The sequence below is a fragment of the Aythya fuligula genome, chromosome 15 (genome assembly GCF_009819795.1).
Source record: "Aythya fuligula isolate bAytFul2 chromosome 15, bAytFul2.pri, whole genome shotgun sequence".
Classification (NCBI taxonomy): domain Eukaryota; kingdom Metazoa; phylum Chordata; class Aves; order Anseriformes; family Anatidae; genus Aythya; species Aythya fuligula.
Window position 1 is genome coordinate 7765808 of NC_045573.1, and position 138407 is coordinate 7904214.

Here is a 138407-nt window from a genome sequence, read left to right on the forward strand (position 1 = left end):
TTTGTTTCCAAGATTCCTATCACGATAAATGAGCTGATTTAACACCTTAAAATCTTGATACATGCAATTCATCTTCTTGTACTCTCAAGTCACTGGCGCTCTGTAAGAAAGGTGATTCTAAAATTATGTTTGACCAAGGAAAACAGAATGAAAATGAGGCGGGATTAGATTATACTTAAACTATCTATCCTTATACAATTTGAAAAACATTGTTGCCCACACAGATTTTCTAATGCTAGATATATTGGAGGAAAAAAGAGTATCTATTAAACAGGAGTACTAAAAACATGCTAATGTATCTTATCATTACAACATGTGTGAAATAAAGAGAGGATTCAATCTTTCTGAAATTGTATCAAAAACTTTATTTTATAAAAATCACAGGATCCATTTAAAAGCTGAAAAGATTTTTGTAAGGATTAATCAGAAATTAATTTCAACTGTGAGCACAGCGAATTAATTTGCCAATCTAAAATTACCAAGCAGTTTGATTTAATACGTGTGTTTATATTTGTCCAACTAGTTCAACCCTACTACAACCATATGCTGATGTCTTTCGTAGGAGAATGAAGTGACATTTTGTATCAACTACTAACAATACAGTACCTCAAAACAATTTTCCCATTCAAAAAGCCAGAAAGCAGCATCTACCTACCACCAACTAGAGATACTTGGAAAGCCAATGAGGAAGTATGGAGCTTTTCCCATAACCTGAAACACTTCATTGAACACCATTTTAATCTTCTTATTTAGTCCTGCATAGACTTTTACAGGGTAGTTAATTATTCTTGGTGCTTCCTGTAGCAGCTGGCAGATTTGTCTTGTTAATGGTCTGGTAGATACCATCTATGTTTTTCTCATCATCTCCCTGCCATCCCTGAGGGATGTCTATCTGGGCTTTTCTGGACTATCCCCAGAGATCTCGTATTTTATCAGATATGGCAGAATTAATCCACCATCTTTCAGTAAGCTTAAGACCATACACTATCGTTGAATTCCAGGGATTCCTTTACCTGATCTGCCATATCCAGTCTTCAAAGGAGATAAACAGTGACCAGTATATACCAGAAATTACTTTAATAAGTAATTACGGATAAAACACATCACATTCAAATAGCTGAACTCAAAAAATCCTCTGTACAGGGAATCAGCATTAAGGCTGAATGTGATCTGCGTTATGTTCTACTATACTGAAGAACACAATGTATTGAAATGGCTCAAACATTATTTGGTCTAACAGTCTACTTAAAGCAATTTTGCTTTTTCACATTTAAAACATACCAAGTCCAGTTCAGCAGAAGTTTTAATGACCACCTGTTACATATTTAACGTACAGCAGTTAAATGACTATTCTGGATTGAAAAGCGAGTCCACGTCAGGATCTGCACGACTGCAATGCAAAGCGGAACCAGACAGATCAAATAGAACATGGCATCGTGAAGACCTAAAAACAAACTGGTGAAAAAGATGAAAACACAGATTTCAAGATGAATAAGATAATTTCATGGTCATTTCATAGCAAATTACTTTTAAGCATTCACTTTACATACACATACAAATTACTGGGTACAATAAATTCTAAATAAGGGAATTATTATCTTAGGTATCACTGAGATGTATTCAGTTATATTTTCTGATTTTACATTCAGATTTTACGTTGTTTACTCCTCTCATAATAGCCAGGAGGAAATGAGATAACTACTTTACTACATATCTGTATTATTTAATATAGAAATGAATTTAAAGCAATATAATTCAATTATAAAACAGAGCATCTGAAAAGGTTTAGTGAGACTGAAAGATCTGGAAGATAAAGAAAAGCAGTACTGGAAGCAAACATTTTAACATGAAACTATTTTATTTACGTTAAAATCTGAACTACTAGCTATCCACATAATATACCACTATAGTTGCTGAGGGCTAGGTGGGAGTCATGATTAAGGCACAAAACTCACTATACTGTGTAATAAATAGGCTGCTTCATATACAAAGATTAATTTAATCTTATTGTTTTAAAAGAAGGGATTAAAAGATTATATAAACTACTAAAATAATACTTGTGAAATTAACACTCAGATGCTTATTTATTCTTGTGGATGAATAGTATTTCCTGATCTAAATCTTCTTAAGGAATAAAAGCATCAACAACTACGAATCAGAAAGGAGAACATGAGAGTTAAAAGCCTCCTTCTTTGAACAGCATGGTTTCTGACATCTCAAATTATACATTTTGGTATTCGTCTAGTAGCTAGAATCATTATCTACTGGCATTCTGTTAATTATTGGATTCTAATTACTTAAATATCAGGGAAGTCAACTGAAGCTAAGAAACAGTCCCTAAATTAATTTTCTCTCCAAGAGACAATTTATTATCTATTTTTAATTAGCATTCGGGGTGAGATGGGAGACTCACAGAACAGCTACAAACATGATCCAAAAAACCCCTGAAATCTGTGAAAAAACTCTCATAAACTTGAGTAAGCTTTTGAATGGAATCTAAGAGTTTCTTTATATCACAAAAGAATCAATTCATGTTTCACTGTATTTAACAGAAAAATGCTCACAATCTCGAATATAACTGAGCGCATGCATGTACACGCCCCCATCCCAATCCCAATTTATCTCAAATCCCGTATAAGTTAATGCTACATAAGAAAACAAAAAACCACAGGCTTTCAAGTGAGTTAATCACTCAGGCAATTGCATTTAATAAATGGAAGCTGTTCACTAGCAAGTCACTGGTCCATAGCCAGTGTTTATTGGTAGCAACAATAAACTATTTACATGTTATTTACTGGCCTGTATTCACTTGCATTTTCAGTCCACCTAAAGCAAACAAGGGCCCACATCATGCACACCACCATCACAACCGCCAATAGTTAACTGTAGGAGTAGTGTCAGCAGAGAGGCCACAGACAAACTACTTACCTATCTCACCTATCTGCAGTTGCAGACAGGACTAAGATGCAATTAACAGCACATTGGGGTTTGTACTTTGGCTGTTCTGCACACTGAAGAGGATTGCAGTTCTCAGTACTAAAATCCTTCCACATTTATATAAAAAGGACAAACGTGAAAGAACATCTGTCAAATTACTGACTTTCACTGATGCAATCCTGATTTGGTTTGAGTGAAGCAATGTTGGTTTAAGAAAATAATAATGCCTATTGTTGTGTTGTAAAAGCTCAACTTACGAAAAGTATCTATGGTATGGAGAACAATGAATGGGAAAATATTTCATTAAGGGACCAGAATAAATCAAGAGCAGTGCTCAGATTTCATCATAATCATTAGCTGAACCGGTTATCAAAAACTTCCAAGTCTATAGTCATTTCTTGCACATGAAGGAATAAATCATAGCATCTTCCCCTAGACCTCCCTAATATCTGTCTGAATAGAACGTGATGTAGTCCAGCAATTCAGTACAAATGCATCAACAGATCACAGTGCCTCCATTACATAATGAAGAGTTACTGTCAAGTAACTTACTTCTGAAGAATGAATTTGAAAAGCACACGTTTAAGAAAAGCTAACTGCAGTTGCAGCAAGTCTCCAGAAGAGGGAGTTTTTAAACTAGGTATCTTTTCCAGAGCGAAATATAAAATAAACGATAGTATTTCAAAATATCAAGCCATATGAGACAGGTAACATTTTACTATCATGATGGATCAAAAGAGAAAACAAAACAAAACAAAACAGGACCACTCTATTCTGAAAACTATTGCTCAAATCTTAAGCTATCACATTAAAAATACTTCCTAAGGTATCTTCCACTACAAAAAACTTATGTGTAGCTACCCCATTCCCTAAAAATGCAGTATAATAAGTATATTAATGTATAGTGTATATGGAATCATGTGTAACACACAGAGAATTGTGTATCATATATCAGCCAACTACATGTGTGATATATTGAATGGCAAGAACGCTTCTGGAAGAGAAATACACAGTTCATAGCAGAAAGGTCACACTTCAGAGTTACAAAACCAGAGGGAAAAATGAGATAGAAGTGGATTTCTCCTAAGGAAGAAGACATACTGATGGCTAAGAAGATAATACCATTGGGGCAGAAGTAAATACAGGTAGTGGTAAGTAAGAATTTGGTGATGCTAAAGGTCAGTTCAAGGGTTTAATTACAGAAGAAGAATAGAACAATCTTCCGTATGCCTCGTTTATGACAGTACAGGGATCGCTATCCAGTGATAAGCATTTTATCATTTTTGATTAATCTCAACCATCAGCCTGGAGGTGCTCCAGATGAAACGAGAAGGGAGACTAAAACTTCTTTTCTTCTAGGCCTTCACTCTCCATATAAAACTGTTTCACTGTCTTACCATCTTGGGTGCCCTGCAGAATACAACTGTAACTGAAGCCACCAAGATGATGACAAACTATTGTCTCAAAAGATCTCCAGGGATAAGAATTTGACTCAGAGCATGCCAGAAGCCCTAATAAGCTGGTCAGGAATGTTATTCTTATGCAGACAGAGAATATGTGTGTGCAGACTGTTCAATATCACAATGGCAACAAAAAACAGACAAGCTTAAAAATTGCCAATTTACAGTTGGCTGGTATTCTAATAGAGTTTTATTAACTCTACTGAAACAATAATGAAATACCCTGATCATGAAGAATGTCAAAGAGCCATAGATAGTATCACATAGCTGAAAAATCAAAATGTCACTACTGGAATGCTGATGAGGTATAGGTGAGGTAGTGCCATCTTACAGACTTTTTCCAGAGACATAGAGTCAGAAGACATGATTTGCTCAGCAGATAGCTTTTGATTGACATCTTCCTTCTGATACAGTGCAAGATGAGCACCAAAGACAGAATATTTGTGAAGGACACTTCTGAAGGGAGTATGCTAACAAAATGATTTCAAAATATATAAAACAAATGAAGCGTGGGAGAAAAAGACACACCCTTCTGCCATAAGGTAAGAACCTTTTTTTAGTTGAAGTCATCCAGAAAGTTTGAGCTCCAGCATTCCACGTGGTCTTGCATAAGCAATGTATCAATAAATGAGAAAATGAAATGACATTATTAAACAAAAATAAGAGTGAAGAAACAGAAAAAGGTTATTCCCATAATTTGTCAAGTGTACACTCATTGCTGGAAAAAGCTTTATAGAACAGAATAGAATAGTTCAGTTGGAAGGGACGTACATAGGTCATCAAGTCCAACTGCCTGACCACTTCAGGACTAACCAGAAGTTGAAGCATATAATTAGGGGCATTATCCAAATGCCTCTTGAACAGTAACAGGCATGGGGCATCCACCACCTCGCTAGGCTGCCTACTCCAGCAAAAGCTTGGAAATTTGCTGAGAATACAAAAGCCAATGTTCAAACTTTAGAGCCCAAAAGAGAAGAAAAGTAAGGCGCCTGGAAATTACTTTTCTATGTTCATTCCATAGAACTTTAGCATTCAAAACATGCAAAAGACAAAAACAAACAAAAAACAACAAACACAAATCAAACTAACCAAACAAAACCCACAGTGAATCACATACATCTTACTGAGATTCTTCCACTTTGTGAGAGAATATGTGGAACAAAACTAATGCAACAGACAGTATCTGTACATAAGAAGGAACTGCCCACCTGTAACAGTAACACGCTAACATTTTCACTATAACTAAGTACTGGTACTTTTTTTGTTAGGCTTTAATTTTCAGTTAAAAAAAAAAAAAAGAATAATTTAAAATTCAGCAAATTTTGCTGACTAGTTTATGGTTTTTGCATCTTTTTTCTTTTCTTAGTGAATAACGTTGCTGGAAACTCTTAAGACACATTTATTCAGGGCCCAAACATTTTAGTAATGCAAAATACGGATTCTCTGTGTTATCTTCACAATTCACTACCACTAATATCTAATAAAGTTAAGGCTTTTTAGAGCACCTACTAGATATTGCCAGCATTGGAGAAGGAAGGACATAGCTGAGACTGTATTGGCATGGGTCATAACATTTTGTTACATGTAATTCACATGTTATTTATTTATTATAATATTGTTAACAATTTGAGCATGTTTGAAGTGATCTCCTGTATTCAGTTTCTGTTTGTCCCCAAAAAACAACTCTGTCCTGAGACAATTGTGTATTAGCTGCCTGCCTATGTATGGCTGAAATCACAGATCAGCTGACAGAGTTTGAATATATATAGGTGATTTAGCTCAGTCAATGGTCAGAGTACATCGCCATGGGCAAAGTGACTCCCGAGAAACAATCTTCAGTAGTCTGGTCTTTGTGGACGTGCACACTGTACTCCGCTCACAAAGAAAGCACTTACTGACCAATCCAGAAATTATTTTTTTTTAATATCAGATTTTTATTAATTCTTCTCCAGAGAGGCTGCAGGATTTGTCAGCTAGCTGGAAGAAATGTCAAATGACTAAGATCAGACTCAGATGGTCAATTTTGGAGTTCAAGTCTAATGTGCACATGAACACAGATATATACAGAATGTGTGCAGACTCTTTTATATTTAAGACATTCTTTTTGAGGGGGTGGGCAAGGTATATATGCAGAATATTTTGGGTGCATTTTTGATTAACTGATCTCAACTTTGTACCTTTAAGCTGTTCCTTGCACTAGTAAAATAAATCAACATAAATCAGTTTCAACATGACTCACTTCCAAATACAGGTTTTAGAGATTGAGTAATCAAAGTATTTCAACTCTATATTCAATAAATTTATTGTTGCTATAGTCCAGAGTCTATTTATTGGGAAAAAAAAAATAGAACTACTGTGATTTAAAATCCATTCACAAAGGGATCGTTTCTCTGGTTAGAAGGGAACAGATCTGAACTTTTCTTGCTTGAAATCTGAATTTCTCTGAATCATCAAGATGAATATATTCAAGCTTTCTCATAATTCAACATCCAGTTCAACCTACCACTCTTCTGCAAAAATCACTCATCTTATTTGACATTATAATGAGGTTCACGTCCTTATCACATCATCTCACTGGCTGACTATCCACAGAATGCATTAAAATCAAATCAACTGTTCTCAAGCATAGCCTCAGACATAAGCCTTCTTTGCTTATGTCAAGATACTTTTCTGAAGACTACCTGTTGCACTTTTATGTTGTGCTTTTCCTCATATATATTTTTTTAGAAATTTCCTCATATATAAAATACTCTCTTAGCCTTAGGTAACACGTAACCAGTCTTTTCTCCTTCAAGAGCTATCTCCACAAAAGTTGGTATAGAATAATTATCTTCTATGCATTTTTTAAGCTTTCTAATCAGAATTGAGTAGAGGAGCTATGTAGTATTTAGGATATCCATGTTGTTCTTTCAAACAAATCCTAATCAGACTAATTTTTGCTTTTTAGAGCTGACTTCAATAATTCCATATGTTGTTATTTCCTTTTGTTGGACATAAATAAACAGTTTGACCTTTTCAGTGTACTGAGTCCCTGTTAATTTACTTATTTACTTTTAAAGTCCATGCATTTCCAACATGCTAACTAGCAACCACAGCTTTATGCTGCATATTAAGGTCTCTAGGGAATGCAATGAAATCATTAGCGTTAGAATGGTAAGTAGTGTAGAAGCCAAAATGATACTCCTATTTGAGGTAAATTCCCCTCCCTCCAGTGATTATACTGCTTTCTCTCAAATAAAAAATATATCCTAAAAGCAAACCTATTATGATTATATATTCAAGGAAATAGGCTTGTGAGATAAACAAAACACGGAAGCCAGGACTACATCTATCTTAATAAGAAGTAGTAGGTGACCTCAAACTGTTTTTCTTATTTTTCCACAAAGAAAAGGGAGATGGTCAAATACTGAAATGTATCCTTTTTCCCCAAAAAATTAGGTAGGTGTGCTTAAATGTATTGTTTAATAAAGGATTTATTCCTTTAAAAAAAATCTAGAAAACATTTTACTTCTATACATAAAAAGAAAGCAAATGAAAAATATGTTTAAAGTGCTCATATTTTTGAAGAACAGTTGATGCAAACTGATGGTAGATTAGTTTTCCATTTACTGTCTGAATGACAGGATTATTTCACTCTAAATTCTGTGATTTAAAGCATCCTTTCTGAACTCACCTTGGATCAGGCTGAGCAACTTTATTATTCAAATTCTCATATCCAAATTGATTTAGTATGGTAACCACAAGCATTGGAGCCAAAGATTGGGCAGGCTTGGTAAATAAAGCATTGGTACCAAAAACCATAGAGGAAAGTGGTGATCTAAAATATTTCAGAAAATAAAAACAAACATACAACACCACGTTATTAGTATGTAGAATCAATTACAATAATGATTCTCTAAATCCCGTTAATATGCAAATGTTAACTCACAATAGCTAGCTTTATATTTTATACATATTGATTGCAAACAGATCAGCTATCATAATGAAATCTCATTTTATTTGGAAATTAAAGACAAAAAAAAACCACCTCTGGGCTATATACAGCTTGGCCCCAGTTCTCAAATGACTTGCACACAATTCAACTTTTGCACACTGAGTAATTATTGGAGCTAAGCTAGACTGAACAATGCATGGAAAATTAATTACAATGTAAGGTTACACACATGAAGCCATAAAAGGATTCTTTTTTTTATCCGTGAAAGCAACAGTTCTCACCTTTGAGGGTGAAGTCCTGTAATACCCTTTGACCAAGATTGAATCTGTACTAATACAAACATTGATGTAACCAACAGGAAGTTGCTTGGATTTTTATCAAAGTGCAAAAGACCCATGAGTTGTCATATGCTAGCTCACAGCTGGTTTTATCAATTTTTATTTCAGAGAGATAACAGCAACCACTCAGACTTTGAAGTTTGCACTTTAAGTGCTATAGGTAAAACTTTCTAAACTCCTTTTCCATGTTAGGAAGGTGACAATAGATGTATAGGGTTACAAAATAATTCAATTTAAGCTGACATTAACAAACACTAAAAAAAAAAAAAAAAAAGCCACCTGGAGAACTTGGCTTATACGATGGTGCAATTAAAACTAGAAATTACCCAATAAGCTGTTCAAAGTGCTCTACTGAAGTAATGGCAGGAAACTTCATTAAAGTTCTTATCTTTACTTGTGCTACGTTGTTCTTACAAAAAGTACTTCTGTGTCGAGCACCCATGATCACTCACTGCCTTCCATTGATATAATCTAACTTACTAAATAGTAACATGAGAAATTAGAGCGTATTTCAAGAAAAACAGTTAGGAATGACATACCTCCGCTTGTGCTTTATTAAATCTGCATCAACAATATCTGCCAAGGGCAAATTGAACAAACTAAATGAAGCTTGTACAACTACCCTAAAGAAAGACAAAATAATTAAGATTCTTTTTAAACACACATTTTCAAAATAAAAATGGTTACTGATGCCTAATTCTAGCACATGAACCCAACTACACTGACATTTCTGCAAACACACAAAACTGAGATGTTCATTAAAACATGGTGATGTATGTTTAAAAAGAAGTTCTGAAAGCATTGGTAGGTCTGTTCTTAATTGAGAATTAGAAATTGATATGCAGACCTAACTTTTTTTTACCCTTTTTTTCCTGGACACTGGAGGAAAGAGTCACAAATACTTGCTTGATATTATCAGTAAATGTCATTTAAAGTGACATGAAGAAAAAGAACACACCTTATAGGAACAAAAAAATCAAAATGTCCTCTTGAAATCTGAGATAGACATGGAAAGGACTGGAAAGACCACATGCATGACGAATTTCAAAGTGGAAGAATTAGAAAAGTAAAAAGATTTTATCTGCACTCCTATGTACGTATTCACATTTTGCATGCATATATGCATTTAAATACGTACACGCACAAATCTGACTCTTAAACTGCTAACTGAAACCATAAATTCAAGTATCAGGACTTCAACATTTTGTTAAATTTTAGCTGTGGTTATCTTTTACTTATGAGAGGCTTTGAACAATTACCACTTTAAAGTGTTTAGGTACCTTTTAAGATTTTCCTGTGGAAATCCAAATATATCTTCGTCATTTAAAGTGTGCAGGTAATGAAATGCAATTTATTAGTCACACAATTCATTGTTACTGTAGCCCATGACTGAAATACTGAAAATGAAAATGAAAATAGGGGGAAAAAAAAAAAAAAGAAAGAAAGAAAGAAAGAAAGAAAATAAAGGTAGAAAAGGAAGGTAGGAACATGTAGAAATAAAGCAATGAAATAAAAAATGAAGAGAGAAAAATGAACTGCTGCAACAATGTTCTGATACAAACAGGTCTTTATTTCTAAATAAGTTTTTGCGAACATTCTAATGTGCTTCCTCAATTAAAGAATTACTTCCTGGCATCATACTTCCCCATTGCTATTGAAAATGCAACTTAGTATTGGTTACCTAATAGATACCTGACTTACTGGTACTTATTTTGCAGTGCAGTACACAAGTGTTCATGCAGTACATAATGTGGTCTGAGGCTTCCCTAGCAAACACTCACTGAAGAGTTCGTCTACTGAAATCTTTGTAGTCAGCAAGAGGTTCTGCTCACCTTGAATCTGAATTTGTCTCGTTAAAATAGACATATGGAAGGAAGCTTTTGACTGCAAACCATAGTCACTGATCAACCTTTTTTTTTTTTTTCTTTTAAAGCAGAAATTGAAAGCTGAAGCATACTAAAATGAAAGCTGAAAGAAGTTGTTAGCAGAGTTTTGAGTTTTCTGATGATTGAAATAGAACAGAAAGAAAGCAGTGGCAAAATCTTCAGGCTATTAGAAACAACTGTCCACTCTGTTAGAATTATTTAAGTTGTGTCTATGAAAAAGGAAACATACTTGCTTACATGTTTGTTGTGAGATAAAATGCCAAAAGATAATAATGTTCTGGTCCTAGAAAAAACATGACAGCAGCAGCTACTCCTTCAAAGTAAAAGGAAAACAAGATGATTCTGTAATAACCAAACTTCTTCAATGAAGCGTGACTGAGAAGAACAAGGCACTGAAAAGACAACATATACACATATATGAGGAAAAGACATAGTATAGTATTTCAGCAGTAGGAGAGCTATAAATAACAGAACAGACACAAACAAATCATTACTACCCATTAAAGAAGAAAAAGCCTTTATAAAATGTACAAACCAAATTAAAATATAAGAATTCAACAAAGAAAATATTTACTGGATCATTCTATGCTACCTCTACTGGGTAAGAATGGTTTCCTTTCCCTCAAAACTAGCCAGATAAGAACTGTTACATTCTGAGGAAAATACTTTTCCTCACGTTGCCTCACTATTAATGGTCATGATCTTTGTCTGATACTTCTTAAACAATTAACTTTGCAGCATGTTAACTGTAAACCAAGCATCTTGCCTCTTGAATTTTAATTGCTGATCAGTTCTCTTTCCTGGACAGTGTAATATTCAGATGAAGAACAAGAAGGAAATCTCCTTATACATTTGTTCTCACATTTGGATTCTTTAACACAACGAATAAGACCAGGATGCTACAACGAGACAAAAATTACTATGGCAAATACAATTTCCAAGCTCGTCTTCTACTTAGAACAATGACCAAAGAGGTAAAATAAATCTAGAAAGTTGGTATAGCAACAAAATCTGATTGTAAGAAACTAAACATACTCCTTGTTCCAGGCTATTTTCATTTTTTTCATAAATGGGCTTATACTAGAAATTGTAAGATGTTATTTAATGGATGCTATTGTAAAGAACATGACCTTGTCTCCCTATAATTTAGAAATAACCCTCTCTCAGGAAGCACTTATGATTTAGAAAATTCCTTATTATCTGCATATTTTAAGACAGCATATTTTAAGAAAAAATGCTAACATAATGATGCTTTACATTTAAATTTGCCTTTGTTTCAGCAACAAGTTTTCCCTTGTAGGCAGATTTTATTCTTTGCAGCCACTACTAAAAGGAACCTGAGACTGAAGCTGCAGTCTGTTTGAGCACAGGCTGTCAAAGCACGGTTCATAAGAAGGGGCTTTATTTTACAAGGGCTGGGTGCTTTTCCAGTAAGTGAAGTTCAGGCCATTGCCACCAGAGAATTCTTTTATTATATCTTGAGCTGAAAGGGACAAAACCTGAGAAAAATAAGGTCACAGAAAACTCTCTATGGTTCAGTGACCTCCTAGACAAAGAGTCTCTGGGGACCAGAGAGAAATGCATTTTCTGAAAGATTGTTCGTTTCACACTGTCATGCTGATTGTATCACCAGTGGTGACTGCTATATATTGAGTGTAAGCGTATTTAAGCTTTCCTAACTTCTGTAGTTTCTGATTTATTTCTGAAGTTCATAGCCTATCTGAGTTACAGAAGAAGAAACTATAAAACTTGTGGTAAGGATAAAAGTTGAAATGATTTATATTTAAGTGTTATGGAATAGAAAAGGTATGTTTAGGATCTGGGGGAGAAAAAAAAAGTCACTTCCATGTTATATATGCAAAAGCCAAAAAATCTAACTGACTTTGAACTGTGAATTCCAGGTGCACTTCCATGTTATCCTCTTTTAGATTCTACCTACTGAAAAACGAGTATGTTTACATCCAGTGGGACATAGTTTTGCTGGCTTTCTTGCTCTCACACATTACTGGTTTGGGTTCTCATTTCTTTTACAGTCTGCTGCTCCTCCCACCATCTCTGTCTGGGGTCTTGAAATCTTTCTCCATACCAAGTAAATGTAGCTGACCAAGACAGTAAACAATAAAATAGATGGGAACGAATTATTCTCCAAAACAAGCCATTTAGAGTTTTGTTTGCTTTCATATATTTCAACAATGCTTTTAATACCTAATTAATTTTTCCAGTGTTTTGTGCAGTTTATCTCAGAAACTTCCTGAAGAAGAGATTACTCTTTCATCATATATTACAAATCAAAAACAAAGACAAAATAATTAAGAATTATATAGATTTTGCTTTTAGCAACTTTTTATCTTGAGCGTGCTTTTCATTCCTTTATACTTGGGCATTACAAATCATGTAGGCCACAAAACATTAATTCCTTGCATATTCATATTTCACATACTTGTAAAGTGGTTTTCTACCAGTCTGCCTGCTTGTCCTTTCTCTGGTAAACCTTCCATACCTACTGGTACTTTCTTCTTTCAGGGCATTGTTGAGCTAGATTTGTTTCTTGGTATGTCCAGTCATTTAAGCTGGAGACACCATTTTTTCAACAAACACTGTAAATAGATACCTTAATCTAATAAGAACTACTAAAACACCATATTTTCATATTTTGAAATATGAAAGTGATACTGCCTACCTGAGGACAAATAAAGCCAGCTCCATACATGATACTTCTTATTGAGGAAGAAAGAACATCCTTAGGAATGAGATTATCCGCAAAGATCATCATAAAATTGTTGCAGAATGCTAGGTGAAAGACTTGGAAGAAGTTCATAGTTACAAAAAATAAAAAGTTTTTCTCTGTCATAATCTGTTTGGTCAACGAAATTACAGAGGACCAGGAGAGAACTCTATCACCATTTTCTAGATTAGCAGTCTCTGTAAGCACTTCTCGCTGTTCATACTGACTAGTACTATACTTGCCTGTGTAACACATACAAGCTGTTGCTAATGCTGCAACCAAAACAGCAAAAGCCTGAAAATTGGCAAAATTTTCCATATTATCTGATATTAGACCACAAAAGAGAATGCTTGTAGATCCGATTAACGTTGCTACTTGGTTGTATTTAATAAGCTGAAGCCTACTTTCATGTCTTGTTGAAATTTCTGCAAAGAGCGCGCACTGCGCAAGAAGCACAAAAGTAAGCAAACCATCAAAAGCACATAATGCAACAATAAGGTGAAGACCACTTAGCCAGTCACCTTCTTCATAACGTTTCCAAGGAAACCAAGGAAGCAAAAAGGCTAACGCGTATAAAGGAGCTCCATATAAAATTGAGAACTGGCGTCTTGAGCAGCATGCGAGATTGGAGTTATCTTGGATATATCCGAAAAGAGGATCATTAATGGCATTCCATATCATGAATACAACCTGGGGCAAACAAGCAAGAAACACAACAGAATTTATCATTGGTGTGATTTTCCTGCAGAGGTTATACAAACCCTGAAGTAATACACACAGTATTTATTTAACATTAATTTCTATTAAAGGAATAAAAAAAGATGAAAGGTCAAAACCAAACTTGGGACCAAATTCTTAAAGGTATTTAGAGATTTACATTAATTTTTGAAAGAAACCAAAATGAGTAAGTAGGCAGGTATAAACAACAAGTGAACCTGCACCTCTTAGACTTCACTCCTTCAAACACTTTTATACCCGGGACGTATCTTGCAACCTCTCACAGCAAATAATTCACTGCATGAGCTGGCCTATTACATTCAGGAGTCTATTGACAACAAGAGTTGGACACCTGGATAATGACTTGCAGAATAAGGGCAGTATTTAAGTACCTGAATACCTCAATGGAAAGCACTAAAGTTAAGGATATCTATGGAGCTAAGGTGCAAGATTAGTTTAAAACATTAAGTGAAACTATCAAAGGTAAAAATCTTTCCAGCAATTGAAGTTTGGAGTCTTTTAGTCTAAAGACTGTAACTAATGGGTTTTATGTGTATTTTCACTTGTATATAAATTAACTAAATTTAAAGTTAATGTACCTTATAACGATCTGCAATGCATTCAAAAGAAATTCATTAAAAAAAACAACAACAACAACAACAACAACACTTTGTTATAACACAGACACATAATACACAATGGTAATCAAAATATTCCATTGTACAATACCTGTGCTTGATGAAACGCTACTTCTGAAATTTTGTATCGGTTTAGGAAAAGCTTAACGTAGTAGAAATTAAAGATACTGTTCATCATTCCTGCACCTAATGTAGTCATGGAGTATGCCAGTGCGTTAGGTTGAATTCCCAAAACAAACTTCATCTTCCAAATTGTACGAATCTCTTCTTCCTCAAGTTACAAAAAAAAATTACAAAAGTTGGTAAAATAATTTTCTAAATAAAATGCTATGGGAGATTGGTTTGTTTCAGAGGTGTAGGGATGGACTCTTATAGGAAAACTTCCCCATCCTCACTTTTTCTTCTAAAATTAGCAACACATTTTATTGAGTTATAAGACACTGAGCACAAAACTGAATAGGTACAAAATATTAAGAAGTCAGTGACATTTCTAAATCTAATCAATGCTTACAAATCAATAGAACAAGTAGACAGAAATTGAAAAGAATCCTTTCCAAACTGGTGCATGAAAATCTGCTATTGCGAACACTAATGCTTGTGTAGAGGTTCAAGTAATTGCATAAATTTTAGATCTTTCTTGCTAGCTACGTAGTTTTAGAATTATGAAGCTGTGTAGGAATGAAGTGACTCAATTCATAACCCTACGTATTCCATAGCTATGAATGTCAAATGCAGCATACACTTAGATGAGTATTTCTTTCAAAACAAGTATAGTTTTGTTTTTGCATCTTTAAATGTCAATAGCTAACAAGCATGGAAGCAGTGCTTTTAACTAATAAACAAATGAGATATGAACAGAAGCCATAAAACCATTAAAACACTTTTTAACAGTTTAAACATTTTCCTACTAGAAGAGACCACATGTAAACAAAATCCTGAAAGTAACTGGTATAGGGCAATACAGCACTTAAAGTATTTCCTAGTAACAGAGATACTTTAATATAGTTCTGTAATATATCAAACAGATCTTCAGCCAACATTTTTAAGATGCTGACTTTTTCCACGTATCTAGCAATTAACTGAAGTATGTTTGGTGTAATCTATCCCATGAAAAATAGCTATCTTCAGGAAACCTCAGCCTTCTAAAGTAATGATTACATTTATGGTTCTTGACCAGATTCAGTTCTATGATCCCAATACAAAAATACTTCTACCAGTTACCTCTTTTTAACTGAGTCTTTAGTATTCTTTACATCTATTTGAAAGATACTGTCTGCCAGTAATTTGGAGATACTTCAGGTTCACATTTCAGCCTTATGCACACTAACTCCAGAGCTTCACAACCTGCTGTCAATAGCCCACATTTTGCTCCTCTGCATTATATTTACAATTTTAACCTAAATGCAATTTTCAAATATCCATCAAAATACACAGTTTGAGTATCTGCTTGGTTTGAAAATATGCTTGATAAGCACATCTACAAGCAACTCCCTGAACTCATCATATCAATGATCACAACCATGAAAGACACAGGAAATTTAAAGCAAGGTGGTTTCCAACCTTCTTGCTTCCTGTGGTTCACAAAGTGGCAGAGGACAGGCTGCTGTGAGGGCAGATGGTAACCTCCTGATCACCAGGTGAGGCCAGACAAAAGCTGCAAATCAAGTAGAGGCTGGAGAAGCATCTATTCTGGCTCAGAGGGTGGAAAAGCAGTTTTTCCATCCCCTCCCAAACACAGAAAGTGAACTACTTACAGAGCACATAAAAGGTGGTTGGTTACATTTTTGTGCATATCTTTAAGGTGCTCACACATGAATCTATATGCAAAGAGAAGATAACTTCTCTTGACAGGTAAGAAAAAAAATCAAGCTGACAAACAACTTGAACTAAGTTTTTTCTTTATAAAGACAATTTATTTATGAGAATATGACTGAATTTTTAGATATTTGAGCATGAGTATTTTCAAATTTATTTTTCAGAGAGCTATGGCTGCAAAGGCTCTTTCATTTCCACGTGATGAAATTTTTCATCTTTGTAACACATTTGGTTTCATAAACTGAGAAATCTTAAATGGAATAAGGTTATTGAAAAAATGGAATCTGGAATGTTTGTTTTTAAAAAGATAGGTATTAAAATTGTGAAAGACATTATAGTAAGTGTGTTATTGATAAGCATCACATTTATTTTTTTTTTTAAGAAGAAATGTGTGTTCAAGCCTTCACAAATGTACTTAACAAAGTGATTTATGTAGAAGGTATCATTGGAAAGGTAGATATTTCACCTGCAACCCCGTCTGGGTTTTCAAATGGAAAACCAGAGGCCTCTTCTCTCCCTCAAATTCCACAGGCACCAGGAATAAGCATGCTTGACATTAACATTCATTTCTCAAATCATACTTGACTCAGTTCCTTCCTACACATAAATAGAAAAATGGTTCCCTTAGCTTCAGAAAAATTGAAAGCATTTCTTCTACAAAAACCTTCTAACAATGTGCAACCAGGCCTTCGATGTCATGACTAATTATAATACACAGGATCTGACACAACTCTTTACACTAATTGGTACATCTGCTCCTGTACCTTGTTTATGAAATAGGTTCAATTAGAAGTTGAGGTACCACACTTCCTTTCCCAAAAGATGTGCTCTTTAATTGTACAACAATGAAATCATGCGTGAGTACCCCCCCCTTCCTAAGAGTCAGCCTTTACACTGAGCACATTAAAGCACAGGTGTTGACATTTTGTGACTCACAGAAGGCAATCAGCTGCAGAAATGCCTCGTGGTTGCAACCACGTTAATACAGACGAGCCAAGAGAAGAGGCTGTTTAAAGCAGCGAGACGCAGCATGGTGTTACTCGCAGCTCTCCCAGGGCTGGGTGATGACCTCTAGAAGCAGCTAGAGCACAAACTTGGAGAAGAAAAGTGAATTCCCCAGTGGTAACGAGCTTTGGCTGGACCACACGGGGTGGCAGCAGGCCCCGCTGGGTCCCGCACTGCCGTGTGGTGCTCGTAGCCCTGATAGTCACAAACACCTTCCTCGTCCTCAGCCCCATGAGGGCAGGGCTCAGATTAAACCCTTCCTAGTCCTGAGGGGTACCGCCGAGGGGACAGGCTGCTGAGGGCGGATGAGAGCAGAAAGCACCCGGCGCAGGAGGCACCGGCAGCGCCTTCGAGCCCGCGCAGCTCCTGACGGACTGAGGGGGCGCTGCCCGGGGGCGCCGGCCTGCGAGAAGCGGGCACGCGGAGCTTCCTCCTCAGCAGCCCCAGCCCCGGCTCCCGTCCCTCACAGGGCAGGAGGCCGCCGGAGCCGCCGCCGGAGCCACCCCCGGGCCCGCCCCGTGCCCACCGCCGCTGAGGGGAGCCGGGGGTCCGCGCCCCGCCCCACCTCACGAGCTGCTCCCTCAGCGCCCCGCGGGGGCTGCCGAGCCGGTGGGCGCTCCCCAGGAGCCGCGGCTTCCCCCCGCGCTCAGCCCCGCCTCAGCCGCGGGGAGCCCCCACAGGGCCCGGCCCCCGCCGCGCTCCCCTCAGCCCCCCGCCCTGCCCTGCCCGACCCACCTCCTCCCCCTGCGCCGCCACCGCCTGCCGGGGCGGGGCCGCATTAAGCCGGGCCAACCTTTCCTTCTCTGCCATTGGCTCTCCGCCGCGGATCGGCGCGGTGATTGGTTGGAGCTCCTTTCCATCGGCCGGGCGGGCGGCTCCCCATTGGCTCCCCGCCGCGGAGCTGAGGGTGCCGCGTTTGAATCGCGGGGCGACGGGGGGCGGGCGGCCGGCGCCTGCCACGTTGCTGCCGGCGGCGGCGGCGGCTCCGCGCGGCCCGGCCGGAAGGGGGAGAGGATCGGCGAGGGATCGGCGGCGCCCGGCCATGGCCGGAGGCGGCCGCTGAGGGGAGAGGGGGCGGCTGGCCCGGGCCCCGCCGGGGGAAGGGAGAAGGGAGAAGGGGGCACGATGCTGGCCGGCAGCCTGGTGGAGGAGTTCGAGATCCGCGAGGATGAGCCCTGGTACGACCAGCAGGACCTGCAGCAAGGTGGGGCGGCACGGCGCGGGGCGGCGGGGAGCGGGCAGCCGGGGGGGTGACCCCGGTGCTGTGACCCCCGGCGGGGCGAGCCCCGGAGGGGACAGGGTGGGCTCGGGCTGAAGCCGCCGGTGAGGGGCTGGGGGCGGTGGCAGCCCCGGCTCGCCTCGCCTCGCCCCGCCGCTGCAGCCCGCGGCTGCCTTTGTTCGCTGGGGCGAGGCGGGGAGGCGGCTGCCGGCGGCGGCACCTGAGCTGCGAGCGGCACCGGGAGCGGGGGGAGCTGAGGGCAGCCCGCCCTGCCGAGCCCACCCGAGGCGGTGGCACAGCCGAAAGGCTCCTGCGGACGCGATATGGGAGGAATGCGCGGCTTCCCTGAGAGCCGGCCGGCGTTTACTTCTCGGTACCGGCCCCGTGTGCGTGTTAAAGGGCCGGCTGGGAGCGGTGAGGTGCTGTCCTGCCACCCTGCCTCAGCCCCGCGCGGGTTTTAGGGTTTCACGCCGCCACACGCTGCTCTGCTGTAAGGAAAGGTGCGTGTGGAAGCCGTCCCTGGTTAAGCAGATTTTGTGCTGAGATCAGGCACCTGCCAGCAGGAACTTCTGAGACAGGAATAGGTCCCTAATTGTATGCTTTGGGTTTTAAATAGCTCGCTTCTCAACTATGTTTAGGGATTCTGAGCTCAAAAGAGATGTCTTCGTGGCTGTAGGTTATAAACCAATTAATTTAAGTAAGATCCTGAAACCATCCATGGTTTGCTGTCAAAAGGAAGAGGAGTTGGAAACGAGAAGACATGATTTAACTGTTTTTACAACATCAGCATTTAGGGGAGTAGAAGACTTATAAGGCGAGTTCCTGATGCAGAGTGGCTGACTTCTTGCCTTACTGATGTTTAACTTCAAATTTTTTCATAGTTTAAATGACCATAAAATCACCACTTCGCTCCCTCCTGCGAGCCAGAAGACAGCAGTCCCTTCTAGAGGTCAGTGCGTTTTGAGGGCTGGCTCATGCTCTCCCAGCAGTTGAACAGTCTTTTTCTGAGGATTATCTCTTACAAGCCCGAACGGAAGTCTCTGCTAGCCTTGCCAAAAGGGAAAGGAGGAAAATAATCTGATGGGCAAGTTGAAACGCAAAGTAGTTGCTCCTTCAGGGAGTGTTTGTAAAATGTTCCATTATACTCTATTCCTGCAGTCTGCAAGACACTTTTTATCCCTCTAAAACTAAGCGATACCAGAGTATGTAAACAGAGGAGCAAGATTGCTTATCGAGGTCTCTTTGTACTTTTCACAACCCAAACAATCCGTGCATGTCTAAGAACTGAGGAGCGTGTCTGTGAGAAAACACAGGTTTTTAAGCATTTAAGAAGCATCCTAAAACAAGCCTGTACTTCTTCTCAGGCTGTCTTTGAAACTGAAAATCAGGGTAAGGTTTCAGGCGAACTTCAACAGTCTTTGTATGCATCAAAAGCTTTTGCCTTGACAATGGAGGTGGGCTTCTCTGGCATGCTGCTGCTGAAAACAGAACGTTCGTGGAATTCTTCTAAGGATGGGAACAGCCATTCCTCCTCCTGCAAGATCCGTGTCTTCCTGCAGTGTGCTGACCTTTGGAAAAGAGCTCTTTTATGAGTGTTCTTCTTGCTTCTTGCTGTTACTTGCTTTAATAACACAGAGTAATCTGATCATGGAGGAGAGAATATACATCTCAGTAAGAAAAAGGTTTAATTTTACAGTTAAATAAACTTCAACCAGGCTTACATATACATCTTGCACTACTAATGCCTTCTGCTATTCAAAAGTACAGACTTATTTTTAGATGGAAAATTACCTGAATCATTTTGTTACGTGGGTTATGAAATGTAGAAGATAAGGGTTTTGGTACTGTCTTCGTCTTTTTCTCAATTACTGTAACACTGTCAAAGGAATTTGTGGGGAAGTGCTTGCAAATGAGGGCTTTGTAACACCACTGAAGACCTATCACTGAAATCCTGTTCAGCTTCGAGATTCCTGATGCAGCTGTTAAATGGCATGAGTAAGACTGATCAGGTTTATGAAAATCAGGTTCTTAAGATTTGTGCTTATGCAGTTTGCATTATTTAAAAACCTCTCTGCTTACATCTTCATGTTGAAAAAGGAAAAATGTGTAATTGCCTGTTGCAGGTTTTAACTATTAGTTTACATAAATTTTCCACAGAAAATGTAGTGTGCTTCTAGTATTATACAGTGACTAAGACAAATGTAAACTAACTTCTGTATCAGGAGAACATGTTCTACATCTGACTTAAAATTCCCTCTTAGGGAATATAGGGAGAAAAGGCATTTAATGTGGAAAAACAGATGCAAAGTAAACTCTTAATTTTAGGAGAGGCCAGATTGTTGCTGCCTTTTCTAGGGTAGCAGTTAGTTTCATTGCATGTTACTGAGCTCTTCCACTTGTCTTCTCCCCCTCAAAAACAAATTACCTTAATTACAAAATAGCATGCTTCTCCCCTAGTAACTCATTTGTGCTTCTGCCATGCTAATGAACAGATTGGGTGTATAAGTACAGTGACATGAATTCTATTATTCGCATTGTGTTCAAAGTGCTGTGTGGTATGCACTCCTTGATTTTGTAGATGTGGGGGCATTTAAGAATGAAACTATCTACTCCTAAATGTATTTAAACATCAAAACAAACTTTCACTTTGGGAAGGGAAATGGCAGCAAAATTCCATTATGTATTAAGTCTTTAACATAATCCTAAAATCCTCTCTAAAGCTCTTATTCTACTCTGTTAAAATAAAAGAATGGACTATTTAGTCTTTGCCTTGAACGATGCCAATATTGTTGACGGGCTTTAAAGATTGTGGGTGTTAGTAAAGATTTGTGTAGTATGAGAACTTGTGAATCAGGACTCTGTTTTATATAGGATGAAAGATGACTGGATTTGAAGACTCCAGTATTCTATAGAGTGATAGAACAAACAGCTTGGTGTTTGCTTTAGAAGTTGCTCTGTCCATGGATAAACAATATATGAGCTTTGTTTTAAAATGGGAAAATCTTAAGCAGGATGCCTTAAGGTCTTCTTATCCCAAATACTTTAAACCCTGGGAAAAAGCTCTAAAATCGGCTGTTTCTTAACAAGTGCTGTAACAATGAAAGAGCTACGTGAGGATAAACTGCTCAGTATAAACCAGCATGCAGTGGGGCTCCTAGTTCTATCAGGAACTTGGATGCAATGTGACTTGTTTGAAATAATTTTTGTGGAATTTAAGAATGTGACTTTAAGGTGGGAAACAATGCACTGGAGCTGTAAAGAATGTGTAAAGAATACCACAGCTGCTGTTTGTCCAAACTTGGACATCTACAGCTTACAGAGACAAGTGAACAGGAACATTTGGCTGTTAGGTCTGAATTCAGTCCTTGGTTTATGCATCTAGATCAAGTAATCATTTTGGACAGGCTGCCAAACTGAAGGTTAGCACAAAACAATCTTGGAGCAGCATTCTGTCTACTCCAGTGACTAGCTGATAAGGTAACTGGGAAAGGGCAGGAAAGAGGTAAGATAACATGTTAAAACAAGGCCATCTTAATCAAATGAAAATGGGATGCATTTTCTTGTCTTGCTGCAACTGCTGCTGATGCAGTACATGCTTTTTGTACCTTAATTTAAGACTTCTTGAATAGAATTTTTTTCTTGAATTTCCTTCTGTTTCCTTTCCTTCCCATTGGTGATGCCAGTCCCATCTATGAGCAAACTAACAAGACTGTCATGCGTGCAGGAGACAACATGGTCATGGTCCAGGTGATGGGAAGGAGGTGAAAAATAAGAGACTTTCAAAATCTGTTGGATTTTAAACATGTAATACCCTGCACAGAGTAATTACTATGGTAACCATAACACTAGATTGATTTCATCACATAATGTTGGATTTTAAATTGTGTGTGTCTGTAAAGACAATATTATAGAATATCTAGCAATACATAAGCTGTGGAACAAATATCAAGCCTCCCTTGAGAAAGGAACTGGGCGTTCAGATGATTTATTTCTTAATTCGAAACAACACTAGTCACCGCACCCTGGAGGTGATTGAAGATGACTGAAGTGAAATAGAGATTAAGTGCCTGGGAATAAATGACACTTAAAATGATGTTTTGGAGCACATAAAGCAATTGCTGTCTCCTAGGTTTATGAGCTTGAAAAGCAGAATAGCTACATTTCTTTATTAGTTTTATGTCTTTACATATTCTTGTTTCACCATAAAGTGTCTGCAATTTTAATTCACCGCTTTGATCCTGTGTGACCTGAGCTCCTTGCTGAAGGGGTAATGGGGAAGAACAGCAAAGCAAATGAGAGTGCAGGCAGCTTTGGCCCAGGTCTAGCCTGATAAGTTTGCTTTTACCTTTACTTTTCTAAAACACGACTGTTGTAAACATCGTGAAATGTAGTTAACAGACACCTCAAATAGAGATGCTGGTGCTGTACTGGGCAGGTGGAAGGAAGTGAAGAGAAGATGGCTGGCTGTGTCTGTAACATGTGTACACATGACTTCTTTTGTAGATCTTCACCTTGCTGCTGAGCTTGGGAAGACACTACTGGATCGAAATACCGAATTAGAGGAATCTTTACAGCAAATGTATGCAACAAACCAAGAGCAACTGCAGGAGATAGAGGTAAATATTTAAGGAACCCAAGTGTTAAAGCATGTAACCATGCAACAAAATAGCACATAAGTTAGAAGATCTGAGTTTCTTGACATCTGATTGACACTTTCAAGACAATCACTGAGCAACTTTTAAGTACTTCTGCTACCTCAATAACATAGATAGGCTTTGATCATTGTTAGACCTGTTTGTCTCAGCAATGGAGTCTTTGTGCCACTAAACTTGTTGGATTTGTTTTATATAATGACAAAGGACTTGAGTTTTATACAGGAAAAGTTATTTCAGGTGTCTTATTGCTAAACTTTGCTCGTCTTAATTTCGTATCATTTGACCTCTTATGATAAATTACTGCACTGAAATTTGACTAAAGCATGAAAAGATTTGAGTAAAATTGGAGGATATGTACTTCTGTTAAACTGAGCTGTGGTAAAGGGAACTAAAGTAAAGTTCAATTAAAAATCAGCAAGAACAAACATTTAACTAGTACCTAAATACAGGATGTAATGGGTATGTTTCTGTAGTTACGGGGTAACGGATCAGAACCACCCTCTGGAAACGCTCAGCTTTGTTACTTGATGGAAAAACCTAACCATTTTTGGCAACGTCTTTTTTTAACAGTGCTTATGTTCTTGCAGACATAGCATTTGTCAATGTAACGATTTTCATCTATTAAGAGGGCAATGCATGGTCTCTAATAATTAAATTTATTAAATATTCAGTACTTCTCTAACTGACAATATAATGGAAACGTAGTCCAGCATTTTAGTTTCATTCTAGTGTGAATCACAGGGACCAGCCTGTGACTGGTGTATGCTAAATTCTTACAAAATATGAATTAATCTGTGTAAGTAGAACTTGCGCAGTTACAGAGTGTTTTTGTACAGCTGCAACTTAAGACTTAAACATTTATCGTTGTTATGAAGGTGCTATACAAATACTGCTCTACTTAAGGTATTCAGAAGATGTGCAGATGGGATGCTTAGAGACATGGTGTAGTGGCAGACTTGGCAGTGCTAGGTTAACGGTGGGACTTGGTGATCTTAGAGGTCTTTTCCAACCTGAATGATTCTATAATCAGACATATTGTTGGAAGTGTTTAATACAGTTGCAACATGTTTTGAAATAACGTAACTTTGCAGTCTCTAAGTGCTATATCTGTGCCTCTGTGCTTGATGTTTCCTTATCTTCCTAATTCTTAACTTGCTCGTCTCTGCAAGCAGAAGGTGGTCTTTCAGCTGTTCTTGGAGCTACTTTGATCAGGTTTTGACTAGCTTTTTTTAGTGCAAATAAAGTAATGAAATTCTTTCTAACCCCTGCCTCTATCCTCCCCAATAAATCCACTTCTTACAGGTAGCGAACTCCAGAACTACTTCTTACAATGATTAAAGTCATTCTCAAATATGGCACTACCTTTTCTGAACTGAAAAGGAAGGGTCAAAGGCTTTTGGGATGCTTAAGATTATAGCTGGTATATTATATACTAACATATTAAGTGCTTTACAGCCTTGGATCATTATATCTGACCTCTGTGCTGACATGTATGCCACTAATGAATCACTGTAGATGTAATAAATGCTGGAGTGAAAGGGCAACTTTATTGCTGTCTGAATATTAGTTCTCGGCACTCAGACTTCAGGAATACTGACTCTCCTTTATCATGCAGTGGAACAGAAGTCTCAGCTGCTGCTTCATGTTAGGTGCTCAGTTGCTGGGGAGGTGGAACAAATGCAAACTTCTAAGGTGTTACCACAGCTGTGCTTTGTTTTCATGGCCTGGTTACAGCAGGCCAAATTAATACCAACACTAAAGATATTGGAGGGACAAGGTGGATTAAACTGGTGCTTTACATCTTCCATTCAGCTAAACCTTCTGCAAAACCCCACTGTGAGAAGTGGGAACATCTAATTCTGGTACCAAAACCTTGTTTCTGTGCTTAGTCTTGTATTGCTGAACAAAATATGAAGATCTCTAGCTCCTTCTGAGAGTGACCAATAGGGAAAGTTAATCTGAAGTGGGTCACATTGAGATTCTGCTGCTAATCCATAAACTATTTTTGTGTAAATCCTCTGTCACGTGCGTACAGGCTACAGAAGGATCTAGCCAACTGCTATCGTGTTGATCTTCTAGAAGTCTGTATGTAGCAGTTGCTAGTCCTAGATTAATTTATAATCTGTTCTTAAATTGCCTAAAATGTAAACCCATCAATCTCTCTTAAGGAGGTAAAAGGTTAAGTAGAACATTAGAAGTTTTCAGTATGTGCCTATGTAAAGAGAGGTAGATCTGCCTCAAAGTCCAATGGGTGTTCATACTTACCAGTGAGTAGCATGTAGTAAGAATGTATTGTAAGAAGGAAATTCTATATAACAAAGTATTTCAGAACTAAAGGATTTTTGTTGTTGTTGTTCTCAAGCCTGTTTAAAACAAACTTGTTTCTTTTTTGAACTGTATCAGTCCTACCATATGTGGGACCATATAAGGCACTTGAATTAAGAGTCTTAAGTTATTGTTAACTTCTTATGCTGAGAATTCCAGGCTTTCTGAAAGTATTCTAGACACTTAACAGGCTATTTTGGTAACTGTAAGACTAAAGAGGATTTAAATGAGACCACTTTGTGTGTTTTATTAAAAAACAAAACAAACAAAAAAACACAACCTCTTGGTATTACAGTAACTGGAGTTCCCTATGAGAAATTAAAGAGTGAATCCAAAAGTTTGGTTGTACTTCCTGACACACAGTAGTCCACAAACTCTCTTAAGTGTGACCACAATCTAAATTGTGTTTTGCTGAACAATGCTGCTTCAAAATGGAAAAATATAGGCCAGTTGAAAAAAGATATAGATAGTGCCACCCAATATTTCAGTTTTAATGCTAAGAAAACTGTTGGGTCAACGTCATTACAAAACTTCTGATGGAGCCCACTGCAGCTTTTAGAAAGACTCAATGGATAGTTAAGGGCTGTGTTGAAATTGGGATTTGTGGCTGTATTAGCGATGACTGCACTACAGACAAACCCAGTCAAGAAGGCATGGGTACTGGCTAACAGCTTAGCTGCAGCAAGGATAGATAAAGGAAAAAAAAAACAAAAAACAGCACAAACAAACCAAACTCATCTGGGTGAAAGGCTGACTGATCAGTCTGTGTTGACCTCAGTGACAAAGCAAGCTACCTAGCTGAGCTCTGATGGTACCTTTACAAGTGTATGTTTTCCAAAGGACCCACTGGAATCTCTATATTTCTGAAACGTAGTAGTTCTTTTTATGTGTGAATAGAAGTGTAGAACAGTAGCTCTATCTGTGATTCAAGTGCAGACTAGTAACAGCAGTATTGTCTTGCAGTATCTCACAAAGCAAGTGGAGCTCTTGCGTCAAATGAATGATCAACATGCAAAAGTCTATGAGCAGCTGGATGTGACAGCAAGAGAACTAGAAGACACTAATCAAAAACTAGTTGCGGAGAGCAGAGCTTCACAACAAAAGATACTAAGGTAACAAACTTAGGCTAGATCCTCTTTTCTCCCCTCTGCTCCCAACTGTTAATATGAAAAAGAGTAGACCAAGCATGTTTGTACAGTTACTGAATGGCTGTTTCTGTCTAGTGTTGTTCTACAACACTCTTAAATTGGTAACTTTAAAAGTGTTTTGTGGCCAAAGAGCAGTCTTCAGAGGAGAAATTGCAATATGAGGTAATGAGAACTTTTATCTTGTGTCCTTGACTGAACAGTCAGATGTTTTAACAGCAGTCCTTCACTTTTAGCTTGACAGAGACTATTGAAAATCTGCAAACACACATAGATGACCTTCAAAGACAAGTAGAAGAACTGAAGAAGTCTGGACGAGGCCGGATGAGCCATGAGAGATCTGACCAGCCAAGATCAATGCACAGCTTCTCGTGTTTGAAGGAGCTGTATGACCTTCGCCAGTAAGACTCTTGTCTTGCATACCAAATAAAATACTGAAATTATTTTAAGCAAAGTTTGAAAAACTAGAAACAAGCACAGATGTCAAGGAAGCTAGCAGAAAAGCATCTTATGTTCACAGCTAGCAAAATATCTCTGCAGTCCTGCATTGTGTGGTGTTGCCACTGCAGTGGCATGCTTCTGGTTGAAGACTGTAATAGCCTTTGTGGAAGATGAACTGTACATTCCACTCTCTTATCTTGAAAGGTTCTGCTCCAAAGTTTCTAAGCATATAAAATCATAGCCCAGGAAGTCTACAAGGATTTGAACCTCCTTCTTTTCAGTCAGATAAAGTGCAAACAGATAATTACTAAATAAACATCCTAAACAATCTTTTCTGTAACTTACTCTTTTCTTGGATGTCTGTGGGCATCTTGTCTTCAAGATGGAATAAATGCAGTAGATTTGCTGAATTTAAACTGGTTAAAATGGTGCCTGGAGCTCTGGGCTGCTTCTTAGTTTTGAGCAGTTCTACCCAGCTGAACTGCTTTTGTATGCCGATCAAAAGTCACCTGGGGTAAAAACTCAGTCTAGCTTCAGTCCTAGAAGGTAATGTCAGAAATGAAGCACCTTTACAGACAAGGAAAACAGGCTCTTTTGTCTGCTCTTCCAGTACTACGTGGAAGTAAGACTGCAAAATAAGCAATCTCTGTATCCAAGTGTTATTTCTTGACATTTTGAAAGATAGGCATGTGGCTTCTTTCAAACTGCCAAAGGCTTGTGGCTACAGAATTGCCTTATCTTTTTTTGAAGCTTGTTTCCACACTCAATAGTGACACAAGTTGTAAGAGTGGAAAGCTGTGGGAAAAAGATCTGAAGGGTCAGAAAATATTACATGATACATGAATTTTTTTAAAAACTTAAATTCTAGACCTAGTTATTCAGTAAGCTGATCTGTAACTTGAAACTGTTAAAAAGCTGCCATTCTGCTAGAGGGGGAAGGCTTGATGGCACATGAAGTATTTACAAACTCCCTTTGTGATTATTAAGTGGACTGATAGGTTAGCAAAATGACTGCTATGTATATTCTGAGATATGTTAGCATTCAGTTTAAGTCTGTCATGAGTTACCTAGGACAGGAAAACTTTAGGTGTGGTCAGCTGTATTTCCTAGATTTCATAATACTTTTGTGTTTGTTTCTGCAGGTATTTTGTTTACGATCATGTGTTTGCAGAAAAGATAACTTCAATGGATAGTCAGCTAAGTCCTCTAGAAGAAGAAAATGAGAACTTAAAAAAGGCAGTTACAGTTCTGCAAGCCCAACTTAACCTAGAAAAAGAGAAGAGGATAACCATGGAAGAGGAATATAGTCTTGTGGTAAAAGAAAACTGTGACCTTGAACAGAGGCTTGCTGATATAGACTTGTATCGGGCTCGTGCAGAGGAGTTGGAAGTGGAAGTAGCTGAAATGCGCCAAATACTTCAGTCTGAAAACACATTCCATAATGCAGAGAAATTGGTGCCAGAATCATTTTTCATTTCATTCAAGGAATCCTTAGAAAGGGAGCTTGGTCAGAGCCCAGCAGATGATGGACTTCTGAACGTATGTGAGCTTGACAAGAAGGCACTGAAGCGGAGCAGTAGTGAAACTTTCCTAAGTAGCGCTGCAGGAGGAGACATTCTAAGGGGCCACGAAGAAACGTGTATTAGGAGAGCTGAAGCTGTGAAGCAGCGAGGAATCTCTGTGCTTAATGAAGTTGATGCTCAGTATAATGCTCTGAAAGTGAAGTATGAGGAACTTTTAAAGAAGTGTCAAATCGATGAAGATTCTTTGAAACACAAGGCTGTACAAACACTGAAGCAGTATTCCAAAGACCTTAACGTGGGAAATACCCAGTATGATCTTTCAGCTAGCAATCAAGAATCCACAAATGTGGAGCTAAGTGACTCTCCTGCAAATGCTCCTCCTGAATATAAAGCACTCTTCAAGGAGATCTTTAGCTGTATCAAAAAAACGAAGGAAGAAATAGATGAACACAGATCTAAGTACAAGTCCCTCTCTTCTCAACCCTAACACTGGACTTTCTGATGACCCATTTTCTGTTGATGACTAATCTCTTATTCAAAGAGGGGAAAACCTTTACACAAATGTCAAAAGACCCCTTACACTGTTTCTTTTAGCACTCAAAATGAATGTTTTCAATTGGTTTGTAGACATGTAGTTAACAAGCTGGCTAGACTAGCAGTCTCCTTGTACCTATGTAGCAATAGATTTGATGTTGTTTAGCACTGTCACACAAACCAGTGGTTGGAAAGCAAACATCATAGCTTAATACTACACTACTTCATACTACACGATGTCTGTCCAGAGTAGTAATTGCCACTAGTTTCCCTAGTCCACTTCATATTAACAGAGCTAAGAAACCTGTTCAGTACTTCTCACAAGGAACCAGGCTATAAGCTTTTATTTGCTTGCAGGTGATGATCTAGCCCTGTAACTATGTAAAATGATGTAGAAAATGAACAAAAACAGAGCCCCTGACCAGTATCATGGGCAGCCTCTCCTTGAGTCTTGAGAACGAAGTGAACAGTCTAGCTGAACTTGCTTTGACAGGGAGGTGGAGAGCACGCACAGCAGCTTGCGCTGTGCTTGGTTTAAGTGAATACCACCTTCTCATGTGCACTAAGCTCTCCCACAGGTTGGTATAAATGTCTTACTGAGAAAGGATTTGACAAAGTTTGTGTGGCTTTTAGGTATGGTTTCTTATATAGGGAACTTTGTCTTAAGGCAAGATACTGTGAATTGATTACGTATGTTATTTGGGACCTACTGTTCTTTTTTTGGTGGAATGCCTGCAAAGTGCATACATGTGTGTATTTGGTAAGATAGAAAGTTGCAATTTAGCTGTTTAACTTTAGCAGTAGCATTGACATAGTGGAATAGCTTTTAAGCCTACCTACCACAAGCTCCCAGTGCTTGAAGGAGACAGGTCAGGTAAAACCTTATATGGGTGTGTCTGTTGCTTCCAGTGGACCTATTCCATGCTGCCTGCGGGGTGGATGTAACACTGCCAGAACATATCCTTCTGAAAACAGGGGCCCATGTTCTTGTTCTTCCTCTCCTTCTCCACTCCCTAATAATAAGTTCATAGGTTTTCAAATTCTGGAAAACAAAACATGAAGATGTTCTTTAAAACTGCTTTGAAGTGTCAAGAATGGAAAGCAAAAGCTAAGCAATCAAGGAGAAAGAGGGCACCAGGAGAGGCGACATCCTTCTTATAAAGTGTCTCATAACTTAATTTGTTCAACTGTTCTTGGGAACCACCTACTTATTGCCTTGTCTGAGTTGCTGCAATACACCAAACAGTTGAAAGTGTGTTGACAATTTCTCAGCTCTAGTTCAGCTGCTATTACGGTTCTGTCTGCCTTATGTACCCTGTTAAGCTTGTGTATAGTTGTCCTTCAGTTGCAGTATTAAGACTTCATTCATATTGTGGGAATTTCTCAAAAACATGTTGCATTCTTTAAAATTATTTAAAAATGGGAATCTGAATGTTGTGAATATTTTTCTAAGCAAATAAATAAGCCAGTCAAGCTACGTGTGTAACTAGTAATTCTACTTATCTGTGCCAATCAGGAAACTGCAGATGGCACCTGCACTATCTAGTCTTGCAATCTTTCCATGATAGCTCAGACAGAGTTCCCATTACATTTGCACTAAAAAAAAATAATAATAAATTGCACTTAAAGGAAAAGGATAGGTGTGTCTGGGATAGAAAACCAGAGGCAACTACATGGTTTCTATTTCTTTCCTTGGGGTGATTTGTCAGGGTTCAAAAAAAGGTGTTTGAAGGGTGAAAGACAGGAAAGCTTTTCTTCTGCCATTAGGTTAACTATATTGTTACTGTTTCCCTAATAGTTAGGTCCTCATCTAGAGACCTGCTGCTGGAAAGGAGTACCCTTAAAAGAGAAAGCTGTAATGCTGTTAGTCACAAGCCCTTTCCTGCTGACACTGCTCGCCACTTCAGGGGAAGGGGATCCACACCTGTGAGACCAGCAGTTATATAACAGCAACTTAGAATTTCTGGTTAAATAGATGACCCTTAGTAGTTTAATGGTGTTTTCTAACAGAACACATTCTATATACTTTTGCAGCCTTTAAAAATATTCAAAATGTTCTTAAATTTCCAGGTAACTATTTGATTCTTCTGTAGTATAACTTGCCCTTGCTCACCTGTGCCACTGCTAAAGTGTATCACAGTACAGCCAGTGTTTAACACATTTATTCTGTAATAAACTCCAAGGTTGTCTTCTTTTGTAACTTCACTCATACTAGGGCTTCCCCAGGGAGAGGCTTTATATACACAACTGTAGGTTACTGCTACAGCAACAAGGTCATACTATAGGTAAGTGTCAAGATGTGGATGCACACGGGCAAAGGCTGCAAAAGCTGGCTGAACTTAAGTGCTGCCAAGTTGTATTTAAGTAGCTAATAAACTATGCTAGCATATGAACTCAGGTAGTTTTAGCAGTTTAAAAGTGTTTTCCACAGAAGTGTGAAATGCTGTAACTATGCCAAATGTTAAGCTTGGGCCAATCTTCTTTGGCTTAACTACCTTAATCTGTTTATTTTTGTCAACAACTGAGTCTTTTCTGAGCATAAGTAGATGAAGCTAATAGAATCTACCTGAACTTCTCATGTGATAGAAATTATAGTGAACAAAAATCAGTAAAAAGTAACACTGCTCTAAAACTCTTTCAGTAGGGTACTTTTTTTCATACTGCAGTTAGGCTTAAATGATAAACCTAGAACAGAAAAAAAACTCAGTTACTGTACCTTGTGCACCTGTGTACCTTGTGCAACAGGCTTTCATCTTGACAGCCACCTCTAAGTACCCCTTAAAGAACATGATGCAAGCAGAATAATGTAAAGCAAGTTAAGACATAGTTTACTATCTACCTGTAAGGTTTATTAAAACCATTCCTGACCTTTCTTTCCACTGTAAGCCTTTGGTCTCTAAAAGGAGCAGGGATAGTTTCCATTTCTTCCTGGACAAACAAGGCAGGGTACAGCAATATGCCACAGCTGACCTTCAAGATAAAATTTTATTTTTTAAAAAATTACACAAAATAGAGGTTTTACATTGTTGCCAAGTGTGATAACTACAGCTGGATGCCTTCTATGTGGTGCACTTACCTTGCTGTATTTGCACATAATGCAAAAAATCCCTCCAACAAAACCCCCATCAATACACAAAATCCAGTAGTTGTTCCACATCTGTTTCAAGTGTAAATTCTTTTGCCAGTTCATTTCACAGACAACAGGTGACAACAATTGCTATGTAGTACAGAGTTTAGAGACAGTGATTTTGTCACCCACCCCCCGGCCCTGACCTTTCCATGAACATCACTATCTCCTCTTCACAAAGAGAGCTGCAAGGGCTATGATAATGCTCAGACTAATGTCTGAGCATCTAGATATTTAACAAAAAATGGGATGTTTGTAAACAATTTTATTGGCATTACTTACAAAATAAAATATTAGACCATGATTTTTCCATCATGTCTGTGTCAGTATATGGTTTTATTTTATTATAATGAAAGAGAAGGAGAAGCAAAATACATTAGAAATTCCAGATTAATCAAACTGCAGACAGGGTCCCATGTTGTCTTTCTAGTTGCTCTCTGCGCCTAGGTGGCCATGCAAACATATGTGTGAGTATGTTGTGATGTCAGTGACTGTCTTTCTGCAATGCCCACGTGCCCCAAAGTAGGTCAGATCCTGCCCCACACTCCCAAGGCCATGGCATTACTGTCTGTGCCGCCCACCGCAGGTTTCCTCTTTCATCCTGGAGAACATCTGAAGTAACAGAACTGCTGACACCGCTGTCAAGACTGCACAGTCCCTTTAAGATACCACATTCCGCCGTAGCTCACACAGCAGTCCTGGGGAGGAAAGGGAAAGTCCATCAGCACCCACAGCACTAAGCTATGCTGCTCAGGGACTACCACAGTTAAGTTGTACCCTGCCTGTTTTGGGAACCATTACTGGCTTTGTGATGGTAAATGTGATCAGTAAGTCCTTTCAGAGCACAAATGAGACCATGAATGCAGAGCTGCAGGTTATCTCTGCCCTGAGGATCATATAACTTAAATTAAGATGACAGACACAGAGGGGGGAAGGCTGAAAGGGCACAGGCAGGATAAACAACGTGATGGCAGCAAGAAGCCATGCTTTTTGGGGGGAGGAAATGGAGGGAATCATGCAGAAGCCAGCTTAAGAAAGGCTGAGGAGAGAGGAACCGAGGGGTTGGCACAGACTGAAGCTCAGGTGAAGACACAGAAGCAGAGGGAAGGGCTGGAGTGCACAGGGAGCACCAAAGCTGGAGCCTTACAAGAAGCAATGTTCTATGATAATGAAGTGTCAAACCTCAGAACCGTACTTTGGTATTCTGACCACGTCTGCTATGCTTACAGCTGGTAAGCACCACAGCAAAGGAGCTCAGTAAGTGGGTTTTCTTGTGGTTCATTTTCTTATTTCTATTAAATGAACACCAAGTCTCTTGAGTTCTAAGCTAATAGCTTCTCTTTCTTCTGCTCCTGCCCTCCCATTTAGGTAATTCAACACAACTTAAGAACTGCTACAGAATGGATATTGTGGAACTTAAATGGAAAAAAAAAGTTCTTAATTCTTGGGATTTAAAGCCAAACACTCTACAAATAAGAAATTAAGTGCAGAGGCTAGAAAGAGTGTTTGCAGTCTTGATCTGCAGATGCAAAAATACAAACCCTGTCTGTCGCTTCTGCTGGGTATTAGAAAAAAAAAAAGGAGCACATGCAGCTAGGGAAATAGGAGTCAATGAAACCAATTTCATTCAAAGTGGAATCCAGTCTCTCATGGTTTAAAGAAGTCAAAAAAGTTTCCTGTTTCATTAAATCATACTTTCAACATTTATTTCAGAAACAAAGAAATTCAAATGCTTCTGTAACAAATGTACTGAAAACAAAGAAGTCTGACACAGCACAAGGCTGGTTGCATGACAACTTACGTTTATATAAATAGTACCCAGTTTGTTGAGGGAAAACATTTTTTTCCCCAAAATAGATTATTTGTTAAATAGCAACATCATTGTGAAAACTAATGCCAGTACATTGTCTAGATGTTTTGGGAGAGCTGATAGTAGAGCTCATCTAGTTGCTTGACAAACCTTCCAGGAGAGGCAAGCCACACAAAATACTGTCTTGATTAGCAGGCAGAAATGTCTGAGCTTATTTTAATACTAAGACCAGGTTCTTTCAAGCAAGACCAGTTTGCTTACTATCACAGCAACAGATGTGTAATTTTTCATACATGCTATTATTCTGCTTACAGATCCCAACGTAATGAAGTACTTCAGCACTTGACTTATTGAAGTGGGTGATGGTGAGGAAGGGCCCAGCAACAGTGATTAAAGCGTTACACTAGTTGGCAGCCTTCTGCTTAGCCACCCTGCATCACTTTTAAGGTTTGTCAATGGCCTGTGCGGTCTGTATACCTTAAGCTTCTTTAGAAAGTAAATAGCTCATCTTCAAAGACAGAGGTGAAAGGTTTCAAATAAACATTCTCTATGAAATGTGTTACCTAGTACTCTGTATGCTTATTTTGGCTATGGTTTTGTTCTCTACACTACTGTAAGTCCTACTATAGAATGAAATGCATTTCCTTCTGAATAGATGGCACTTGTGTTCTTCAGCATTAACCAACAGCAGGCAGCTGGTATGCTTAGAACACTACACTGAACACTCCCACCACCTTAATGTTTAACTCCACATTATTTAACATTCCAGTGCATTTTTTAAAAAAATAACTCTGATGTTAAAAATAACTCTGATGTTTCTTAAAAAATAACTCAGAAATAAGGATTTGCTGCAATAATGCCAAACAACATGGAAGTCACAATCACTACTCTTCAAAGGGAAAGAAGGTAGAATGAGACAAGTGTTAGTTTTAAGAAAACAGGCCGAAAAACAGGCTCTGTCCACATTCCAACAGCAATTGTTATAGCATCACATTCACTTGTCAGCTCAAGGTAAAATATCCCTTGGTCAAACCAAAGCATTAAAAATTCATGCATTAATTGGATCAAAACCACAGGTGAATAGAAACTTACCTTTAACACTCTATCCACCTCCTGCTTGTTTACGTCTTCTCCACATTCTTGACTCAACTGATTCTGAATGACATTTCTGCGCACTCGATAATTTTTCGAAAAGATTTCAAGCAAAACTTGGCGATGCTTCAGAAGAAAAAATATAATTAATATAAAGGGAACAAACATTTTTAGCTTTCTCTACAACAAAACTGCACGTGCATTAGTCTGTACAAAGCATTCACTGAACTGCATTAGAGGATTCTTGCTTCATAATCTTGAAACTTTATTCCGTCCCATTTATATCTGCTGTCTATTAGGTCTGCTCCTATTTTCTTAGGGCACTACAGTGATCTCTCCAGACCCCATCTCTGCCCTGTCTGTCACAGGATCTGCACCTATCCTGTGACCTGTGGCACCTCCAAAGGCACAAAGCATGTTGAAGAAGGAGCTTTGACTTACTCCTCCCAAATGCTTCTCATGTAACTCGTAGTCAACTCCAGCCAGAAGGCTGGATACTGCTTTTTCTCTAGAACAATGCATAAGATTTCCCTATAAACACTTACTTAGGTCACGGACACAGCAATTATATTATCCATCTATACTTTGTTAGGCTGCCTTTCCTTCCACTTCATTTACTCTGGTATCAATTAAAACTCAAGAGATGCTCACACATGCTGTAATCATTTCCTATTCTAAATATAGACAGATACACCAGGTATCAGCATCATATAATCACTGGTTAATGTATTACCATCAACAAAAAAATAAAAGAAAATTGGACTGGATCCTGGTGTAAGGCCCACATTCTAGAATCCTTTCTCTTCCCAGGTTCAGCATTATTTGCATTCCACTGAGTTAAGTTAGTTACTAACACAAATTACCAACATAAAATGGTTCTGTCCACACCACTTGGTCTTGACACAGTGACAATCAACCTGCGATCTGAGAGCTTCCTCTCAGCTGGAGAGTTTTCAGTGGTACTGAAAACTGGAGCCTTCCTTAGGGAAAGGGTAAAAAAACTACCTGCTGTACCACTTCAGGAAACACAAATTCAGTCGCTGCCAAATGCTCGCTAACCATGTATTTGGAAGGGTCACTGTTTTTTGCCTTTACCTGATCGTAAGTGTCACCAGCTTCCCAAAGTGCATAAACCTTTAGTTCATCTGGTGAAGCAGCAGTCTGTGGAGGAAACTGAGAACAAGAGGCTGTTAAAAATAACTACTTATTTAATGAGTTCTGCTTAACGATTCTACGATACAGTATCCCTTGACACCTATCAGTGAGTCAAAAACGTTGTGGCCACGTAATGAGAATTGCTGAAACAACACAGGCTCCTCTCCCACCCCACACTCAAAGCTGTAACTTCCCTCCGGTAGCCCCTGTGCCTGCACAGGCACAGTCCATCCCACAGCCAACGAATACGAGCCATGTGTAATCCATCCTGCAGCACACGGACCCTGAATGAGGGGGTAATTATGGCCTAGAGAATAGGACGAGCACTCCGGCATCCTGATCTGTGCCTTAGTATGTCCAAGTGATGTCTGACTGGTGCTTCTGGTCACACTGGGGTAATCCTCAGCAGGGTGACAGGCACACCACCAAGCATTTCAGAGCTTTAAACTGGGGCTGCTGGGCACTCTGGACCCCCTGAATGGGGGGCATGGGCACAGTTTCCCGTTGGAGAGCGGACAACCACCAAGTGCCAGAAGAGCAGTGCTAGGGCTTGCACCTCAGCCAGTATTTCACTGCAAGACGTATAGGTTTTTCCTGTCAGATGCATTGTTTCCAGAACACCCAAAGCATTATTCAACTGAGCATCCAGTGCACTGCAGGGTCTTTCTGGAGATTTTTAAGTCTCCAGTGGCAAGTTTCAGACATTCAGACTCTAACCTGGATGTATCTGCTTCACTGCTCCCAGGCTGGCGTGACTGACAAGCACTGTGCTTCTGCTGCATTTGTGATCTCTGCTCTGAGACAGACTACAGGACTCCTGAAGACCGAACACCAATGGAGAGTGAACCAGACACCTGCTCATTTCAGGCTCCAAAAATGAAGTGTTATTTTTTTCCCCCCATGTGCCAAGCCAAGGAAACACCATTTGTTTTTTTCTGAAGCAGAGGCCTCATGCCCCTGCACACAGGAGGAATACAACTGCCTCTCCTCCATGCTCCAAACTCCTAAAAAAATCCCAAAAACAGAATACTGTCCATTTGCCTTATCATCTCCCCTTAGAACACTAACTAACAAGCAATGCTGGAATATGCCTTCACTCCTGACGTGTCTCTTCCTGTCTGTCACTAACAATTTATTCCTTGCTAACCGTCCAGATGACCTCAATCAATCATCTCGGAAAAGCTAACAAGCCCATCCTGATTGTTCCAGTATTCCTCAATCCTGGCTGCTGGTACAAAACACACCTTTCTTCCCAGCCTCTCCCACACCACACCAAGAGACTCGTGCATCACAGAACAAAAGATCAGCCTCTCCTTTCACACAATGCCTCTGATCTTACTGAAGAGGAGAAGCATTTTTTTCCAGCGGGTTTAGCAGCTTTAGCTCCCACGTTGGCTCAAACAGCTGGAATATAACACAGTTTCCTCCTTGGTTCAGAGGCAGGACTCAGGTTTATTAGGCTCTTAACACCTGACACACTTCTCTTCTCATATGGACATGCCATGTATTGAGGAGTACAACCTCTTGTATGCTTTCAGCACAGATAAAATCAAACCCTTCAGCCTCTCTCCTGATAGCTGCAGCAGGAGAAGCAAACTGCAGGGCAGCACGAGCACTGAGCTACGCGCTGCCTCGCTCTGGGAAAGCCACCAGTGCAAACTCCTGCCTCAGCCACGCTGGAACATGGCTGCACTTCTCTGGCCATTCAGCAAGGAAACTGCCTCCAAAGCAACACAATATTTATTTGGGAAAAAACACAGAACCTCCTCCCCTTGCCCAGCCTCACTCCGTAAACTGCTGCACAGACTGGTGCCAGCAGCTCCCTGCTTGCTTGCTGCTGTCACTTCTGGTCCTCAGGGGAGGGAAATGCCACCAAAGGCTCTTCAGAGAAACGTGCAGCTCTGTCCAGCTGTCCTGCCCTCCCATACACGCTCTCTGCCACGTTCATTATCTTAGCCTCTCCAGTCTCACCTTGAAACAGCTCTCCACTGCCTTAAAGCCCTTCTTTATAACACTTGCCCCGTGCCCTTCCTGCTGTGAGCCCCCAGAGCCATCGCAGGGCTTTTGGACAACTTGCTGCCTGTGTCCCAGGGCTGCCACGTTACAAGGGAAGCTGCTGGGGAGGAGCCCTTGGCTTTGGGATGCAACTGGCTGGAGCACTGAGCACGTCCTAAAAATAGCCTCTGCCAGACAGCCCCGTGTTCCTGCTACACCAGTCTGCAGGGGGCTGACGCTGCCAGAAAAACTCATCTGCCGAAACAACCTTAGAGGCAAACTGCTGTGCTTTGCCCTTGGAGAGACGTGGCCCTGCTCCCTGTAAGAGCAGGACAGCACACACACACACAGGCACCCCTCCTGCTACCCCAGCCAGGAGGAAGCCACGCTGACATCATTTCCCGACTGCTCCAAAATAGCCTCCAGGTCTGGGCAGAGCCTGGCCACGCCACGGAGCGGAGAAGGGAGCCAGCAGGAACCAGCCACCGCTGCGCACCCACTCCCCTTCAGCACTTGGGGAGCATCTGCCTGCCTGGGATTCACTTTCCAGACCTGCTCTTCCCTTCTGGCTGAGGATGCTACAAAGCACAGGTAAGCACAGTGCCCTGCAGGCACCCTCCCAGCCTCACTTACGGATGGCCTGGCACCTCTCCTGGCTCCCCACAAATACTATTTATCTTGTGCCCCAGGTGCAGCAGGTCAGCTTTGTAAATAAAGCCGGCATTCCACTGCCTAGGTTTCCATTGTTGTTTCCAGCAACACGTTTTCCATAATAGGGCAATGTGCAAGTCAAAAGTGTCTTCACCCCCCACAGAACATCACTTTAATTACCTCAGATCATTGATTTTTATCACCAAAGCCGTTTCAATTACAGAAAACTAATGAGCAACTAACTACAAAATCCCAGGCTAAACAACCCTCCGGGCTTCCACTGAGCTCAGGCAGCCTCGGTGGGTTCAAACAAAATTGTCCAGGGGAATGATCAAGAGATACTGAAACATATGAGCCCATGCAAAGGGTAAAACCAGCCCAGGCACCTCTGCCACCTCCCCGGAGCATGAGCTGGAGGCTTGGGGGCTAACAATTTACATGGCTGATAACAGTACAGGCTTGTGCAGGCTCCTGTAGAAGATCTCAAGTTTGGGTAAGCAGAAGTAAAACTTACAGCAGACCTCCAGCAAGAGACCTTCCAGTGCCATCGCCACACCTCTGCGGGGCTCCTGTGACAGGACTTCCCAGACAGAAAGTTGTTCCCAACCACCTGTGCTCAGGAGGATTTTATTTAGGTTGTCTTTTGAAAAGCAGAACCTATCCCACTTTCACTCCTCACAGCCTTTAAGCGAAGGCTGGATGAACTCATTCCCAAATTCCCAGCGTTTCCAAAGCAAAGCAGTCCCATTTCCAATTAAGACAGCAGCAATGACCTCAGCTATTTGCCACCAGCACAGCAAACGCACATCCTACACTGTGTACAAAGGAGAGTCTCTCCAGCAGCAGGAGGCAGCGTCAGCCCAGCATTACCCCAGGACTTGGAAGCTGTCAGGAGAGAAAGCAGAAAGTACCGAGCTCGGTGGCCTCCCTTGTGGCACCTCACGTCTGTTACGAGGTTCCCAGGTGCCACAACACGCACTCTGCACACGACTGAACATGTTATTTCTGCCTCCTTATTCCTGAGCTGGCTCCCAACTCCCATGCTCCAGGCTCTCTCATCAGGCTGCCTGCTCCCTGCTCTTTCTGCCTCGCCTGCTCTCTCAAGCAGTTCACACGTCTCTTCTCTCACCAAAGGCAGCCGACTCCCAAGCTCTTTCTGGTTGCAAAACAATCAGCACTGCCAGATGTCTCGTAAAATTATTTTCCTTTTAGGCTATTTCCCACGATGCCAAATTTCTTTTTCCTTCCTAAGCAATCTGCTGTCACACAACGGTTGCTGTGACTCACGCAATCACACATGTCATTTCTACACAGACAAACAAACAAAGACATCTCTGAACAATCCTGGAGGAAAAGGACTGGCCAGAGAAACCTGCTGGAGATAGGGTTTGGCGCTTCCCAGAGGGCTCTGCTGGCTGTGCCCTGCTGGGCCAGGCAACAACCATCACCTCTCCTCCCCAGCAGCATCCCTGTCAGGAGCTTGTGCAACTCGCAGAAAGCTGGTGGGAAGAGCTCCGGGACTGCCCCACGTTGTGTTACTGAAACAGGAGCAATGAGACCCTGAGTCACTGCAGCCCCACACCTCAGAGGTGGGAAGAGCCCCAGAGCCAACTGCGCTGCAAGCATTATCCCAGAGCAGAGAAAGCAGAGCCTGCCAGAAGCAGGACCTCAGACAAACCTCCGGCAGTTTCAACAGATCCAGTATCGGATGCTTACTCAGAGGACATCTTTCTTCCAGTCCAGCCCAAGACAGAAACGTTTCACAGCTCAGACATTTAACTGGCCCCCATCCCTCCTCCCTAAACACCAGAGGAAAAACAAAATAATACTTACAGGCACCAAAATTTGTTTGCAGCCAGTGTCCAGCACCATGTCCTGTAACATTTTGTCCGAAATGCCACTGAACAACGTGTGTCCTGGAGGCAGACTGGCTAAGTGAAGGTTAAACAACCGTTTGAGCTCACTCAGGGTGAGTACAAATTGTTTCTTAAACGTTGAGGACACAAACGCCTTCAGTTCCTGGGCCACCCGGTCACCGCAGCCTCCAGGCAAGTGGCCGTTCAAGGCGTCCATGGAGTCCTCCTCAGCGTGGAGGCCGTTGACAACGCCGTTGTTCAAGCCCTCATAAGCCGAGGTGTCCATGGGCTCCTCATCGCTCACAGGCTCCTCTTTGATGCGGATATTGGAGATATCCATCTTAGCTGCAGCGTCATTTGATTTCAGCTCTGCCTTTTGCTTCTGGAACTCCTTCTCCAGCTGCCCGTAGTTCTGCTTGACTCTTGCTTTAGCCATGTTGACTCTTTGCTCCCCAGAAACCACCAATGGATGACCTAGCGAGGAACAAAAGGCACCATAAAATTCACCACAACCCAGAGTCCAGCCTTGCAGGATGTTTCTCGAAGGGCTCGTAGTAAAATAAAGCCAGGAAACAATTTCTACTTGTAAAATCTAAGGCATAAGCATGGTTTGTGCATTAGAGTTTACTTTTTATCTTTTTAACCTTAAAAAAAACACAACGTTGGCCAACCACTTGTGAAAGGAACCTGCAGCAAGGAGAAAGTTTAGTTGTTCAGCCACTAGGGCCTTTTGCACAAATCAGGAAACCAAGATACAGATTACTTACATATCTTTACTTGTGACCCAAGTACTTCTTTACCTGACAACTTTAAAAAAAGAAAAAAACGAGTATGCGGAGGCTGGTTGGGCTCACTGCAGCAACTGCCACAGCCAGCACAAGGATGTCCTATAGGTACAGCACGTATACTGCAGGGGTTAACAGTGAATCTGAACACTTTTTTAGCATGAGGTGCACAGTATGAAAGTCTGAGACCCTCTGCTAAGTATCAATACACAGTGATGAGGGGAAATGGACAGGAGGGTGTCCTTTCCCATGCAATCCTGGCACCTCTTCTGGTGTCCTTTCCACGCCCAGCAATCCAAAACTCAAAGGGCGTGTTGGGAAAAGAGGAATCCAGTCCCAATCCCACAGGCAGGAATGCTGTATTTAAGGCAAAAGCCCACACAGCACACATGCTGTTATCTTCTCTTCTGGTAGGCCCACTAATCCTCTCCGAATAACCCAACACCTAATCCTTCCAAGCAGATCAGATACAGGGTATTGAGATGGATTCCCGTGCACGTTTGTCAGTTCTGCTTACACTCTTCACTGGCTCCAGTGTCTGGCAGTGAGCCAAATGCCTAGTTAAAACTCTTTGCAATCTCAAGTTTTCACAATCTTTTAGGACTATGGCACAGCTACTTTAATATTCTTACTGGCATCCAGGGGAGGGTGTCAAAAAAAAAAGAGAGCTTCACACCTCCTTACAGCCCCCTGACAAACACATTCTTTGTTAACTGCTCAGCCCTCAACCACACCACAGACAGCCCAGTGCAAATCAGGGGAAATAAATAAATAATAAAAAAACCAAAGAGGTGAAAATTAATTGTGTACTGGCCCTGTCCTCTCTTCAGGAGCTGCTTATACTCCTAGAGCATACATACTGCCATAAGTGAGGAAGTGGTTAACAGAACCAGCTGACTTCAGCTGATTTTACACTATCAGATACAGAGCCCCCGGTGTCAAGGAATCATCCCTGCTCTACTACAGCGTGTAAACCCCAGGATTAGTTAGTGAAGATACTAGTGAAGACCAAAATGTTTTTAACTAATACAGGGGAAATCACAAGAAAGAAAAAAAAAAAAAAAAAAAAAAAGAAACAAAACACCACCAGTCCCCACCACATTCAAAAACAGACACTCCAAACCACCCCACCCAGAAATACAGAGATATGCCCTTGCTTCAAGACAATCCAAACACAAATCGATTTACCTGATTGTGTCTCTTGTTTCTTTGGTGTCAAGTGTTCCTTTAAGAGATTATAGACTTTTTCTAATCTGAAAAACAAAGAAAAATACACCAATAGAGTTTCTGTTGTTATGCTTGCATGCAGCCACATCGGCTCTAGCCATTAGCCAGAACACTTCATTTCTGAAAAGCTGATCTTCAGGGAGCCAACAGGAATGACTTGAATGATGTGGGGATGTCTTTCCCTCCCCACCCCTGGTGACTGTGAGGGGTATATCTCAGAGGCAATAGAGATCTCATTATTTATCAATGTCAACAGAAACTTTGTGCTAGAGAGTTCTCTATTTCTAGCTTATTCCCCAAAATAAAGCAAGTAATTTACTTGGCCTGAATGCCCATCCACAGCATATGTTGCCTCTGAACTATATCTGGATGCTTCTTAACAAAGTCTTCATCATAAGGGAGCATGAACTCCCAACCTTTGTTTATTCTTGCCACAGACATATGCTCTAGGAAGTCTTTCACATCTTCTGGGCAAAGCTATAAGAAAAAGAAAAAAAAAAAAGATGGAAGTAAGTTTACATTGGACATCTGCAGCCGTGCAACACTGAGCATTGCTCCATGAGACAGGTGGAGTTGGACTGACTCTGTGTACGTGGGGCACCTTCACAAACACACGCCCAGGTAAGTGGGAGATAGTTATCCTCTGCAGCACCAGCACTTTCACACAACGTTAAAGGCACTGCACTTCAGAGAGCAGTGGTGATTAATCATCTGAGAGTCAAATAGCTCATGGCATGTTTTGTAAAGAAAAGGGAGTTTCCCAACTGAGATGAAAAGATTCATCATTGTGAAGAGAAGCATATTCTACAATTCTAATCTTATTTTAGAGCTCCAGGTCAGACATGCTGCATCTATACATGCATAGCTTTTAAGAAGCACTGGATCTAACATTCCAAAAGTAGCCCGTCTGTGCATAAACTGCCGCATGTTTTGTCATTTAATTGCACTTTAAGGAAATGCTTTTTTTCCCCCCTCTTTTCATTATGTTTCTCATTCATGTACCAGTTTTAGCAGAATATTCAGGGGCCCGAGTTGTTCTAGCAAGACAGTTGCATCCTGTGGAACTGTGTTAACCGTGGGAGCTGCTTGAAATGTTTCTATAAAGAGTATCTGTACCTATTCCAAAGTAAAGCCATGCCTTGGGTAGCAACACTGCAAGTCAGCAGTAATGCAGGCACAGCAAATCCAAAAGAAAAGTCTTGCAGCAGCACTTGCAGAGAATGCCCAACACTTACCACCCATCTCTGATTTAGAAAGAAAAAGTCACTCACTTTTGTAACTGCTGCCACTTCCTTTCGCACAACCCAGCGGCCCTGGGTGAACTTCCACATCTAAGAGGAAACAAAGGAGAAGCCCTAGTAGCTATATTTAGGAGTTTCCTTACTGAAGTCATAGTAACAACACTGTTGAATAATGTTACCAGAAAAACGGAAGCAGGCAATGCTCAATACAGGTAGTGGGAAAACACTTTATGACCTTATTCCTTCCTCAAATGGCCATGAAAACAATATTAAAAGCTTTGAGAGTCCATGGTTTGCCTTGGTGAATCTTTGACTACAAAAGCTGTGAAGAATCTTTTGAACTCAGACTTCACTTCACTTCTAAAAAAAATCTACTGCAGTGATGCTGGGTCTCCAGAATCCACACCTCAGACTCAGCTTTAGCACAGGTACTCATCAACCTAAAGAAACCCTTCATCTACTACTGTGGATGCAGTGCCTGTCAAAGGCTACGGCACACAAACTCCTCAAAAGTGTCTGCTGCCTTCTTCAATGCACACCACAGTCACAGGCGTGCCAAGATGGCCTTTCACTCACATGTGTGTCTCTGGTTAAGGGAAAAGCCAGCTGCTCTGCTGAGCAGCTCCCAAGGTCTAACACACTGAGAGCAGGCTAGCAGGATACTTGAGGATTTGGGCAGAACTGCCACTGCCTGAAAATGACCTTTGATTTCTTCCTGTCTCCATTTAAATAGACTACAACCTTAGTATGTGCGTATTAATAATGTTGTGAAGGATTCAAAATCTCATTACTGCCAGCTTCTCCCTGCCCTTCCACGTCACACATGGATCCTTCTCTCTGATTCAGCTTCTCTCTGCCCACAAACACACAAAATCACCAGTCACTTTAGGGCACAGGGCACTTCTGTTTTGAAGCACAAGAAGCTGCTGTCCAAAGGAAACAGATCTGTCATCTCCCCCTGTACACAACTCTGAGGCAGCCAGTCCTCATGAGACACCTTACCCTCAACTGTTCTCATGTTCTCTGAAATTATGTGAGAAGCTGAGACAAAAAAAAACCACAAAAGCTTTCAGGAAAGACACAAATTACCTTCTCTCCCTCAAAGTGTAGTCCGGAACAGTTTAACACTAAAGTAACTACTAGCCTTTTAAAATATTTAAAATAAGAGTAAAATATTTTTTAATCTTATAAATTACTCTACACAAATATGTACAGGAAGATAAAGTTCACTTTTTAAGCTGGAAGACCTGTTTTCTCCACAGGTAACATTACATAGTATTCCTGAGCCTTATGAATAAAACATTTCATTTTGTCTGAAAGCCAGAAAAATTGATGTTATTTTCCAACATCTTAATCTTTTGCCTGTTGCAGAGCTATTCAGAAAATTACTTGCCTTTTAAGATCAACACAGATCAATTTCTCACACCAGGTATATTTGACATTTTAAATGAAAACAATTTACCTTTACATTTTAATTGCCAAACGCTACCACTTACTTAACCAAGAATAATAATGATCGCTGGTCCCTAGAACTTTACGCATGACGTGTCACCTAATCTGCTGTGCCCTAAAACGTAATGTCACTGGGTCACACCTGATTCCAGGTCTCCATATGGCAGTGTCCTGGGCAGACATCAAGACACAATGAGAAGTCAGTTTCAATCACCATCAGTTTTATCTTACACTAGAACTGTAATATCCTTAAGGTCTCCTGCACAGCGTGCCCCTATCAGTTAAATCTTACAAACAAACTTTGCAAACAAAGGGAACAGTCAGGTCTACCTGAAAAAAATGAGAGCGGTGCACTCAGCTTTTTTTTTGATGGGGTGGAAGTCATAAACTGACTATGAACTTCGGAACCACTTAGGAACTTTCTTTTCACTAACTGCGGAAAGAATTAACACAATGCAGAGGTTGTTCCTCTTTGCTGTGGTTACGTGTTTACAAGACCTGTATTCATTTCAACTTCCATGTGCAGTCACTGCTCATAGAAGGTGCCTGGGAACAAAGTCCTTTCACTGATTAGCAACTCCAGGGAATAAAGTCCCTTTTAAAGGCCAACAGTGCCTGCTCAGGGAGCATAAGGCTTACCCACACTGCCCTCCTGAGACCTCATGGTCCGGAGCCCACGGAAATGTATCAGGGGAAACAAGCCCTTCATTATCCAGTCCTGGCTTCTCTGTAAGCCCCACAACGTGGGGCTTGGGTGACAGTGGCTCTATAACATTTATTAGAAAGTGATGCATATCACATACTGTTAGTGACTAGCAATCTGAACCTACCAGACAGCCACAATGTCAATCCACACCAACTCTCCCATGGCAGACTTGTAACACCACCATAAGGATTAAAGTACAAATAATTTCTGTGGAAGAAACATCTTGTTGCAGTAGAACAGCCAAGTTTTGCAATGCCATAGCTCTCAGGCAAACCTCACCTGTGTTCTCCTTTAGAAACAACAAGCTCTTTTGTACTTACAACAAAGTCTCTCCCTCTACAAAGCACTTCTGCAGGGACTCCACTATGCGGACTAGAAGTATCTTTTGGGTAGAGGACATCACTGTTAATTAAAAAAGAAGATAAATTAGTTACTGGGTAGTCCAAAAAATGGCATTGGTGAATATTAACATAACAAACATGCGCTCCCTGTTCTGCAGTTAAATTACACCTTTATTCAAAGCACCGTTTTCATTAAAGGAATTAATATTGGCGTAATTACCCCACTGCAATTACATTAGTACAAAAAGGGCTTACACCAGCAAAGCCCAGCCTTGTGACTAGCAGATGCGTGCAACACAGGTACAAGCTCTGCTTTGTTCTTGCAAAGCCTATCCTCCCTTGGATTGGTGTAAACAAGACCAACGTGAGCCTAAGAAATGCTTAGGCTAACCTGGTATGCAGACATAAACGAAGCATTTAGCCAAAATGCTGATCTGTGAGAATGAAGTGGTTTTTTTTGTTTTTTTTTTTTTGCTTTGTTTTAAATTTCCTTCCCCATAATCAAGGATTAAAGAGAACAGTGCTATGAGATCTCATGCTCAAACCAACCAGCCCCAGGACGAACACCACCCTTGTGTCCTTATCTGCTTGTAAAACCAACTGGATGACATTCATTTCCATGGTCTCTAAAGCCTCAAGGCATCCTAGGTTCATGATCCTGATCCTACTCAGGCTACAGAAATGGGCTGCCTTTCCACTCAAAGCTCTGGGGTGTGCGTGGGTGCTGCTGTGTGTGTAACCATCTCAAACAGGCTACATCTACTAGAGATACATGCAGGCTCCTCAGACAAATAGCAAAGAATCAGCTACAAAACGAAAACAATCAGAGTGCTAAAACCTTGTCTTAATTTGCACCCAGCTTCCTTCTGGAATGGCTGGAGGGACAGCAGGGACTGAAACCCTTCATACTGCTAATGCAGGCCCATATCACAATAGCTGAGACACCCTGCTAACAGACTGGGACTGGTAACTGGTGCCACTCAGCACAGAGAGCTATTCCACAGCCTGTAATTCTCTGCATGCAGTGCTCCACCCAGGTTAAAAAAAAAAATAAAAATAAATCACACTGCTCTTCAGACTTCAACTCCCAGTGGGATGCATTAACCTAATAAACAGGAGGATGATCCAGTATCTGTGTCAGGCAGTACAGACAGCACCCCACATGACTTATGGCAGGTAATGCCATTTTACCACAGGTAAAACTACCCTCTGGAAGGCAGGTAGTGCTTTCAGCTGACAAGATCAGCACCCACTGATGAACAGCAAGGTGACTGCACAAAGATCTCTGACTGAATTCAGCTAAGAAATATTATAGTTGAAATTGTTTTAGTTTTCTGTGTTTATATTTGACATTAATCTCTGGAAAGATTCAGGACTGTCTTCTCACAAAAGAATATGAGCAAAGACAACACCGAAAACCTGACATAACTCAAATCCGAATACAGATTACATCAGGTCTCACCCATTATTTTATGGGGTAGGGACTGCAGTACTGTTATCTAGCATCAGCCATTGAATTTTTAATATCTAACCACAGAACAAAGCACAACATAATAAATCAAGATTTTATAGCACTGTAAGTTTAGAACATGGCTACTTTGGGACACAGTGAAGATGCCTATATAAAATCCATTGTTCTGTTTCTCTCCTTACAGCACAAAGACACATCCCAGTAACAAAGACAAGCCATACCTCTTCACCACCCAGTTTCCCTGGACCAGCATTGCCACCTGCTGTATACAGCGGAGAACTGCCGTAGAGTCAGTCCCAGAGCCTAGCAAACTCATCAGATTTGCAAATGGCATGACCTTCACTGAAAGGCAAATCACACATCAGATTAAGGGCTTCCTCAATACACACAATGCAGACAGATTTATAATTCTAGGATATTATGATTTATGCTTATACTGAAATTCTAGGTCACAGCTGTATCTTATGAAAAATATCAAAAACTAAATTCTAGAACACCCCCTTCATTGTAGTCAGCAAATGTTCCAAAAATATCTGTTCATGTTGCAACAAAGTTCATTAGCTTAATCGGTCCCAAACTAATGCATGAATAACAACCACCCCTCCCCACCCCCCCCTCCAGAAAAAATCCAACATCTATGTCTTTGACAATATTTGGAAATGGAGACACCTGACAAGACAGGAAGCTCCTAAGCCAATGTCCTCAGGATTTGCTCTCATCAGATGGTAACTCTGAAGAGACAGAATAAAACCCTTAGAGGACAATCAAGAAATGTGTATTACTGGCAACTAAGGAAAGAAAATGCCAAAGTGCAGCTTGTTGCATTAACCTTCCTCTTGCAAATCATACTCAGACTCCATGTTCCAGGAGGTAACTGCAGAAATAAACGTACCCTGAAAGCTATCATCAAATTGAAAAATATTCTAAGAGACAGAGCAGCTACCAGTTCTGCTGTTACTGCTCTTCTGTTCCCCAAAAAACACGGTCAGTCTTCTCAAGCAACTATTCAGCTTTCAAATGCTTCACAGAATCAGAAAGCCAGACACTCTGCCTGGCAGGGAACCATCAGGTAAGGTATTTTATCTGAAGCAATTAGAAGTCACCAAGTAAAGTGCAAAATGGTTACAAAAGTGACAAACCATTCTTCATCAGGATCTTAATCTGATCAGCAAGGGGTAAAGTTCTCAGCTGGGCCATAGAAAGCACATTGCTTGGAGCCACTGGTTTGTCACTGTAAATAAACAAGCAGAGTTGTAGCTTACAAAAAAGCATTCAGACAATATCAATGTTGAACACTGAACAAACACTTACTTCTCTTCCTCTACACTTGGAGGCATCAGCATCATTAAATATTCACTGAAAGAAAAGAAAACACATCCTTAAAATGTTTGTCTTGACCTTCCGAGTTTAAGTACAATTATATTGCAGTAAATGGGAATTAGAATCCTAGCTCTTCTGTACTCCTCATCTAAACAGAGGAACTGCAAGAGTAAATACATTAAACACAGGTGCTCTGACAGCAGTGAGCGGGGTCATGTGAAGCTGTGTAGGAAGTCAGATCAGCAACAACCGAAGTCATTTCTACCCATGTAATCACCAGTATCCACGCAGAATGAATAAAATCCAAAAGATTTCTCAAAACATCTAGCACTGCTCCACTGAGATGTTAAATGTTAAGAAAAACACACCGACACTATTAAACAGAGAGGCAGTCTGCAACTTTCCTGTTACTTCGGCCGTGGTTGTATCAGTTTACACAGAAGTATTTTTACTGACTGCACCACGGGAAGATTCCTACATACCTGCAGTCAGTAAGAAACAACAGTGAACAAGTTTCAAGTAGTTTCAGGTGTCTCTTATAAATTGCAAAAGTAAGTTTTATAAGAGTTGCTAACAGTGGGAGCTGTTGGCTTCAGGGTTTTCATTTACTTTAATCAGAAGGAGTTCTTGTTTTGCTCTTTCTTTACAGTACTTGCAGTCACAATAATGCCAGGTGATGATAACACGTACAAGGCTACAATCCCAAGTGAAAACAACTTGTTTTAATCTCAGGGTACATGGAAACACAGAAAGCAACCTAAGTTGAAGGTTAGTTTGCTTCTATGTTTTTTAAACAATTCAACTTCTAGCATGGATAGCCAATTAATACTAAAGATTTTTGAAGAATATGCCTGCTTACTACCCTGAACATAACCCAAACAAATTACTGTAACTTTTGTAGAAAAACATCAGATCTTTACCTGGGAGATTTAATTAATTCTGTATTCTCGGCGAGACCATGAGCTTGACTGAATAAATACTGGCGCTCATGTTCAGAACGGCTATCCTGGAGATATGGAGAAAAACAGGAATCACTGCCACATTCTGAAAACGCAAAAAGCCAGAAGATGGTCACCCTGTCATTACTGCACCATTCAAGCGTTCCATCTCACTAACTGATGCTCTGTTGTCAACCGTTTTGAATGATGCTCCCATGATGTGGAAACATTTCAGGTGATGTGACCTCAAAATCTCCTGACAGACATGCATGTCAGGTCAGACAATGGGATTTATGTCACTTGGCACACTAGATTCCCTGGCTGTTTTTACAAAGTCTGGTTCATAAGTCATAACCCAAATAATTCTTGGATTTAGGCCCCAACCCCCACCCCTCTATGTCCGTCCAACTCTCAATTTTAAACCTTCTTCAGTATGGAGACCCCAAAACATTATCCAGCAGAGAAGGTACAGAGCATTTCAGGGGAAGTTCAAGCCTACAGACCAAACTTTCTCATCTTTTCTTGATTCCCTGATCCTATGGACCCAGATTTAACTTGGCTGAGCTTTCAGGCCCACCAAGTCTCCTCAGCAGCCAGCACACACCTACCTTCAAGCCATAATAATGTAGATGAACCCAATGCTCTTCTGCTTGTCTCTTCTGCAGGAATTCATAGGACTGAACACGTCGTTGACGAGCTTGTTCAGTTTCAGGGCGGGAGAATCGTACCTAGAAGATTTGGATATCGTTACATATAGCCCCAAATCCCTTGAAACAAAAGACCTGTGTTATCTATTTGGCACATAAATAACAAAAGCTAGGGGCCCTAGCTCAAATGAATCACCCCTTGCTGTCAGTGCCATCTTTATGCTTGTGCAACAGCTTAAAGTCCATCTTGCTTCCCCACCCAAGCCCACGGTCACCAGAACAGCTGAGGCTTTGTGCCCTTTTATCTGGGTATGAATTAGCATGCTTTCTTGTGAACTGTTCCCTGAGCTATTACAAAAAGGAAATTTGGACATACAGTAATTTGCTTAACATCATCTTCAGCTTCATCCTGAGACGAATCACCACCTGCCAAGAAAACACAGCAGGATAAAAACACCACTGCAATAAAACAACCAAAGCCAATTTGTAACTGTTTGGAGGACAACTCTGGCAGAAGGCAGAACTAGCAGCTACAGCTTTCTAAACTATGTAGTGTATAATAGCACCACACCACTCCTACGATAGGACAAACAGCTTCCATGAGTTTTGCAGTGCTACTTTTCACTGGCAGGGGTGACACATCATACTGCTGCCCTTTGAAACTACCCACTGCCTCCTATGCCTCTGCCAACCTGCTCCACCATGCCCACAAAAGTGCTGATGCAGCTACACTGAAAATACTATCAGGAAAACAATCCAGCAAAGAAATGGCTTTGTGATCACTATGCTGTTATTTTAAATACACCTTCGGAATACAATGACTCTTATGAATAAAATTATAGAGAGGACTTGTATTCTACCTTTCAAAAGGAAACACAATTCATGTAGCATTTACCTTCATTAGCAGCTTCTCTTTCTCGGTGTTTTGCATCAGCTTTGTCCAAGTAGGTGAAACTTGGCCTCAGCTGAAGAATTCCATGTAGTGGAGTCAGGTGAAGTTCACCTGAAAAAGAGAATTGACATAAGTTAAAATTATTGTTTTCCAGCGCACAAGGACAGCACTTTCATTATCTCACCACCTCTATAATGGTAGAGCTTCCATCAAACATTAAGTGTTTAATACACTACAAAGGGGGTGATGTGAAAAATTCATCCAGTGCTCAGAATTTCAAAGGAGTATGAAAAATCAAGACCTATTTCTGTCACTTTCCTTTTTGTGTTGGAACCAGATCTTACAGAGTCTCATTCTGGCTCAGATCTGACCTATCCTTTAGAAGACTAGTAGTGAAATAGAAATCACTGAAGACAACCTACCTATTTTCACCTCAGATGATCCTCATATCAAAACTCTACAATGGCATTAGGAAACAAGGGAAGGGCAGAAAGCATTAAACAGGAAAATAAAACAGCCACAATCAGATGGAGATAATAATATAAATAAGAAAAATAAATTTAAACTACAAATGTGTATTTCAGCCTTCAGGAACTGTTAAGATCTTGGAGGCATTTACAAACCTACAGTGTTCTGCTATATTATTTACAGCCTTGCTGGACCTCCTCAAGGACTCTGAGGACATTGATAAGGTACACTTTTCTTTTATTCAAAGAAGCACCAGTTAAACATGAGCCTATGCTACTGAAAACACAGAAAAAAACAGGTCTTATTTTAACCCAGGAATGAATGTTTCACTGATGCGAGAGGTTAGCAAAATGAAGTCACCTTTTCTATAAACAGCAGCTGCATAGCGGGAAACATTACTTGCAGCTTGCGAAGAGCAGAAAGTTTGCTTGTCCATCAGCTTCCTGCAAACAGATGAATACTGTAAGATTATATTGTACAGGCAAGGAGGCATTCAGATGTTAAAGGCCTGAAATCACTGATTCCCAAAGCGGCCTATCAACAAATGCAGCACATATTGGGGCCAGTTTTGTTTAACATTTTAATCAATGGTCTGGACGAGGGGATTGAGTGCACCCTTAATAAGCCTGCAGATGACACCAAGTGAGGCAGGACTATTGATCTGCTCTGGGGTAGGAAGGCTGTGCAGCCTAGGTAGGATCAATGCACTGAGTCCAACCATGTGACATTCAACAAGTGCCAGTGCCAGGTCCAGCACCTGGGTCACGACAACCCAGCAACCCCATGCAGTGGGCCAGGCTTGGAGAGGGGTGGCTGCAAAGCTGCTCAGCAGAGAAGGACCTGGGGGTGTGGGTCAACAACCTGATGAACATGAGGCAGCAGCATGCCCAGGTGGCCAAGGAGGCCAATGGCCTCCTGGCCTGCATCAGAAGTAAAAGTCAAGCTTGGAACTCGATAGGTCAGGCTGATGGTCAGACTTGGCAATCCTGAAGGTGTTTTCCAACATCAACGACTGAAGCACACCAAAAAACAGGTTACTTCAGAGAATTCTTGCTTTATAACTTAGTGTTCAAAGCTCTCCCTGAGATTGTACATCTGCTTGTTTTCACTTTTCCCCGAAGCCCTGGTGGACATGCATATATCTATACCCACCACAAGAAGGAAATGAGGGCAAAGAGGACACCTACGAGGAATAAGTATTCGTTTCATCTGTACACGTGCCATCTACATTGAGGGCAATCTGTTCTCCTTTGCTGCGACAGTAGTTCGGATTCAAAGTGTCAATGGCCATTTCAAGCTCAACCTAAATAATACGAAAGGACAAACAGATAATTGATTGATTCATTTGGGGTTCTGCCACAGTAAACTTCAGTCCAATGCTTTAGAACATTTCCATAGGTTTACAGCAAATTTAAATATGTAAGCAGCACCATTCAAAATCCACGAGGCAAATCTCATACATAAAGTTGAGCATACATATATACATACATATATGGAAATAAAAACTTTCATAGAGTGGGAACACTTTAGCAACAGGCTAGAGATACATCATCTCCCATGTAAATAAATGGAAGCAGAGAAATGAGAGTTCTTAGGCAGCCCTGACAAATACTCTCACTTTTCTAGTTTATCTTCTACTGCATTATCAGTCTAGTTTACTTCCCAGTAGAAATCAAATACACAAATATTTTTCCAGCATCCCCGTCAGTGAGGATCCATTCATAGCCTCCTAAACTTTCCAGTTTCATACCAGTTGGTATGAATTAACTATGTCCTCTTCAGAGGCAATGGGCTCGATTCTGCTCAGTTTAAGACTGCAGCACTGCGTGCTGACTTCATAGCTATTCTTAATTTACACTGGTCCAAGTACAGAAATGACCTCCCAACTTTTATTTACAAGCAGAACTATTTCCACCCTAAAACTTTAAAGTTCAGACAAATGTTCAAAAATAAGTGTTTTCCTGTATAGCACTTCTCTTCTTATACTGAAATTATACGATTATTTTCTCTCAGGGTGTGCCAAAGCTCTTATAAATTCATGTATTACAGCTGTTACTTCACTTTTTTTCCCCCCTTTATGTTACTTGTAAACTGAACTATAGTTACAAGTCCCTGGCTGAGATGGAAGATTTATGAGTCTACATAGTGCTTACAGTGCAAATGTTTGCTAATTTTAATAGACTTCCTCAACACAACATGCACCCTAACTCCAAAGTTCACACACACACTCACTTTAGCCATCATCCCGGTATCAAACATATTTCTGCATTTTTACATGACACGGCATTTTTAAATCATAGCCACAGGTTCAGAAAACATTTTTGTAGGCAAGTACAATAATTCTGGCTTTAGTTCTACTTTCATTACCAGTACAACCCCACTGACTTTAAAAAGGACTTCTGATGATTCATAGGCAGGCAAGAGAGGAATCAAGACTCACAGTAACACTGAAAGACAAAGCTTGCTTCCAAACTTCAACCCTTTTCTAAATATCAAGAAGGTCTTTTACATGTATATCAAGCTCATACAGACTCAGTTAGCATTTGTAACTACGTTTCCCTGAATGGTTCTATTTTACAATCAAACATGTTTTTTTCATCATGACGTTAACTCCTCTCTTTATAAACCTGTTTTGTTTTTTTTTTTTCCTAAACTCTACTGTACACATACCATGAAAGGCACTCTCATACCTCCAAGCACAGAGGTCTGGTCCCACAAGTTGCACAATCGTAACAGCTTAATAGCACAATGTGTACATTCTGGACAGTATAAAGCAACTTATATGGACTGGACTCAAATGATAACCAACCTTTTGTTGCTTTGGTTTTATCTTCGCTGATAAATGCGTAACATCGTCATATGTCATAGAAGCTGGACGAATTGGATACTGAAAAACACATTAATTTCGTAAGAATCCTTCATTTAAAGATCAAAGAACTTCACAGAAAATAATTCAATCTTGTCTGCCTTCCCACATACAGAGCCTCTCACATATAGAGCCACCACGGTTATGAAACATCAAGAAATCCGATCCTGTGAGTCATCAGCAAATTTGGGAGCATGGTCTAGAAAGCCTGTTGCCTTCCCCTCAGTCCTCTACTCTCGTTACTCCAGCCACCTTTCCACCCCACCTGACCCCCATCACTACACACTATGAAATGGGAACACAGTACCACACGTTTGTCCAGAAAAAAAAAGGAAATTATAGAAGCCATTAAAAAAGCATCCCTCGATATTCTCTGGATATTTATTTACCTAAAAATAAAACATTTGTGGATTTTTACTGGCAGTGTTAGTCTATAGAACACAGTCAACATGTAGCCAGGTTTAGCCACATGGTCCTCTTTCCTGAACTGTGTGGGACTGCTGAGATGACAGTGTGGTACCCAGATGAAATCTCCCAGCCACAGCTGCAGCCTGCTCAGAGCTGCCATTTCTCCAGAACACCCACACGAACCCCTCATGAGGCAATGTTCACACCTGAAATGGAGCAATTGTGGGTCTCCAAGAGGCAAGGCTACACAGCCTGTGTCAGCACGTGGCACATGCTGTGCAGAGGAGCTGGGCAGCAGGCAGTGCTTTGCCAGTGAGCATCACCAGCTTACAACGAACACTGCATCCATCAGCCTCAACAGACTTCCCATTTAGCAGATGGGAAAAGGGAATAACAAAGATAAGCTGACTAAAGAAATTCAGTAAACACAAAATAGACTTCCAAATTCCTAACATATCTCCACCTTTCATCACCTGTTCTATCTCTACATAAGGGGGCTCACACCAGTTTATGAATACTGGTGACACTGCCTTAAACAGGGCCAGTCCTAACGAAATCAGTAAAGCTGTCAGAAATCAGTGATGGCAGAGGATGGCCAAGACACTGCAGATCTATCCAAACTGCAATAAAACAATGTAATCTACTAGAACTCCCTCAGGGTGGTTAAAGGGTATGATTTAACGAGAAGTCTGTGCCACAAACGATAAATCTTCTCTTACAAAAAAATTTAATATGAAATGTTTCAACTGACTGAGACCCACAAAGGTCTGCCTATACCCAAGATCTCGGCAGGCTGAACCAATAAGTGAAGTTATTGCTCGTTCAATTCATTTTAAACAAATTTTCACTACATAAAAGTTAGCTGGAATACCTGAAAAAGATACAGCTTCTCCAGTAGACTTCTGGCCAGGAACACATCAATCTGAAAAGCAAGAGAAGCAACCTTCATCAGGTAACAGCTATGACAGATGGAACTTCAGATACAAGTGCAATCCCTACAGCTCAAATGCTGTCAAGTTTAGCGTTTTGTTATGAACTGTAATATAAAGTGCATTCATGACCCTCTTGACAAAGGTCTCCTCCTTACCAATTTTGACACAAAATTCAGCAGTCTTTTAAACGAAAAAAAAAAACACAAAAAAACAAAAACAACTATGATGAGGCAGGAGACAGTGGCTCTAGCTGCATTTTTTCTTTCTAAGGAAACTTGGCAAACATCTGATATGAAACAGGAAAATCTTTGACTGAGAAAGAAGAGGATGCTCCCTCTGGCAGCATGTCTGAAAGTTAACTTCCTTGCTAGAATTTTGTCATAAAACCTTTCAAGCTAGACAAGACACACCCACAAGCCAAATCTGATGTAATACTAGCATTTTGCCTCTGATACATAAAATTCACAGATGTTTCATGAGTATCACATATGGAAGCTTCCATTTTTGGTACCTTTGGCAACACTTCTGTCAATTCCCACTCCTCAGGGCTTATGACCTTTTTATGAGCTTGCCCTTGCTTGTACCTGTGGTGTGTTAATTCATACACAAAGTAAGCAGGACACTGTGGCTGCTGTTTGGTAACAGTCCTTTAAAGAAGTCTCGAATCAGAGCACAAGTGCTTCTTTTAGCAGAGGGCATGAAAACATTTTAGTTTCATATATAACAGATATTAATTCATCAAAATCATTCAATTTTTTTTTTTTTTGGACTCAGCTACCAGAGAACTATGGGGCCAATAAAAATACATAGTGGTCCCAGCAAGTTCCCCACCTGTGTTCTTCTTCTGATGTGGAAAGATTACAAAGGGTAAAAAAGGTGAGCACATCTACCCACTGAGCCTGCCAACACAGATACCATTATTTTGGTCCAACAGATAGCACGAGCCATGTTCTTGGCCCATGTAACATATTCCCTTCTACAGAGCAAGTCACTGGTTATCAGACAACCACTGATGTTGATGACTTTTTTCAGCAATGTAAGAACAACAGGAACTAGAACAAAAAAAAACAAGAAAAGCCTCACGTACGATCACTGCTGCCACACTTTTACCTCTTGTATAATTGGATCATCTTCTTCATTTGCCATGCTAGGATACAAAAAGCTTTTTCTTGGCTTATTTCTTTGCACAATCTGAAAGAAAACAGATACGTCATATGAGTCACTACATCTGTGCCACGTACCACATGTAGCCTAGAGTATTTGTTCATGTTAACTTGTGTTTTTTTCAGCGGTAATCCGTTTAGTCTGTTTTTTTTAAGGAGCGTACGTGTTTGCATGACAAGGTCCTAATACTCCACAATCTTGACCAACTGGCACCAAATTTAAAAGACAAGCAAGTATCTCAAAGCTAATTAAGTTCCTGCAGTTTTATGAAAACCAGCAGTTACATCAGAAAGCAAGCACTCAATCAGTGCTCTGCAGATGGAAGGACAGGCCTTTTGTACTTGCATAAACTGCATCTTTTATACACTGCGTGACTGTTACACCCCGGTAGCAGCTGGTTTGCCAGCCAGCACATCCACAGGGCACTGGCGGGTCAGTCAGCACACGTGAGCTCTGAAATAGCCACAGCACTTGTCACCATCACTAAGGACGGTGCTGTGCAGCTCACTACCCTCCACGCTCAGAAAACTTCCTTGAAAGCAGATAGTGAAGAGCAGCTGAAGAGATGGGAGAAGAAAAAGGGTTGTGTAAATCCTGTGCTCGGGACCAGTCAACCTGAGAACTTGCTGGTCTTGATTTCCTCTAAATGACACGTTGTAGCCCTGTCGCCCAGCTGAGCACAGACACTCTTCAGACTGTTTCTAAGTGACAGCCCCAAGACACACTTCTTGCCCTCTCCTGGACCCCTTACAATCACCAGAACAACAGGTCTTACTTCATAACTCAACCAGCTCCAGAGAAAATAAGATGCTAATATTAACGGAGGAGCGGGCGCTCTGTAACAGTGAGTCACGGTCAGTCCCAGTGCTGGAGTCACTGCCATGCCTGGTTCAGGCCATCAAATAGAAAATGGTCCCTCAGCTAAGAGCAATAGTAATTTTTCCTGCTGAAATCAAATACAAGGATTTCTGAATTATTTGGGATGCCTCCATGACAATGTAATCAGTCCACATCATTTGAGACCATCGATCAGCCAGTACTGGTCAAGACAGGCATAAAAACTCAGACCTCTCACAAACTGACCAAGGAAGTTTTAACACCAAAGAGAATCAGGCAAAGAAATGAGATCTATGTCTTCTACTCCCAGATGCCAGCTCGCTTCTTTGCTGGAATTCGTACAGAGGAAGAGTAAGAAAATGAGGCAGAATCCAGCACCAGCTGGCAATACAGGGTTGCAAGAGACCAAAGCAAACATGTTACATCCAAGACAGCAGTGATTTTCTTCAAATACACTAGCAACCACTTCATTTAACCAGCTCAGTATATTTTGAAACATGTACAGGCTTCTCAAAACATCACATCAATAACATGCAGTTATCTAAGAAACCTTTCAGAGAGGCTGGATAGGCACCTGGATCTGAGTGCTAACATTACCACATAGGTAAATTTCCATCCAGGCAACAGCTCTGGTTTATACACGCTGTTTCTGCCATTCTAGCTAGAAACACAATTCCAGATTTGTTATTTTCAGGTTCCCCACTATCAAAAAGTGCTCCCCCCAGCGCTTAACTGCAACTTTCTGTTCTTTTATATACCAGCATATCCCTAGCTCTTTCTACTCTAATACCATGTCAATAATATTTCAAAATCATATTTGAAATCATCCTGTAGAAATGCAAAACCTTCACAGCTCGGTCAGCATCCTCAGTTAACTACAGACTGAGGCTCATGCTGCAAAACCACAGCGGTGTGACACCAGAGGGAGCGACCACTGCTTTCTGCTGCCAAGCTCTCCGTTTGTCCCAGCAATATAAACATGAATGTGTTGTTTTAAAAATGAGACGTGTCACTTCCAGCTTTGCTTTCCCTGCTCACATCTCCCAAGTGGCTTGATACAGCAGGCTCACACAGTGCCAGCCTGACAGCTACAGGATGGGGCTGTGCATGAAATGGAGTGACTGCAGTTTTCATTCAGAAAAGAGATGACGCCAGGAGGCTTCCCACCACGTGTGAGCACACGCTGTAACACCCAGGAGGTGGAAGACATGGGTCTAAACCCTCCCTCCTTGCCTCAAAAGCACTGAGATTGACACTTCCCTCTCTGATGGACTGAGTGCCAGCTCCGTGCTTGCTCCTTCTCTCTTGAGGAAGTCATTTAATTTTTCTGAATATAAATTAAGATTCCCTGGGCTAAGGAGAGAAAGAGAAACCTAACCTGAAGGACCTGGTTTCTGGTCCCTCATCTAACACAGCTTATGTAATTTTACTTGACATCTCCTTGTGAATCCAGCTGTCGGTACTCATGGAAAATGCTGGATTACAAAGATCACAAATTTTCTTAATAATTTAAGCATAAAGAATGACTACAGTTGCTTTTACTGGAGTGTCAGAATAGCAGGTCTATAAATAGGAAGCAGTATGTCCCAGAACAATTTATAATGCTCTTGCGACTTGAAGGAATCCTCTGCATCAGAACGAAGCTCTTGCTAAAGGCACGCAGATGCAGTTCTACATCTATATGCACATATGGCATCTGTAGAAACAAACGCCACACGAATAACAAAATGGAATTAAACACTAGGTGATATAAAGTGCGGTTACCTGAGTATTTATTTCAAGTTTTCATTGAACTGCCTTGAGCAGGCAGAACTGTTTTCTTTAAAAAGGAAATCCCCTGTGCAAAGCGATGTTAATGCACTTATTAGTATGAATCATTAAACTTCAGAACACCTTGCATGGAGGCAGGAGATATAAATCTTCTAATTTCTCTTGCAATGGACCAACACTAGGACTGATATAACCGCTCTTTAGCTGCCCATATTATCATCAATTTAGAACTAGTTTTACACCAAAGAGGCATAAAACACAGATAAAGCAACTGAATCCCACCTCTAAGTTTGAGCTTAGAACGACATTTGGGTACCAAAATTATCCTTTCTATTACTAAAGAATTTAAAGTAACTGTAAATAGGATAATTGCAAACCTGCATGACACCTGTCACACACAGACTTTTAGTAAGAAATGTTCTAGCGTTTTACTGAGTCTGTCAGTATCACAGACCCTAAAATACCAGTACTGAAACTTGAAATATTTTTCACATAAAATTATGCAGTGCAGGAAAGGCCTAGAACTCCTGCCCTGTCAGTGCCTTAAAGGACAGATAATGCACCAGTGAGGTGGCAGAAATGCCATCTTCTGAATCACTACCATAATTTCCTCTGGCACCTGGACCTTTCTCTGCAGGGAGCCTCCTGGTCCAGCCCCAGCAGCGATCCTCCAGCTCAGGGTGGCCTATATCATACTGTAAAATGGAAGCTTCAAAAAAAGCTGAAGCATCTTCCAAGCATTTACAATAATGACAATTTTGACCCCATTACTTGCTCTGTTTCTCCTCGTTTTGCCTGTCTGCACGCAGCTTTGCACAGTCATCTTCTGGCAGCGAACCCAACGAGGGCCCCTCTGTGCACCGGGACCTCTGTGCGGAGGCAGCCTCCCTGCAGCATGTCCCCGGGCTTTCGGGGTAACACGCTAAGCACAAACCTTTCCGTACACCTCGACATGCAGGCAGCGAAGCGCTAGGCCCGTTCCGCCAGGCGCAGGCTCGGAGCTGCCCGGTGCTGCGTGCTCCCTCCTGCAGGAGCGGGCGGGCAGCGCTCCCACCCCGCCGGGCTCGTGGCCGGCAGCTTCCTCCCGACACGGCGACCTGCCGGGGGGCGAGGAGCGGAGAAAAGGGGTCCGCGGGGAGGGGGGGAGCCCACTGCTCCCAGCCCAGCTCCGCCGTACGGCGCGGACGAGGGGAACCCATTGGAAGCAGGAAGGGCCGGGCAGGGCTCTGCCGAACGCAGAACGGCCCCAGCCCCGCGCTGAGGGGAGCCGAGGGGCCGCAGCCCGCGCCCGCCCGTTCCCGGCGCGACCCCGCCGCCCCCAGCCCTCACAGCGCCCGCAGGAGGCTGAGCCCCCTCAGCCCAGGCCGCGCTGCCCCCGCTCCCCTCCAGGAGCCGCACGGCCCCGGGACCGGCCGAAGGGACGCGGCGGCGGCCGCTTTACCTGGCCGAGGGGCCGGCGCGGGCGGCGGGGCCGCCGGCTGCCCGGTGGCGGTGCCCGGTGGCGAGGCGAGGCGGGCGGGCGGCGCTCAGGCGGCAGCCATGTTGAGGCCGCTGCGGGCGGCACGTGGGGCCGCGGCCCTCCTCCTACCCACAATGCTGCTGCTGCGGGCGGCCGCGGCCGGGGAAAAAAAATAACGCCAAAAAGCTGCTGGCAGCGGTGGGATTCGAACCCACGCCCCCGAAGAGACTGGAGCCTTAATCCAGCGCCTTAGACCGCTCGGCCACGCTACCGGGATGTCGGGGCTTGCTTCGGCGCTGCTTTTAGTGCGCACCCAGCACAGCAGGGCTTTTTTTTTTTTTTTTCTTTCTCTTAAATAATTTTTTTGCGTTTAGCAGCCCCTGTATTTCCAAAAGGAGGAGCCCAACTGCTCCCTCTACGCACCATTTCCACGTTACAAATAAAAAACCTTATGTATTTTATTTATTTATTTTTTTTTTACATCCCCACCTCAACATCCCGTCCTGTCCCAACCCCCCAGAGGCGTGAGGGCCCGGCCGCCACCCCCCACCGCTGCCACCTTGGCACTGCTGGAGGCTGAAAGTCTAAAAAAAACAAAAAAAACAAACAACATAAGAGCCACGTGTCAGGATGTGCTGCTGCAAAGCTCAAACCCCACTTCGGTTGAAGAGTGAAAGCCCAGACTCAGCAGGATGTTTCCCCCCCGCTTTGCTGCAGCCCGCACAATGCCCCAGCAGCAGGCCGAGCAGGCCCCAGGCCCCAGCAAGGTGCCTGGGGCAGGTTCTTGGGCACTCACACAGGTCTGACCCTTCACTAGACCCAAGGGGCTGCAGTTGGGAAAAGATACCAGCTTGTCTAGGGTAAGATAGCATCTGCTAACGCAGCCCAATTTAATTCTGTAGTTACAGCAGTCCACTTAAACAGGAGAGCAGGAATAACCCTGCCCCAGAGCTCCTGGCCACCTCAGCTCATTGCCTCCCAGCAGGCCCAGCTGCTCCCAGAGCCCCTGTGTCCCTGTAACGCCCCTCAAGGTGGCTGCCAGGCCTGACCCTGCCTGGCCAAAACCTTCCTGTGCTGCTACAGGTACTGTGGAACGAGGGTATGGACACACAGGTGTGAAGGGGATCCTCACCCCTGCTACGGTTTTGCACATTCAGACAGGTTTAGGGAGCCTGAGCAAGCTGTCCTCCAGCACATCCCTATGCAGCAGGGGGCACAGCACCCAGAGATGCAGCTTTTTTTTTTTTTTTTTTTTTGGGGGGGGGGGGGGGGGGGGGGGCAAGAGGCTGTAGGCAGGAGCACAGCTCCTGGGTGTTCTTGGAAGGGCTGCTTGGTGCCCCAGAAACTTTTGTGAGGTACCAACACCAGCCCAGAGAGGTGCTGGCTCCTCTGCTGCAGGCAAGCTCAGCCTCTGCCCTAAAACATCTGCCTTGGCTGCAGAGAAGCTTCCCTCAAACACTGAAGAAATATGTATACCCGAAACTTACCAGGGCACAGGTCCCCCCCAAAGCTGGATCACTAACTTTGTCATTTTACTTGTATCAGTTAAGATGAGGATCATGGGACTTTTTGCAAATTAAAAGTGAACTTACTGGAAAACTCGAAGCTACCTGCCACATTATATTGCTTTCCTGACGCAGGAGTTAGAGAAGAACAAGGACTCACCCCTTTTATTATGCCCAGACTCTGGACCAGACCTCATAGCGAGCTCTCCATAAAGTGTTCAGATCCCCCAGAGTGGGAGGCACATGAGCCCCCCCTCCCTTCCCCCAACTTAAACCTGAAAACAACCTGACTCACCACCAGAAGCACTGGCCTAGAATCCAACTGGAGGCTCAAGCAAAATCCTCCCTTTTAAAATGCAGATGAGAGGTCCTGATTTGGCTCACCTAAACTACACCTTCATCTGTTAGCAGCCACTCTACTCTCAGAAGTGAAATTACACCTGTGAGGAAAATAGCAAGATTCAAGTCAGTCCTACAGACCAGTAATTAGGAAACAGACATTTCTTATTTATATTCTTCAGCTGGAAGCATTGTCTCCATGATTTCTGACTGATGCAATCCCTGCTTCCTTTGTTCCACCTGCCAAACACTCCAGCTCTCAGAGACAGCAGCTGAGGCATAAGACTTGCAATGCCAAGTATCACTATTTTTCTACCTTACTGACACTAAGAGTGGAGTGAAGAGGCCCCACTAGGGCTTTTTTGTTTTAAGAATCTACTATTTCATATTGTTTAAACTATACAGTTACAATGAATTACACCTGTCCAATTAAAACAAAAAAGCAACAGTAAGTTTTAACAGTTTAAAAGGGCTAGTATCAGTTTATTCTAGAACATAAAGGGGAATAAATCAGACTGAAATGACAGTGTCATTAGATATTATACCCATTACAAAGAATTCCCACCTTGTATCCCCCAGACCAAATATTTCCATTTTTTTCTCAGGACCAAGCAATGACTGGAAGCATACAGATGTGTCTGAAACAGTCCTGCCAGTGAGTGCTACAGTCATTATTTTATTCCATATTAGTTACAGACATTGCAGGAGTAATCAAATGTAAAGAAATCAACACATCGACCTTTTAGTTTTCTTGATAAAATCACTGATTTTCTTGTTACACATCTAGTGATTTCCTCTGAGTTATCCTCTAAGTGTTGAAAGTGAATGAGAACAGGGATTGAAAAGAACAAAATAAAAAAGGATTTCTGGAGGCTTGCAATAGTAGGATTGAACTTTGGCAAATTAAAACAAACAAAAACACCCCATGTGCAATGACTAAAACTCTACTGAGAAAAGTGACAAAAGAGAACTTTATTGACCAGCCAGAATAAAAACAAACAGTGTGATGCAGGCAATTAGTATTTGCATATGCAAAATGACCATGCAGTCTGGTATACAAACAGAGGCTTCCATCTTGCTGTCCTTGCCCAAGCAACACTCCCAATGACATTCAGAAATACTACACCCAGGTAAATTATGCCAAGCCTCAGATTTATTTTCACATTTAAAAAAATACAGATTTATTCATTGTGAATAGATTAAAAATACACCATATAGCAGTATCATTCAAGAAGTCTATCAAATAGTTTCTCTTCAAAAGAATGTCATAGAACAACTTGTGCATCTTTCTGTAAACAATTTTAATTTTCGAATTATTGACAGTCCTACTTATTGTATAGCTAAATAATATATCGCCTTAGGACTCTGTAAACAAAGTATTAATCACGTGTATACATTTGCATGTCAGATCTACAGAGAACTGTCAGCAAATTTAGCAACTACTGAACTGAACAAATGAAACTATGTCAAGAAGTGTCAATAATTATACTCTAGAGTCTTTTACTTACATATTTCGGATGGTCACATTCAATCTCCTCTCCTCCCTACATAGCTGGTGGGGTTGCACATGCTTCCTTCTCTAGGAAAACCTCAAACACTTGGCATTAACACCTTACATGGAAAACAAAAAGTTTTGTCTGCATTAGTTATAATGCCTACACTGTATCAGTTCTGCACAAAACACTGACTGTTCTTCAGAGATGAGTGGCACATTCACTTTTCACTGACAAGTGATGATTTAATGCTATGCACTGAAAGAGCAAAAAGGCCACATCCAAAACAGACTTTAGGTACCTAAAGCAGAACTTTGGATAGGCATTTATATCTGTGCCATGATAAGTCAACCACCACCATGTATTTGTCCTTACATTTCTCTTTTCAGATTATGCAAACAGGATACAAAATTTCAAGTGTTTGGGGATAATGTTTTCTCCTTAAAATCAGTAATTTTCTGTAACTGACATTTAAAACCATTAAACCATCCTCAGTCTCTTCTGAAGAACAGAACTGTCTTTTAGGACGCTTAGTTGTAAACTGTAGAAGATGCTAAAATTCAGATGAAAACTCCCAAACACTAATTCCACAGAGAATAAGCTTTGTAATGTATGGTAGTATTTAATAAATTACCCAGTGTAATCTGGACATTTGTAAAGCTATGTGTATATCCTTCATCAATCAGCTCAAATCTATCATGAAGTATCATGTGAAGTTACTTCATGAATCATAAGACAGCAGATAAAACACACAAAGCCATTTAAACCAGATAAATTATCTTCTATAATAATGGCTGAATCAACATCCCCTAAGTTTTTCAAATGTCCTTCTGAAAATGAGAACACACTTCCCAGCATTTCAAGTGAAACTTCTTAGCTTTGCTGAAAATTGAGATGTCACTGTAAAAATAACTACACATTACTAATATATTATAGATCTTGCTATTGTACATCACTGGGCAAATACCGTATGAGATCAGTAGAATTCTACACAATAAGGTTATTATATGGTACAAAATGTAAAAATGAGAGAGGTAGCTGGATTCCTCACCTCATCAGAAACATTAGTGATTTTCTGAAAATACGCAATGCTGGTAATCACACACATTGTACCCAGAAGAGCCTCACTGCTAATCTGAAGCTTTTTTTTTCCCCCTCCTCCTCTCCAAAGCATATGGATTCTATCTGGAATTACTTTGAGAAGGAAACGGTGCCTATTGATAAAGTGGGACTACTTATTAAGAGTAGCTGCATGCTTGGCATGCTTAAATTGAAAATCTATATCCACATGCAAATTTGGTGAGATACACCAAAAATGAAGAAATGCTGTGAATCTAGGAAAAAATGAAATATTCTGTGTGTGGCAAGAAGAAAAATGCAAACATACTGATCATTTACTATGTGAAAAGCAGGACATGTGAAACCCAAGTAGACATCAGCTTCACTTCTCCCAAAGCAAACAAGAAACGACATAATTCAGGCCACTCAGTTCTAACAGTTCATATATATATATATATATATATATATATATATATATATATATATATATATTATATATATATATATATTATATATTATATATATATATATATATGTAAAGGTCAAGTGTGTCTGCATTACAGCTTTAAAACACTGACAGAAGTGCACTATGGTACCCTGCATACTGCCTACATTTGGATTTCCACCCTCAAAAAATTAGAAAACTAAAATACAAAAAATAAACTGGTAACGCCACATAAAAATATATCTTTTTAGCTGCAAACACAGTATATAAAAAAATTTATATACAAGAACTGCTAATTGCAGTGTCATTCTTCCATCATCGCCCAAGCCTCTTCTGCTTTTTGGTAGTACTGATTTGCCAGTCTGCCCTTCATAGCTTCCATTGCTGCTTCTGCTGCTTCTGTGTAGAGCTCACCTAGAAGAGGAAACAGCATCAAGTCATGTTGACATGGTAAAGTAAAACCATCTGTTTATCCTGAAGCAATTAAAGGACAAAAAGAGAAACTGAGGTCAAACTACACAGCCAGATCTGAGTGCCGCTGTGTATTCAGAGTTACACCAGCTGGGAGTCTGTCTTTCCCTCTACGTTCAGAGTTACATGCCTGGCTGCTGATGGCTCTTCAATATATTTATGAGGATCATAAACATGCCTGGCCCATGGGAGCCCCCAACAAGATCATAAAAACTTAGATGCCTGACATATAGATTTATACAATAAGACAATGCTATGTAAGACCTGGAAGTTATGGGTGCAACTCAAAATACAAGCAGCAACCTGCAGTTCTGTGGCTTCACAGGCAGTGAAAGTGCTTGCTAGCCACTCAGCATGTCACACGATTAGACCAGGCACCACCCACTACCCTGTCATCAGCAAAATCTTTTTTCACCATTTTCAGCCTTATATCAACCCAGTGTCGTTGCAGCTCCACCTACAAATCCGAGGGTACTGACCCTCTCTACATATTTTGTAACAGCTGAATTAGGAAATTTATTTTTGGGGTACCTCCTGGGGGAGAAGGAAAAGCGGGATTACTAATTACAGAAAAAAATGCAGACTTGCCTGATCTCTGTGGATCCTTATCCAAGTGGAACCCTCCTGTCATCAACATCTCTGCTTCCCTGGCCAGGAGCAGATACCGGGGCTCATCTTGAGTGCCATCATATTCACCTCCCTCGTCATAGTCAGTCATGTTCAGGGCAGCATTGTACCAGTACAGCGCCTCCTTCCAATCCTGTGCTCTGAAGTTAAAAATTATATAGAAGACAATTACCTTAAGAAACAAATGCACTTTGCACTGGAGATTAAGAATTCCATTTTGCACTAGATTCTCAGAGTCTTTAGCGGTCACTATGCCAAGTGAGGATGGGGTCACTTTGTGCAGTAATAACAGATGAGAAATTATATGAAGTTTCTCGAACTCCTACGCGAACTTTCATTATTAATTACATGCTTTAGGTCTGGCATTTCTGTTTGTAAAGATAACTGATTCAGAAGTCACAGAATTTGTTTCATACTTTAAAAATAGCTACTTTTACATTGAAAATACTCAGTGCACTTCAATGAGAAACGTCACATTATTTTGAATCTCACTATTGCCAAGAGGTTCACTGTTGTGCAAAACAGAAAACAAGTAAATAACAAACACATGCTACAATACAAAAGCAAAGAAATAGCTATCCTAACTTGTTATATTTGTACTTAAGGCAATTAATATTTATCCATTTTTTAAAGACTCATCTAAAAGGCTAAAAAAATCAAACTCATATATTGTGTAGCCTTTTGGCAAACTATGATCTACTTGTTAGTCAAAGTGCTGCTCCTAACCCTCCTATCAAGATAGGAGTGCTGGCTAAACTAAGAGAGACTTACTGATGTAAGTGCATTTTTAGACTTCATAAAACTTAAAATCATACTTAGTTGAAAGTAATATCCTTTGTTTTAAGACAATGCTCCTGTCAAACTTCCATTTCTACTTTTATTATGCGAAGGAATGGAAGACTAACAGTGACAAATACTTCATTTATGTGACTGCATCTTGACTATGGTCAGTTTATGACTTATTTTTCCTGTTCTATGGGTTCTTTCACAATTTAATTAGGAAAAAAAAACCAGACCACTTTTTAAAAACAGCTTTTAAAAAAATCACTAAAGAGGAGACATGGCAGTTGTAAATATTTTTTACTTATTTTTAAGGTACTATTTCTCCAGGAGAACCTTGTGTTCATTTCCCCCCTAACTCTAAGATCTTCAGTTACGCAACTCCCACTGAAATCAAGAGAGTTTTAGCACCAACTTTAGAGCAAAGAAAACCGTTCATCATAGGGAACTTTTGGTATGAGGGCTGAAATCAAGCACGTAGGTGGACAAAATATGGATGCCCAGTAGCAGAAATAGGTCTCTGATTTTCTTTCTGTGTTGATGTATCATAGCCTAAACCCTTTTTTTTTTTTATTCATACCTGGGTTAAGTTTGAAGTTACTCCAAAATACTGTTCCACAGCATTATGACATAACAGCTCTTCATGTGAAAGGAAGGTATGTAGCAATTATATAAGTTAAGTTACTCAGTTGCACACAGTACCTGTCTGAACCAAGATTTACACCCGTATCATATGCTCTTGCTACCAGGATCATGGAAGGGCGGTCTCCAGCTTCTGCTGCTCTCAGCAAGTAGTCAAATCCTTTTTTTCTATTCTCTTTTGTGTCCTAGTAAAAGAGACAAAACCTCTAGAATACATGCTGAGTAAAGTCATCCCTTCCTCTAACACTAAACGCTGTTTCTCCATGTCTATAATGTTTGCAAGTGTTTAATGTCTGAGAAACAGGCCCAGCCATGAACTGCTGAGGAGCTGATTAGTAAAGATCACTTCAAAATGTTTCCTAAAGGTATGTAGTGACTTGCTCACAAAATTATGAACAAGCAGCATTTTTAGTTCTTTATCTAAGTCCTTAACTACAAAGCCACCTATTTTCTCTGAAGAGACTACAGAACACCTAACCGTGGTTTTTATTTTATCTCAATTTCCTCCTATTTTTATATTCATTTTCCAGGGGAACACAATTCTGGATTGTTTTTGTTTTTTTCTTTCATCTTTATTGCTTACCTCCAGAGTAACTTCAGAAAGAATGTGATGTGACAGCTGAGAGCACATGAGTCCTAACCCAACAATGGCTTCCAGCTCCCCACAGTCTGCAGCATGCTCCAGGTGAAACAGAGCTGACTCCTGATCCCATTCTTTGTCTTTCTCACAGAAACGTCCAGCCTCATGGTAGCGAACCATGGCCAGGTGAACCTAGAATGCAATAGTACAGGAAAGATACACAAATATTAAGTACAGATCTGATTCTTCAAAAGCCCTGTGCCTATACTTCACTTAGGCACAAAGTACTTCTCTGAGGTGACTACTTAAATCTAGTTGTGTGTGTCACTGCAGAATCAACAGCAGGATCCTTGCCAAAGGAGCCCAAATATTGCAAGTCCAAAAGCAGATGGAACACATGGGTTCCTGAGCTTAGAACTGCTTTATAAAATATGATTAGGTGACAGAAAGCTATACACTTGTTATTTATTTTCACCTGCACAATTAATACATGCAGCGAAGCACCTGTAATAAGTAATAAATACAAGATCTCTTTTTTCCATCTGGAAAGAACAGAATTACTAGACCCATCCTACCTTCCCAAGGATTGACTTCCCAATTTTCTTTTCAAGTTCTAGAGCATTAAGCCTCTGAATTTCTTGAGCGACACAGGATGGTCTGTGGATGTGGACTCGGGAAGAATTGTAGAGATTCCATTTCTCCACACTGATCTGAAACATGCAATATACTATTATTTCTATTCCAAAATTTAAAATTTTCTATTATTCAAAAGGATTACCATCCAGAAATCAAAGCCCACATTAATACTGTCATTTATTAGTAAATGCTGTCATTTAAGATACGGCTTTCAGAAGTCACGTTAGCAGCTGAATAAGCGTTTGTGTTTCTTCAAAGAAAAAACACAGTGAGGCACACTACAACAAGTATCTTCCTTAAATGACAGCAGCTAAGCAAAGTAGCACCTTCAAATTATGAATCAGGAAATAGGTACTTACAAAAATAAGTACCTGGATAATCAAACTGCAAACACTAAGGTTTCCCATGAACAAAATATTAAACCCATACTTTTCTGGTCAGAATTTCAGTTAAAAATACTTTAAATGCTGCTTGCATTCAACAATTCTAGAAGAATGAAAAGTAACAATACACAAGGTGATAGGCAGATACATGTACATGTATTGATGTTTCTCAGAATGACCAACACAAACAAGATCAAACAACTTTTCAACCTCATGGGTGGATGAGAAGTACTAGCCAAGAAGAAAAAAAAATCCTATCAGAAAGCAAGCCATTGGATGTACACATGAAAACACAATAGGGAAAACTACTGACACAGAAATTCAGCCTGTTAAAGCTGTTTCCGTTTCCTGAAACCACAATACATAAACCACTACAAGGAAATTCGTAAAATAATATCTAATTAAATTATCCATTGCTGTCAAAACTTCCCCCCCCCCCTTTCCTTGCAAAACAGAATTGCTCAAGTTTATAGCCACAGAAACTAATTATCACAGAAGCTGTATTTTGCAAAATCATAGATGTCTGCTTTTCTAACTTGGTTAGATATACAGTGGAGAGAGCCATTGTCACATATTTCAAATACTGCAGGTTTTGAAAGTCTTATCCAACCATGTATAAGACAAGCTGAAAAAATAAAGTGCAGAAATTAAATATCTAGTTAGGCAGAAAAAAATCCATAGAACTACAATTTCAAGTGGGAAACCCAGGCAGAATTCCTAATTTATGTTAGGGACCAATTACAGAGGTGACAATTTATTCATAGTTTTCCTTTAATGGAAAAATAAAGGCAAAAACAAACAAGGAAAGAATGTAGAGTGGTTAGTTGTTATAAACAGACATTCTGCAACTGAAAAGGAAGGAAAATTGACATCTGATTTAGTGATGTAATATTAGACAGCAGATGAGTGGAACAAAGGACAATCTGAGTGGTAAACTCATTGTCTATGAACATTTCTGCTTTATTTACCCTTGCAGAGCTTCCCAAACTGTCTTCATCAGATTCATGTCTTCGGTTGTTGTTTGAATGGCCCTATGTTAATGTAAAGATTTGCATCATTTAATTTACAGCAACTGATGCGTGCCAGTTACCCTTCTAGACTACTCCCATCCAGCAAAAATAATGGAGACAATGATCAAAATAGTTTCCAATGGATTTTCTTCTCTCGGTGGTATTATAATATAAAAAGGAACATGCTGAAACAGTACAGAATATGGCATACCCAGGCTTTAATCCTGTAAACTATATATTCCATGACAAATACCTTGCCAACTCAAACGTGACAAAAGGTGTTATCCTTGGAAGCAATACTCTCTTTCCTATCTAAAAATTAAACATCTAGTTAAGGTCTTCAGGTAAAGAAACATATCTTGAAGTTTTTACTTTAAATGAGTAACCAACTAAGCCCCAGGAATTCTGAAGGTGAATGTTATTAACTGAGAACAACATTAAGTTCTGTTCATTAACCTCAAATCATGTAACGTCATAGAAAGTAGAGAGGTTAAGCGTGTCTGAAAACAGGTCATATTCACGGATTCAATATGACAAGAAGCTGGCTATTAATCAATGTTGCTCAAATGCAATACAGAACACTTCAAAAAAACCATAAACATACAACATGCAATCAAATGTAATGTTTGAAATTAAACTCCCCATTACAAACAGTGTTTTTCCTATAAAAGTGTCATTAACATTCCCAAGAAAAATAAGTAATTTTGCAATGTGTGGGAGTTTCTTTCCAACTGTTTTTTCCATTTACAAAGTCTAGATCAAAAGGGATAAAAATGAGATTCTTCTGTGGAATCACTTCAAGTACGAACAGAAGGCCAATTCTGTTAAACCCACAGTCAGATTCTTACCCTATCTCTATGATCCAGATCTTCTAACTCACTTCTTTTTTCACTGGGATATCCACTGTCTCCACCATTTTCAAAATCCTACAGAAGATGAAAAGAAAGCATCACAGAATTAGGACTGCCCTTTGCAAAGATCTCAGCTTGACACTTCCCAGAGAGCAAAACTTCTGCTAGGTTCAATGAGGTATGTTGGGATACTGGATGAAAAGGATTTTATGTTGTGCTGACAGGCAGAATGGTACGTAATGATCCAGAAGGCACTGTCCTAGTTCATGTTCCTTCTTAGATACATAAAAAAAATAATCAAAGACTTGCATACTTGATCAAACCCAGAGTCCATTTAATGTTGTTTTCAGTCCTAGGCAATTAAAAAATAAAACAATTAATGGACAGCCCCTGGTATTGGTGCCCTGCAGTAGGGAAAAATCTCTTTGTAAAGGGATTATCGCAGACATATTGTGGTCTCCTCAGTTGAGGTTCTCTAACATTCCACAGTACAAATATTTGCAGAGACCTAATCAATGGGGATTCTGTTTAGCCTTCATATTATATCAGCTGGCAAAAGTGCCCAAGACACAACATGCAGTCAGGGGAATAGGTACACACTTTAATTATCTGTGAAAATAAACCAGATGCAAGTAAATTTCTGGAGAAAAAAACAGATAGACAATTATTTTAAAATAAAGTGTTCTTCCATTATTAAAAAACAGCAAATCCATGCAAGTAATGTGACCTGCAGCACTGAAAGCAGGGTGAGAGCCTTCACATGCTCTTTCTGAACAAAGCCTTCCAGCCATCCTTCAAAGAGACATTCATTAAGGAACTGCAATCTCATTTTCTGCTGGAAAGATACTTACCCTTTGGTTATCAAGCTGATCGCAGTCTTTGTGAACCAAGTTATCTACTTCATTAAACACCGGCCAATCTAGGAACATAAACACATATATCTTATTTTAAGGATAACATTCTTGATGAGAAAGCTCTAGATACCATCATCTTACTTTTATTAGTTATTTTACAAAAGCATCCCAAAGAAACAAAAACATTAGTTAGCTACACGGAAGTACCTGATTAAATACAACATGCTGAGTATTTAAAACCTGTGTAATTAAACAAGTCACCGCCAAACATTCTGGAACTCCCAAGTTACATATGAGGCTCACTCACGAAGCATGTCCATCTTTTGGCTGTGAGGTGTAGCTGAAGAAGGAGAGCAGGGTAGAGAGTCAAATGCTACATCGCTCATGCTCTCATCTCCAGAGTTTTCAGACAAGCGGGACAGCAGAGGAGGCCGACTACCAGAAATTGTCCTCACCCGGCTGCTGCCACATTTTTCCTCTGTGCCACGTAGAATTGTCTGAGCAGATTCCTTGGCAAATTAACAAGAAAATCCTGTGAATAATGCTTCACTGTATTCTGAGTACGCTACACAAGCCAACATGACTGCATATCAGGGGCCCTCTACAAGAGTGTGGGGTAAATACACACACGTATATATAACTATTTGCTTTGAGAAGTTCTAGACGCCAACAAAATATCAAGTCCTAGCATTACTGCAGTCGTAGGGAGCTCTGTTTAGGACTGAATTTCATTCAAAACTTTTCACCAGATCCCAGTCTCACAAATATCAACTAAAGCTGAGGTCAGTTAAACACAAACAGCTCTATTCTTTATTCTCCCTGAATTAGTGTTGTGACCTACAAAACCTACTAATGATTTCGGCATTCAAAGATGAACTTGGTCCTAAATGTGTTTGTCTTGCAAGATTCCCTATTAATTAAAGTTACAGCATGAATTCAGAGCCTAGTGTGGATAAGTCAACTTTAAACTACTTTATTAGTGATTAATCTGCTTTTATCTGCCATATAAATAGAATATTAGAGTTTTATTTACAGGGCTTTTAAAGTTAAAATAATTCAGCTATACTGCTTAGCTACACTTTTTTCCATCAAGCACTTACAAGCAATTTGTTATTATAATCCAAGGCATCCTTCTCTCTGGATGAAAGATCGAATGGTGCAAGGCCCATGCTTTTGCAAATCTTGTTGCAGGAATGAGAATGAAAGAATAAGGCCATACCTCGAACACCTGTGGCATTGAAAAAAATATTCAATAAGCTTTTTACTTAATGTTTATACGATGGCATACTTATTAAAAGATAGAAGTCCCAAATAATTTTCTAAGAAGCTAAAGGCAAAACTAAAAGGAAAAAAAACCTGTTTCATACTACTGTGCTCAACCGACTTTCATTTTCTGCTTTAAATCCTTTAAGTGCTTTTTAGCCTCTCTGAAATACAAAGTGAAAGTAGCCTGCAAATTCTTCAGAAACTATGTATGCACAGAACATAATAAACCAACGAAACTGGATGCATTGTTAAGAAAGAAACACGTGCCTAAAACTGATCCTGCTTACAAGACTTGCTGTGTCCTATGGATTATTTAATGTATGGACACATGGAGCTTTAAAAATAAGCAAAACTTACCTCTCTATATTCAGCAGTATCCATTCCTGCAACACGGCAAGGAAATTAAAAGAAACGATCATTCTCACATCGCAGGGAGCTACTTAATTTCATTACTTGTCTGGTCTAATAGTAGGCCAGCAGACTTGAGCCAAGATCAGCTCCCATTTTAAATCTGCCTGTGTGTGACAGAAGTTCAAGGACTGCTTACAGTATAAGTTCTGCAGCTGTTTCCAAGGCCCTCAGAAAAGTGCCTGCTTGCTCAGCCAATAGCTGCTAATCAGCATGCAGCAGGAAGAGAAAATAAGCATCCACTAGCTTGTCAAACAGGATAAGCGATTTTACCTAGGTTGCCATCTCCAAAATCTGTACCACTCTCTGTATGTATCTGAGGGTCTGTGTAAAGATCTCCGACTCCCTGGATATCAACAATAATGAGCTGGTGTCCTGAGCGCTCAAAGGTGAAGTGACTGAAGGCCTGCAAGGAAGCATAGAAAATGTCTGAGAAAACTCACCCTTGAACTACCGAGAACAGCAACAATTACTGTGACCACTTACAAATGGCCACTAAAATCACGTAACGATACTAGCAAAACAGAACTGGTATGAACATCATGATGAAAACAGTAAGAGACTAAGAGGATGTAAGGGATTTTTATCCCTACATATACACAGTGTTTTTTATTGCTACGTAGTCACAGTGAGATTATGCTTTCGTATAAGTCCCGGTTGATTGGCTCAAGTGAAATCATGCAAATCAAGCAAACAGAATTTGGCCACCAATTTTAAACAAGGGCCAAACAGAAGCACTAACAGTCCCTGGTAAATTGTTTTTACTAAATACTGCCCTTCAGACTTTATCAGAATATCTAATATCCTATGCAATGGCTAAATTCAATGTTAAGAATTTGCTGGGGAAGGAGTAATTGCTCCCCAGGGTCCAAACAGGGAAGGAAATTTCAGATGCATCTACTAAACACAAAGGATTATCTGTTGCCTCCGTGGCATTGCTTCTCCAACCTGGTCCTGCCCAGAGAAAGGTTGAAAGAAGTAGGGTGAAGGGCAGGAATGGGAACATGCAGGGGGGACTGCTCTATTCCTCCTTGCAGTACTGGACATCCCATTTTCCACTACAGTCTTCACCTTTAGAAGTAGGGAGCATGAGGTGGAGGGAATAACAATGGGCTCTGGAGCCAGTGCAGAATCACTTCTGCATAAAAATCCTGGCTGTGCCTATGAATCAACAAGCTCTGCAGCCCTCGGACACTGCCTCCTGCTGCCAACAGGCAAAGCTCTGGCCCACTTTGCAGAAGGAAAACACGAGCATCCCCTGAATTCTTCTTCCACTATCTGCCTTTACATTTGTGTATCAGATGGTGAAATGTATGTTCGTACTCTTTAAATGCTGAGTTCCAAGTATCAAGTATAAAAAGCCCTTTTCTTTGGCATAAAGCTGAGACATTAGGATCTTCTGGGAAGGCCTCCAAAACACTGCTGCCAGGCCTGGGGGAGGTGAGTGGTGGTGATAGACAAACACTTTAAGTGTAGCAAGTCTCACAGAACACTTTGTTCCCAACTTGTAAAAGCACAGCACTGAACATAAACGTTCTGCTTACGTTAAGTATCATACAAATACCTTAAAAATAGGGGGGGAGGAAGTTAAAATAATATAACCCTCAACTCCCAGTTAAAAAAAAAAAAAAAAAAAAAAAAAACACACTTTTGCTATGCTGATCACTTTGCATTCTTGGCCTGTATTTTAAAAAGCTCTGTGAAACACAAGAATTCCCAATCACTTTAAAACTGTAGCTGTATTTCTATAAGCAATCTCAGATTCACTTACTCAGAGGTTGTGTCTGAAAAACACAAATTGTTATATGTAAATGTGCTAGATGTTTGTTTACATCAGTTAGGTATCTGCCACTTCCTTTTGTGTATTCCTCTGAGGTAACAGCAGCCTACTTAGTACATAATACATGAGATGTCTCCCCTCTGCTTGAACTTGAAGCGAGTTTTAAGAATGTTAATGCCTGTAATTGTAACTAGAGGAACAGGGCTTACAATTTCTGAAGAGTATTAACCATGTTCAACGAAATTAAAAATCAACTGACATTGAAATGTGATAAAAAAATGCTCAGCACTTGAAAAAGCACACCCCAAGTAAGGGGAAGACATACTGCAAAAAGAGAAAATAATTTGGCATTGTTCTGGAAAGGCTGCAATTTCCTCTGTTGGCAGTAATGCAAAATCTCTGCACAGAGCCAACAAATTGCTTGCAGCAGGCTCTGTGAAAAGCATTAAACAAAGCCTCACTTGCGGAGTAAGACGAATGTTGTCGTCTCGCACAAATCCAGAATTTGAGTTGTATTTGATGTATTTGCCCTCAATGTAATGTTCCAGATGAAAAAGAGGCTTTCCAGGTCTGTTCTTCATTTCAATAATACAGGTCTGTACTATATCCACCTGGGAAGGGAAGAAAAATAAACAATGACTAACAGAATACTGCCTTCAGATTAATGTGTGTGAATGCTCCAGCTGTGAAAACTTTGCCAGCAAAAGAAGCCAGACAGTTGCCAAGATCTGCCTGTTTAACAAGGGGGTGGAGGAAGAGTCATGTGCTTCTTAGGTAACTGGGGAAATTTCATAAATTAAAAGCAGTCACTTAAACACAGACCATTTCTGCAAATAATCACACTGAAAAAAATTTAGTGCAAGTTGCCTTTCTTTTTATTTCCTTGGGTACCTTAGGAGTGTGCTGCAAAGAGTGTGCTCCAAACAGCAGAACATACAGTAACTACTGCACAACTTGTAGAAATGCCTCTTCAAAGGAGGACTGAAGACCCTCTACCATTCACATATTTCTGTATCTTGCCCCACCTCCACACAGACTATCCCAGAGGCACTCCTAAAGGAGAAAGCATCACAACTTTCCTGTTGTTTGCATCTTTCTCAGGTGGCATTAAAAACTTATCTAGGTTCCTCTCTGAGCACTTCACCCTATGTCTCGTCTTGCTATTTTGTGACAGTTGTTATTTAACCCTTGTACAGAAGGCAATGCACATAGTCCACAAATTCAGAAGCACTTCCTATTTTTGACAATTAAGTTGTCAAAGCCCCCACGTCGAGGCATACATTTTGACCCAAGCATCCTGTCACATCTCACACGTCACTTGCAGTCTGTGGCACGGTCAAGAGCAGGACCCAAGTTCCCACAGCAGAAGCACAGTTCCGTCCCAATGTTTGCTTCCACTCAACTGAAGCCACAGTTCAAGTCAGGCATTCGCTACCAGCAGTGAATTAAAGCAGCTTATGTATCACAGATTCACAGAATTTCTAGGTTGGAAGAGACCTCAAGATCATCGAGTCCAACCTCTGACCTAACGCTAACAGTCCCCACTAAACCATATCCCTAAGCTCTACATCTAAACGTCTTTTGAAGACTTCCAGGGATGGTGACTCCACCACTTCCCTGGGCAGCCTGTTCCAATGTCTAACAACCCTTTCGTATGTATGCTGATACATACCACAGACACAGTGAACAAAGAGGAGAGACTGGCTGAGAATGCACGACAGTTGCAGTCCTTCATCCTTGTATTTTAATTCTTGTCTTTTAACAAGCCAATTGCTCTGGAGATGGTTTTGTCTGGGACTCAAAGATCAGCTTTGACCAGCTGCTATCCAGCTTACCACCATAGAAAAGTGCAGAGCTATACTGGCTACATTTATAAGACTGTATAAAATGCTTACCATGGACACCAGAAATATGATCCACAACACAGCAGAACCCCTCTTCCCAAATCTTATGTGTTTATGCACATCCCTTGCAAAGAGGATGGGAACTTCTCTTGATGCCCTAAGCCTGGTCTGACACACTAACCACCTGGCAGTTTCATATGTCTTAATGCTTTGTAGTTAACACAGTGTGCTGACATTATCACTGAGTGACCTAAAGAAGACAAAGGTACAGCATCTTCGTTTTTTGGAGAGTTCTTGACTGTTCCTCAGAAATCTGTACCTGAACAGCTTCATAATGTTACCCAGGTTCTCAGCTCTTCTTAAAATCAATGCTAGGGAGGTGTCAAAATGGGCTTACAAGACTTAAGCACTTACCTCACTGGAGCACTAACAGTTAAATGCTTACTGAGACTGCTGCTGGCAATAAATAGTCACATCTCTGGTTATCTGAAAAGCAGCTGGGCAAATATCAAAAAGAGCAAGGCAAACACCATTTTATTTTGGTCTTCAGTCAACAGCTGAGAGCAGTCAAATATTCACAAGCCCACGTGACTAATTTTGGATATGCAAAGCAATTTCTGCATTTACTTCATTAAAAACAACTACCATTTAATGGAAAACACAGCAGGGCAGAAGACTCAACAGTTACATTTAATAGAACATGAACAACTAATCCTCTCTAAATACATCTGAAACCTATCTAATAGAAGAGCAAGACCGATTTTTTGCATAGCATAAAGTTTTGCATAGAAAAGATTTTGCATAGCAAGAACTTTGAACGTACCTGTTTTGGTGGTTTGTGCCGATTGTACTCTTCTCCCCAGAGTTTTGCTTCCATCTGAAGTCGGACATCCTCAAAATATACCTCCCTGCCTACGCTCTCTATGTACTGCTTGGCAACATAGTTATAGGCACCTTTCCAGTTCTGCGTGTGTAAGAAGTTGGACAGCTTTTTCCTGAAAGACAAACCAGTTTCTGATAAAAAGAAAACCAATAATTTTAATTCAATTTTCCCCTTTTCTCCGTCTCTGCCGACAAAGCCAAGCCATGGGATCAGGATTACTCTCAGTCTGGACTGGATCTTATGTTATATACCAGATATTTTATATGAAAAGCAAAGCACAGGTAGGGAGCAGAAGAACAAGCAACATCCTGTATGAATGGCTGGGTCTTGCCAAAGTGCCTGTTTCATTTGACTGCTGCTTTTACTTTGAACTTCCTCCTTTTCTGATTTCTTTTTCCCTCCCCACACCCAGAAAAAACAGACTGAAGGGTTGCTGCCATCTTAACACCCTGTTCTACAGCCAGCAATTATTTTATGCAGAAATGAGCAGGGAGTGGCATTTCAAGTAAACTGAGGGAAGACAAATCTCTCCTGTAAGAAGAGCAAACTGCTGCTTTCTCAACACACAGGTGATAACTATCCAGTATCCCCACTGTTCCCAGAAAGTGGAGTGCAGATGACAGTTCTTCCTCTGATTTTAACTTTTGTTCATGTGCAAATCTTTAATCCACAGATCCCTCAAGAGTGAAGAAAAAAGACTGACAAGAGAGGATCTGCTGGCTGCCAAGAAATAGACTAAGCAGTGGTTGTAGAAGATGCCAACATTCAAATCAAACAGGGAAAAAAACGTTACCAAGGATTTCAAAGCAGTCAGTCTTCTATCCCAGAGCAGCCAGATCAATTTATATAGGACACACAGGGAAAGGAGGAAAGCACTTCTCCCTTCCTTCCCCTCCCCCAAATGACTTAATTCAACAGAAAAGCTGGCAAAAAATGTATTAAAACCCATCTACTGTGGCAGCAGTCATACTGCTGGACACCCCAAGACAGTCTGATGGGAGAGGAGTATGAAAGAGTACCTAGAGTAAGGCATGGCTGGCTACCAAGCAGTTCTACTCTGCTCAGTGACAATCAATGGTTCTGAGCCTTCCTCGGTGCTGTGGCAAATTGAACATTTTGAGAACTCAGTAGCAGCAAATGCTCATCCATCCCACTTCTTTCTTCCCTCTCTCACTCCCAAGACCTCGGTACAGAGCTAGAAGTGCACAGAGGATCTAAAGGAAAAGCAACTGCAGATAGTCTGTCATCCTGCAGGGATAGACAGTCACTGTAACAGAGGCCTTGGAAAGAAGGAACAGGTGAGGTAAGAATTACAGCTACGATTTGAAACTTCTCCAGTTCTCTGAAGAAATAAATTTATCTCCATAAAACAAGCCAGCTCATGTGCTCTTCTAAAGCCAACACTCTGCAGTTCACTGAGCCAAGAGCAGCTAATGCTGTCAGTTCAACGACTAAAGACTTGCAGAGTTGCAAAAATCTAGAAGAGAGCTCCAGATGGGAAATATCAGCACACACTGAGAGTTATGGAAGACCGAAGAGCAGGAAGCTGACACACAACTTACATACTTTCTTTGTACAATAGATTAAGCCACAAGAATAAACTTCTGTGTCACTACTCAAGATATTCTCTAATGTGGAATTTGGTCATTCAGAAACAAGAACTAAAAGCAATGTCAGCAGACTAAGATTTGTTAATGTCCCAGGCTTTTATACTGCTGTTATCTATCTGGCTTTGCAAGAGCAGAGCCACCAGCATGAACAGATACCAAACCAATACAAAACTGAAGGACTGAAGGATTACATTGCCCCCTTTTTCCTCAAAGTTCAAAGCATCATGTTACTGTCATTCAGGAATCTCTCTTCCCAGAAGTGAAACCAGACCTGAAATGCAATTCCTCCAGATTCTGCAGCTGCAAAGAAGAGGGGAGGAGGCAGCTTAAACACACACATTTTCCAGGAAACATTCATCTTCAGAGCCTGGAGAGGGTGGAATGCTCTACTTGCACAAACCGATTCATAGCCAGATGCTGATGCCCACAGGCACATTTCCTAACACTCTCTGGGGAAAAAAAAATGTTCCTCCTCTGTCTTCTCCCACACTTCACCGTTCTGGAAAGAATAACTATTAGCGTTCAAACCCTGCCTTACTCAGAACAGGATGACTGGTACACGTGATCCAAAGTGAACTGCGAGAATAGCCCTCTTTACCGAGGAAGGCCTTCTGAGTTGAGATTGCATGATCTCAACTGTTCTTCCCCTTTTTCTGTGCCTAAATATGGGCCTGAAGCTGGCCTTCAGGCTGCACACACAGTCTCATACCAAAGTCAAAGACATAGCACACTAGGAACCCAAGAAAAATGAAACAAAACTGCTGCTTCTGTACTTTTATGAGTATTTTGCCTCCAAGAGATGGTGAAGATAGCATTAATTTATGAATTGCTCGCTGAAAGGCTGATTATACTTGCTGGAACTGGGCATAATTACATGTTATCCATCCCATCGTGGTTCCAGTAAATGCTATGGATTGGCTTTTCAAAGCAAGCCCACTGGATGCCTGCATCACACTCACTTATGTTTCCCTTAAGACAATGCTCTGCTTTCTGAACCCTACTCCCTGTGCTGCAGATGGAGTCGCACAAACAGGAATAAGTGCCTCAGCTGTGTCTTTCAGAAATGCACAGCAGGGAGCTAATGGGGAGCTGCACTTTACATAATTTCCACATCTATGAGAAATTCCAGTCACCACAGAAGAACACAGTGCAACAAAGATAAAGTTAGCAGACACTTACGTTCTGAAACATTCTCGCATTGCTCCACGGCCAAAGGGCTAGGGAAAAGAAAAAACAAAAACCCATCATTGTCATGTCCACAAAGTTAATTTCTATCCAATAAGAGACGCAACCATGTCCTCCCTCTTTAGAAAGTAGTTCTCAAGCAGGAGCTATGCCATATCTCTACCCTTAAGGAAAACTGAAAGCCCACAGGCCATTTAAAACAGGAATTTGGGGAGAAAAGACATTGGGAATAAACCTTCTTCCTCAATATCCCATCAGCAGACATTCTACGGCTTTTAAAGATGCCATTTAAATTCTCTCTCCAGTTTGGAATCGGCTCTGTTGCAACTGCCTAGTGCAGCTGGCTTCAGACCTCAAGGCCTCCTCATTTTGGCTTCCACACAGGATATGCCACACAGAGCAGCACTGCCCGAGACATCAGATTCTACATCAGAAGCACAGAGCAAAGTGACTGCAACACACTACCAATCCTGTGATTTAACTGGAATATGCAACTAGCTTCTACCCTCGCATACCAAAACTTCAGTCTGTTTTCATCATAAGATCAGAAATTATTTGGAAGCACACAAAATAATAGGCCTATTGCCAGGCAGGGAGATGAGGCCAGCAGGAAATGGGAGGGCTGAGATGGGAAAAGACATTTCTGGGAAAGAAACAAATGCCTCTAACGCTGCTGATGGGGAAAGGCTGACTCCATGTTCTACTCTATTCAGTGGAGAAAAGGCTGCTGGGATACCAAAACATTATGGATGAACCAAAATATATAAAAAAAAATAGAGGATGTAGGAGAAGAGAAGAATCAATGCTTTTATATACAAGACAAACGTTTTGCTGCCACTAGTCAGTAATAAGAAGTGACAAATTTGACTGCTAATAAACATGAAGGACTGCGTGATCTTACTTGTGAAGCCATCTTGATGAGAACTTCATCTTCAACCCAGTTCCCAGTAACTGCATTGTACCTACAAAATCAGTAGTTACAATCAGAGTCATTTAGGTTGGAAAATATCAAGTCCAAACATCAACCTAGCACTGCCAAGTCTACCACTACACCATGTCCCTAAGCACCACACCTACATGTCTTTTGAGTACCTCCAGGGATGGTGACTCAACTACTTTCCTAGGCAGCCTGTTCCAATACCTCACAACCCTTTCAGTGAAGAAAATTTTCCGAATATCCAACCCTGGCGCAACCTGAGGCCATTTCCCCGTCCTAAAGTTGTGCCTCTTAAAAAGAATGCAGAGGGAATGCAAATCCTCCCATCCCAGGCACCTATCCTTTCTCATCTCCAACTGACGGCTTAAGAGTCCTGCTGCCACTCTACACAACTTCTAATCTTCCCACTGTGCTTTTGGCCTCCTTTGGTGGTTAGTTCTTCAGGTGGGAAAAAATAAATACTTACAGTTCTTCAAAGGGACACACTGAATCCTATAGATGATGAACAGACTGCTGCTGAAGCTAAACTTTTGCAACACTACAAAACAGGCCTCATGTGCTTTGGCATTAAACCTTACACAGCCTTACCAAGCTTACATAAACCTGGGTCTGGCATGGAAGCTGGCAAGACTGTTGAGGATGTGAGCAGAATGCCGCACTAGCTACAACTGTGAAAAGCAGAGGGTCCAAAAACTTCACAGCACTGCACCATGAGAGGAGCATGCCTCTGCACAAACCCATGGTAATACGGAGTAGGACTCTGGTTTCTCCCCACCCCCTTAGCTCCCAATACAGTAAAAACCAAACTGAGAACCACAGTGGCTGAGTCACCAGCACATGACGTTCCAGCTAACTCCCCCACCCTGCACGGAGCACTTCATGCACAGACACCCCAGGTATACCCCATGAAGTCTGCAACACCCCAGTCTGCAGCAAGCAAAAGGGAGGTGGAAACAGAAATATTAAAGCCATCTCGTTTTAATGGGGTATTTGAGAAGTCCTAAACCGGTACTATCACTTGAAGTATTTTAAAATATGCAAACTATTTCAGGACTGTGTGGCTGACCAGGGCCAGATGCTGTCTACGGGGAAGAAGAGCACAGTGTAACAGTGTCATTAGATGGGCAGGGAGGCCTTCCCAAACACTGATGCTAAGGGGTAATTAACTGGCCTCTAACTCCTACCCGTTTCACCCAGAAACCTGTGTCAGTAGGGTAAAAGTTTTGGCAAAGCCTGTGCTAAAGCACTGAGAATAGTTCGTGGGCCAGACTCTGTTTCAGCACGTACACCATGCTGAGCTATTCTGGGCTTTATAAGGATTTAAATTCCAGCCACATGCAGCAATACTGCATGGATAGGCAACAGTGAAACAGCTATTCTGGGAAAGGCACAGAGCGCTATGCTGCTTTTTTCCAAACTACTTAAATTTTAAGTACTCTGCCTCTTTATTGGAATTTATTTCCTTATTAGATTAAGTTTACAGGATTAATAAATCAATTGGAAGTACTTTTCAGCCTTGTTTCCTGTCTGTATGGCAAAACTCAGACACTGCTTGGGTGGGAGAGAAAGAAAGAACCTTATACTAGTTTGCTGAAAGGTTTATTTCTTGAAAGCATGCAGTATTCAGTTAATGCAGTATTTCTGGGAGATTCAGTTAAGGCACTCATTCTGGACATTATTGAAAGGTCTTCAGCCATCTAATTACACATATTCTGTAACACACAAACACAGCCCTTGCAGAAAACATCAGATTCTGTTTCAAGTCAGCACTGAGAGCACAGAGACGTACAGACCTGTAGCGAGTGGCATGTTCTGTCTCAATGTCCTCAAGATGAAATTCTGCCCATGGATCAGGCATGTGCTTAGCCTTCTCAATAGCATGTTTCCAGGTTTCCTGAAGAAGATACAACCTGGCAGGTTATTTACAGAAGACCACCCTGATATTTTACGGTTTCAAGTATAATGAAATAGATCAGAAACATCAGTATCAGGTTTCAGTTCAATTTGCATCATCATAAAGTTATTGAGAACAGAATCTGGTCTAGTATATACCAAATGTAATTTACAAAAACTGTAACTTTCAAACATCTCTAACATATGCCATACATAACAAACAATAAGCCACATGTAAATGACATTAATTCACTTTTGTTGATTTGACGTTTAACTTTCTGTAGCTAACAACATATGCGGGCAGCATAAGCAAAGACTATCAGCAGTAGAGCAGTATGAAGGAGGAAAAAATGTTCTGAGGGCCTTAGGTATTACACACTGTGCTCAGCGTAAGATACAAGAAATTAACATGTTGTAATCTTGATGACTTATGGGCTGAGGCAAACAGTTCTTTCAGATAAAATAACGTACAAAAAAGGGCCAAAAAAAGGAAAACAGAAAAAAACTTAATGCATCTACTATATATGGCGTTTGCATTTTGTTTTAACCTACCCGACTACGGTCAACCACAGAGCCGTGCTTAGAGCGATGCTGTGTGTCATTCTATAGGACGCATGAGAAACATAAAAGTAGGAAAACACATGTGATAAGACAATTTATTGACAAGTAGTCTCCCCTCTCTTTGTTAAATAAAAAAATAACTTTTTTCCACTTAAAAAACACTTTTTGCTTTAATTCCTAATTTAAGTTAATTCTTAGAACATTTGCGAACAAATCTTTTTGGGTAAGCTGATAATTTCTTATTGGCAAATAAAAGTGTCTTGCTTAATAACTAGCTAATTAAACAGAGGCCTGTTTAAAGGCACAGAGCTGGCAGCAACCCATCTGCATTTCATCAGCAGTGGCCCACACTGTCATCAGCTTTGGGGTCTGATAGGTGGATTCTCACCAGACCAGGCTGCAATGGTTTAAGATGCTGTCAGTCCTGGCTGGCTGTGTCACTCTGCATTGGAAGCCACTGTTTCTGTGACTTGAGCAATGCACAGGGCCTTGCCTGCTGCACATCTGAACCTCATGCATCTTATCTGTGATACAAACAAAGATACCAGAGCAGGTCTCGCAAAGCCCAAAGCAGAGGCATGCACTATGTTCTGCTACCCCTGCTGCAGGACTTGAGCTTCCAGCAGAAGCAGCACGATAGCTTAGAAAGGAGGAAACAATTGCAGTTTTAGTCCTTATCAGTTTTTTCTCTGACCATGTGACTCAGAACTCCGATATACTCTGCAAGCCTAGAGGCAGATATTGAATATTCAAGACTAAGCTCCCTGCAGGTCTTAACTTGCTTTAAGCTTTTAACTTGCATAGCATAGCATATATTAAAATCTGACCCCGTGTCTATACTGAACTTCTACTCCTCACTTTCCTTGGGGATATGTACATTTTAATGCTTTTATTAACTAGCTTTGGTAAAAGTCTTACTGCAGACAAAAGTTCCACTTTTATTGGGTTATTTAATATGTTAGCTGACTGAAATAAACCCTCTGGCATCTCTCCAGAAATAAAGCATGCATTAGGCATAGCCAAGATTATAGTCTATCTATTACATAAACAATGTTAATACTTAGAATAATAAATGTATTAATAAAACACAATAAATCTCAGTCTGGAGAAAAACTGAGGGACATGCCAGTTGAGCATGAACAGTGCATACTTCGGATATCTAACCCATACAGTGACCATCAGTTCTGTTTATGAGGCTTCACCTTCTGCAGGTTCTCCTCCCTTTGCATGGCCCTGTCTGTGCAAAGGGAGCAGGGGGGGACAGGACACACTGCCAAGGAAGCGCTAACTATGGCCCTGCGACCTCTCTGCAGTACTGTGCCACTCACTTTAAAAAGGTCAGATGCTGCTTGAGGGCACCATCAGGAGCTACTGCCAGTGTGACACTTCGTGCCCAGGCACATGAGCCAACAAGTTAAAAGTTCCCAAACAAGCAACTATAGCCCAAGGACTTGTCATTACAATTTTATCATTCACAATTTTATTTGTCCAAGTTAAAATACTTGGGGTTTTTAACTTACTTGATTTTGGATTTTGCCAAGTATCTTCCAGCAGGCCTCAATTTAGCTTACAATAAATATAATTTTTTAAATCTCCTAATCAATGTGTTGCTTTTTTAGTAGTTTGATCATAATGGCAGTGAATTTGTCTGGATTCTGCTGCCTTTGCAGGTAAAGATCTCTCACTGAATTAAAAGGGACAGTAAGCAATTCAATGGCAGTGTCAGACTACTGGCTTAATGGAATTAACTGCAGGTGTGGGAAAAAAAAAACTTTTTTTTTTAAATTGAAAAGCATTAGTTAAAAGAAGTGAAGGAGTTAGGGAGCATTTCCCTCTCATGCTGACTAAATAAAAACAAAATGTTACTGAAGGCTGGAGTCAGCACTTACCTTAAAGCTAAACGAGTTTCTAGGAGAAGAGCTGGAACTGTACTGTTCAGTTTTTGCTAAGTTGCTATAATAATTGTCAACTTTGATACTGGCAGACTTGTTAGAAACTGGATCATCGGTTATTGGACAGATATAGTAGTTGTCTTCATCATCACTATCAGCATCAAGATAGTTTCCAGAGTTCACTTTAGTCGATCTACCATTATCAATCCCTTCCATACGAAAAATAAGGTCCTCGTCTGCCATGTTTGCAGGAGGTTGCTTTAAGTCCTGCAATGATTAAAGCAGCCACTATTCCAATGCACATGCAAATGGAGGGAAGAAGCTGGGTAGGAGAGAAAAAAAAAAAAAAAAAAAAAGAATGAGCTATTATTAAAAGAACAAACCATGCATGAAATTGATGTCAGCACGCTCGCAAAAAAAATCAAAATGAAAACACAAACAAATCTCCATATGGCTGTATAAAAATACTCCCTGAGTACCTACACGTGGTTTTGATCTCCTCACTGCTAGATCTGGGTTTCCAGAAGGCACTCAGTTTATAAATTGCTCCAGGATTGAGAAAGTAAGATAACCAAACACAGAATAATACTACAAAGTCTGAGAGACTGCAAACACCACCTGCTGCCTATGGGTGATGTGTGGTAATCTCATCCTCTGTATGTTTTTATTTGTTGTCTCTCAAATGCTGAGTTCCACAACACCAGCCTTAGTAACTTGAGGAAGTTCTGCCTTCAGTACATGGTTTCCCCCAGAGGCAGGACTTCGCACTTCCCTTTACTAAACTTCATGAGATTCCTGCCTGCCCGTTTTTCCTGCCCGCTGAATTTAATGAAGATTTGCCAGTCTTTTAAGTGCTCCCATCACAGCAATCCTTATATGCACTTCCCCATTCACCTGCAACAATCGTTACCAAAATAAGGGCTTCCAAATGATGGTATGGGTAGAAAAGGATAAAAGGAAAGCAGTAATTTATTTAGGGAAGTTGACAAGAACAGATCCCACTATATTTTCTTTATTTAAAAGGTTCAGCTAAATCCAGATGCTTCTATAATCAATAGCAATTGGTATATGGCAAAAAAAAAACAACAACAACAACCACCACCACATTTTGAAGGCTTAAGATGTCCTCCCACCAACTTAAATTTGCCCTAACTATGTGATAGCTTCCCCCTGCTCCAAATGCTTCTACAGCTCCCCACTGCAATATAAACCCATTTCTCTCCAAGGAGGCTATAACCCACATGGGTTATTTTCTTCTAATGATTTGCATTATTTCAACAACCCAGGTAACTGCAGCCAATGGAACAGAAGACAATTTGAAGCACGCTGGATTTCAGACTTTTAAAGACTCTGCAGGGAGAGCACAATCCATCATTGCTGGGGCTGGGAACCAGCCCACAGTCAATTCCCATAATCCAACTCAACATCTGCTTCACACAGGTCAGGCACCAGCTAAAATTACAACTGCTCTATTTCTATCACATGGAGCTGAAATGAAAAAATATTCTTCAGTTAGTGGTTCTCATGATTAACAAAAGAGGTTAGAAGCTCAGCTATTTCGACTTTTTAGTAGCTTCCTCAATTGCAAGAGAACAGAATAGGTAAGGTTTACCTTCTTCTGGCTCCTAGGTCCAAAATTAACTAAGCAATAACAGTTTAAAAAAAAAAATATTAGCCATATAATGCAGGCAGGTCCTGAGTTTTTATTAAAACCTGCTCAACTATTTCTAAACCCAGAAGGTGACGTTTTAGGTATGTATTTCACTGAGGCTTTTTGACACATCAGAGTAAATGATGTTGGGTTAAAAAAAAACATGGGGAGTTCCAGGTTGGTGCCAGAACAGCAGCTCTGCAGAAGTGCCCATCTCACCACAGCTTGTCCAATCACCAACACCACTTCCAGCGAGACAGAACACCAGCGCTGTACAGCCCACGGGTGACAGACGTATTATAAAAAACAGGCAAGTCAAGGGAGTGTTTTTCCTGGAGCTCAGGTTCCACCAGCAGCCATCTCATCATGGGAATGTTCCCAGCAGCCTCCGCCCAAGAAGTGGTGATGATTCAGCAGAAGTCAAACAGAAATAAACTCCAGCAGCCCCGCTCCTTCACACGTTACCAGCTATGTCAACGCAAAGAGGCTTCCATCTTTTGCCACTCGCAGCCCTGGGGCTGCAGGGGTGCCCCCGCTTCCCTGCTGGAAGTCTGGAGGAGATGGGAAGGCACTGCTGGGGAGGCGCAAGAGGGTCTTCAAGCACCCCTTTTTCCTTCAAACTCTTGTGCTTTTCATGCCAAGCCTGCTCATGCTCAAGCCCCCACCTACAGAGGTGTCTAGCTATCGAGGAAAGCACGAACAGCCGGATTGCAGCAAGGCCACAGTTCATCTAACAACAGCTGCTGCAAAGTAAAGAGCAAAGAGACCCGCACAGAACATCAATCTGCCCCTACTTGCATGTTTTTCTAATTGCTGGTAGGGAAGACTTTACACCCATAATTTTTTCATATTTTCTCAAACACTGTTCTCTCCCTCCAGGTTTCAGAGGCACTTCCTGATGTCCCCCGGGGATAACACCTGCTTTTGCCAAAGCTGGTGGCTGTCTGTAACAACGACCCAGACACATCAGCAGCTCAGGCCACACTAAGGAGAATGAATAGACTGAAGTGGAAGTACCTCTGTGCCATGCACTTCTGCCAGTTGTTTCTTTTAGCGAGAGCACAACATACAGCTGATTCCCTCAGCCATACCCTACGTGGAGCTTCCCAGGTCACTCCACAGTTTCCTGGTACGTTATCAGCCAGCCACTGCCGAGCTCTACCAGCAAACGCGACCACGATGGAACTGGCAGCGAGCAGAGTCTGACCCCAGCTCCCTCAAACTCACCAGAATGCAGTGCCCGGGCAGGAGGCCTGAGAGCACCACCCCAGCACAGCCCCTTCCACACGTCCTGTGGCGAGCTGCAGGCAACACCCTCCCAGGAGGGCTGGGCTACTGCTTGATTTTACCAGGCATCCTGCTCCAGAAAAATAACAAAGCAGATTTACAAACCATATCATGGTCCTTAAACTACTATCAGGGCTTAAGGGCATCATTCTCTGTGAAGGAATCAAAAACTGGCAGCACAGGTGCAAGGTTCTACAGCTATTCAGATTAAAGGGAATATTTCCTCTGCCTCCTATATAGCAAGGATTTTCTCCTCCTTTTAGCTATAATTACTCACATCGCTGTGCTGCTTGAAAAGCAGGACAGGATTAGATGAATGCAGTAATCACACAGATCTTCACACAGATTTAGCTGCACTTAAACAAATATTTGCTGGTGCTTCAGATGGATGCTGGGAGCATATTACTGTCAGGTCTGCCTGTTTTATTCTTCATTAGAGGGCAAAAATAAACTATACAAAGCAGCATATCTTGGTTCGTTTCACACAATATATAAACTAAAAACCTTTGTCCCTGGATCTCTGACAACTACAGGGACCTGAGCTTCCCACACATTGCACTTGATCAGCTCCCAGTACTAAGGAAGTCTCAGCCTTCCTGCAGACACTGGCCTAACAAGTATGTGTGTGTTACAAGCCAGAGAAATGAGACAGGAATAATCACAGTCCTTGGAAGAGATGGAAGTCTACCTGGATGCTCTGAAAATGCATGCACTCACCAAGTAAAGGGTTAGTTAGTGTTTTGAAAATTTAGCCCTGGAAGTCTAAGGCCAGGCTGGATGGGGCTTTGAGCAACCTGGTCCGGTGGGAGGTGTCCCTGCCTGTGGCAGGGGTTGGAACCAGACAGTCTTTAAGGTCCCTGCCAACCCACACTTTTCTGTGACTCTACCTTGGCTATGCAATAGCATACAACTCAAAGCAGACACTTCTAAGTGTCTGATCAGCCACTTCATTCCAGGGTAACCTCACCCAACCAGCTCCATCAGGGATTTCCACACAGCTAGCCTAGGAAGGACAACAGCAGAACAAGGTTTTCAGCTTAGTTTCACTGCTGTTCCTCAGCTCTCTGCTCCTCCATCTCGAGGAAACTGTACCAGATAAGTACAACTCCCCAGCAGCGTCCATAGCTGCAGGCCTTACAGCACAGCTACCGACAGATGGTCACGGCAGAAGCGATGACTGAGCGTACGGAGCCTCCTCCAGCACCATGCAGGGCTGGTTACTGCTGTTCTGATGGAGGCAGCACTCCTGCAGCTTAGCACTCCATCTGCCTCGGGCAGCACCAGCTACAGCAAGCCACTGCTGAAGGTCTGAACTCAGCTGGCTTTGCGCTGAAGCAGCTCTGGAGCACTCGTATAATCTTTCTTGCAAAGACCATGTGAGAGCAGTCATTTACGGAATGAGGCGGTAGCCCATTACAGAAGGGGAAGGCATCCTCAGTTGCCCCTGCCATTTTCATTGTGACTGTCTTACCAGAGGCTACCAGGTGCTGGAGAGCAAGGCGTGTGGTTGCCAGCATGCACTAACAGATGTAAAACCATGCTTCAGGCACCAGACTGACTCCAGGCTGTACTGCTGTCCTAGACGAGCATAGTGCCTCTCAGCTGCTGTCCTGCACTCGTTTCTACTACTGCAGTCAAACACACAGCAGCAGAACCACCAGACAGACCCTCAGTGTGTGAGGGGCAGCAGCAATAGGAATGCTGTTTCACACAGCAGAGGTTGCAAGCATTCACGATTTTAGTGATTTGCTGCATAAGTGGAACATCATTGCAGAAATCATTGTGTATTTAAAACTAACAGCGTTGATAAAAACCTCTCAGTTTTCCTTGGAACCATGTTTCTTTTAAAGGACTCATGTTTACTTTGGAAGTGTGTTTACTAAAAATTGTCCTCATGTAACATGCTCTTTAAAACAGAATTCCATAACCAAACCTTAACTACACAAGCACTGCTCTACATCTCGCAGTTTATTTGTTCAGAAGTCCTACAAAAATGCCTGCGCTTCATTCCAAGGCTCATATTCTGTGTTGCTGCCTTACGGCATAAAGCCATGCTATCTAGGAACTCCCGTTGCTATTGCTGCTATGCTTTGATCATTTAGTCCCTAATATCCGTGACAGAAGCTTTCCTTGGGCTAAGCAATAATCACACCACACTGAAACTAGCCCACAAACCTGCATTAGCACACCTAACCTGTAATTTAAACCACCAACTCCACTCTATTTCAAAAACGTGTCCCATTTTTTAAAATCAACCTTGTCCTATGCGATTAAAATTGCAGAAAATTTAAATATAGTCATTTATTAGATCAGTTCATGTCTGTATTAATTTTGGGCTTTTCCAGTGCATGTCTGAAGTGTTTTTCTCTTGACATTATATTCAAGAACCACACTACTAGCAGGGGAAGGTGAGTTGCAAGGACAATATATTATGTTGTCAAACATAGTGCATATGCAAACATAACCAGAGGGGAGATTTCACATCACAGTGCTGGTAATATGCTGCTTATTTTTGTACGGTGTCTGTTGTTATGAAATGCTGCTGGTTTGGCAGGGCCCTTGAGCAAGACACCTCAGCAGCCTCAGCATAGAAACCTGCTTTAATTCATCCTAAAGAGGTGAGGGATGGGAAGGCTCTAGTCACAAAATAAGGGAGGACTGGAGCATCCCCAACTATTTCTTAGGGGCTGTCCCGGCTCAGACACAGTCCTCTGCACTGCTTTAGCACAAGGCAGGGGAACAGAGGCTGCTCGTGGACAGAGGGACTCCAAACTTCTTTTGTAGGGTCAGCATTAAAGCAAGAATATCCATCTCCTCTCCCAGGTATAATACCAAGTTCTTTTGGTTTAACACCACATCAGCTACAGCCACCAAGCAGGATACCTGTAACAGCAACAGGCAGGCTTTTTGGAAATAGAATTTGCTATTTTTAGATTAACATTATTTTAAATTACCAATTTGAAATTTAACCTAAGCAACTCTAAAAGCTGCACACCTTACACAGAATGGTTGTTGTTGATCATTAGGAACCACAGACAAAGCCATGCAACGCGTTCCAGAACAACCCCACTGGTACGTTGGTGTCCTGCAGCACAGCACAGAACTGCTGCACTTCCAAAGCATGTCCCTGATCCCTGCGAACCGAACGCCTACTGCCACCTGCACTGTGCACCAACAAGAAAACAGGTTCAGCGAGTCAAGGTAAGAGCTCCAATAAGAAAAACAAGATTAATTTCTTTTTAAAAGATGGCTCAACTCACCAGGTACCTTTGACAAACCTGGTGTCACCAATCACAGACCTCCTAACGAGGAGCCCCTGCTCCAGGGCCTTCCAGTGTGTGACCACTGCACAGGCAGTACTACAGCCTGCATCCAGCTGCGAGCCCAGCTGGGACAAGGCACTGCATCAAAGTCTTGGACAGCAATGGTGCAAAATTCACTGAGCGAGCGGGCGAGTCCATGTGCGGCAGTTCAGAGTGCAAAGCCCCTGAGACTCAGGCCCCTGAGGCACACCACAGCTCCCAGCACCCAAGGGGTTGTTGGCACTGAGGTGACTCCTGACTGCAGCCCAGGCTCCTGCCAAGCACACGAGCCAACACTACTGTGAGGCCAGCCAAAACACTGGAACACAAAAGGACAGGAAGGGAACTTGCAAGTTACCATCAACATTTCCATCAACAGCTTTGTTATTTCACTTGGCGTTCAGTTCTCCGCTTCAAACACACCGAGCAACCACCTATTAACGCTGTTTCCCGTGAGCAGCGCTCAGCGCCCCAAGCCGTTTGCCAGCCGCACGCTGTGGCGGCCGGACCCCCAGAGTCCACCCCGCAGAGCTCCCTGGGGGCGTATCGCGACAAAACTGCTGTCCCCAGGCGAAAAGGAAGGGGCGAAGACACGAAGATACCGGACTACCGCTTCCAGGCCACCGCGACGCGAGCACTCACCTTGTAACGACTCCACCCGGCCACGAAGCTGCTCCTTTTCTAACGCCGGCTGCTCTCGCTCCCTCAAACCGCCCGCTTCGCCTCACCCGGCCCCCAAAAGCACCCACCGGGACCCGCAGCCCCGCTCGGCTCGGAGCGCTCCCGCTACCACCCCACCGCCGCCCGGCCCCGCGCAGCCGCCCTGTGAGGGCAGGCAGGAGGCGGGAAGCGGGGCCGCCCCTCGCTGACAGGAGCCTTCCGCCCGCCCCGCCTCAGCGCCCCGGGCGGGCACACGGTGCCCGCCCGTCTCTGCCTTGAAGGAACCGCAGCCAAACTGACGGGAGAAGTCTACCAGATGGCTTTTTTGTTTGTTTGTTTTTGTGAGAAAAATGATGAAAAACTGAGGAGAAATTATGCGAAAATGATGAGAAATAGATGAGAAATCCCAGATTGGCACCGTTAGGTGGTAGAGGCAGGGGGATCCTGAGCCTGAAGGGAGCTGGAGGGAAGGCAGCTGTGCTGGGAACCAGCGCTTGACCAGGAACCGCCACAGCTGATGACAGGAGTGGCTTCCCATCCCCTTCATTTCAGTTTCCTCAGAGTTTTGGAGCCAAAAGGTGGATTCCACGGAACAGAGCCCCTGGGCTGGCCCCCCCAACACCAAGTCCCTCAGGGGAGCTGCTGTGGGGGCTCCACACACATAGGGTCAAGTCAAATAGCACAGCATGCAATTTCCCTATAAGAAATAACACAATTACACTCCAGATTTCAAAATCCAAAGACCTCAAACCTCCTCAAAGTTTCTTTCCTAAAGCATTCACTTTCTGGGTTGAAAACGTCCATGGCTAAACTTTTCTTCAAGCCAGAATTTGGGGAGATTTTAAACAAGACTCTTCCTTTCATGGGTTATACAGAAATTAACATAAATAGGTTCTGGCTCAATTGTATTCCTTGGCAACCTGCTGAGAGACTTTCACTCTTGTTGAATCTTGTATTCATGTAAATAATCCTCATTAGTGCTATTTAGCAAGTGTTTTAGCTATTTGTTATTTAGCAAATAACACTGCAAAAACAAGGGGAGGCTACATAACCAAGACCAGCCGATGTCAGCATGCTCATTGCAACAGACCAAGAGCCTTTGGTGGCATCCCAGGCAGGAGGAATGCGCAGCCATTGCTGCTTGGTGGGCCTGGCAGTCAAGATCACCTTCAGGGGAAAAACTGCTGTTATTTCATCAGCAACACGCACAGCAGATTCCCTGACTCTCTGCCACGCACTACCGACCACCCAAATTACTTACATCAATTAAACCGCAGCTTAATGCAGGGACTGGAAGAAGCAGCAAGTGTCTGCAGCAACACTGTCAGCTGTTTGGGAGCACCTGCAGTTCTGGCAATGGTCTCCAGCGCTGTGCTGCGGGTGCAGGTTTGTGCAAGGACATAAAGCAGAGAGTAGCCTGAGCTGTTTTATGCCACATCCTGTGAGCACTGCACTGGTCCAGGAGGAGGGTGGGCTCACCAGATTAATTGTGAAGGCCTGGTTGAGGCCAGATGCTGCATTCCCACTACATGAAAATGTGTGGTAATGGTTTAAAAAAGGTCACCAGCTGCTGCCGTAGGGCACTGATAACAGCCAAGTACTGCTTACTGATGTGATGTATGAGCACAACTAAACAAGTCACAGCAATAACTGTCTCTCAACACTAAATTTTAAATACAGAACATCATTTTGGGACCCAGTGGCGTATGGCTGTACTATGCTGTACAGCTGCATGAAGAGTGTTCTGCTAGGCTAGGAAGATAGTTGGGTTCCATTAGCTCAAGCTACAAGTTTTTCATAATTTTAAATAAGCCGTCTCTGATACCCTGGGGCCAGGCTGCACTGCTTTCCAGGCTTAAGTCTAGGGCTCCTCTTCTCTATAGCAAACAATCAGTGATGACAAAAAAAAAAAAAAAAAAAAAAAGATGAAACACGAAAGCAAAGCCTACATTAAAATTAGCCCACAAACGCTACATCCCCTGGGCTTAGTTTTCTGTTGGGATGTTTCATAATACACCCTTAACACGGTTCTGTTCAGAGACTGCCATTTCAGTGAACAGCAGCTCCCAAACACTTCCAGAGCAATGTTGTTCTGTGCCCACCTGACGATCCAGGTGAAACACCGCCCGTACCTCCCTCCCCTGCTGCCTCAGAGGCCGCGCTGCCCCCGGTCACGAAGCCGCTGCTCGGGGGCGCAGCACCAGGCCCGCTGCTCCCAGCTGTGCCCCGGGGCTCCCACACCGCCGCAGCCCGCCCGCCTCCCGCCCTCCTCCGCCAGCTCAGGGCTCGGGGCAGGCGGCTCCGGGGCCACGTCTGCAGCCGCCGGGTGCCGGCGGGGAAGCGGCGCCACCTGCCGGGTGCGGGCCGGGCCGCCCCCTCCAGCCGCCGGGCCTGCAGCGGGGACAGGGGGCGGGTGGTGGCGCCGCCCCCCGCGGCCCCGAGCCGGCGATAGCATCGCCGGAGCGCCTGGGGGCGGTACCCGTGGAGATCCCCGGGGAGGGGAAGAGTGGAGAGGGGAGCGGGCACCGGGCGGGGGCTCCGGGGGGCGCCGCGGTAGCTCGGGGCTGAGGCGGGCGGAATGAGGGGCTGTGGGGGGGAAAATGGCGGCGCCGCCCCGCTGAAAGAGGCCCGGCGGGCGGCTGAGCACGCAGGCGGTAGCGTGGCCGAGTGGTCTAAGGCGCTGGATTTAGGCTCCAGTCATTTCGATGGCGTGGGTTCGAATCCCACCGCTGCCAAGAAGTTTTGGCCCCGCCGCGGCGGTGGCTCCTTTTCGCGGCCTGGCGGCGCCTGAGGCAGGCGGGCAGCCCCTGCTGTCAGGGGGCAGAAAGCCGCGGGGACAGCGACCGCCCCCCGTGCGGCCCCCGGCCTCCCAAGAGAGTGGGAAATGGTGAGGTGCTGCCTGCTCCTGCCTCCCGCCCGGCCGTGCCCCGCAGCCTGCGCTCCTCAGGTCTCCTTACCCCTCCTGCCTCTGCTTTTGCCTCCTTCCCCCAGCGCTACAGGTGGGAAGGTGCAGGGAAGGCGATTCCTGGGACAAAGCGGGCAGCAGGAGAGGCAGGTGGCAGCAGAGCCCTCCCCAGCCGTGCTGTGGTGAAGGCACACTTCAGCTGCGTGGTAGCTCGAGAAGCACGTTGTTAATTTTCACAGCTACAGGGATTTGATCGGTACGACTGCTGCCCATTACAAATTACCTGCAAAACCGTAGTTGTGCCTAAAGTTTAGCTGCTAAGTGACTAAACTTTGTTGTATAGCTATCGCGGTAAAGGAAGCAGTACAACGATTAGTGCAACCCTTAGTGGCAGATTCCTTTACAGCAACATAAATTATCTAATGTAGAATAATTAATAACTTTTAACTAAAATATGCACGGTTTTGACTCATGAAAACTCATACCTGCAAGTATCTGATAGGCTTTTGCCCTCTCAGCAGGTCCTGCTGCTGGTCCCTGCACCCCACAGCAGGATGGCAAGGTCTGCAGCAGCGTTCACAGAGGCACAGCACCAAGTTCAGCAGAGTTTCAAGTGCACTTTTATTTTCCTTCATGTACAGTGATACAGCTAATTCACAAAATAAATTCACACAGTGTGAACTTCCCCTGTTCAGCTGGCTTGTGTTATTTACAGTAATATGTTCTCATTGTTGGTCCCTTTGTGTGTTCCTCAGTTCCCTAAGGTAATGAGCGTGGCAGCAGCTGTAGTCAGCCTTCCTCTATATTTTAGCCATTTTTCTTCATTGGTGAAGCACTGAAGACTGGTTGAAGTTTCTGTTCCTTTTGCAGGTCCTCATGCACTTCAGCATTCAAATTGAAAATATTTTTGGTGTGAAATACATAGATTCAACCATCTTGACTCCAGTGTGTTTCAGTGATGATCTTTGGCCATAATTGTTTACAGTATTTTAATTTCTTAAGTACAGCTACTTACAGGCTACAATTATTATTTTTGTAGGATCTAAAATAACTGCCTGCTTATTGCATTGGGGGCAGTACGTATTGTGGAGATCGAGATGATCCACGGGTAGCAGTACTGTGACTGAGTACGTGCAGTTTATGCATGTCAGTGTTTTGTTTCCTTAAAAAAATGCAAAACTGAAAGGTCATCAAATCTCAGAGAAAGAAAGATCAAACTTAAACTAACAATTAACAAAAGCAAGACTTTGAGGAAGATGTGATCATTCTGGGCCTCTGGTCTTGTTTTAATGTAATGGTCCACAGAATCAGCAAACACAAACTTCTCTGGGCTGTACCCTAGCTGATTCCGTGCCTTGTCTATTCGAAATGTATGAGTTATGGAAATATTCTGCACCTGTAGGGCAAAAGAGACAACATACAAAGGTATGAATACACAGGAAGTTCAAACAAAGTCTGTAAATGGTAACAAAGACCCAGTTAGAGAAAATGTAAAATTCAAAAAATACATACATTTTATATATATATATATATATACATATACATATATATATATATATATATATACATATCAAAATCCGATTGAAATGTCACATTGTCTTTACTATTGTTCACTCAAGAGAAGTTTGAAAGCCCTAAGAGGCAGGGAAGGCTGCAAAGCACAATATTCTACTCTTGAAAACATCCACAAAAACTGTTCTGCACACTTGTTTATCTATCTAAGGATGCAGGTAAAAGCCATCTCTTAGGAGCCTAAAGATCTTCAAAGATCAGGTCCCGACTGACCAGCCAAAGCCATACAGGATGTTGGGCCTTGGAAGGAAGGAACTGATGAAGCAGCCTCTCCCAAATTGCAAGCCTATGCTCTTATCTTCTCAAAAAATACGGTGATGAGTATAAAATAATTGCCTAAAATGTACCTGATGCATACATTTGCCCTGGAATCTGGAAGCAGAAGATGTACTGGGTGGATTTTACTTCCTGCTGACTTAATCTCAAATTGTGCCTCAGTATTCACATGGTGTGTATGCATCCTGTGGGAATAAGGGGAGCTTACAAACAACAACTTTACCTCATTTCTGGTCAGCAGGGGGGACAGTTCAACAAATGGTTTCAGCATCAGATGAAGATACTCCATTATCATGGCTGCATAACAAAAGATTTCTACTTGAGGTAAGAATAATAAGTTGCTGTGCCATTATGATTTTGGTCTATCTCAACAGCAAAAGGAAATCACATGTCTAACAGCTCAAGGCACCATTACTATCATCAACAGGACTACTTGCTTACAAGGAGTTGGATCTTTAATCAGCCTGTCTTAGGGTGATTGCGTAAAAAGGGTTTGGAGGGTTGGTGACAGAGCTAGTATAAAGATCTTCAGACTTCATAAAAACATGAGAAAAACAAATTATTCTGGATTGGATTCTTTTTTTCTTCCATTTGGGTTTTGATTTTGGGGGAGCATGGGGTACAGGAGTACAATAAATTAACCCCTGCAGGCAGAGCAGATCTTCTTTAACATATTTCATGAAGTCATTGATTATTACATTCAATGTTTTACATTTATACCATTTAATCCAAAAACTTATACATTTAGTAAGTCTTACAAAACAAAAACCCTGCTATTTTAATAGCACTTAAATAACAGATCATTCTCGTTTTAACACAGTGCATAGAGCTGAACTTCACTGATGCACGCTAGATGAGGTCGCAGCATATTTTATACATGAAAATTAAAATTGTAGTCACATTAAGAAAAAAAACAAACAACATTGTAATTTGGAGCAGTGGTGCTCTGGGCAGGACAGAGAAATGTTGGTAAAGTATTTTTACCTGATATATAAACCAAGGAAGTAGGAATACGTATCCAGGGCTTACTACAACCTAAACGTTCAAACTGAAAGAGATTTAAAAAAAAAAAGTGAAAAAAAAAATAAAAACAGAAACCTCAAACAAATTTTAAAGTTTCAGTCCAAAAGATATTTATGGAAGCATTTACTAATAAAACAGAAAAGTTAATAATTGCTATTAGTATTTGTTTTCATTTTCTAGGGTATTCTAGTTAAATGTCACTTGAAGACTCTGTAATTTTCAAGTGGCAGTCTTAAAAAAGTATAAAAAATGGATTATAATAATTGACCTAAATGTCATAGCATGCTGACACCTTATATAACCTTGAGACATATTTATAGTTTTGAGCCCATCATTAACGGCAAAATGATCTTTTGAAAATATTTTATCTTACAGATTAATAATAATTTTATTTTTTTTTTGTCCATGTTAAAACAGCCACTGTTAACATCTGAATGCCCAAGAAATTAGGATAATGGCTGTTATAATGAGGATGCTGGCTTAGATGGTCCTTTCATCTCAGTAAAGACAGTTGCTTTTATGTAATATTTTAGGTAGGCTTTGTTAGAGCATTAATCAAACTGAACTTCAAGCAGGAACTAAACACACATTCATAGCAGAACTCTGACACCGAAAGGAAACGTACCAAATACATCATATGCACACAAAAGCCAGAGTTTTATATAGTCAAATAAGTTAATATATTTGGAGATAAATCATATATTGTACGTACAAGTGGAGTTAACCATTCAAAAAGGTTGAATTTTTCACCGTCATTAATGAAATACACCTGACCACTCTGTTAAAGAGGTAAAGAAGAGACAGGTTAGTAAAAATAATACTTCATATGTGTTGACTTCACTCCTTATAAATAGCTTAAAAATTATGCAAAATCTTTTCTAATCTTTCCAATGTGCTTTTAAGGGTAGTGCTTCTAGGTCAGATAAAAAATGTGTTTACAAGGAGGAAAATGGTTGCAACTGCTTCTAAAATCAATGTACGTAAATGAAATGTGCTGACAGCTTTTATTTATGTATGGTATAGGAAGAATTGATTATTGCAGCTTAGAATATTAAGCCTGGACCTATATGTGGAAACAGGGATAAATTTGCCTGAATATCCAATTTTATTTCCAATATCAAATATTCTTTGCCCATCTTCCACAAATGGCAAATATGAAAATGCAAAGGTGGAGATGTTCTTGAGGAACTGAGTATTCCATCTCCTAACAAACTGCAAAGCCAGTGCTGCCACAGCCCAAATTATTCATGGCACGTTTGTCAATAAAAATAAAGACAGCACAAGCTAGAGGACACCACCACAAACATGAAGTACTATTACTACAGTAGCCACTGTAGTACAGGATAGAGCAGTAGGATCCTCTGTCAAATGAAAACTGTGGTGTTTTTATTTACTTACAGCTATGTAGTTCTTTTCAGGGGTGAGAGCTTCAGCAGCTAGAATTTGAGCTTGTACAAGATTCTCTGCATGCACCCAGTTCATTTTAGCAGAAGGATCCCCAAACTTGAAGCTAAGTAGCCCTCTCTCAATGTTCTTCTGTAGACATAAAACAAATGTGAAACCAAAGAAAGATGAGTTTTAAAATGTAAAGTGTCTTGTCCAGGTAAACATACTGTTTGTCTATACTTTGAAAAAATACATAAGTCAATTAAAAAAATCAAAAGAAGTACAGTTTAAGAAGCAATGGAAGCAAATTACTCTAAGAGATAGTTAGGTTGTCTAGTAGGGAAATGCTTCTGATAGCTAAGAACTAATCTATATTGCCTACAGGGGATCAGATTCTCCATCAACGAATGTGTAAGAACAGATTAGACAAATATTTGTTAGAATCAGTCAAGGTATATTTGGTTTTGCATGTGAGAGAAGGACTAGATAACCTCTCAGGGCCCCCCTTAGTCCTCACTTTCCTATAATTCTGTTTCTTTTATCTGAGAAGCACATAAATGATTTCATAAAAAATCACTTATATGTGTAAAATTGATTTTGTTCCAAAAATCCCTCAGTAGTGTGATATGCCCCATTGGATAACAGAAAATTATTCTGGGTAGGTAGAAGCCATTCTGCCTGAATGTACTAGTGTGTGCCTTTCCTCCAAAAACCAATTACATGGTCTCAGGTGTCCAGAAATAAATTAATGTCTATCTCAAGTAGATAATGCTTCCATAGCAGGGCTGAATTGGATATAAGAGCAGCACTGCAAATTTTCTATTTCCTATATTCAGTCCATAGAGAAACACAATGTCTTTTTCCAGACTTACTTATCTATCATTTTGCCTGAACCCTATCTTTTGAATACAATACATCTCGAATTTAGAAAAAGTAAGTCTGTTCTAAGGATAATATTTTATTGAAAGGTAAAATGTAGTTCTGAATGGCTCAAAAGTATTCACAAAATTGGATCAAATCTAACAAATAGCTTTGCCTGGGAAAAAAATGGAAGGTAATACGAGGTGTCACATTTTTTATTTAGTGGATGTTGTAGAAGCTACAAAATGTGACAGTTAAATACAATACCTTACACTGGGCTCACAATAAATAAGCTTAGAATTTTAAATGAAATTAACAAAAGACAGTATTTATTTGAGGGGCTAAAGAAAGCATCTTAGGTTTACCTTAAATGGCACATGACATTTTAAAATATGGTTTTATTTAGAAGATGATAAAGTATATTTCAGTTAATTTTAACACAATTCCCCACCTCAGACACAAAAGAAAAAATATTTTTTATGTGGTAAGCTTGAACTATTCTCAAAGCTGTGCATAACTTTATATTTTGCTGATCCTTTAAAATAACTGACTCATATAACTCTACAGAGATCATATTCTAAACACTGTACTATTCCTACAATTTAAAAAACAGCAAGTGAAAAACAGCAAAACATGAGCTCCTCAGCTGTTTGCCCTTTAGTAACATATTGTACTGGAGGGTGCATCTGACACCTTAACTTGTTTCTTTGGACAGTGAAAGCTGTTAATAACTGAGACAAGAAAAATAAGATATTTGTTATATCTCTTTTCATAAGTATTTTAAACCACTTGGTATAAGTTGCATGCAAATACACATTCGGAATATCATAGATTGGTCTGAATTTTATAATTATAGTAAGCATTACATTGTAAAGCTGGATTTACATGTATTTATATTAAAAGTATGTTTTTAAATGTACTATGCATTCTTTACAGATGAAAGAGATTGTCTGATAAAAAAGTTATTTTCAACAGACAATCAAACTGTTAAATAAGCAGGTCAGTAAATCTGTAACACATGTAAGTGATGTTGGTATATATTATAGAAATTTCTGCTGACTAAAAATTAAAATACATACTGCTAGCCTTGGCAGGTGTCTTTGCTCTTCTGGTCCATAGATGCCTGGTGGGCGAAGAACACAAGTATAGAGTATTCCACCTCCTAGAAGAATTGATAAAACCATCCTTAAGTGACTTTCAAATGATTACAATATCAATTGCATGAACTAAAGAATGCTGTAGCAGAACTTACTCTGAAATAAATTAAACTCACCAGCTTAAAAAATACTACATACCAAAAGGTACTGAATTAGTAGTAGAATATTAACTTGGCAGAATCAGAACATGCAAAATATCAAGATGGGATTCAGAAAAATCCTGCCAGCTAGACTCCATGCCAGGGGGCTGGAGTAGATGAACTTTAAAGATCCCTTCCAACCCAAACCATTCTATGAATATTCAAAGCACTGGCATAGTCAAATTCCTAAAAATTACTAGGTATTTCCAAACCTTTTACTAACCAGTCCTTTGTCTCTGTGCCAAAGCAGCCAATGAGTGTGCCAACTGTGCTGATGAGTTTGCTGATGTAAGCATGTCATTGGTAAAAAAGTGAAATGAAACCAATCCCATACAAAATTATTGAAGAGAAACAGTGTCTCACTAGCTGTGCAAGATAGAGCTGAATGGCTCTCAACAGTAGGCACATCCTGCTCCCACTAGAACTAGAACTTAGTAACTTCGGTAAGAGAAAGTAAGGACCATCGTGAAAATCCAGTCACTTCCGAAGTGCATCTGTTGACTGGTTCATCATCTGCTAATAACTGTTCTCAATAGTAGAAAACAAGCAAAATACTCAATCATGCTGATGGCACAGGATCAAAACGGGATGTTTGGAACAGTGACTGATTAAAAACTCACTGAATCATTTTAATCCTTCGCACAGGTAAACTAGTGTAAGCTTCTAATTTAATTGAGAAATGCAGAACAGAATATTCCTTCTAAAATTAAGAGTGACTTTGATGTGTTGAGCTGCTGGGAAAAGAGGAAATAAGGAAAAAGAACTTTATTCGTTGAACAGAATAATTCCATTGGTGTGAAACGCTCATCAATGACTTAAAAACTCTTTATAGCTCTGTGAGTATCAAGTGAAGAAAGGCTTTTCTGTAAGTTGTCTACAGCTAAATTTAGCTCAGTATCACTTGGTCACATGGAATCATGTTGCACTTTACATTAATTTGTTTTGCAATGACAGTTACAGTATCTCATAGGTGAGTTTAAGTATTCAAGTGTATTGAGGCTTCCTCAACATGGAAAACTTTGGAAAGCACTAATAAATAATTCCAGGCTGTAGTATCAGGTGCCTTATTCAGATTTTAATATATAACTATATGGAAGGAGGGGAACAATTTAATCAGCATTCATGTTTTACTTAAGTTGGATAATACTATGACATTAAACACTTGTAATAGTTTAATTTGTACCTATCTTTGTCTTTTTGATTAAGATGCTGAATTTATTGCTGCCATGTCAAAGTCTTAAGTTGACACTGTGGGGGTTACAATTAAAAGTTATTTTTAAGAAATAATCGTTCAGTTTGGGAGACGGGTAGGTAATTTGATTTCATAACTGCTGGACAATCTTGTTCACTGAAGGACCGATACTGGATACAGGATGTTAGAAAAGGACAAGAAAAAAAGGTGTAAATTCCAGTATGAGTTTATGCTAACACAAAAGTACCTGCTAGTGGAGTTCCATTAGCTGCTAGTACCATTTGTTCTGCAATTGATTTGGTTCTGGAATAATGATCAACATGCTACAGAGAAAAAGCAAATATGTTTGTATGTATTCTTAAAATGACAGAGAGAGGCATTGCTTCTCCACTCACTTAGCAGATGGTAACAAACACCACAAAAATACAGAAATTTTTAGGTATTGGCTTAGGATAAAATACAAGCATATTGCAAAGGCAAGCAAGTAGTTTTGCTTATGCAAATCCAGTTAATTAATTTCAGTCCATTTGAGAAGTAATGAATATATGTATGCTTTGAATGCTGCCAAGAAGGTAATTGATCACTACTTCGTAATCTGGATTTGTTTTTCAAAGACATCATGATTAGTCTGAATTCTCCAGTTCACTTTCTTGTGGCACTCCCAGAGAAAATATTATTCAACATATTATTCAAAATATTTTTCAGTATTTTCTTTACCCATCTCTGCTTCTCAAAAGACTGTAAACTAGCAGATGGAGAGAGGAGGGACATAAAAATCAACCATATACACAAAGCAACCAGAAGTACTACTTTTTAATTAAATGCAATAAAACCATATAAAAACAGGCTGCTTTTCTATATCTGTACTATGTTGAATATAAATTATCTTCAGTAAGGGAGAAACAGACAAATCATATAAATAATAAATGGCCAAAGAGGCACCAAGTGATATAACACAATCCCTATGTCCAGGTGGAATTTCACTAATGTGAATGGGACACTGTATGAGTTATTTTCCAAAATAAAGAGCCTGATAGAAAAAAATAAATACGTACTGCAATATGTATAAAACTGTGATGTGTTAAGGTTGTGAAGAGCATTTACAGAGTATAAAGTGCTTTGCTTTTTCTTTTTTCTTTCTTGGCATTGGATTATGGCATCAGGCAAAACATGGTCATGAAAATTCCAGGCTTTTTCAGAAAGAAAGTAAACAAAAAGGAAACTTGAGAAAATAATACAACCAAAATACCTTTTCTATGGGAAAATATGGCACAGTTTCCTCATCACCATCTTCAATAGGAAGCCCTCCAAACACGACATTTACTGTACTGGTGTATATCAATCTGCTGATGTTCCTTTGTTTGCAGGCTGTGGCAATATATAAAGTAAATTAGTTTAGTGGAAACTTTAACAGTATGGAAAAAAAAACAAAACTGTATGCACTGGCAATGCACCTTTTCTGAGAAACTGTCAAATCTTAGAAGAGCAAATCCATCCATTTCATGATTGGGTAATTTAAAATGCAAAGCATATGGAAGATATAAATTAAATAGAAAATATCAGTTCAGAACCAAGTGCTTTATAATCATTTGCTGTATCCTAATTTGGATACCGTAAACTAACATTGTGCCTTGGGGATGGCTGCTACCAGCCTAGTGAGATGGGCTGTCAGCCTTATCAGGTAGGTGGCTAGAAGACTTTCTGTTTAAAGATCTGCCCACTACCTGTGTACAAGCTATTGGACAACAGTGAGGTTTAATGCTATAAAGTTTAATGCTACATGTGGAAGTTGTTAATGTTTGACATGCGTACAGATTCTGCCATCAGGTTAAACATGATTGTGAGCAGCTGAAGTAGTTGAACTACAGTGCTGGCCCTCATGTCATACCCCATAGCAGAATCAGGTATTAAAGAAAAAAAAAAACACAAAACACAAATCATTGCCCTGTTTTCTCAGTTTCTGCCAAAACTGTGAAGCATTTGGTAAAAAATAGTGTCTGCCAACTAGTTTTTTTCTAAGTGGTATGATATTTTGATAAGTTATACCAACACCCAATGGCAAGGTTAGATACCTACCATCAATGATGAACCTTGTTCCATTAATGTTTACAGTTTCAATCTCTTCTCTGTGCAACTAGGAAAATGAAGAAATTGTGCATCTTTGAATAACACATTTTAAATTCAATAGGTTAATGTTGCAAGTGTCCACAGTATCCACAGATAAAGGTAATGAGTGCTTTGGTTTTTAAAAAAAAAAATTTAGATGACTGTCTTAGACTTCCAGAAATCAAATCATCATTTCTAAGCTACACTTGTATTTTTCTTGTATTTTTACAGACTAGCTTGCTTGAAGCAAAGAGAATCATGGTGCTTCTGAACTCATATTTCCAATGATTATACAACAGGAACAATATGTTAATTATCCATGTTTCAGCAGCACTTCACTGACCAGTTGGCTCTATCCAAAGCAATTCCAAGTACACACTGCCCAGTTGCAAACATCTTTTAATAAGCTATTCTATCCAGCAAAGGCAGTTACTGAAGTTAATTTTATTAAATAAGGTAAGAAGGGGTGTATGAATTGTAACTTCAATCATAAAAAATTGTCGTTCAGAGTCTGACATCAAGTGTATTTTTTTACTTACCAATGGTAAAAAATTAAGACTTCAAATACAACACTTATTACAATTGAGTTATATAAATAAACAGTTACAATCAAAAGTTATATATAAAGTATAGGTTTCATTCTTCAGTGACTTTACACTTACGAGTTCCATTGCAAAGGTTTAGGAAAGGTTGGAGGGAGCCTGTCTCCCTTGTCTGTCCTTTTGTCCTCCCAATATTTCAGCAATTCTCATGGCCATTTCCAACTCAAATGCCCTCCCTGGCTACTGTTAGTGCCTCTAGTAGTAAGGAAATAATTTCACAACTAAGAAAAGAGTACTGTAAGGAGACTATTTGTAGCTAGCACATCAGCTTGCACCGAGCAATTCACTGAAACAGCATGGGAATGGATTCAGGTTCTCAGGATAATCCAAAGAGAAAAAGTCTAACATGCAGTGTTACAGCATCAAACCTCTCATCCTCAGTGTGAGCAGTCACACAGAAAGGTACAAAACTATTTGAACTCACTTGCTCTCTTCCTGACATTCCATATGAAGCTACATGAAACACGCAGTCAGCCCCTTCACAGGCTGCAAATAAGGCATCGTAATCCCTGACATCTGCCTGTAATACATAGGAAAAGATACTTGGAATTGAAATCAAAACTGTAGGTTAGCATTTGTCATATAGTAGTTTAGTATAGAAAGAATCTATATATATAACTGTACCCACTGTATATTCTGGGACTGAAAATTAGATCCATTTCAGTACTTGCTGATAATTATATATTTCTTATGTAGAACTCACAGGACTTTAAAAGCCTTCATTAAGCCTCATAATATCCCTATGAATTACGGAAGTGTTCTATTAATTTTACAGGTGAATAAACTAAGGTCCAGGTGAGGGAAGTGACTTGATCCTTCAGAGACAGGAGATGAAGCAGGTACTCTGCTACACATTACAGATTTCATTGCTTTCCTTATTTCAGATGCATATTAAAATCCAGCTCACAAAGAGTCATATGGGATATTCAGTTTTAAAAGTTCTTGAAATTTGCAATGATTTGCAATTTGCTATTTGGATTCTGTGAAAACTAGTAAGACATTATGGAAAAGGCATATGGAACTAACTGTTATGAAAATGTGTTTTATCATACCTGGATACACACTACTCCATCAGGAATTTCCCAGATAGGCTTGTTTATGTCATACAGAACAACAGAAGCTCCTGAGCTGGCAAGAGCACATCCCAGCCTGTATCCAAAATAGCCTCCGCCTCCTGTCACCACCGCTCTCATATTTTTTTCATTCTGTGCTCCAGCATTTCCTTTCACTTTAGCATTAGGAGGTTGGTGCCAGGGTTTTGTTCTCCCAATCAGGATAAATTTTCTGTCAGTGAAATAATGTCTTCTATTACCAGACACATGTACCAATTTCTTCTCCATTGTAAAAATTGCTCCATAGTGCTCCTGGATGCAGACAATTCCAGGGAGTTTCATGTTAACAAGCTCTACTCAACAGCAGCAGTGTCTTACTTTAATGCAACCTGTTCAAAAGAGATAAAGACAAAGCAAAACACTAGCTACAAAATTTCCAGACTCCAAAGATTTCTCTTGCAGGACCAATTTATATTTCCCGTTCTGGTGTTGTAGCTTAAAGCTGGCCTTTAGGGGTCGCATGTGATGCAGAGTTGTACCTGGACTTGAAATCTTGAGTGTCAGGAAAACACTAAACAAATTGCATTGAAGTTTCTATACTCGAAAAACAAGCAAACAAGACCAAGTGAAACAGCAGAACAAAACTTCCTCTGGGGCAAAATAAAACTTTAATGCTTCTTTTACTTGTCCCTGGTTTATTACAAAGACATCTGGGAAAAGTGATGTTTTCAACCCCATTCTAAGGAGCAGCTGAATGTCAATTAAAAATATACTACGTTTTTATTACTGGTGGTGGTTGAAGTTGAGTATTTCATATGGAAAGAAGAATGCCTAGCACTCATTTTCCGTCTTTAGGAGGTGAATTGGAGAACAAGTCTATCAAATCCCTTGCTTTTTGTCGGAACTGAAGTGCAATAATTGCTACGAGACAGAAAAGAAAAAAAAGAAGAAAAAAAAAAAAAAAAAAAAGGTCTATGAGTGTATTAGTCAAAAAGTAGTAGCTAATCATTTATTTTTAAAAAACGAGTGTTCTTTCCCATTCATAAAGCAACAGCCAGGGGTTCATCACTGACAGACACCACATTTCAGAGGCTACAAGTCCTGATTACCGGCGTTACCCCATCCCCGCGCTGTGCCTCGATAAAACATTAAAAGCCATCTGAGCTCCCGGCGGCATTCTCCGCATCTCACTTGCAAATTCGCCAGGGCAGGCAGGCGGCGAGGGCAAGGCTGTGCCACGGAAACTCCTGCTCCCCTGGGTGACCCGGAGGGGCCGGCGGCCCCGCCACGGCCCGGCCCCGGGGGGCGCCGCTCGGTTGGGCCCCGTTGGGGCCGTTGGGCGCTGCCCCACCGCGCTGGAGGCTCGGCGGGGAGGGGGCTGCGGGTCGGTCCCCGGGGAGGCCCCCAGAGCCACCGAGGAGCCGTGCCCTGGGATGTGGTGCTCACCTCTGCAGCCCCCCACGGGCTCCCGGGGTCCCTGGGGTCCCGCAGCATCGCTGGGCTCCCGCAGTATCCCTGGGGGCCCGGGCATCCCATAGCACCACTGCATCCCACCACGCTCACCTCGCAGCACCTTTGGGACCCCACAGCCTCCCTGGGGTACTGATGATCTCTCAGCATCCTGCAGATCCCGCAGCATCCCACAGCATCCTGAAAACCTCTTGGCATCCCCAGGTCCCCACAGCATCCCTGAGACCCCACAGCATCCCCAGGCGGTTCTTACCTCCACGTGTCTTTTGTGACCACTCCAGGAAAACATACCACTGGGAGCTGGGGCTCTGTTTGCGCTGAGACACCTGTTGAGAGGGTTGTTCAGGAAAAAAAACAGCATCTCTCAGTTACCGTTTGGATAGTCATTGCTGGGGCATGGCTCAGAGAGATGCAGAGCATCAGAATCACCTGCAAAAGAGCAGAAAATCCCAGAGAATAAACAGTCATAAGCAAACAGGCACTAAGGTCCCTGCCCTTCTGAGCTGGCAGCAGGTTTCTGGTCCAGGGTCCCTTGTGCCTAGCAGGATGTGAAAAGGGTCAGGAGCTGCAGAATTTTAGAGTTACCCGTTCCAATGAAAACCAAAGCAAACCAAAAAGAACAACAAACCAAGAACGCTGAACACACTAACCTTTTCCATCATAGCTGTGCCATGTCTGAGTGTTCATATTAAATTTTAATCATTTAAAGACATACTTGTGATTATGTTAGGGCATAAGTAACATTAATAGCCAGCCTAGACAGGCTCTGTAAAGGCTGGCAGAAATGTGACAGCTGGCTATTCCAACTGAAACTAAAAATTGTCTTACAATTTCAAATACTGGAGTTTTTATGATGGGAAATAAATTAAATGTAGCCAGTTAGTATTAATCAGTACTGCTGTAATAGAGATGTAGAAAGTGTCTTACCTGAAATAACACATCAGAGAAGGTTTGACATTCCAAGACTAGAGCAGCAGGACTCCACAGGGAGTTGCAACCACAAAGCCAGTGAGTTCTTGGGTTACTCCTTGCTGAGGAAGATCAAAAAAAAAAAAAAAAAGATCCTATGGAACGCTGGAATGCACTTCTCACTGGGCTTCAGTCAACTGGCTGACTTCTCTTCTGAAAAGTGGTGGTGTAGTATGGGATGCAGACCTAAGCTATTAGTCTAATAAAAGCAGTATATGAAAGATTCATAAATAATGAGTTTAAAGGCAAATTAAATATGTTTGCATATAGTTAAAATGCTCATGCTGTAAAGTAACTTTATACGTGCGGGTTTTATTCTGCATTTCTAAGCAATGAAGGTTGATGCAGCACCTTCTGCAGCGCTTGCTTGTCTGACAGTCAGCTGCACCCCAGTATTGATAAATTGTGAACATAACTGGTTTTATCCACTTAGCCAAGTTTGATTAAAGTCTCATATATATGGAGTTTCTTTAAGTTTCCTCAGAATAGGTAGTCAGGTACAGGGGAGAGGGCTGATGAGTGCCCCTGCTAAGGGAAGATGCACAGTTTGAGCTCAGTTTGTATCTTTAAATGCAAACCCGTAAGAGCCCAGGCTTTACTACTTTCACTGCACAGAAAACTACTGTTCAAAACAAATAAACAAAAAGGTAAACCAAGTCTTTGCTCACATGTGCTGCAGTGGTAATTGTGGTTGCTCACATTTTCCTTTCACTGTGTTTTATCTTGAGATAGTAACATTTTATTGTAGTGATGCTGCTAGCACTCCTGTGTACCCTGTGGATTTAAAGATGCAATGAGAACATTTCCATGAATTTGTTGGTCTTAAAAATCCCGTAAAATATTAATACAAAGGCACGATAAATACAGAGCGGAGATAATCAGACAGCACAGCTTTTCTATCACTCTCTTCCGTGACTCACCCCAGGAAGTCCAGCTCTCCTCATCCATGTTGGGTACAAGAGAGGGAGCAGCCACTCCCTGGTCAGAGCAGAGTTGGTCCCTGAGAAAAATGTTTGTGATGGGTACCTCATGAATATTCATCTGGCATACACATCGTATATGTACACATAGTACACATGCAATACACGTAGCTCATGTAGTATAATCCAGCCAAGAAGCAACTAATGTAAATCTTAAGGAAGGAGAAGAGGGAGGTTGGATCCTCTCTCAGGGCCGACTGCTTGGTTTGCCTGCTGACACTGCAGTGGCAAGTCACTGAGCGAGCAGCATACCAGCGCTGGTACAGGGTTACGGATAGCATGACTTGGCTTCATTTACAAGGAGAGGCAGCAGTAACTCCTTGCTGAACTCCAGCAGTCTTACGTGTCATCCCTCTCTCTTTGCACAAACTTCTTAAAAACAGTAGCTGGTTCAGTTATGATTTATTACTGCATCAAAAAAATATTTCATTTACAAACACATGTAATGATACTTTATTACATCTTTTACACAGGTTTTGAACAACAAACTATTTCACATAAATATGACATTCAGTCCTCTCCCACCTGATACATATAGATATTATATAAATATTTACTTTTATTTTTTTTTTATATATATTTCCCAGGTCTTCATAATTCCTCACACAGCTGTAGCAGCGGCTTCATCAGAGCAGTTTCTTCATTAGGGCCACTACCTTGCTACAACACTGCAGTGCTACAATGGTTCCTCTTCCAATTTCTTATGCTCCTGGATTATCATTTTTAGAAAGATATTCTCAGTATGAAGTAATCATTTATGAAGATTCATTAAAACTCTTCCTGCACCCGTTGGTGGTGAACTCCTTTGATTTTGTGACACTCCTTTGCTTTTGTCCTATGAGAACATTTCTTGATATGTTCTTGATATGTTGATATGTTCTCGCATTTTCAGTTTTGTTTGTTTGTTTTTAAGATCAGAGAGAAGTCATCACAGTGATAAGAATAAGGAATAAGAACAATAAATTCCATAGTGACTGAGGAATATACTATGACCAGATCATTAATACTCAGAAACAAAATTAGTTTTTCTGGAACAGGTGGGTAGCTATTTGGTTTTAGAAGAAATAAAGAATCATCAAACTTAATAAAAGGCCAAAAGCAAACAACATTTTAAGGAATGTGTGATCTTCTTGGCAAATAGGTCTTGTTTTAAGATAATGATCCACAGAATCAGCTAATGAGAATTTCTTTGGTTTGTAACCAAGTTGATTTCGTGCTTTATCTATTCGGAAAGTGTGAGTTACAGTAACGTTCCATACCTAGAATCCAAAAGGACAGTTATGGAAGTAACTTTAATATCTGTTTTTTTAGAACTTGGATGAAAATACATTATCAATGATATTACAATGGAATTAAAAACATGAATAAAGATAGACACTCAAAAATGTACATATTTTGGAGTCAGATTCTGTTCAGAGCTAATAGAATGAGTTTATGTAGCTGACAGATAAAAAGCCGAAGTTGTGTTACAACATTCTTTGTGGACTGGGTGGAAAAGCAGTTTATCACACTTATTTCTCACTTGTGAATTTACGATCTACAAGTAAGAAAGTAAGACAGAATTAAGGAAATCCTATGCAACAAAACAATGCACTTCACTCAAACTGGCTCATCTGTACACAGAAATATGTTATGGAATTGGGTGACTATTGAGGGAGAATGGTGTGGCTTCTCAGCTGTGCAGAAATGCACATATAAGGAATGGAAAACATGCCCTATTGGATGATTATATCCTCCATGTCTAAAAGCAGGGTACCTGTAAAAGTGCTCAAGTTGCACAGCCTCAATGATTTCTGCTTCAGATGGAGAACTAATGTAGAAATAAAAACAGATAGATAAACTGTGGAATAACTGAAAAGCTATAGTGTAAGTTAATAAGGTCCATTCAGTTCCTTCAGTGTCCTGTTATGTTGCTGGTACAATACAGTAAGAAACTAGATGACAGATTAAAGTGTTTTGATTTGTTTTATATTAATTTACTTTTTTATATTTTACTTTTTTTTTATATACTTTTTTATATTACTTTAATGGACTTTTTAGTTATTGGCTAGCCCTATATTATTACTGCTACCACACTGAACCAAAATCCTTGCTCTGAATTCTTGGACCACCTTCCTTTAACAATCAGTTCCACAGTATACAACTGCTCTCTGGAAACAATGAAGTGCCTGTTATCCTCGTGCCAGCTCCATGTCAGTTGCTCTGTCTTGCACCCCTACATTGCCCCCTGGATCACCTAGTCTTCAAGTACAGATTAATTTCTTATGATTTTATAAGAGGTAGTCAGGATGGCATGGAAAATGAGGCTACAAAAAGACTGCCTATGCCCAGAATAAGCTAAGCCCTGAGCAGAAAAAGAGAGCTCTAATATCTGTACAGAGGGTGTATCACATATTTCATGAGAATTTTCATCAAAAATATATAAACATTCCCTGTCTTTAAATATTTACCTCATTCCTTGTCAAGAAAGGTGTAAAGATAAAAACTGGCTTTAGTGCCAGGTGCAGATACTCCATCACAGTGGCTGTAAAAAAGAAAATTAATTAATGAGACAGCTGGATAACAATAAACTAAGATAATGCTGACATTGCACATCCTATAATTCATAGTGATATCAGAGGATGCAATGAAGATACTGCAAGGCAGTATTTAATTTATAAAGTAAATGATGAACTCAGTTTGTTAATAGCCTTTAAACCTTATCTGCTACTATTAATGCCAAATGGCGTAAGTGATTATTGTATTAATTATAATAATGCTAAGTTAGATAAGTTCTACAGTTTGGGCCCTGAATCTTATAAAACCATTAAACAGCTTTACAGACATAAGGAAAAAATTAAAATAGCATAATAATCAAGTATGTAGTTCATTATTTTACCTGCTATGTGAACCAGGAGAACAGGAATATGTATCCAGGGTTTCCTATAGCCTAATTTTTCAAACTAGAAAGGGTGTAAGAGAAAAGAATAACAGAGAATTTGTATTGATTTGAGGGTGTCTATGAAGCATGAAAATGGACAAATGAATATTGATAAAATATATCTAAACTTTTCCAGTTAATCTTCCTATCAATACTGGTAGTAAGAAATACAATTGAAACCCACAACTACTTTGGTGTCCACCTCACACCCTTCAAATTGAATTGGATGGTGAATAGGAAACAATGCTATTTCCAAGGAGCCAGTAATTGAGATGGGAATACTTAACTATAATTAGATACAGGCCCATAGTTCTCCTGAAGTCAGCTTTCTGGAAGTCTTTTCTGTGTTGGCATTGCAAGATCAAAACTTAAGCAAGTTCCTAAAATCCCAGCCTGCTGGTTATAATGTTGCCTCATTTTATCTTTTAAGATGTGACTCTAAATGGCCTTCTCTTTTGTGCTGCAGCAGATAGCATAACAGAGAACTAACCAATGGCTATAAACCATCTCCCAGATACTAATAGTAGAAGTTTTCATGCACTATGAAATACCTCTTAGCTAAATTCTCTTAAAATAATAAGGGCCAAACTCCATAGATATGCACATGCAAAACTTCCTTAAAACCAGTGGAATTTTGGAATATGTTAGGAGAAAAGGACAGATTTTAAGTTCAATGTTAGATAATTCAGTAATTAATGTGCATTGGACTTCAATTAGTTAGTACAGTCTTTTAGTTAACTAATTGAATAGGGCATGTATGTTCAATTAAAGCTAAATGTGTGTTCAATACATACTAAAGGGACTATCCATTCGGAAAATACGACATTTTCACCATCGTGTATGTAATATGCCTGTCCACTCTGTTAAAGAAACAGAAAAAGCAATTAGAAAACCACTATACATAGGATGGCATTTTGTTTCTTTTTCATACCCACCTATCTTTGTTGATTTTGTGAATAGCATACCAGCATACATTCAGTGAATATACACAAAGCAGCTCAACAAACTACCTTCATTGAACTTCATTGTGATTTCAAACAAGTCTCATACTTTTTTGTAACCCCATGGTGATAGTAGAGATACCAAGGATTAATGATGTTGTAATGTAGATCAGAGCTTGGTTTCACTTTGTAGCAATGCAATTGTTAGATCATTTAGTCTCTCACGATATGTAGAGGACAGAATTATCTTCATGAATTTAACAGAGGTAGCTACACTGACAGAATATTAATAAACAGCTTTTTAAGGTGTGAAGCTGCACACCAGTTTTGAGAATTTGGTACGGTAGGCATTGGAACAAGTTGCCCAGGGAAGTGGTGGAGTCACCATCCCTGGGGGTGTTCAAGGAAAGGTTGGACGTGGTGCTTAGGGACATGGTTTAGGGGATGACATTGGTGGTAGGGTGATGGTTGGACCAGATGATCTTGGAGGGCTTTTCCAACACTAATGATTCTATAACCTTTTGGAGAACTTTTGATCTCAAAGCACAGAAAAGAAACTTATTGGAGAGCCAAAGATACTGGGATAGGGTACTTATACTATTTACTTACTGCTACATAATCCTTCTCAGAGGTGAGAGCCTCAGCAGCTAATAAGTGAGCTTGTACTAGGTTTCCTATGTGAACCCAGTTCATCTGAACTTTATGATTCCCAAACTTGAAGTTAAATAGTCTCCGCTGGATATTTATCTGTATAAACAGAAAAGGAAAAAAAAAAAAAAGAAAAAAGAAAGAACTATGTGAAGTGTTTCTCTTTATTATGCAGAATAACTTATTCATTTTGTCTCATCCTGAATGCTTAGAATTTTCTATACTTGTGCACAATTACAGCACAAGAAAAAAACAACGAGCTGATGGTTTTATAAATCAAGGACGATTGCACTGATATGTAGTGGTAAAATAGAATGACATAACAGTATTTGAGACTGTACTGTTCTGAAGCTAGGAAATATATTTTAAAATACTACTTTCATTAAATGATCGGGGATTCAATCCTAGATATTCTAACATTGCATTCCACCTATACATTTTTTTTTCTTTTAATTTAAAAGCAGAGCTTGGTCCTTTCCATTGCTACACTGCCCATATCGTGCTAGTTGTTATCATGCATCACATGACCCGTCACCAAGCTTTCATTACACTTTTTCTGGAAGAATTGTTAAGACCTGTAGTCAAGGTACTTCCTCTCATGTTATGCCCTTACAACTAGTTGTAGTGTCCTCCAGAGCTGACTATATAACACATACAGCTACTCGTGGCAGGTGGCGCTGCTCTTCTGGTCCATATATGCCTGGTGGACGAAGCACACAAGTATGGAGCTTATCACCTCCTTGGGGAGAGAACAAAATGTGATTTTCATATAGCTTTGATATCAACATATGGCAGGCAAACCACATATATTGTCTGAATTTTACATTGTGAAAGTAAAGGATCAGTCTGGCCATTCTACATGATACTGCCTCTTAGTAACTTGTTTTCATCTCTGTATAAAATTGAATTCAATAGTAGTGAAAGATCCAATTTTAGCAGTCTTGAAAACTGAATCCCTCTGACCACAGAATAATTTGACTAGGAACAGGACAAATCAAATTATCCTATGTCTATGCCTTGTGCTTGAATGACTTTTTGTTTTTGTTATAGGTAAAAGTTTATAAAATACTTCATAATTCTAAACACAGGCAGTGTTGGAATATCATTCAGTTCACTATATTTAGACACCTTGCTTGCTTGCAGCTTGATGGCATCACAAAGGAATGGAAGAGGTCTCTTAAACAGAGGCTTTCAAATTAGTTACAATATTCTAAATTCAAATTAATACTTTAAACTCTACCTGTCAATCATTAAGTACAGTGGGAATAGGCACAAATCCAACTTTCGTGTGGGCAAGTTTAACATGTGGCAGGCATTTGCTCAGTAGTTAAACAAGGATGCTAAAATTGCATCCACATGTAATGTTTATTTGTCAAATTTCAGTTCAAAGAAATTGGTAACAGTAGCAAAATATGTACATAAAAGCAAGGATAAATATTTCCCTTGCCATATACAGACAGATTTTAGTGACAGCTATTCATGAACACAGGACTTTAGAAGTCAACATGGCCCTGATATTGCCAATCTGTTTAAGAAGCAGCAATTATTCTTGCAAGATACCAGCAAGCTCTTTGGAATTATAAGAATGACCTTACCGGACAGTGCTTAGCGCTTAGAAGCTCAAAGTGATAGACAGAATGGGTAATAAAAGCACAAGTCCTATATTTGCTGTAAAGTTGGTAAACTTTTTAAATGTTTTGAACAATTAAGGTTAAATTTGCTGAATTTTCCCATCAGTTGTTTGTATACAATCTCATATGTGTCTGAGTATGCACACACAAAAATCTTTGTCCACTAAAGGTAGGATTATTTCAGTTAATTTTAAATATACTATATATTGATAAATCAGTAAACAGAGAAAGCAATAGCACTACTGATGATAGGAAAAACCCAAATGTTTTAGATGTACCTTTGAGTAAGGTTCCATTAGCAGCAAGAACCATTTGGTCTGCAATTGCCTTCGTTCTAGAATAATGATTAAAATGCTATAAAGAAAGGCAGAATATGATCAACATTCTAATCAACGTTATTGTATTTGTGAAGGCAAATTTACTGTTTATACCTGACAACCTCTAAATCTAGCCAGCTTGTAGACATCAGCTGAGTAAAATCAGACTAGAAATAACAACAAGATACGGCACAGATATGTATTTGGAGAGACAGATTCTTGTGACAAAAAGAATTATGTAACTTTTTGTGCTAGATGTACTGAAAAAAAATTAATATCAAGTCAAATATTCTCTTTGGTAATATAATTTTGTTTTGAAATTGGAATTTTTAAAACAATAACTTAAATAAGAAATGAATGGTTTAGCCGTTCCAAAAAATGTTTCAATTTCCTATTGAAACTATTCATATAATTACAAATAATTATATTTTATACAATTATAATTATTTATAATTATACAGTTATAAATAATTATCTCCCAATTGTATCCTCTACTATTAGCATTAAAAAAAAGTACCCAAATGTATTAAATAGGATTCTGGACACAGAAGGTTATTTATAAGACTCTTGAATTTTGTATTGTCATGCTTTATATTGAAAACTGTAGCGAAAAATTACACCATGGAAAGTCTTTATACTCTCAGGTGGCTTAATCCATCTGCTCCACCTTCCTTCCAGCCCCATCTGCCTCTGCTGGTTGCTATTTCATGGTCACCATCAGAGAAAACATATGATTAGGGCTCAGACACACAAAACTAATTGCAAATTCCTGAAATGTTTTCTTCGAAGTCTGAAGTGCCATGCAGGCTTTGCATAAACTGACATTTCCAACTAAATATTTTGGGAGGCACTAATTGAGTAGTAGTCAATCCTATTTAAGATTCCTGGACACTGGATGTATAGACTAAAATTATAGCTCTTAACTGCAGGCAGTGTGCTGGGAGAAGGAAAGAACAAACAAATGATGAGAGTGGCCAGAATGCACTGAGCTCCAGATTTCAGCTAGAAAGCATTCCCTAAATGATCATAGTAAAGAAGGAAATAGCATTTCAGAGTGTGAGGTGATGTAAGAAGGCAGCAAGAAAGCAAGGTTTAGGAACTTCAAAGAAGCAAAAATGAGTGTGCATAAAGTTGTGGAATTCAATATTTTGTAATATTCTTCAGTGCAAATGCTCATAGGGGCCATAACATTCAATATTTACATAACAGATGGTTCCCTGAAAGCCCTTCCTGTAAAAATTTTCTTGTTAAATGTCAGATTCCACTTTTCTTAATCATTTCAGGTATTTTAACATCCCCTGGTTACAGCACGTTAAAGTAACTATGATTCAAGTATCTCTTCATTGACCACAGGTCAATTTTTATTAATGAAAAATAATTTCATAGAATTTAAACTGAGCTATAGTAAAACAGCTTCTGCTTCCAGACCAGCCTTCACCTAATCTACCCTTCAGAGTACAGCAAATGCCATGACATCACACAAACAAAATACCTTTTCCAGTGGAAAATATGGCACAGTTTCTTCATCTCCTTCTTCAATAGTATTCCCTCCAAATACCACATTCACTGTACTGGTATATATCAGTCTAGGGATATTTCTTTGTTTGCAGACTACAATGGCATACAAAATATATTGTTTGTAACAAAAATAAAGAGTGAGAAACAACATATGAACTGGAAAACTCTTTTTGCAAACAAGCATTACATTTACAGAAAACATAATATTTTATTTTTAACATTAATTTATCATTTAATATAATAGAATCTTTCATTCAGGTGGAATTTTTCATCCCAAATATTTGCTGTTTAAATATTATGTATCGTGGTCACCAAACGTTTTATATACTTGCAGCTATCATATCTCCACGGGATTTTAGTCATCAGTTGGGTAGAGGAAATCTCTTGGCAGGGAAAAAAATCCTCCTTTCCTTTGAAACATTTCTTAAAACATACTCATTTTATGAGATGAATAAAAAGGAGATGAGTACGATCTTGTGATCAAACAGCATTGAAAACCCTTTGCTTCTTTGTAGGGGTAGTACTGTGGACAGCAGCCTGTCTGCAGACCATTATTTTTGCCCTTATTTCAGCAGTGAGCAGGAAGCAGTTCTGTTTCTGGTCCCACTGTTTCATGGATATCCCTGCAGGCAAGTAGCCATACAATAAAGTGTTCTAGCTGTCTCCAGTGTGTGTGTGACAAAACTCTATTTGTGTCAAATCATTCATAAGTGACAAATAGCTAACAAATGTTAGCAGGAAACTTACACTGTCAGTGTATAATCAGTAATATGTTAAATACAAATGAAATTAGTATTATTTCCAAAACAGTCTTAATTATGGATTCCAGTCAAGAGTAAGATGTCTAAATTCTGCTGCATATGTCATTGCAAACTCAATAACAGTAATTTTCTTTTGATTTAGCAATGTTTCTAAAGTTTTAGTGAGTTAATATTTACAAAGTTAGGAGATATTTTTTAGAATCTACACAGCAGTCAGACCAATTGGCTTCCTGGCTCATTTTGAAAAGAATGAAAATACCGTTGTAAATATTTAGAAGAAAAAACAATAATAAAATGTGTTATTAAAATGTAGGTTAAATGGTAACTCCAATGGTTCACAATCCTCCCAGATTCTTACTTCATTGGGAGCCTATGGGAAATATGGCAGGGCATGTTTCTGTAGGTTCAGAGGTTTGAGCAAGAATACAGGAATATGTAGCAAATTTTTCTCTTTAGCTTGTTTAGACCCTTACTTGCCTAACACTTCACTTTAATTGTTCTGGCTTTTTTTTCAGTAATAACCACAGTAAACTACAGGCAGCATGAAAATGGGTCTAAAATAAAACTGCTTTTACCATTTTGCTTTTTGCCATTTTGCCTTTTAGGTTTTGAGGGAAAAGCAAAGAGAAAGTAGCTTTGGCATTTACAATACACTTTGAAACGTTCTTTCTGGAGTTTAATATACAAAAGGAAATCTGTTGACATTTTTCTGAGACATTAGTTAAAAACCAGTATATACTAGAAAGGAGTCATATTTAGATAGGGGTAAACAATGATATATTAATTTGGTAACATAATAGCTAAATATACTTAGGATTTCTATAGCACCTAAATGTTTACAATACAACAAACAGTACAATATCTCTCATGATATTTCTGTGAGGAAAGAAGATAAATTCTCCTCCATGTACTGATTATCTTGTCCCTTCACTATTCAGTGGAGAAAAATTAAGTTGGTCTGCCATGGAATTAAGTCGTGGTTGAAAACCAATCCTCAATCCAAAGCAGTGGCAACTATACCAGTTTTAATGGGACTTGAGTTTCATTCCATCTAAAGAGTTAACTTGCTTCATTAGAAGGATGAAATATTTTAAGTCTGTTGTATGTATCAGAGTTCTGCACACCTAACTTTACATCATACTCTGAGACTAAAGAGGCAAGAGCCTCTTTTAACTGCCAAGTGATCACTGGAAAAAAACAATTAGAAGTTTTTTGAATTCAGTTGATTCAGTTGCAAAGAAAATTACAAAATTCAGATGCAAAGAAAGAAAGTCTAGGTACCTACCATCAATTATTATTTTTGTGCCACCGACATTTATGGATTCAATCTGTTCTTTCTTTTGAAGCTAGAAATAAAGTTTGCACAAAATCTAATTAATTTATCAAGTCACATTCACAATACAATTGTTACAATTGCTAGATCTAGAATAGCTCTAGCATTTTTTCTGTATGTGTGTTACAGTTCTCTGTCTTTCTGACATACAGTGATTTCCAGCAGTTTTCATTTTTATCGTCATGTTCTTGTCTGAGTAGTACATTAGTTTCATGCTTTGACATTTATTACTTAAGGAACACCTCCCTCGTTCCCTGCATGGATGACTTGACCTTTCTAACCAACTTCTGTCTCACATAAAAATCCTTTAACCACACTCTTGAGTCCTGTATGGAGACAGATCTCTCCTCTCACAAGAATAAAAAGAGAAAATGTTAGGAAAATTGTACTTGCTTGTTCTAATCCTGACATTCCACAAGCAGCCACATGAAAAACACAGTCAGCCCCTTCACATGCTTTGAACACTGCATCATAATCCCTCACATCACCCTGTAAAATGAGAAAAAAATGGGTTTTGACTGGTAAAGCTCATTACATTCTCCATACAATCAATATTAACTGTGGACATTAACAAAAATCTCAAGTCATTCTAATCTATTTTTCACAATCCCCAATTAACATTAATTAAAACATCATTAACAAGGAGGAAAATCCATGACTAAGAATTTTGTTAGTATTTTGTTGCAAAACAAAGATGACTCTTGTTGGACCCAATTAAGACGGGTATTTTCACGCTTAGTCCTGCAAGGTGGCAAAACTTGTTGAACTTGAATGGGAGCAGCATATGCTTGAGGGCTAGAGAATCAAGCCCAAATGACAATAAATCATAACAGGGAGGGTTCAGATGTTTACCAAGGAATCACCAAATAAGAGAACCCCTTTTCTGTTAGCAAGCACACCTTCAGATCCGGCTTGTGCAATCTGGACAAATGTCTCGTTGCCCATATATGCTTTATTTTAAGTGCTTGGAATGACAACTTTAATTACAGTTTTGTACAGGATTAAAACTGAAGAGTACACACTATATGCATTTAATACTGTATAAGTTAGTGTGGTATTATGATCGCATTATGACATGAATGCTGGACTGTTTAAATACACACACAGTATCTAGTAACAAATGCTATTCAGTGTATAGAACATTACACTGCATTTTTGCATACCAGGTAGTACTATATGAATAATACTCCACATACATACAGGTTTCATTAAAAATTGCACTTCTTTAATGAATTATGAGATTTTAAAATATTAGATATTATTTAATTTACTGTGATGAAATTGATAGAATGATCACAAAATACACAGCTAGAGGTAAGATTAAGAGATCATCCAATCGGTTTTTAACTCAACTTTTCATTTGAGGTTGTGGAAGTATTTCACAATTATGGTGATTTACACTTCCTACCTTCAATCAAATGCTGAAATAGCTAAACAGTATAAATAATATTAGCAATCTCCAAATCACTGATCAAGGCTCAGATCTCTGAGGTGACCTATTTCTTTGTTTACTCTGTAGTTCTATTTTCTAGGTAACTCACCCATACTTTATACTATTTATTTTTTTACATTAAATTCTAAAACAACTGTTCTCAGAAGACTATTTGAGTCTGATCTCTTCATTAACTTTAAAAAGTTGTAAATTGGCACTAATGCACCAACTCAAATCAAATTATTTGGGTTTACATCATTAACAAATCAAACCCATAGTTTTTGAATGGTTCCTTGTCAATATTCTATCCACATTCTGTAAAAACTGTTTATGAAAATGAACATAAGAACAGCGTTGTGAACCATAAAATATTTGATTCTTTTGTTCTCTCCATTTTCCAGACATAATAAATATGTTTATTGAATGGTTAGGAATCAAAAAGCATTAGTGCTCATAAGCGGATGCCCTGGCAAGAGCAGAAATAGGGCGAGCACGTGACATTTTACTCTAGGATATTCTTCCAGTCTCCAAGTATTTTAATTCAGAAGATTTCTTGAGTCTAACTTAACTTACCTATTTAATAATCTCCAACAGAAGTAAACTTTTGGCAAGACTTTGTACAAGCATTTTTCCCATTGCATGAATGAGAAAACAACCTCTTTTTGTTTATATTGAACCGATTCCTCATTCCATCTAATGGCCCTTCCTTCTTGTACTGGAAAGAACAGTGAATAGTCAGTCCCTAAGCCTCTCCATGCCTCTCAGAGTTTGAAGATCTCTCCCACTCCCAAGTCATCTCTTTCCCAGTCTGCAAAGTGCTACTTTCCTTAATCATTCTTTGCATGGAATTCATTCTCTGTATGTGATCATTATTTCACCATCCTTCTCTCACCTTTTTACTCCAAACAGCTTGCTTGAGCAATAAACTTTGTCACTCCTTCATCTAGGTCAATATGAATGTGTTAACTACCAAATCCCAATACAGGACTCTTCAGAACTTCACTGGTGAAACTGAGAGAAGTGACCACTTGGACTCCTCATGCTTTCTGTCTCTTAATCAGTTATTTATACATGCAAGAACCTCTTACCATGTTCATTAAAAGCATTTACTGAAAAACCTTTATAAAAAATTCCTAAGAATTCTCTCTATTCTTGCCTTCTATACTAATATGCCTAGAAGCAGTATGATTTTATTTCAATGCTGTTAAATATGTAATTTCAACATACCTTGAAAAAATCTGCTCCATTTGGAATTTCCCACTTAGGCTTCCGTACATCAAACAGAACAACAGCAACGCCTGACTTGAGAAGAGCACATCCCAGATTGTATCCCAGGTAGCCTCCACCTCCTGTCACCACTGTCTTTTTACTTTTAACCAGTGGTTCAGTGTGCTCAGTTAGTTTGCTCCCACACGGGTGGCCCCTGTGGAGCTCCTCTGTATATCGTTCTTGCATCACAACTGCAAGATAAAAGGTTTTGTGAAAATTCCTGCATAGTACTCTGGGATCTAGACAATTTCAGTAAGTTTCACATTACAATGACTGTACTATTTTTATTTATATATATTTTATTACCTTAACATGCTTAAAGTGTATAATGTTTTGGTGACAATATTTCTACGTACAATAAGTAATGTGTCTGACTACTTTTACATTAAGATACAGTCTTTTCCTCTTCCCCACAAGTTTCATGTTATGTAGAGATATAAAGAAAAATTACAGAATTTTAGAGACATTATGGTTACCTGACCTTAACAGGTATGATTATATTTTTGAATGCTTGGTATATCAAACATTTTATCTTTGAAGACTCCCTTACTTCTGATATATTAATGTCAAATAGATGTTAGCCTACTAGTCAGGAAAAAACAAATTAGAAAAGGAATAAAAGAAAGGACTTGATTCTGCTTTTTAAATCCACTTTATTTCATGTTTAGGTCACAGTTATTCAGTAAAGACAATAACTCATTACCATTTAAAACTTTTTTGTTGTTGTTACATAGATGACACATTTAATTTTCTGTTCAGTTCTTTACAACCTTTTTTTTTTTTTTTTTTTTTTTTTTTTTTACCAGGGCATTCATATACAGCTAGAGTGACACGTAACAGAACAGGTAAGCCATTTGCTCTGTGGGTTCATCTACTTGGGAAGACTGATTAGAATATCATCTAGGATAAGCAACTCCAGAAGAGTTACCTGTCTGCATGCTTTCTTCTGTATGAAAAGTGAGTTTATTCTACAATTATTGCTTCCCTTTAAAAATGTACTCAAATTCTACAATTGAAATGACTGGTATTCCAAATCACAATATACTTACAAGAAATCACTGCAGTTAATTATCCTACCTAGACAGCCCCTACTGTCTTGATTCCTTTTGTGGTCTTTACACGTTAGGATCTATGCTCTTACATCTCCAAACAGAAATCCAGAGTACATACACCTAAAATCAATCAAACTAAGTTGCTGCAAACTGGGTGCCTGCCACTCTGATTTAGGATTATGAACCCAATTCAGATTATTATATAGTTGGATTAGGTCCTGATAGCAACATCCCCGTGCACAAAAGTATTTAAACTATTTGCAGAAATCTTACAGCAGCTGGGCATAAGTTTGCTCTCAGTCATTTACACCAGGGTTCAGCAGAGAATGCAGAATTGGCCATGATTGGCAACTGCCAGCTGCATCACTTCCAGCATGACAAAGAAATACTAGAAAAACAACAAAAAATGCATCCCACAGAATGCAGTTACAGATTATTCTGCCATTGCCTAGTTAATTTTTTATAATTTTGGTTTTATCATTTTTCTTGTTTTCTGCTTCACTTTTTGGATTTCAGACACAGGGAACGAAGTAGCAAATTCTCCATTCTGTTATGGTTTCAACACAATGTCAGCTCATTAAATTCAATGAAATGAATAGCAGAACACAGTGAAACTTATGAGCTCCTTATGTTGAAAAATATCCTGACATTTAAAAAATGAAAAATAATTCATATTTCCAAACTAAATTTAAATTGGAAATAAAAGTAAAACAGGTACACTTCTCCTGCTAAGGAAAATTAAGTTTGCAACTCTAAATCATGCTATACGGTGGCTTTAATCCATATAAAATTATTTCACCTTTTCTTCCACAAAAAAGCACCTTTTTGTACACTGTAAGGACAACTAAAGTAAAACTTGTGATGTATACCCTTAAAACATATTTTAAATTGGAATATAATTAAAAACTGATAGCTGTCATTAATATCTCCTTATATTTTGTTTTAAGTTAGATGGAGGTTGTATCAAAAAGCATCTCACAAGTTTGAAGATCTTGCCAGAAATATTTCTTAAAAAGCACTAATAGAATTAGTACATTTGTCAGCTTCATAGAACTAGGAAATTGTTATATAGAAAATTTTCAATGTATACAGTTGCATATAAGAAAAACATATATATTTCCAGAATCAGTAGCTTCCTTGTTTCTCTAGATTTTGGAGGAGCTATTCTGACTTACTTACACATTGTTACATCCTTGCATTCATGAGAATAGTTACGTCCTAAGCAGTTCACTTAGTGTGAGTTCTTCTTAGCTCCCCGACTTGCATTTCAAATATTAGAAATGCAGAAATGACTTCCCCAAAGAAAGTTAGTCAAACATTTCAGATTTTTAAAAATAGCTAAAGAAGTAGTAAGTACCCTTGGTAGAATCCTGGATGTCAGTGTTATCCCCGTGCTTCCTGTCCAAGTAAGATGGTGAGACTTCTCTTTGCTGGACAATTAGTAACACAAGGGCATCAGGTACTCTAGACAAACATTGAGATGTTCACGTGTGCTCAGTTCCTTTTGTTGTTCCTGCTCCTTTGTAGCTGGTGGCTGGGCTGGGAGCCAAAAAAGGGCAGGGCTTAATTTGTACATAATTTACGTTCCTTTTCAGGAAATAAATAAATAATTAAATGAAGATCTCCACATCAGATCCTTCTAAATATCCTACTGTTACCTGGTAAAAGCATTGATAAAACACTAGACAACACAAATATACTACTGTAACAGCATTCTGTAGATAAGTTGTACTAGATCACTGAAATGTCTCAGCCAGGGTTCTTGAAAAGTACAAAGTTGTTAAGAAAAACTGGAGAGAAAGTCTTAGCACTATCATTTCAAAACAGTTCTCTCACAGTGTGAAACTTTGGTTGGATACATCTCATCTAACAGCAGGCTGAATGGAAATATGATTCCCTTCCACCTATGGTTTTCAATCTAAATTTGGATACAGAGAAGAAAGAAAAATCTCGTTTGACAAAGGTACTTCGCACTTTCATCCTGATTCTTCTATCTTCATCCCCAATCCAATTTTGTATTTACAATGTAGGCACAAGGTTTTGTTCTCTCACTTCCAGGATGAGTGAAGCACAGGCAGCAAACTAACTGGTACACAATAGAACAGGAAAAGACTTATTCTTAAATAGTGCATTAAAAATTTATTAATCAGTTAATTTATTATTATTATAGAAGTTCTCTGATCCTAAGATTTTAAAGCACTTTTAAAACACATCCTTTTGCAAATTAAACAATAAGAAATCAAAGCCAACATTTTTAGATGGGTGTGTCTAAAATTAGGCCTCAAAGCAGTAGTTAAGATGCTAAAGAAACACTCCCAAATCTAAATATAAATGACTACAATTTTAAGTGTTGGCATGTTAGAAATATCTCAAGTTCATACGTGACTTTGCAATTTAAATGCAATTCAATGGTCACGTGTTGACAAGGACTCAGACTGACACCTAGGCAAATATATTTTAGCATAATATATATGCACTTAACTCCTTGTAGTCTGCATTAGAACCTTTGAATCTGTCAAGCTAATTTGCACTTCTCAGGTTGCAAAATGAGTAACAAACCCAGCTCAGAGTAAAAGCCCCAGGCATACAGAGTTCTTTTGGTTGAGATGGTCACAACACTCATTTTTTTATAATTTTGCCTGAGAAAGAGAGTGGCTATTCCATCCATTCCTAGACTACTAAGGAACTCCTCCACAAGTCAAAGCAGCTGGTCAGCATATTCGTAGCATGTCAATCCCTCATTGCTCAGTGAAAATAAACCAAAACTATTTTAACGTGACTTTGGATTCCACCTTAACCAGAAGAGCTTTTCAGAATGGGTACTGTGTACCTCACCTGTTACTCTTATTCTCATAACACAGAAGAGAGGTGGCCATAATTTATTCACTGCATCCTGCTAAGTCTTTCTGAAAGAAACAGACGCTAAAGTTACAATGACAAGTGCTGTGGCGTTTAGACTTAAGTTTGTTTTTGGTCTTGAATCATAACTTATAGAATTGCTCTTTTCTACTTTTTCTCCTATAACCACTCACAGTTCACCTAGGCAGACAGAAATAAATAAGATACTTCTGCTGATACTTCCAGCAGATGACTGTGTAAAATGCAACAGGAAGGACTACAACAGGAAGATTGCCAGTTTACACAGAGAAGGTCCACATTTCTGAAGTATCACGTTGGCTTATCAAAACGTTACTCACATCCAGACCGTAAAGCAATGTTGAAATGTAATTGCCCTGTTTCATAGAGGACTCTAGTAAGCTTACACAAGCTGATTTTACTCACATGCTACTCACATAGATTCACTGATAAATCTGAACTGAATAAGGGTGAGTAGGGTTCAGGACGTGAGTAAGACAAGACACTGCATGTCTCCAGGATACAAATAAATACCCTTGTCCCCATGCCTGTTCCATGGGTGCGAGAGCTGAGTGTTGGATCACAGGCAAGACAGGTACAGACAGGTATTAGTTCAGGAGACAGACATGTGGAGACTGGAGCTTGGTCCCTTTCATTCAGCAGCTCCCACTGCTGTCAGAGGTGTGCCAGTTCTGGATGCAGCTGGGAAGCAGCCTGTTGGGGAACTGGTGTTGTGCTCCCTCCAGCAGTGTTGACAAGGCCTCTAGACTCTCTCTACTGCAACAGACTTAACAGGTTCAGGTGCCAGTATAACACATAGATTAAATATAAGTTTATCCATATGTTTAAGAAATCTGTACAGGAACCTCAGTTTAAATCCTGATTAGGCTGATTTTGATGAAACACCAACTAGAAATGAGCACACATTTTTCCTATCTGCTTATGACAATAATTTTACTTGCAAATTTAGATATACACAGGTGATGCAATTCTCTAGTAAAAAAAGTTGTTATATACTTTGAAGTCATTATTAATCACATTAAATATAAGTAGGGCTGATTTAACCAAGAAGTAATCTCTCCAAACTCTTGCAAAATGCAACCTCAATTATCTTACCAATTCTGTATTCTGAAATATTTCTGAAATAAAATCAGTTTTAAATGTTTTATTTCTCTACTTTACTGAAACCCTTTTTGTTCCTTCATTGTTAAAAGGGTACATTGTTTATTTTCTTTGTATTGTTCCTTATTTTTCAGCCTATTCCTGGACTTTTTATCGTCAACAGTAAAGGGAAAATTATGCAATAGATCACTTTAAAAACATATTAGAAACAGAAGGCCAATCTAGGAAGAATGAGCAAATAATTGTATTTTACCTTAAGGCCTAGGCATTTTGTTTTTTGAGTCTACCGATTAGTAGTCTCCCAAACTTAGTTTTCCTTCAGAGGAGTCATCTCTCAGGCTATTATGTTTCATAGCACAGTTTGGAGAAGGTGACATAAATCTACTTGCAAAGTTACATATCCACTACAGTCTTCAGTTCATCATTGAGGTGCAGGAAAAGACAGTCCAAAAAACTATAAAAAAAAATTTAAAAGGACTAAAAATATTTGAACGCTAAAAAAAAAGTGAACCCCACAGCTATCAGGTTGAAAATATTGATTATTTTTAATGTAACTGAAAATGAGAAATCACTGGAAGGTTTTATAGAGAATGACAGGATAGGAAGATCATTTTTGTAGGAACATGCTGGTTCAACCTGAGCAAGGCAGGACTGCCTTTCCAGGCTGCAGAACGGGAGCAGTGCTCCAACTGTGAGGTAACAGGAACTTGCATGAGGGTTTATAATTGTGCGGAAGTTATTATACAGAAGGCAGCCTTTAACAGAGACGTAGCCTTAGCATGAAGAACTAGAAAGAAGTCTGAGTTAACATGATCAGCCGGATGTTTGACCTGAGTCATAGGTAGGACGGTATGCTCTGGAGTGCCCAAGGGCAGAAGAATAGCAGAAAATCTTAAGAGACTAAGCTCTCTCTTGAAGCTATGTTGAGCTGGAAATGTCCAAGCTAAGGCAAGAACACAGGAGTGAGATATGAAAGGCTGAACTAGGCATGTGAATTGCTCACAAAATGGTTACAGTGATTATCCAGAGAAAGAAGAGATAGGCTGATATAATTATAAAGTTAAGGGTGGTGGATCTTCCTTAGACCATATTCTGAAAGCAATTCAATATCCAGAGGGGAGAAAAAGGAGATGATGTAAGTGAGTCAAGGGAGAATAAGAAGGTGAGCAGGGGGCACTATATTGAAACCAGACACAATCCTGATCTTTGCTGTCCATACCCTGTTATGTATGAGAATGATGAATTGGGGAAATTGCCTTCTCACCAGGAGATAGCCTCAGAAGTCCAGATAGTTAAAAGTACTGTCAGAAAACCTCACCGTTGTTTCTTTTCATCTTATTCCCTCTTACTGTAATCAGATCAAAAACTGTTATGAGCAAAGAGGATAGTTGGCCAAATGAGGGTGTACAGTAGGGGAAAGGCTGATTGCGAGTGTCAGGAGTGATCAAAGAAGCTGCATGTTTGTGGCTATCTCCAGTGCCCTAAATTGCTGTCCTGTTGAAACGCTGCACTGCTGACTTTGGTTGCGTTCCTGTGCCTAAAGTTCTTTGTGGGAAGCAGGGTATGTGGATGTTACTCCATCCGTCTGGATCTTCTTGCACCATGAAATCAAAATTAAGTGATAGTATACACCCAGGCCAAGGAGCTAGGAAAAGTACGTAGCCTCCCTCTGTGACTTTACAGAGCAACCAGGGCCTGAAAGAGAGAAGGACTGAGAGACTGATATTAAAGGACTGGAGTCCTTGACACATGCTGCTTTTTGCTAAGTTCTCTGGAGATTCTTTTATAATCTTGATTTTCTAGAACTTGTCTTGCTTTCATACCACAATTTCCCCAGCTTTCACATCACTTCTTTTAGTTTCAACTAACAGTCATGGCAGCTGAAACATCAACAAATGATGTGATGTTTCATGATACGAAACATCACCAAATTTAGTATAAACAAAGTATATTATAATCAATTGCTGTTTGAGTTTTTTTAGTTTTAAATGACCACATAAAAATCTTTACCATTTGATCTCAAATTACTTCTACAGAATAAAGAATAAAAAGTCCTTATGGAGAGTCTGAAGATCTGAAAGCCTGAGAGATTCTGGTAACTTGAAGGTATGGCTACTCCTCTCTATTTTTATGTACAAGAACCAGGAGTACAACACTTAGAAGTTTTTTGGCCTCTTAATAAAACTGTCAGGAAAGCTGTCATTTTCAATAGGAAGAAATTACATTTGGCAAAAAAATGTTGTATGCACTATTTCTAATGCACTAGCACTTCTTGACACGTAACAAAGAGAAAACAATTCCACGAGAAAGAAACAAAACCCTACAGTGCTCAAATGATCATTGTGAGCTGCAGGTTTTCATGGAACAACCAGTATAGTATGAAAATCTAAACTTATTTTTGTGTTATGTCCATTGTTCGTATGTTATATCTAGTCAAAAGGTACGAGTAACAGCAATCTTCAGTACCTCCAAGATAAGCAAAGAAATACATACATATAAATTTAAGCTAATTGAAGTCTTAGGCTTTCACAGGCATAGACACAAGAAATATACAAGGGATGGCAAAATCCAAAAGGAAGTATTACTTAGAATCATCCTGTACTCTCCCACTCAGATCCCTGTAGCAATTGGATAGTGTGCTTACTGACCACTGCAACAGCATCCTATTGTGTCCCCCAGTCCTTTGGTTTATCGAGTTGTGCCTCTGCATTACTGCTACTTAGCAATTTATGTTTTCTTTATAATATACTGTAACAATTTAGCTGAAATGAGTACAGCATAAGAATACCCTCTAATCATTTGACTCTGTATCTAAAACCTAAATTAGTAGAGTTGTTCAGGCTCATAAGTGATTCTGAACACCTTGTGCACTTGTTCGCATCCAGCTGCCCAGCCATACTCACTACTGACACAAACATATGATTTCAGAGTGGCAAGACTGGTTTGGACAGCGTACCAAATCTCTGATCCTCATCGCAACCCCAAAAATGTCTGGAAATACCTGTTATAGGCTGCAAGTAGTTTTGTAGTCACTCTCTGTGACTACAAAAATCAATCATCCTTATAAAAAACATTGACTCTAAATCAACAGAGAGCTGAGAGAAGTGAAGTGATAGTGGTGAGATATTCAGGTTTTAAGTGAGATGACAGAAAAATTTAAAAAGCATTTAAATCAGAATATAAATCTGCAGGTCTTGCAATGTTAATAGAAAAGAGGAAAAAATTGAACTCTCCTCTAAACATCACATCTTGCTGTGCATAGAATTTTTGCTTTAAAATGAGAAATCACAGGATGTGAATTTGGGAGAGGACACTGAGAATGTTAATTTTTAATATAAATTTAATCAAATGCTAAACATTGCTACAGAACAAATAGTTCTAAGGAATTAAGTAGTTCTTAAACCTGTGTCACAAAATTAATGCAAAACCAAATGTAAACTACTACCCAAAGTACGCATCATTCAAATGAAACATTAAGTACTTTATGATAGTACAACATTCCTCACATTCCTTGCTCATTTAGAAAAGGAAGATACAGAGGCTGAACAACTTACCTATGGTCAGGTTGCAGTTTCATGCCAGGAGAGAGAAGATGCAGATTCTTATTCCCATTATTACACAAAAGGCGTGTTTTCTATACCTAACACAGCAAAAGAACAATGGTATGCTAGACTAAGTTAAGATCCTTCAGGCAGTTAAGTTCCTTCTTATTTTTTGATAGGCAAAAAGACATTAAGCATTCTTCACGTTGCTTTTCAATTGTTTGCCTTTCATAAAGACTTTTTTTTTTCTCTGTATAAAAACAATGCAATTACATATTTCTGAATAACAGAATAGCTATGGACATATATTGTTTAAAATGATACTATGCTGTTTTTTTTTTTAATGTTCTGCCATCTCTTAATGGGTTTTTCTTTTTAATATCATCAGATACAGTATTTCTAGAAACAAGCATATCAAATACTTTAAACAGCTTTCTCAAAGTCTAAAAAATCAGGGTTTTCTATTATATTAATCAGACAGCAAGCTGCAAAGCTGAGAACTCAGATTGTTTTAAAATCCCTTAGATCTTCATTAGAAAAAATAAATATTCTCACTCCATCCCTTCCTTTTTCCTAATCTTTATGTATTTATTTGTTTTACAATTCTACGTATTTCATCATTTCCACTTGAAAGGAATAAAGCACACATGAATACTACAAAGCACAGCCTTGGAATGTGCCATATAAAATACTTGTCAAGCCAGACTCTCATTTACTCTGCATTTGTGGTTGCTTTGCATGCTGCAGAGTGATTTATAGGCCAAATGAAATGGTAACTGAGAGGCTGCATTGCCAAGGTAGGGTGTATTACAGGAAGAAACAAAGCAACTTGTAATAGTAATGGGCATGCCCTTTATCAGCTCTTAGGTTTGTTAGACATAAGGACAGTTTGTACATTTAAAGGGAAGGAATAAAAAATAAATGCATCATAAATAAAACCACTGCATTGTACTGAATAAAGGCATGTTTCTTTGTAGAGAGCAGGGACGAGAGTTTGCTTTCTTACATATAGGAGTCACAATGAAAACTGAAAAATGCAGGAGCTATATATATATATATATATATATATATATATACACATGCAGATTTTAAAAAGATTATGGAAGACAAACCCTAGCAGGTTTCCTTTTAATTCAAAGTTCTTCTGTTGTTGCACTGGAAAAGAGAAGTACAGATCATTATTACTCTTACATATGTTTTCATACTCATAAAAACACTGCAGGAGTTACGAGGGCACAGGAGGTGGCTTAGGATAGATGGAAGAGAAGGATTTATTTTGCATAACAACAGTCAGATATCTTTTTAAATCTTGTCATAATTTCTACTAAGTTTCATTTACAATTTTATAGTTACCTCTATTGTTATTATTAACCCAGAAATTGTAACATAATACGCAGAATTGTCCAAGTAGGAAAGGAAAAAGGAAACATCCTCTAAAAGACACCAGGTTCTTAATCAATAAAGAAAGAACTACAAATTAAAAAGCCTCGGTGCCATGTTAACTGTGACAATGACAGACTAACAATGACAGAGGAAGCCCCTACCACTGAAAGCATGTAAACTTTTAGTCTACAAGGTCTGTCTATTTTACCTATCACACTCTGGGTAGAATTCAAGATTCTAAAAGATGAAGCCTCATATGATAAGACAGAGATCATCAATTTCTTTGTGCTGTAGTTCCATCAGTGCATTCAGTATAGATACCTAAACCCTAGATTCTATCTGTTATAAAAGATACAGGTGAAAAAATAGGATATTTTCTGATGCTTGCAGGTTTCTGAAACTGGATTTTCCATTCTCTCTCTCAAAACTATTCAGAAACCAAATATCTAATAAACGTCTGCTTGAGGTTGTTTCACAGAGGAATGAAGTGTGACAGAATGAAATGTATCATACATATATCTAACTGCTCAAGATGCATTAAAATGCTTGAATGAAAATTTTTATTACTAAATTGTACTAACACTTTTGTGTGCCTAAAATCTTGGAACTTTGTGGTTTCAAATCTAGAGAAACACTAATAAGAGATAACATGCTTACAAAACATGGAGAAATTCTTACTGGACAGATTTCCATAGGGCAGAGCACAACACACACTTATTGCTGATTTCTTCCATAGAAGCCACATAAACTTGCTGGGGTTGTCTCAATTTCAGGCATAGTTAGATGGATGAACTTGTTACTGTCCCAAGCCATCTCCCCCTCTTCTGTCAGCTGTTTTCCCCTGAAGCAGGTATGGGTGAAGTACACACAAAGGAGTTCCTGAACTGCCAGTTCATACTAACATCATACAGAACATCTGCACTCACACAGAGGTTATCAATTCTTGCTACAAAGCCAAAAATCTTCTGATAAGAAGTTGAACACATCCTTCAGGGTAACAACTGGTTTAGCTGTTTGCCTTTAATTCATTACATGCAAATCAACATATTCAGTGAGTCACAGCAAAGACATTTCTTACAAACAAGCTGGCAGAAAAATACACAGCTTTGTCAATTATAAAACTCGTCTTTTATTACAGCTCGAACACAGTGAATTGCATTCCAGGAAGCATGAACCAGGAAAGCAAATGACATCTACATGACAGACCAACATAGAAAAGCCATTAACAGAGCTTGATTAATGTGGTCGTCACTGCTGACCCACCTCCTTAAAATGTTTTCCTGACTAAGTAGTCCTCAGATTGATGCGAGCAGGTAGGACTAGAGTTTCCAGGTAGGTAATAGGAAGGTGACAGAAACTGTATTTTAAAGGAAGAAGCTGCTCTGCAGGCAGCAGGACTGACCGACCTGCAAGACAACAAGGCTTCAGAAGCATGGAAATAGAGGCTACACAGCCTGAAAACACTTCTAAAAGAAGTGAAGTTGGATGGGATGCAATGGCTAAATACTGCAACTTCCAACAGTTTTAGACCTTCTGTGGTTACAACAATTATAATGTAAGAATTTGTTCCTTACTTTTATGTTGCATTTTCCTTGAACGGAAGGCTTAGGAACCCTTAGCTCACTCCACCAGCAAGAAGGCAACTCACAAATTCCTAACATGTATTTAAGTCTACTGTCTGAACATGGGAGTATGCTCAAGAGACCAGAGCTATGAACAAATGACTAGTCTAAACTACTGCAAACAAACAAGAGATGAGATGAGTATTAGTATATGTTGTACTGAACTGAAGATTACATAGATCCATTGATGATCAGTCTATGAGACACTGTTTAAACCTCATTGTTTTGAATTAGTAAAATCTACAAAAATTAACAAATACCTTACAGAAAAAAGGCTGTGAATGAGAGGTGTGACAGACTGCAATCTAACACAACACACGGAAATGCTCTGATTCGCAAAATTTGTCATATGCATTACTATCTTACTTCATAGAGAGTCTATGATATCACTTAACATAGCTGCACAAGTGTATTACCTTTTAAAGCTCTGTATAACAATATCAGAATATATGCTACAGCATTGTGACACTTCTTAAATACTCCAAGGAATAAATAAGCATCTTTCCATCCCTTTTGTCATTAATCATCATCTAACATTTAAATACATTCAATAAAAATGTAATCAGTCCTATTGATTTACAGCCAAGATTTTCATATCAAAGCATCCTAGTAGTTACACATACACCAACACATATAAAATATACTACTAAAAATCACAGACAGTGATACTTAGCATAAGGCACCTTGATAACTGCAGTATTCCACAGTAGGTTGGTACTAACAAGGAAGGCAGAAAGCAGGTGGTGCAGAGCATACAAGGCTAAAAAGAGACTTTTATGATAGAAATAAGTTTTAATTCTTTACGGAGACAAAACAGATAAAGGAAAAGAAAAAGAGAGTATCTCCCATATTAAGTCATTCCCATCAGCTGGCACTGAGGACATGTGAATAGCTCCTGAATAAATTCAGACCATGTATCTGTATTTTGCATACTGGATTATTTTTCATTAAATATTACATATACGAAAACCTGAGATGAATTCCTAGCCCTCTGAAGACAACAGTAGACACCTACAAAATGCTACTGAAGTGTCATCACTGAATTCCTCATTACAAAAACGTATATTTCATAAATAAATTGGAAAAAAAATGTGAATACTGTAGTTATTTTAAATTGGATTTTCTTGTAATGGTACTGGAAAAATTTTTAATCTTTCTATGACAGGAAACATGTAAGAATTTAATAGAATTAGTTAGAAGATGGGCAGTGTCTGGTTATACAAACATAACCATGCTTTAAGAATATCAAGATATTTCTTGTTTGCATGTCTGAAGATTTCTGAATCATCCACTTTAATTCCTTCTCTACTGCCAACATAAAATGAAAAAAGTAGAAATACCCATTAGCAAACTTCTTTTGGCAAAAACATTTGTTCCAAGCTTTGTTTTCTACAAAGTTAGAAATTATCTAACTTTCTTGGACTTCCTATTCAAAATTGGAGTAAAGAATTCCCTTTCTAGTATCATAACCATCTGTCACATCTGTTAGGTATAAGAGCACCAGCCAACAAGTCTCAAAAAAACTGCCAAAAAAGACATCTTTGACATAACCACCAATTGATTGAAGCAATTACAAGGATGATGCAGTAAAATATTCTTTCCCTGCCTGAGGAGACACAAGAGTTGTG

The 138407-nt window shown here is 40.0% G+C and overlaps 6 protein-coding genes and 2 non-coding genes across 12 annotated transcripts; 2 read left to right on the plus strand and 6 right to left on the minus strand.

Annotated features, from left to right (window-relative positions):
• Positions 1-391: 391 nt before the first annotated feature.
• LOC116495482 (transmembrane protein 180-like) lies at positions 392-18214 on the minus strand. 2 transcript variants are annotated; one of them, XM_032197963.1, is made up of 8 exons: positions 18191-18214; positions 16917-17047; positions 14727-14906; positions 13236-13970; positions 10793-10947; positions 9209-9292; positions 8071-8214; positions 392-1455 (listed from the first exon to the last, which is right to left on the minus strand). In XM_032197963.1, exons 3-8 carry the CDS (start codon positions 14877-14879, stop codon positions 1326-1328), a joined length of 1401 nt encoding a protein of 466 aa, XP_032053854.1. In that variant the 5' UTR covers positions 14880-14906; positions 16917-17047; positions 18191-18214; the 3' UTR covers positions 392-1325. The 2 variants fall into 2 exon arrangements, with proteins under 2 accessions (XP_032053854.1, XP_032053855.1); XM_032197964.1 differs by lacking the exon at positions 16917-17047 and having other exon boundaries at positions 18191-18201.
• A 252-nt stretch (positions 18215-18466) lies between these two features.
• CDR2 (cerebellar degeneration related protein 2) lies at positions 18467-32212 on the plus strand. Of its 2 annotated transcripts, none has more exons than XM_032197445.1 (5): positions 18467-18659; positions 23178-23290; positions 26618-26766; positions 27036-27200; positions 28383-32212. In XM_032197445.1, exons 1-5 carry the CDS (start codon positions 18581-18583, stop codon positions 29248-29250), a joined length of 1374 nt encoding a protein of 457 aa, XP_032053336.1. In that variant the 5' UTR covers positions 18467-18580; the 3' UTR covers positions 29251-32212. The 2 variants fall into 2 exon arrangements, with proteins under 2 accessions (XP_032053336.1, XP_032053337.1); XM_032197446.1 differs by having other exon boundaries at positions 18588-18633.
• A 51-nt stretch (positions 32213-32263) lies between these two features.
• Positions 32264-61940, minus strand: POLR3E (RNA polymerase III subunit E). Its single transcript, XM_032197444.1, has 21 exons — positions 61890-61940; positions 57788-57868; positions 56617-56667; positions 55281-55358; positions 53659-53774; positions 52832-52914; positions 52007-52114; positions 51488-51537; positions 51073-51192; positions 50447-50532; positions 49518-49562; positions 49346-49437; positions 48428-48548; positions 46715-46796; positions 44267-44326; positions 43315-43472; positions 42957-43021; positions 40961-41457; positions 36422-36499; positions 35327-35452; positions 32264-33122 (listed from the first exon to the last, which is right to left on the minus strand). Exons 2-21 carry the CDS (start codon positions 57821-57823, stop codon positions 33066-33068), a joined length of 2109 nt encoding a protein of 702 aa, XP_032053335.1. The 5' UTR covers positions 57824-57868; positions 61890-61940; the 3' UTR covers positions 32264-33065.
• Positions 61941-62097: 157 nt separating this feature from the next.
• Positions 62098-62179, minus strand: TRNAL-AAG. The gene has a single exon. It is a non-coding gene; the product is annotated as a tRNA-Leu (tRNA).
• A 4622-nt stretch (positions 62180-66801) lies between these two features.
• EEF2K (eukaryotic elongation factor 2 kinase) lies at positions 66802-94850 on the minus strand. Of its 3 annotated transcripts, XM_032197632.1 has the most exons (19): positions 94724-94850; positions 87839-88163; positions 85941-85991; positions 85289-85389; positions 83460-83520; positions 82553-82590; positions 79704-79875; positions 77498-77647; positions 75530-75662; positions 74683-74810; positions 73890-74091; positions 73580-73647; positions 72726-72803; positions 71836-71898; positions 70424-70558; positions 69852-70040; positions 69329-69453; positions 67808-67986; positions 66802-67162 (listed from the first exon to the last, which is right to left on the minus strand). In XM_032197632.1, the coding sequence occupies exons 2-19, from the start codon at positions 88082-88084 to the stop codon at positions 67053-67055; spliced, it is 2229 nt and encodes a 742-aa protein (XP_032053523.1). In that variant the 5' UTR covers positions 88085-88163; positions 94724-94850; the 3' UTR covers positions 66802-67052. The 3 variants fall into 3 exon arrangements, with proteins under 3 accessions (XP_032053523.1, XP_032053524.1, XP_032053525.1); XM_032197633.1 differs by lacking the exon at positions 85941-85991; XM_032197634.1 differs by lacking the exon at positions 71836-71898.
• Positions 94851-97394: 2544 nt separating this feature from the next.
• Positions 97395-97476, plus strand: TRNAL-UAG. Its single transcript has one exon. It is a non-coding gene; the product is annotated as a tRNA-Leu (tRNA).
• A 1317-nt stretch (positions 97477-98793) lies between these two features.
• LOC116495476 (putative short-chain dehydrogenase/reductase family 42E member 2) lies at positions 98794-109355 on the minus strand. The gene is made up of 11 exons (XM_032197955.1): positions 109014-109355; positions 108386-108481; positions 107330-107387; positions 106503-106621; positions 105501-105576; positions 103844-103926; positions 101916-102053; positions 101230-101295; positions 100479-100542; positions 99718-99791; positions 98794-99042 (listed from the first exon to the last, which is right to left on the minus strand). The coding sequence occupies exons 1-11, from the start codon at positions 109353-109355 to the stop codon at positions 98794-98796; spliced, it is 1365 nt and encodes a 454-aa protein (XP_032053846.1).
• Positions 109356-113416: 4061 nt separating this feature from the next.
• On the minus strand, positions 113417-125388 carry LOC116495432 (putative short-chain dehydrogenase/reductase family 42E member 2). Its single transcript, XM_032197882.1, has 11 exons — positions 125161-125388; positions 122895-122990; positions 122454-122514; positions 120382-120500; positions 118851-118926; positions 117598-117680; positions 116903-117040; positions 116147-116212; positions 115311-115374; positions 114883-114956; positions 113417-113691 (listed from the first exon to the last, which is right to left on the minus strand). The coding sequence occupies exons 1-11, from the start codon at positions 125386-125388 to the stop codon at positions 113488-113490; spliced, it is 1209 nt and encodes a 402-aa protein (XP_032053773.1). The 3' UTR covers positions 113417-113487.
• Positions 125389-138407: the final 13019 nt, after the last annotated feature.

Bases quoted from the DNA above. Each gene is read 5' to 3' on its own strand.
- LOC116495482 (XM_032197963.1), bottom strand. From the start codon at position 14,879: ATGAAGTTTGTTTTGGGAATTCAACCTAACGCACTGGCATACTCCATG. The intron at 9,293-10,792 runs GTAAGCAAGTAT...GTCTTTCTTTAG, and splicing joins TTTTATCTCACAACAAACAT to GGTAGTTGTACAAGCTTCAT. The intron at 8,215-9,208 runs GTATGTCATTCC...GAAATATTTTAG, and splicing joins TTAATAAAGCACAAGCGGAG to ATCACCACTTTCCTCTATGG.
- POLR3E (XM_032197444.1), bottom strand. From the start codon at position 57,823: ATGGCAAATGAAGAAGATGATCCAATTATACAAGAG. The intron at 56,668-57,787 runs GTAAAAGTGTGG...CTTGCTTTTCAG, and splicing joins ATGATCCAATTATACAAGAG to ATTGATGTGTTCCTGGCCAG. The intron at 36,500-40,960 runs GTAAGTATTATT...TCTTGTTCTCAG, and splicing joins GCAAACAAATTTTGGTGCCT to TTTCCTCCACAGACTGCTGC.
- LOC116495476 (XM_032197955.1), bottom strand. From the start codon at position 109,355: ATGAAACTCCCTGGAATTGTCTGCATCCAGGAGCACTATGGAGCAATT. The intron at 103,927-105,500 runs GTACTTTTGTGT...CAATTCTTCTAG, and splicing joins TAATGGAACTCCACTAGCAG to GAGGTGGAATACTCTATACT. The intron at 102,054-103,843 runs GTATGTATTTTA...TTATGTCTACAG, and splicing joins GACACCTGCCAAGGCTAGCA to AAGAACATTGAGAGAGGGCT.
- CDR2 (XM_032197445.1), top strand. From the start codon at position 18,581: ATGCTGGCCGGCAGCCTGGTGGAGGAGTTCGAGATCCGCGAGGATGAG. The intron at 26,767-27,035 runs GTAACAAACTTA...CTTCACTTTTAG, and splicing joins TCACAACAAAAGATACTAAG to CTTGACAGAGACTATTGAAA. The intron at 27,201-28,382 runs GTAAGACTCTTG...TTGTTTCTGCAG, and splicing joins GAGCTGTATGACCTTCGCCA to GTATTTTGTTTACGATCATG.
- EEF2K (XM_032197632.1), bottom strand. From the start codon at position 88,084: ATGGCAGACGAGGACCTTATTTTTCGTATGGAAGGGATTGATAATGGT. The intron at 79,876-82,552 runs GTAAGTGTCTGC...TTTGTCTTTCAG, and splicing joins ATGCGAGAATGTTTCAGAAC to GAAAAAGCTGTCCAACTTCT. The intron at 74,092-74,682 runs GTAAGTGCTTGA...TAATTTGCCAAG, and splicing joins ATTATAATAACAAATTGCTT to GAATCTGCTCAGACAATTCT.
- LOC116495432 (XM_032197882.1), bottom strand. From the start codon at position 125,388: ATGCAAGAACGATATACAGAGGAGCTCCACAGGGGCCACCCGTGTGGG. The intron at 117,681-118,850 runs GTACATCTAAAA...TCTCTCCCCAAG, and splicing joins TAATGGAACCTTACTCAAAG to GAGGTGATAAGCTCCATACT. The intron at 115,375-116,146 runs GTATGTATTGAA...CACCCTTTCTAG, and splicing joins CCGAATGGATAGTCCCTTTA to TTTGAAAAATTAGGCTATAG.